General features: G+C 36.2%; 13 protein-coding genes across 20 annotated transcripts; 9 read left to right on the top strand and 4 right to left on the bottom strand.

Annotated features, from left to right (window-relative positions):
* The first annotated feature begins 10,622 nt into the window (after positions 1-10,622).
* On the top strand, positions 10,623-13,223 carry LOC122275524 (L-type lectin-domain containing receptor kinase IV.1-like). Its single transcript, XM_043084626.1, has one exon. The coding sequence runs from the start codon at positions 10,984-10,986 to the stop codon at positions 12,994-12,996; it is 2,013 nt and encodes a 670-aa protein (XP_042940560.1). The 5' UTR covers positions 10,623-10,983; the 3' UTR covers positions 12,997-13,223.
* A 3,842-nt stretch (positions 13,224-17,065) lies between these two features.
* Positions 17,066-17,410, top strand: LOC122277078 (BAG family molecular chaperone regulator 5, mitochondrial-like). Its single transcript, XM_043086963.1, has one exon. The coding sequence runs from the start codon at positions 17,066-17,068 to the stop codon at positions 17,408-17,410; it is 345 nt and encodes a 114-aa protein (XP_042942897.1).
* Positions 17,411-19,667: 2,257 nt separating this feature from the next.
* On the top strand, positions 19,668-23,151 carry LOC122277713 (glucose-induced degradation protein 4 homolog). The gene is made up of 8 exons (XM_043087807.1): positions 19,668-19,851; positions 20,120-20,175; positions 20,717-20,860; positions 22,026-22,099; positions 22,202-22,256; positions 22,322-22,384; positions 22,477-22,604; positions 22,802-23,151. The coding sequence occupies exons 1-8, from the start codon at positions 19,806-19,808 to the stop codon at positions 22,878-22,880; spliced, it is 645 nt and encodes a 214-aa protein (XP_042943741.1). The 5' UTR covers positions 19,668-19,805; the 3' UTR covers positions 22,881-23,151.
* Positions 23,152-27,908: 4,757 nt separating this feature from the next.
* Positions 27,909-30,098, top strand: LOC122277580 (putative cyclin-D7-1). Its single transcript, XM_043087616.1, has 6 exons — positions 27,909-28,300; positions 28,497-28,583; positions 28,668-28,769; positions 28,857-29,061; positions 29,295-29,428; positions 29,520-30,098. The coding sequence occupies exons 1-6, from the start codon at positions 28,040-28,042 to the stop codon at positions 29,748-29,750; spliced, it is 1,020 nt and encodes a 339-aa protein (XP_042943550.1). The 5' UTR covers positions 27,909-28,039; the 3' UTR covers positions 29,751-30,098.
* Positions 30,099-32,404: 2,306 nt separating this feature from the next.
* On the bottom strand, positions 32,405-36,291 carry LOC122277618. Of its 4 annotated transcripts, none has more exons than XM_043087694.1 (12): positions 35,821-36,291; positions 35,601-35,727; positions 35,448-35,521; positions 35,286-35,332; positions 35,017-35,167; positions 34,892-34,936; positions 34,619-34,823; positions 34,480-34,541; positions 34,154-34,254; positions 33,426-33,480; positions 33,282-33,347; positions 32,405-33,078 (listed from the first exon to the last, which is right to left on the bottom strand). In XM_043087694.1, the coding sequence occupies exons 1-12, from the start codon at positions 36,020-36,022 to the stop codon at positions 32,900-32,902; spliced, it is 1,314 nt and encodes a 437-aa protein (XP_042943628.1). In that variant the 5' UTR covers positions 36,023-36,291; the 3' UTR covers positions 32,405-32,899. The 4 variants fall into 4 exon arrangements, with proteins under 4 accessions (XP_042943628.1, XP_042943630.1, XP_042943629.1 ...); XM_043087696.1 differs by having other exon boundaries at positions 33,282-33,329; XM_043087695.1 differs by having other exon boundaries at positions 34,892-34,933.
* A 2,721-nt stretch (positions 36,292-39,012) lies between these two features.
* Positions 39,013-40,305, top strand: LOC122275328 (thaumatin-like protein). Its single transcript, XM_043084340.1, has 2 exons — positions 39,013-39,242; positions 39,339-40,305. The coding sequence occupies exons 1-2, from the start codon at positions 39,152-39,154 to the stop codon at positions 40,010-40,012; spliced, it is 765 nt and encodes a 254-aa protein (XP_042940274.1). The 5' UTR covers positions 39,013-39,151; the 3' UTR covers positions 40,013-40,305.
* A 1,242-nt stretch (positions 40,306-41,547) lies between these two features.
* LOC122276478 (protein SRG1-like) lies at positions 41,548-44,222 on the top strand. 2 transcript variants are annotated; one of them, XM_043086237.1, is made up of 5 exons: positions 41,548-42,022; positions 42,159-42,406; positions 42,486-42,810; positions 43,461-43,736; positions 43,840-44,222. In XM_043086237.1, exons 1-4 carry the CDS (start codon positions 41,687-41,689, stop codon positions 43,716-43,718), a joined length of 1,167 nt encoding a protein of 388 aa, XP_042942171.1. In that variant the 5' UTR covers positions 41,548-41,686; the 3' UTR covers positions 43,719-43,736; positions 43,840-44,222. The 2 variants fall into 2 exon arrangements, with proteins under 2 accessions (XP_042942171.1, XP_042942170.1); XM_043086236.1 differs by having other exon boundaries at positions 41,549-42,022; positions 43,461-44,222.
* A 185-nt stretch (positions 44,223-44,407) lies between these two features.
* On the bottom strand, positions 44,408-47,494 carry LOC122276477 (hsp70-binding protein 1-like). Its single transcript, XM_043086235.1, has 6 exons — positions 47,230-47,494; positions 46,889-47,031; positions 46,729-46,779; positions 45,879-46,100; positions 45,673-45,775; positions 44,408-45,290 (listed from the first exon to the last, which is right to left on the bottom strand). Exons 1-6 carry the CDS (start codon positions 47,313-47,315, stop codon positions 44,717-44,719), a joined length of 1,179 nt encoding a protein of 392 aa, XP_042942169.1. The 5' UTR covers positions 47,316-47,494; the 3' UTR covers positions 44,408-44,716.
* A 937-nt stretch (positions 47,495-48,431) lies between these two features.
* LOC122275883 (E3 ubiquitin-protein ligase RDUF1-like) lies at positions 48,432-50,133 on the top strand. Its single transcript, XM_043085191.1, has one exon. It carries the CDS (start codon positions 48,825-48,827, stop codon positions 49,947-49,949), a length of 1,125 nt encoding a protein of 374 aa, XP_042941125.1. The 5' UTR covers positions 48,432-48,824; the 3' UTR covers positions 49,950-50,133.
* Positions 50,134-58,619: 8,486 nt separating this feature from the next.
* LOC122275884 lies at positions 58,620-59,858 on the top strand. The gene is made up of 2 exons (XM_043085192.1): positions 58,620-59,026; positions 59,539-59,858. Exons 1-2 carry the CDS (start codon positions 58,737-58,739, stop codon positions 59,675-59,677), a joined length of 429 nt encoding a protein of 142 aa, XP_042941126.1. The 5' UTR covers positions 58,620-58,736; the 3' UTR covers positions 59,678-59,858.
* A 7,805-nt stretch (positions 59,859-67,663) lies between these two features.
* Positions 67,664-70,910, top strand: LOC122277804 (protein FAR-RED-ELONGATED HYPOCOTYL 1-LIKE-like). 4 transcript variants are annotated; one of them, XM_043087969.1, is made up of 4 exons: positions 67,665-67,943; positions 69,548-69,565; positions 69,746-70,398; positions 70,604-70,910. In XM_043087969.1, exons 1-4 carry the CDS (start codon positions 67,906-67,908, stop codon positions 70,675-70,677), a joined length of 783 nt encoding a protein of 260 aa, XP_042943903.1. In that variant the 5' UTR covers positions 67,665-67,905; the 3' UTR covers positions 70,678-70,910. The 4 variants fall into 4 exon arrangements, with proteins under 4 accessions (XP_042943902.1, XP_042943903.1, XP_042943905.1 ...); XM_043087971.1 differs by lacking the exon at positions 69,548-69,565 and adding an exon at positions 69,344-69,421 and having other exon boundaries at positions 67,667-67,943; XM_043087968.1 differs by lacking the exon at positions 69,548-69,565 and having other exon boundaries at positions 67,664-67,943; positions 69,692-70,398.
* Positions 70,911-73,181: 2,271 nt separating this feature from the next.
* Positions 73,182-75,852, bottom strand: LOC122275032 (laccase-17-like). The gene is made up of 6 exons (XM_043083944.1): positions 75,655-75,852; positions 75,376-75,527; positions 74,974-75,218; positions 74,731-74,859; positions 73,668-74,636; positions 73,182-73,578 (listed from the first exon to the last, which is right to left on the bottom strand). The coding sequence occupies exons 1-6, from the start codon at positions 75,784-75,786 to the stop codon at positions 73,448-73,450; spliced, it is 1,758 nt and encodes a 585-aa protein (XP_042939878.1). The 5' UTR covers positions 75,787-75,852; the 3' UTR covers positions 73,182-73,447.
* A 17,777-nt stretch (positions 75,853-93,629) lies between these two features.
* Positions 93,630-94,146, bottom strand: LOC122276675 (cyclin-dependent protein kinase inhibitor SMR4). Its single transcript, XM_043086553.1, has one exon. It carries the CDS (start codon positions 94,048-94,050, stop codon positions 93,856-93,858), a length of 195 nt encoding a protein of 64 aa, XP_042942487.1. The 5' UTR covers positions 94,051-94,146; the 3' UTR covers positions 93,630-93,855.
* Positions 94,147-106,681: the final 12,535 nt, after the last annotated feature.

Below are 106,681 nucleotides of genomic sequence, written 5' to 3'. Positions count from 1 at the left end.
TAACATACCTAACATATTACTAATGTGAAAATTTTTTAAATCAATTATTATAAAAAAATTATTGATTGTTTAATTTTTTATTTTTAAGTTATAAGTAGTGTACTTGCACACAAACTTCTTTGTAGCAGAACTTTTAAAAGAATAATTGAGGAACATATGGATAGTGAAACTTTATCCCAATGGAACCCGGTATAACAAAGGATATTCTTTGGTAACACTTGGGTCGGCAAAGGTGGTGGTAGATCTAGAAGAAGGGTTCGTGCGAAGGAAGGGCTGACTCTGGGTAAAGTAATGGGGTGTACTTACTGTTTGGGAAGACTGAAGACTTACAAGTTGTGTTGGACTGGGCGTGTGAGCAAGTGGGCCTCCCTAGGCCACTGCCAATTTATTTTTCTAAGTTTGTTTGTTGCCTTTTGTTTTATTTATGGTCTGTAAATGAACGTTGGGCTTCGGCCCGTAGTCATGAGTCCAGTTTATTAATTCTTGTTTGTAGTTAGCCCTGAGGCCTCAGTATGTAAGAGCAACTTTTGCTCAATATGATCAATCAAAAAAATACTGGAACTTCTGTTTTTCCCTCTCAACTTTCTCTTGGAGATACTCACCTCAAAGTGAGACCAGCAATTTTTACTACAATATTTTACAGGTTTGTTACATTTTTTATATCAGAAAAGATCAATCTCTAGCTTTATTGAAAATGGCTGATGAGACAAGGCTGAACCTGCTGTAGGAAGGTTTGACAGCTTTAAAGCAGTCCACCGATGCTCAGTATAATCAGGTGGAAAATCAGTACCATGGCTTGGAGACACAGTATCATCACTTGGAGACTAAAATTATGGCCCTGAAAATAAAAGGAAAATCAGTGATGCAATAGTTAGTAGCTTTAACCCTAGAGATGCAGAAAAACAATCAAGACCGCACCATGGAGAATCTTCCTCAGGGCTACACAACAAAGTTGAAAGCAACCAGTCACTAGGAGAGGTGCAGACCAAACCTATACTCCTTGATTTTCCCACCTTGCAAGGGGAGGACCCTGCGGGTTGGCTATACAAGATAAACAACTTCTTTGCTTTTCACAACACCCTACCTCACCATCGTATCAAATTAGTTTCTTTTCACACAGAGGGGCAAGGTTTGATTTGGTTTCAAGGGTTGGAAGAGTCTAGGCAATTAACTAGTTGGGATGCTTTTGTGAGGGCATTATTGGTGAGATTTGGGCCTAATCCCTTTAAAGACCCAATGGAAGCTTTAACCAAACTAAGTCAAGTGGGATCTGTAGAAGAGTATAAAGCTCAGTTTGAGACCCTATCTAACAAACTAAGTTGGTTATCAACCACCTATAAAATGAGTCATCTTTTAAGCGGGTTGAAGGATGAGATAAGACTCCCATTTAGAATGTTTAGCCCCTTAACTTTAACCACAACCTATAGTTTATCCAAACTAAAAGAACAAAACCTCAGCCTCTCCAAAAGACCCGACAAACCAATATTCTCCCAGCCACCCGAACTTGCATTTCGAAACCAAACAAATTTCCAAATCCATCAAAACCAACCATACCCATCCAAAATACAAATCAAAATCAAATGAAGGAAATGAGGGACAAAGGGCTATGCTATCATTGTGATGCTAAGTGGAACCCGGGCCATAAATGCTTAAACCCTAAGCTTTACTTGCTGGAAGAAGTTTTACTAGAACCGGAAAATGATACTTTCCAGGAAGTGTCCCAGCCGAAGAAAAAAGGGGATATGGAACTGGAGAGAGGGGCTATAGGCAAAGGAGGAAAGCTAGGCAGCAACAATTGGGCCACTGGCACTGCTACTGCACTGCCGTGCTCCCTCTCGTCGCCTGTGTTCTCTCCAAAAACTAAAGAAAAAGAAAATTGAGAGCAAAACTAAATTACTTTACTCCTACTCCTACTCTAACCGACTGAAGGTGTAGAACATCTCTCCCCTTTATAGCCATTTCGTGCATTCAAAAGTAGCCATTTCGTGTCTTGTGTGCTGCTGTCAAAATTGTCTCTAAACCCAGAAGAGTGTCTTGCGTCCAAAAGCAGAAAGGAAATGTGTTCCAGCTAGTCCATCTCTGTCAGAAACTACAACCCATGCGCTGAAAGCTGAAAGTCTCCATGTGTTGAAAGTTGAATCCATGCTGTTGACTTTGTCTTTCGTCTAAAATAGAAAGAGAGATTCATAAATGTGCTTCATCTATTTTTTTATTCCTCCCATGTGCTTGTGCAGAACAACTGCAAAACAGCATCTTGTGTGCTCCATAAAAAAAGGTTAAAAATCTCAATTTGTACAAAACAGCTTTAGAACATCATCAGAATTCGTCTTCTGTCTATAAGCTCGCGTGTTGCATGCTCCATGCTATGTCTCTCCAACAGAAAAACCAAAGAACAGCTTGCGTTCGTGTCCCAACCAAAAAAAGAGCCAGATGTATTGCATTTTTTATTTCACTACATGTTAAACATAAGAAAGGCAAAATTTGTTCCAGAAATCGTGCTTATGCATGTCGCGTGCCTAAAGAGCTTTGCTACCTTTTAAAAAATGCCCACTGCCTTCACTCATGCTAGAAAATTGCCTTCCAGACTAGAAAATTACTGCGCGTCCATAACATAAATGTGCCGCGTGCCCAAAATCCAGCTAGTCATATGTTAAACTGAATTTTAGCATGCTTGCGTTTTGCATCTGGACTTGCGGTACCAACTTTTTCTTAGTCAGCAATGTTTGTCCTGAAATCAGAGCATAGCATTAACATCCCGTAAATTATCAATCTGAAGAAGCAGCTCACCGAGAGGCTCGGCACTTATTTAAAAGTAGTTCTAGAAACAAAGAAAATAAATAACACAAAAAATAGAAAACCAAAACTAAATTAAAATGAAGAACAGAATATCAAAAATATATTGTGCATGTTAGGAAATATTGTCTAATTAAGTCACAAATTATAAAATTAAGCATAAAATATGTTATTAATCAATTTAAATTACAATTCGTTTTTATACTTCTTAACCATTTTTCCATTTAAAACTGTTAAGGCACTACATGCAGGACATGCAACGTCCCATGCAGCAGAGGCACTCACGCCCAATGCAGGTGCAAAGCAGGCACTACATGCAGGACATGAAACATCCCATGCAACAGGCTTCGCAACACTCAATGTAGGTACTAAGCATACGACAAAGCACACGCAAGACCACGCCAGGCAAGACCACCACCTTATGCAAAAGCACTCAAGGACCTCACCAGCAGTATCTGCACCAAGGCTTTCATCAAGCAACCATCTGTTATAGCAGGACCAAGAACGCACCCACACATAGCTACTTGTATTTTGCCACAGAGGAATATTCCTCTCAACTGTAACGTCTATATATATACTGAGGTCTTGCACCATTGTAAGGTGTTAGAGGAAATTCAATATACAAGGAAGTAGGTGTTTTAGCATGGTATCAGAGCATACCTAGGACTAGTTGTCCACCATGTCTACTTCCTCCTCTACCTCCTCCTCCTCCTCTCCCACCTCCCTTCCCACCCTCCCTTTACCTAACTTCTCACATCTTATCTCAGTCAAACTAACACCCGAAAACTTTATTCAATGGAAAGTTCAAATAGTACCTTACCTGCGAGGCCAAAGGCTCTTCAAATTTGTAGATGGTTCATGTCCGGCTCCTCCACCCACTCTTCCAAATAACTCACCCAACCCAGAACACGAAATATGGCTTTAACAAGATCAACTTGTTATGTCTGCACTTATCTCTTTCTTGTCCGAATCTATCATTGCACAAGTAGTTGGCTATGCAACTGCACGCGACGTGTGGCTCTCTATTGAGTCCACTTATGCCTTTGCCTCTCAAGCCCTCCTCATTCAAACAAAGCTTAAGTTAGCTAGCCTCAAGAAAGGTATCGATTCCATTTCCACCTACTACCAACGAGCCAAAACTCTTGCTGACACAATGGCTGCAGCTGAAAGCCTTTACTCTCAGAAGATTTTGTGCCGTATTTGCTAGCTGGTCTAGGACCTGACTATGATTCACTTGTCTCGTCAGTTACAACAAGGATTGATCCTATATCCACTGAGGTCTTACTTGGTCACTTGCTTACTCATGAGGCTCTCTTACAACACCATGCAGCAAATGTTTCTTTACTCTCTCCAATATAAACATCTGCTTATTTTATTGCTCACTCATTCTCCCTGGACGTGGTCGTGGTCGCTCAAATGAACGTGGTTCATCTCGATTTTCAGGTACCTCCTCATCTAATTTTTCCTCACCTACAACTGACTCACGACCCGTCTGCCAAGTCTGCAATAGAGTGGGACACTTGGCCCTCACATGCAATTACAGATTTAATCAAGCCTATACTGCAGCAACCGCAACCTCTGCGAACTACAATTCATCCAGTAGTCCTTGGTACCCCGACATAGCAGCCACCAATCACATCACAAGCGAACTGGCCAACTTGAATCTGCATGCTACCGAACATCATGGTGATGAACTTCAAGTTGGAGATGGCCCTCTCATTCCCATTTCACACTCTGGTTCTGCCACTTTCTCTTCAAATTCCTCTAATTTCATTTTAACAAAATTCTTGTGTCTCCTCCTTCACTAAAAATTTAATCTCTATTAGACAATTTTGCATAGACAATAACGTGTTTTTTCAATTTTTCTCCAATCATTTCTTTGTTAAGGACTACACCACAGGGGAAAACTCTACTCCAAGGGAACACAACTAATAGCCTATATACGTTCTCCTCTCCACCTCAAGCTCACACAAGCTCACTGTCCTCTCTTCCCTTATGGCATTCAAGGCTTGGTCACCCCTCCTTCAAGATAGTCCGCTCAGTCATTCTCCAGCATGGCCTCCCTTTTGATCATTTTTCTTCTTTTAATTTCTATAATGCATGTGCCATGGCCAAACATCATAGGCAGCCCGGATATGCTCAACCCCATAAATCAATTGAACCTTTCTCTCTTATTTTCAGTGATCTTTGGGGTCCCTCTCCTTATGTTTCTAGTAAAGGTTTCAAATACTATATATCTTTTGTCGATGACTACTCTCGTCACTTGGATTTTTCCATTACAAACAAAATCTCAAGCATTGTCCACATTTCTTAAATTCCATGCTTATGTTGGTACTCAATTTAAAACAAAGATTAAACAAGTCCAAACAGATTGGGGAGGGGAGTTCGGGCCATTCAACGAAACCTTATCAAATTTTGGGATTCAACATTATGTAACTTGTCCTCATGCCCACACCCAAAATGGAATCATAGAACGAAAACAAAGACGGGACTTGGGTTTGGCATTGCTTGCACATGCTTATGCACGTTTGCAACTCTGGCCTTATGCTTTTCAGCATATTGTCAGACTAATAAATATGCTTCCTTCTTCTGCACTTCTATAATATTTGCTCCTTCTTTCTTCTTCTTTAAGCATGAGCCTCGATCTACGTGCTGAGTTTCAATTTACGTGTTGAGTCTCGTTTTACATGTCGAGATTCAATCTACGTGCTGAGCCTTATCCTAAGCGTTGTACCTTAACGGTGTGTTCCGAAAGTTATCCAGAGGATTTCAAAGTAAGATAGATATTTTAAAACTTATGATATTTTAAATATTATGAAAATATTTATAGGAAATATTTTCAGTATTATTAGATAAGCTTGTTTTTAAAGTAACACAATTATAATATTTTAATAAGCTCTAAAAATATTATAATTGTGGATAATTACTTATATTAAATATTTTAGTTGTTTTAAAATATTAAGAGGTTTAACTTACGTTGAAAACTCATATTTAATTTAAATAGTTTTATCTTTTTTGAGTAATTAACGATACTTTATCATTTTAAATACTGATGAAGAAATATTATTTTATAAACTTTAGTTTATAAAATAATATTCTATCTTAATTCCTCTCAGTGCTTTATTTAAGTGTTTTATTTTACGCATTTTCAAATCAGTGTTTAAACTCATCGTTTTGAGGATCCCGAAGCGTAGGACACTAGGACTGGGATTAAATACCCAAGCCCTCTCTTTTCTTCCACTCTTTTTCCTTTTCTTATTTCTCTCTCTTCTCTCTCTTCCCATGCATGTCCAGCCCATGCCTTTGGTTTCCTCCATCCATTCGGTTCAAGCTTCCAGTCGGCGCCACCTCCAGCCGTCGTGCCCCACCTCCACCTCCGGCATGATCCTCCCCCACCGGCGAGCACTACTGTAACGATGGTGAGCTACACCGGCCACCTCTTCTCTCTCTTTCTTCCTCCAAGCCAATGGGTCTTCAAGCCTTTTCCTCCACCTAAAGCCACCATACACGGCCAAAATAGCCATCAAGCACCACCAATGGACTCACCGCGTCATGAGCTTTCTCCCCATGTCTTTCTTTTCCTCTAACTCTCTCTTTTTTTCCTATGGGTCTCCATAGCTATAGATTTGGTTGCACTACCATACGCTGCCATACACGACTATCCATGGTATTTCACCACCACCACCTTATTCCACTTATCACCACGACCTTCCCCAACAAATTTCATGGCCAACGGAGCTATGTATTGCTCTCACTCTCCACAGCACGAGCTACACTTCTAGTGGCCGATCCGCCGCCGTGAGCCACCGCTTGGCCACCACCTCGCCACCACATCTCCATCACATCTTTCTCTACCTTTCCCTAGCTTCTTATGAAGTTCAATGGCTTTCCACCACCTTAAGCAAACTCCCACCATTTCGGATTCACTGTTCATGACGTGAAGTCGCCGTGCTCTGCCACCTTTGACCACCACGAGGCCGTCATGAGTCTTTCCAAGGTCACGCCTAGCTATACTCAAGCCCAAACCACCACCTTATGCGGTGGATAGCCACCGTACACGATGTTACCGCCACATACGCTACCCAGACGCATGATCGTAATGAGCAGCGAGCGACACACGGGTTATCCCGTCGATAGTATAACCCTCTATCTATAGTTATTTACGTTTAAGGTAGTTGATTGGTTAGATTATAGACTGTGTAGTTAGTATTTGTGGAGTTCACTGTATAGTTGTGAATTAAGTGTAGTTATGAAGTATTAGACTTGATTATGTAATATTGTAGACTTTGCTGTGAAGTGGGCGTGAGATGGATGCCGTAGTTGTGATACGGCATGAAGCGTGAAGAGAGTACACGTGGAGCGTACTCTGTGTAGTGCAGTGACGCGCCATGTGACGTGTGTTGTAGTGATGTGTGACATAGAATGAAAAGAGTGTGCGTGGAGTGTACTCCTTGTTGTATGGCGATGCACCGTGTGGTGTGCATCGTGTTAATAAGTGTTGTAGCAAAGGGAGTATGCGTGGCATGTACTCTATGTCGCTTAGCGATGCATCGTGAGACGTGTATCGCAGTGATGTCTGTCGTAGTGTGGATGGAAGAGATTTCACGTGAGCATACTTTGTATTAGGTCGTGATACACTAGATGGCATGTCACAAAGGGTTGGATGGGGTAGCAAAGAAACATGGAGTGTATGGTGTAGTGTCGAGAAACTATATAACAATATCCCAAAGTAATGGTGATGTGGCTCTAGTCCAAAGTAACGAGTGTTGCATTAAGGCTGACTTGTGGTTGAAAGTATGTGTGAAGAGGTGAAAAAGGTATCAAAGAGTGCAGCGGAAGCATGATGGGCATCGTGCTGTTATTCAGGAATTTGTCTCGAGCTGCATAATGTGACAGAGGTGCATTTCTGAATGCAGTCCTCTTGTTAAGTAGCGGGAACTGTGTAACAGTGTTCCGAAACAATGGTGATATGGCATGTAGTCCAGGGTGACGGGTGTCACCTTATGGTTGACTATGACTAAGAGTATAAGGAAGTGGTGGAAAAGTATCAAAGAGTGCAGCGGAAGCATAATGAGTGTCGTGATATGACTCAGGATTAGTCTCGAGCTGTGTAACATGACAAAGGTGCATTTGTAGATGCAGTCCTCTCTTATCAAATATTGGGATGAATTTATACAGTACCGGGAAGTAGGAAGAGTCCTATCAACCGGGTCTGAGCAAGTTGGTACAACCCAATACCCGAATTTCCTGATTTACAAAACCTGAATTCACCCGGGTTTCGACTTAAATCTAAAACTGGGTATATCCAAGCCGAAATCCGTCCTGGATTTGAAACCCGGCCCAGATTTGAAACCCGGATTCGGGGACGGGTATATCCGGATTCCCGGTCCAAAACCTGGATAAACAGTTGTAGAGTCAACATGTATTGGAATCAATTTAAGAGATGCTCAGGGAACTGTGGTCTCCAGCCATAAAAGAACATAATATGTTTGGAGTTGATGATACTGAAGGTTTAGCAGCTCTAAATAGTTTACAATTAATTTTGTATATGGGTGTAACTAATTTGATTTTGAAAAGAGATTCTTTAACTATTATTAAAACTATTCCTTCTAAAGAATCCAATCGAGTGATCGACCTAGGCAGGGGTTCATGATTGCATAAATTCAATGCATTCTTCTTTGATTTGTAATGTATGATGTGCTCCATAATGGTCGCCCAGGGAATGAAGCTGCTCACCTACTCACAAAACATACTTATTTTGTGGAAGATGCTGTACAATGGTGGCATTATTATCTAGAATTTATTCATTCTAGAGTTCGTTTAGATGCTGCCCTATAATTATTTTGTGTAATTATTGTCTTCATTATCATTGAATAATGTTTCTTAAAAAAAAGAAAAATATCTCAAATTGATAAATCATTCCCTGTCACCTAATGAAACATTGATTTTGTCAATCATCCTCGCAAACTACAAAAAATTGAAAATTAACTCGGTTCTTTTTCTTTGCAAATAGATTATTAGCCTGGTTTATATTCATAATACTTCTTATATTATCTCATTTTATCTCATCAAATTAATACAACTTTATCAAATTTTCATATAAAATAAAATAAACAATTCAACTTTTTCAATACATCCTAACAGCCTAATCAATTAGCTATATTCTTAAAACATCACAACATCAAATTAATATTAACAAATTTTATATTCAAAATTCATTAAATTTACTATGTACGAGAGATGAAAATTTACCTAACATTATTTTTTGTAGAGATGAAATAGCAAAGAGCAGTGACTGTGGGTCGAGGTTACAAAGATAGAACATACATAGGGGGAAGGAATTGAGAGAGAGGAGGTGAGGGATGGCGGTTGTACGAGAGGGAGCAGGGGAAAGAAAAAATAAATAAATAAATAAAAAGACGAGGGGGAACGGGCCTTTTGGAGACGATAAATGATAACTAATGATAACGAACAGTCTTCAATATAAGAATTTGAATTTTCATTTAGATTTTTACTTTAAAAATATATGTATAGATCTTTTATTAAATTTAAAAAAATATTATATTAAAAAAAATTATAATCTTAAAATTTTAAAAATAAAATTATTTAGATTTATATTACAGTCTCTAAATAAAAACTGTAGGTAATATTGCTAGATTTTAATTGCCTAAACAGAATATTATGTGAAATTCCAAATTTCGACAAGCTAGAGATAAGGAACTAATTGGACTATGGATTGCATCTAACACAATCGAAACTGACATTTGAGCATGAGATACTGATCAATATCAAAGAAAAAAATTTTATTAATTAGTGGAACATGAGACTGAAAATGAATACTCTGATTTTTTCCGATCGAAACGACGAACAAGTTCCAGAAGACATGGTTCACCGATTTTCTATTTATTCTTATCCATGATTCTTTGTAGACGTACTTGACAGAAAAGTAGCCCATCCATTTTTCCATTTCTGTGTGTTTGTGTATGTGCGTGTGTGTGTGTTTTTTATTTTATTTTCCCAAATATTATAATAGGTAGCGTATATAGCTCCATTGCAGTGAAATTCATGCATGCATTTACTCATCAACACTTTGGCGCTGAAATTGCATTTGAAATGTAGGGAATCATCGATGGAAGAATATGATTAAATGAGTGCTAAATCTCTAAAGAAATTCTCTTACATGGTTGCTGTTGAATCTTTAAAATTTCTCTTCCGTAACTTGGCCTAATTTCCTGGAAATTTGATATTATTCAGTCAAACTGATATCCCTTTTGACGCTGGTACATGAGAAGAAATCATGCATGGAGTTGAGAAATAATGAATTAAAATACTCCGTTTGGTGTTTCATTGTAGTATGGCAAGAAATTCACCTTACCCTTGCACCAAGGCATCTCATAAAGATTTGTTTGCTTATCGGAAAGGGCAATTTAGTTAAGATTCACATGTAAAAACATTCTAGAGGATATATCGATTACACATATTATGAACTTTCTTCTTTTCTCTTTGCTTTGGAGCTGTGATTTGCTTAGGAAATTGCCAAGTAATAGCAACGGTGCAGGTATCCTTGACCTTGCCTCTTGGGTTTCTTTATTTTAATTAAATATAATAGAATAATGCTCTTTATTTTAAATCTTATTATTTTTAATTATATATATTGATATGATATGTTTTAATTACCTTTCTATTCATTAAATACTAAATAAATAAAAGTATATTTAAAAAATAAATAAAGAAAAGTATGTGCTACGTGTCAAAAGATATGATTAATAGTGGAAAAAAGGGTCTACCACCGGTCCGGAAGAGTTACAGCGGGCAGTTGGGCACTGGATTTTTGCTTTCCACTCTCCAGGATTACATGAAAATTGTCTAAAATTGACACAATCGAAATCTTCCCACGGTTCTATAATGGCGGCTGTGATGATCCCATGGCTGCTGCACTTTGATATCACTGCCCCTCCAGAGATTCTGTAAAAATTTTAGTTGTTTCTTTTGTATTTCAGGGGAGCCGTGGAAACTTGGGTGGAATTAAAGTGGATATTCCATGGTGATTATGGGACATTCACGAAGTGGGTGAGAATGCAAAAACTCAAAATTTCTTCATCTTGTAATGACGGATATATAACCAATCGCTGCATTTGCTTGATATTTAAGTACTGAAAATAAGAAACCGTGGGAAGAAGAGAGAGGTGTATGCAAAATATAGCCATGTTTTCGAAGCTTGGAGTATTCTTGTCTCTGCTGGTAGGCTTCGTAGCTTCAGAAGATATCAGCTTCACCTTCAATGGATTTAGATCGGCCAATCTAAGCCTAGACGGCATAGCTGAAATCACTGCTAATGGCCTTTTGAAGCTCACCAATGACACCAAACAGCAGAAGGGTCATGCTTTCTATCCCAATCCAGTACGCTTCAAGAATTCCTTAAATGGCAACTCTTCTTCCTTCTCTACGACTTTTGTGTTCTCCATCATTTCCCAATATCCCACTTTGAGTGGTCATGGGATTGCTTTCGTGATTGCTCCAGCAAAAGGGACCCCAGGAGTACTTCCAAGCCAGTACCTTGGCCTTTTCAATGAGACCAACAATGGTGATTACACCAATCATGTGGTTGCCATAGAACTCGATACAATCCAGAACACCGAGTTTGCTGACATAAACGACAATCATGTTGGGATTGATATAAATGGTTTGAAGTCCGAAAAATCTGCTCCTGCAGGATACTTTGCTGATTATAATGGTGGGTTTAAGAACATGAACCTTATTGGTGGCCACCAAATGCAAGTTTGGGTGGATTATGATGGTGTGGAGAAGCAAATCAATGTCACTTTGGCTCCTATCAATGTCGATAAACCCAAAATCCCGCTGTTGTCTTTGTCTCTTGATCTTTCACCTATCATTAACGACAATATGTATGTTGGCTTCTCTTCCTCGACAGGCTCTGTTCTATCAAACCATTATGTTTTGGGTTGGAGCTTTAAGATGAATCGCCAGGCTCCAGTCCTCTCTCAACTTCCCCAGCTGCCTCGGACAGGAGGTAAAAAGAGATCTAAACTTTTGACAATTGGGTTACCTATGATGATTGTTACTTTAGTCTCGGTGGCAATTTCAGCTGCAGTTTATGTCGTAAAAAGGAAGTGGAAGTTTGCAGAATTGGTAGAAGACTGGGAGCTTGACTATGGGCCTCACAGATTCAAATACAAAGATCTTTATATTGCCACAAAAGGATTCAAGGATAAAGAATTATTGGGCGTTGGTGGATTTGGTAGGGTTTATAGAGGTGTATTACCTACCTCTAAAATTGAGATTGCAGTGAAGAAAGTCTCCCATGAATCAAGACAGGGAATGAGAGAATTTGTTGCAGAAATTGTAAGTATAGGTCGACTTCGCCACAAGAATTTAGTTTCACTCTTGGGCTATTGTCGGCGCAATGGAGAGCTGCTTTTGGTGTATGACTACATGCCCAATAGAAGCCTAGACAAATACCTATTCGACCAACCCAAGATCACACTCAATTGGAACGAGAGATTTCGGGTCCTTAAAGGCGTGGCATCGGGTCTGTTATATCTACACGAAGAATGGGAGCAAGTTGTAGTGCACAGAGATGTCAAGGCCAGCAATGTCTTGCTAGATGGTGCAATGAATGGTAGATTAGGAGACTTTGGTCTTGCAAGATTGTATGATCACGGAACTGATCCTCAAACTACCCATGTGGTAGGAACTTTTGGGTATCTTGACCCAGAGCATATTCGAAACGGCAAGGCCACAACAAGAACAGATGTGTTTGCTTTTGGGGCCTTTTTGCTTGAGGTTGCTTGTGGAAGAAGACCAATAGAGCCACGAGCCGAGAATGCCCTTTTGGTCAATTGGGTTTTTTCTTATTGGAATCGAGGGGAAATTCTTGAGGCAAGGGATCCAAATCTAGGGGCAGATTATGTGGCAAAGGAACTGGAGTTGGTATTGAAACTTGGGTTGCTGTGTTCTCATTCAAAGCCTGCAGCTAGGCCAAGCATGCGCCAGGTTGTGCAATACTTGGAGGGTGATATTTGTCTTCCAGAGTTGTCATCACCTGGTCTATGTGCCAGCAGCTTGACATTTGCGCACAAGGGAGGTTTCACTGATTTGGCCATGTCCTATCCGTCTTCTATGAACAAGCCATTTTCGCATCCCTCTTCTGTTGCAGACGCGCTTCTCTCGGGGGGTCGTTGATTCATATTCACTTTTGTTTTGGGTATGTGAGCTGTCGTAACTCTTTGAAACCTGTTGTAAATCGTTGTCGTGAAAAACGAACACTGGGTTGAATATCAACACAGTTCCTGTTGTTTTAGCTCCTCTGTTATACTTTTAATGTGCTTAAAGAGCCCGTTTGGAAAGTGAGATGAAACGGAACTTTTTTTACGTAATAATAAGATAGTTTGTAAATATTAATGAAATAGTTTGAATTGAGTATTCTAAAGTTGAATAAAAAATATTATAAAGTTTAAATATTGTTATAATATTATTTCTGTTTGAGAATTTATAAAAATTGAATTATTTTTTATTTTTTGTTTGAAAGTTTGGAAAAATGATAATGATTAGTTTAAAAAAATTATAATAATTAGTTGAAAAAAATTATATTTTAAATTTATTTTGAAAAGGAGATGAGTTGAGATGAGAATTTTGAGATGAGATCTATTTTCAAATAAATCCTAAGCTATGTTTATTCGTTGAACCAAATTCAACTCATCTCAAATTAATTATTGATGAGATTTATTATTTTTTTAATTTTTTATAAAAAGGTTAAACTTATCCCAATTTACTTTATACATTTCAACCTAAAAAGTTAAATTCATTTCAATCTTAACAATTTAAATTTATCTCAATGACATTAATAAAATACTACTATTCATAACTTAATTCAACTTATATCAATATCTAAACACAATCTAATATTCTATTCAAATCGTTTTAAATTTTTTTTGTTTTAATTTATCTTTTTAATATGTAGATTACATGTGACGTTCAGCCATTGGTGCGTAATGTAACACCATTAACGGTGCATTAATGAAAGTACCACTTCCTTTAAAGTTATTTTTATTTTTTAAGCAAACAAATTCATTGATAAACTAAATGGTTACATGATATAAGATTTAATGGAGAGTTAATCCCAATAATCATTTCAAAATAAACAAAAGTAATACCAATAAAAATAATAATAAATAATAAATAAATAAAAGAGGGATGGCTCCCACCATTTTCCCCACTAAGTGGAAATTGTTTAAAGCAGTTTTTGTATAATTTGATAAACAAACTATTAGACTGCAACTAACAAGTTGCAGTGAAACAGTATATGCTGCAGTACGTTTGTCTGGACTAGTTGTAGGAGTCATCTACGACTATTTTATCTTGATCATTAGTGAGAAAAAGTAAGAATATAGAAATGTAGCAACCAGATAATGTGTTGATATGCTAGCATAGGACCGTCACTATCTATGATGACTCATGTGGTTCACGTGCCACTCAAGAAAATAAGGCGGCAGTCAGATTTGATAAATCCAAAGTTACTAATCCTAGTGGTACCGTGCATGATGACAGCAAGCTCTCTTTGCTGCTATGTTTCATATGCTATTCTTTTAAGGAAAATTCTGTTCGTAACCATCCCCGCGCAACCATCGCGCACCCATATGATGTGGCAAGTCAAAAGTCAGTATTGACTTCTTAAATGAAACGATGCGGTTTGAAGAATGCGTTTAATAAACATCTTCTTCCTAAACATCTTCTTCCTTCCCCTTCTCTCCTCCCTTCCCCTTCCTCTCCCCCTCCCGCACCCTTCCCTTTCTCCTTCTCGTTCTCCTCCCTTCCCCTTCCTTTTCATATATTTTCTTTAGATTTCTCTTCTCTTTCATCCATTCCAACACCCTTCACCTTCTCCTTCATCAATTCCGCACCATTCTCCCAAATCCCCTTCAGGAAAACCCTAACTCATCCTGTGAGACCCATCTGTTTTTTTTTTTTGCAGTTTCTGTGAGACCCATCTGTTCAGAATAATCCCTGAAGTATATACACGCCAGATTCACGTGCGTGTGGGGTTGAGATTCTGCAGCAGGAGAAGTGGAGCTGAACGACATGGGCCATCCATATTACATAGACACCCATTGGAAGTCTGTCCTAAATGAAATCATTCCCAATTCCGCAAGGAATTTCCTCGTGTAGCTTACTCTAAATATTAAAAAATAATGGAAGGGGCAGCTAATTAATGTATAAGACTGTTTAAACCCCACTGGACATTTCTCCTTGAAAAACTCTGCCAACAGGTAGAGGACTTGGTCGGTGTAGAGCAAACCGGCCAACATGTAGAGGAAGAGATTTGGGGGAGATGAAGGAAAAATAAAAAAAGAAAAAGAAACCAGAGACGAAAACCAGTTCTGCGTCAACGAGAAATCAAAAAAACCACCTGGATTCGGCGTCTAGAAGAAAAACCAGAGATGAAAAGCAGAAAAGAAGTACAGCTTATTTCTTTCTATTTCGATTTCCCTCCGTTTATTTTTTTTTTACACTAATCATCTGACAACGTCACCTCAGCATTGGGTGCGCAATGGTTACGCAGCCGGTGTTGTACGTAGCACTTCCCGCTGATGAGTCTGCTAGCAACAAACCATCCATGAAAGTGAAAGTAAAATAGAAAAAAGTTTTAAATCAGAGAAGTGCTAATTCAACTAAAATGTAATATAACGTGAACTATTTTACTTAATTATATAAAAGAGAAGGATTATAATCACAAAAATATTTTACACAAATAAATTTATAAATTAATGTAATTTTATTTGATATATTAGATTTATATATCAATAAAAAAATAAATTTATAGTTTGACATCAAATAACATAACTATGCTATTTTATTTTTGTAAAAGTATTTTGAGTTTTGTTATATGCAAGCATAGTTGCGCACTAATTTATGTACCAATACTGATTTATTCATACTTAAAATTTAAATTAACACTGTTTTCAATAAAATCTATTTTTTGACCAATCACATCACATTAGTGTACAGATTAGTGCACAATTATGTTTGCAACTATATTTTTCCAAATTTTTTTATAACTAATGCATTTTTCGATATTCAAAAACCAAGGGTTTACAAGTTTGAGAGTTCATAGTCTATCCGCTTCCATAACTTGAGAGTTGATTCTCGTTACAAATAAAAGTTTGAAAAAATAACTCATCTCATCTCATTTTATCTCAAAGTAATTTTTTTTTTAAATAAAAGTTAATAAAAGGGAATTTAACTCCTTTACCTTCGCTACCAAATTATCCTTACCAATTTAAAATAAGAGTAATACTATATACAATTATGGATGATACAAGCGTTGCACATTCTTATTAATTTTTTTATGTAGATCTCATAGTCACTTTTTTCAAAAGAAATACACGACATTTTGCCTATTCTATGATTGTAAAAATCATTTTTCTAAAAAAAAATAGAGTTTTGCTATATACAAGCAAAGTCGCGTACTAATCTGCGTACCAATACTGATTCTTTCATTCTTAAAATTTAAATTAGCATTGTTTTCAATAAAATCTACGTTTTGACCAATCACAATAAATTAGTACACATATTAGTGTACAAGTGTACTTGCAACTAGACTTTTTCAAAAAAATAATACAATGATATTAAATTAAAAAAATAACCCAAAAGAAAATTAAAGTAGCCAAAAAAAATATACATTTTATTTGTACTTTTTATTTTTTAAATTTTAGCTAGTACATTTATCAACGTTTTTACATAGATGGTATATTGTAGTTTTTTGGTAATTTAGAAGAGATTAATTGGCCGAGTTAATAATTTGAGATAGTTTTAGAGAATTATATGTATTTATTTATTTATTTATTATGCAGTTACGCTTTATACCACATATTCTTTTTTTCACTCTCATTTTATTATGTCCATTTAAAACTATTAATCAATTCTCGTTTTAAATAGAAATTATTTAAGTCAACGCACGAGGAGCCTTCTCCACAAAACGTCTGCCGGTGAAAATTGAAAACACAAAACTTCTTTTCTCCGTATGCATTCTCTCCGTAGAAACACAATTTTTCTGTAGTTTTCTCTCATGTTCTATAATAATAAATATCTATCATATTGCTATAGTAATGAACAGTAAATTCTAATTCGGTTTTTTTTCTATGTACATAAAAATTTACAATGCTTTACATTCCATACAAAACGATCGCAGCCGTCGACCACACGAACACCGTCGTACAACCACGCCGTGCACACCAGAGAGAGATCTGAGGCGATGGATTTAGCCATCGATCGCCCAAGGCTGAGGATGAATGAGGCGCTGATGGCTCTATTACTGAGACTTGACTCGGTATCTAGTGTTGATCCCTCGTTGAGGGGCGCGAGGAGAAAGGTGAGCCGTCGAATCGTGGGGTTGCAGAAGATAGTGGACACGATTTCAGAAATGTTGTCGTCAGAACCCACGAATACGTGGCACCGGAGCTCGCGTCCAATGGATCGCACCGAAACGCCGTTGATTGGTGGACAAAGATCCGGTTCAACGCCTTGGATCGAAGCATGGAGCAGCCGCCGCCGTTGTGTCGCACAAGGGAATGAAGAAGAAGAAGAAGAAGAAAAATAAGGGACTAATAATGGGAATGAAGAAGAAAGTAACGGGAATGAAGAAGAGAAGGGAAACGACGCAAGAGAGAAGAAGAAAGAGGAAGAAAAATGAGCCCCAAAGTCTTCTAAATGATGCCGTTTTGGAGGGATCCACTGGGCCGGGTTTAAGTGCTACGGGATGGCCTGGGTTTGAAGGGAATTCGGCTCAAATCATAATAAAAATCTACTGAAATAAAGCCCACTCAGAAAATAATGTTCTAAGAAAGTAAAAAGGCACAATAAAAATAATTAAAAACTAAGTAAAAACACTACAACTCTATTTTAATAAAGTAAAATATTTAAAACCCAACAATATAATATTTAAAGCATAGAGTAATTTAAAAGCGGAATAATAACTAATAATAAGAAAGCACATTAAAATAATTTACACTACTTGAAATCATAAATAAATTTAATGAATAATACATTAAATTTAAAACAAAAGAGTCATATACCATAATAAATAAAATAATCTTTCCATTCAAATATACGTAAAAAGAAAAATACACAATAAAAAAATAAATAAGAGCCAAATAAAAACACCACAACTCAATATTAATAAAATAAAATAATTAAAGTCCAACATTAAACTAATTTTAAATAAAGATCAATTTAATGCAAAACAATAATTAATACCTAGAAAACACATCAAAATAAATTTCACAACTTAAAATTCATAAAATAAATTTTTTCATTCCTACAGTTTCTATACTATACATAAAATATTTCAACTTTAAATTATAATAAAATACTAATTATTTTTTTATTTTTCTTTTATTGTAGATTAATTATTTACATATTTATTCATTCTCTAATCTCATTAAATATTTAACATATAGGAGCATCTGCCGTTTATAGAAAGAGTTGCAGTACAAGTTTCAAAAAAAAGTGGATGATTCAACTTGCTGCAGATTCAGAAATATTCAATCAGCAACAATAAAAAAAATTTTAATATTCTCTCTATTGGTCCTGTGCAATATGGCTGAGAACTACAATGATCATGAAAAAAAAAACAAAATTCTATTTGTATTTTTATTTTTTTGTTCAAATTTTCTCTGAAAATTTTTTTATATAAAACAATAAAAAAACACAACTAAACAAATGGGCAGAGCATATTTGGCCTCCACTAGTATTTTGCTATGTGGGGACTTTTTCCTTTTACCAAGAATCTTTTACTTGGATTTTTTTTATTTTTTAAAACCGGGATAGTATTTTCTTCTTCTTCTCCTTTTTTTTTTTTTTTGATAAAAATCTTAGGGCATTTATTAATAACAGAATATTACAACCGGACCTGAAGCATATATTACAATTCAACTATATTATTAATAGCACCTCATTACATAACCGTAACTGATATGAATTAGTCCCTACTGCAAACCCCAACAAACTCAGAGGTTGAGAGACCGCACAACTCTGTCTAGGGACAGAGTGACAAAATCTCATATACCATCTAAGATGGATTAAATGACAAAATTCTATGGACTACAATCAAAGAGACCAAGTTTTTTTTTTTTTTGGTTTTTTTATGTTTTAAAAAGACAATACAAAACATAAACTACAATAACTACATGTAAAATAATACAACACTAAAATATTAAAAAACACTCATGATGGACTTTTGTCAATCCACGCTCTATGCGCTTGACACTATCTGTGTTTTCATGCGTGCCTCCTCCATGTTTCGCGCTGAAGCACTCAACCAGACATATGATGCTGCCATGAAACCACTCTACCCCTCAACCCTGAGATTTACGGAAGGCACCACGGAATTGCACCGGCAACCCAGAGACGTCGACTACACTACATCGTCACCCTCACCCCAGCCCAAAACCCCCTTCACGTGAAGTTCCTTCCGGCCATTAAATATTTTCTAGTTAATGCTTTCTAGTGAGAAATTATATACGACTGTTTGAAAAAAAAATATTATAGTTAGAAAATATATTCGTTAAAAGAATATGACTGTTGTAAAAATAGATCATTAAAAAGTTATATTTGTTGGAATAATATTAATGTTAGAAAACTAATATATACTTTTTTAATAATAAATAAATATTCTAATTACTATTAAATATAAAATAAATAAAAATATCAAAATTAATATTTTAATAAAATAATAATAGATTTAGAAAATTTATTATTTGAAGTGGTTGAAAAATAATTAGTTAAATTTAAAAAAAATAAATTTCGTGCCAAAGTATGGCCAGTGGACTTACATCTTTCTCCCTCATTTGTCTGTTGAAAAAGATAAAGACGAATAATTGAGCAAGAGGCAACGAATTAGATCCACTACAAGTCTACGACCGAACCAGATACTTCGTCTTCCACGTTTGGGTACGCTTCTTTTTGGATTTGGGTTTCCATCTTCAATCAAAGAAATGCCGGTGAGAGTAGTGGAGGCTTCCGCACCTTCTCAAGTTTCAGGTATTTGGCCGTCCTTCCGATTTGCATTAGAATGATGTTCAATGCCAGAGTTAGGGCTTCGCCTTTTTTCTGTTCATCTCGTTTCCTAACTGAAAATTTAGGTTCAAAGGATACCCATAACGGATTACTTTCACCGTGGAATGTTTTCATCATTCTGGAAACCGTCATTCATGTTGTTCTGTGTTTTTGCGCTCTACTTGTTTGGCCTTGTAAAAGGTTTTGGTTTTTTGGGTAGTTCTAATTCATATTTATATGTTTACTTGTGAAGGTGCAAATTCTGGACAGACATCGCCGCCAGCATGTACGCTTTTGAGTGTTGGACAGGTTAATCTTCGTGTGTGTGTGTGTGTGTTTTTTTTTTTCGTTTTTTTCCCTCGGTTCCTTTTTTGGCCGTGCCACGTATATGACTGGATTTGATTAGTTGGGTAATAGACATTGAGCCTAATAGTCTCACATAGGAGGTTGTTTAGTTTTACACAAAAGATTATAGCCTCTAATGTCATTGCAAGAAGATCATATCACTTTATGGTTTGAAGGGAGACGTGAGGATTTTGGTCATTTGAAGTGATAATAAAGATGCGAGAAATACTCTAGCATCCACCAAAAGTAAACCTACAAACTAACGTGGCTTGAAGTGGTACGTTAAATTGTAAAGCTAATTTTATTGTAAAGTAAATCTAACGTAGCATATAAAGCCATGTTAGGTTGCGGGTTTATTTTTGTGAAATCTCTTTGTGATTGTAGCATTTCTTGAAAGATGCATAATGTATTCATAATTCAAATCATATTAGGAAGCCCATTTCTGCATTAGTTTGTGAAGTTTTGATCATCCTTACCTGACCCTCACAACGTAAATTTTCCACAGGCCTTCTCTGGTACTCAGAATGTATGTAGTCTACAGAAAGATGAAGCGTGGAGAGTTAATGTACGAATACAGGGATGTGACCTCGAACATGGATATCTGTGTGGCACCATGGAAGCTCTCAATGTTCCTATGGCAGACACACCGGTAAGCATTTTCTGTTTTCCATTTAATCATCAGAAATTGTAAATTTATTTTCTTTGTTCTGTCTTGTTTTATGTATAGAACACAAATCTCTAAGCTCTCAATGTTCCTATGAACGAATGAAGCGGCTACTTGTCTTTTAGAACTTCTGTGTATTGGCCTTATTTCCCAAATAGTCTTACGTGATGCTGTTATGAAGCACCATATCAACAGGTCTATCTCCACTGGTGTTTCCAATGTTATCATTGTTGCATGAGACTGTAATACTTGCTTGCATAGTTGTATTTTATTTTCCATATCCACCTAGTTTATTGTTTTTCATACATACGTAGTTCATCGTCTCGGATTACAGCAGCCATAAATTTAAGCGGCCCAAGTTTTTATTCTTACTCTTTGTTTCATAGCCTATTCTATTAGTAAGATTATTCAGGATGCTTTGTGGTTCATTTTTTTTTATTGGCACCGGGTGTTCAGGAACAACATCCGGACTAATCCCAGGGGTGCACAGACCCTCGGCAAGGAGTTTCCCGCAAATGCACCTCGGGTAATTTAAGGAGAAAATCCTCAAATCCAATGGCCCTTAAAGATTGTTTTCACCCAAGGGGATTTGAATCTCAGACCTGGGGTGAGCATACCCCCAAGCTCAAGGCCTTTACCACTTGAGCCAACCCCTAGGTGCATTTGGAGAAAATTGAATGATAGGCATTTGAGAATCTAAAGTGGACATTTGGGGAGATGAGTTTCTAGTCTCTTCCCTATTTCTAATGAAGTGCTCCTCTTGTATACTACCTGTCTAGTTGGGTTATGGCTTTTGCGTTTGAGTAATGCTAGGTACAAATCCCAAATGCACAAGCCTTTTGGGCCCCATAAAGAAAAAGTAAGCTTTTTCAAACTTTTCCATGGTGGGGTCCACTTTTTTATAAAGGGCTTGTGCGAGGCTTATGCATTTGGGGCTTGTATATATCATTTCTCTTTGTTTCTGAATAAATTCTTCGATAATTTTATAAAAAAGCGGATATGATTTTTTTGTTCAATAAAATATAATGCAAGGCTAATTTTTCGTTTAGTATATATCCTCAGTATCATGCTTGGTGTGCAACTTGGATTTCATTCAAAAAGCTGCCAAGGTTTCATGACCACATTTTCATATCATTTATGATTACGTCAGGTAGTAACCTTCTGGGAAGGTGAGATTGTTGATACAAAGAATTATACTTTCTTCACTGGAAAATGGGAAGCAAAGTATGTTCCTTTCTTATTCCATTTATTTTATCATGGAGACTTTGAAAAACCGTGATGGTCGAGAAAGCAATACATTCTCATTTGGATGATCTCTTGCTACAGGCCAGACGATGATATAAGGCATTGGACCAAGTTTCCATCCTTTTCTCCCCTTGCGGTAAAGAGTTGGAACCTTTTCTTTCACATGTGCACTTTTCGCTGTCTTAACTATGTTCTTTTCAGAGTCAAGTGGCGGTTGATGGTGGCAAATCTTTGGACCTGAGTAACCATCCCTATATATTTATGGTAACCAACCCTCAATTGTTTTAGCCATTTGGTGAAAGAACTCACTATATGTGAATCAATAACATGCCAGTTTCTTTTTTCTGCTGGCACAGAGATGGAAAGAGCAGAACTTTGTGAATGTTGGGACAGACTGTGGGTTAACTATAGCTGGGTTTTACTATGTTTGTTTCTCTTGTAGTGATGGCTCCATCAGTGGCTTCTATTATGATCCTAATAGCAGGTATTTTTTCCCATCCTGTTTTCAAAATCGGGTATGCAGAATTTTCTCTTTCCAATGGAAATGTGCATATGCTCATATGCTAATTTCTATTTTTGTTCTTCTATATTTTCTGTTAGCTACTCCTAACCAGTAACCCCCTCCCCCTCTACCAAAAAAGAAGTCACTGATGAATAGAATATACTTTAATCAACCTGCAGCCCATTTCAGAAGCTTGAGTTAAAATCAACCAATGAGGGAAGATCAGGTTTCAGTTTTTCATCATACGAGTTGCAATAAATGGATGAACAAGCATTTGATTTTTTGGTTATCACTGTATTGAGCTACTCGTGGTCAGGTGAATTGCTTGATTTACATCTTGGAAAGACTAGGGAGATTATGCAAGAAGCTCAGTGAAAGCTGTTCTAGCCATGTGAAATGTGAAGTTTATCTTGTAAAAATTGACAAGTGATATGCATCTCTTTGTATGTGTTAGGTGCTAGTCAAGAACTACGTTGAAGGAATACTTATTGTATATGAATTCAAGTTAAAACAGTGCTATCTTTTTAAATTTTGAGGATCATTGCAGTTACGTATGGCATGCAAACAATTGTCAATCTATATAATTCGTGTCAGCACTCACCATCAGTCATCCTAATTATATAGATTGCTTCATGAATCATGATCCGTGATCTCCATAATAACCAAGGTGGGGCTCTGCTATCAACTGTAAGTTGCGGCAGATGTTTAGAACCTTAGGTGCCCCACTGCAGATATTGGTGCTGTGGGTGACTGGTGGCGATGGCGGGGATGACAATGGGATGTCCGAATTCAAGGCAATGGGAAAGGTCTCAATATGTGTGTGCATATTAGGGTGGAAGTAGAGATTAGTTAGCATAGGGTAAGTTTGCTGCGAGCAGTGCTTTAGCCTTTGATTCAATGTTTAACTGATTTCTGTCATTAATCTTTTATCTTTGAAAAAACTTTGTACAAAGTTTATTCAATACATATTGTCTCAAAATTATCCAAAAGCAAAATACTCTTCCTAGACTAATTAATAGTTCAATCTCAGCTGAAAATATACATAGCAATGCCGTTGCAGCCAGAACCAATTGTTCGGTAAACACTTTTTTTTTTAAACATTTATTTAGAAAAAAGAAAATTTAATTAGTAGTTTTGGTTGTAAAATAGCTGCATAAATATTACCATTCTTCTTATTCAGTGTTCCTATCAAAACAATAAGGATAGACAATGGACCAGAATTCTTTTTAACTCAATTCTATGATGATCATGGCATTATATATCAAAGGAGTTGTGTGGAAACTCCACAATAAAATGGAGTTGTGGAGAGGAAGCATCAACACTTGTTAAACACTGCCAGAGCCTTAATGTTTCAAGCAAATATACCTTTTAACTTTTTGGAGTAATTGTGTGTTGACTGCTGTCCACATCATAAACAGAATTCCTACCCCCTTCTCAAAACTAAAGCACCATTTGAAATGATTTTTAACAAAGCACCTAACCTCTCCCATCTTAAAGTTTTTGGTTGTCTTTGTTTGCCTCAACACTTACAAATCACAGACATAAATTTGATCCAAGAGCTACAAAATGCATTTTCTTAGGTTACCCTTCTGATATAAAAGGCTATAAGCTGATGGACCTTAACATAAACAAAATATTCATTTCAATAAATGTAGTTTTCTATTAAAACAGTTTTCCCTTTAAAGCTCTTTCACCTATTTCATATTCTGAGACACACTCCTTTCTATTTCTTCCAACCAACTCTACTTCAGAATTCTTTCATGATCAAACCAGAAAAGATCATAATCCCTCTACTATCATTCAGTCAGATCAGAATCTAGCCTCTTTGTCTAATGAACCAATTCTACATTCTGACTCACCTTCTTTGCCTAATGCTCAGGACTTTTCCAATACTAATAAATCTGACCAATCTGCCTCAAACATACAACAACTCAGAAAATCTTCAAGAATTAAACAATAACCAGTATTCTTACAGGATTATTATTGTGGTAATGTTTCTACTGTTCCAAGTGCAAATCAATCATCTACTTCTGCTGGTTGTTCTGATAATTCAGGTACTCTCTATCCTATTTCTGCTTTTCTCTCTGCAAATCGATTATCCATATCTCATAAAGCCTTTCTAGCATCCATTTCAGCCACACAAGAACCCAAAACCTACAAACAAGCTGCCAAAATATCTGAATGGCAAGTTGCTATGCAAAATGAATTAAATGCCTTAAAGTTAAACAAAACTTGGGAACTTGTTACTCTTCCTCAACACAAACAGACCATAGGTTGCATATGGGTACTTCGAATTAAGTACAAGGCAGATGGCACTATAGAAAGGCACAAAGCCAGATTAGTAGCTAAAGGCTACACTCAACAAGAAGGCTTAGACTTCTTTGACACATTCTCTCCAGTAGCCAAGATCACATTTATTCAGTTAATTCTTGCTATAGCAACAGTTAAAAACTGGCACATTCATCAACTAGATGTGAATAATGCATTTTTACATGTAGATCTACATGAAAAGGTTTATATGAAATTGCCCCCTAGATTGGCTGTCAAAGGTGACAACAAAGTTTGTAAACTTCTCAAAAGCCTTTATGGTTTAAAACAAGCCTCTAGGCAATGGTTTGCAAAACTGTCCACTGCTTTACTTTATGGTTTTACTCAAGGAAATTCAAATTGTTCTTTATTCATTAAGAAATCTAATCCTCTTTTATAGCACTTCTAGTCTATGTAGATGATGTTTTACTGGCTAGTGACAGTTTGCTAGAGATTGAATTGCTTAAAAAGTTTTTACATGACAAGTTCACAATTAAAGATTTGGGGGAACTCAAATACTTCCTTGGCTTGGAAGTGGCAAGGTCTAAAAATGGCATATCAATCTATCAAAGAAAGTATGCCTTGGACATACTTCAAGATACTGGAATTCTTGGTGCTAAGCCTTTTGTCTTTTCAATGGAGTCGAATCTTAAACTTACTACAACAGATTCTGATCTCTATGAAGATCCTTCAACTTGTAGAAGAATGGTTGAAAGGTTATTGTATCTAACAATTACTAGACCTGACCTTGCATATTCAGTTCAAGTTCTGAGTCAATTCCTTGCCAAACCAGCTGTTAGTCATCACCAAGCAGCTGTTAGAGTACTCAGATATCTCAAAGCTACACTAGGGCAAGACTTATTCTTCTCCTCTTCATCAGAATTACAATTAAAGGCCTTCTCAGACAGTGATTGAGCAGGGTGTGTTGACACTCAAAGGAGTGTAACAGACTTTGCTATTTTTCTAGGTAACTCATTAATTTCATGGAAAAGTAAAAAGCAGGCTACCATTAGCAGATCTTCTGCAGAAGCAGAATACCGAGCCCTTGCTTCAACAACCTGTGAGGTCCAGTGGCTCCTTTATGCCTTGCAAGACTTAAACATCAGCCATCAACAGCCAACACTACTCTATACAGACAGTAAATCAGCATTGTCCATTGCTACCAATCCAGTTCAGGATGAGAGAACAAAGCACATACAAATTGACTGCCATCTTGTTTGAGAAAAGCTGCAACAGAATATTATTAAACTTTTCCACATTCCTTCCAAATTGCAGCTGGCAGATATCTTCACAAAGCCTTTAGGCTCTCTCCCTTTTCATCACACCCTTCGCAAGATAAACATTCTTAATATACATGTTCATCTTGAGGGCGGGTGTTGGAGTATAGTTTCACAAATTGAGCAAATGAAATTAAAGTCTAGAGAAGCACGGGTTAAGGTAGAAAAAGATATAAAAAGTTAGTTATTTTTCTGTTATTTTCTTTTATCTCTATAAATACATTCTGTAAGTTGTATTAATTCATCAATTCAATAACGTGAAACTCTTTATCTTCATCTCCTCTGTTTCTATCTTGTATTCATTGAGTCTTACCTTCAAGTGTTTATCAAAAACTTGACACAAACAATTGTCAATCTATATAATTCTTGTCAACACCCACCATCAATCATCCTAATTATATAGATTGCTTCATGAATCATGATTCTTGATATCCATAATAACCAAGGTGGGACTCTGCTATCGACTGTAAGTTGTGGAGGATGTTTAGAACCTTAGGTGCCCCACTGCAGATATTGGTGCTGTGGGTGACTGGTGGTGATGGCGGGGGTGACAATGGGATGCCCGAATTCAAGGCAATGGGAAAGGTCTCAATATGTGTGTGCATATTAGGGTGGAAGTAGAGATTAGTTAGCACAGGGTAAGTTTGCTGCGAGCAGTGCTTTAGCCTTTGATTCAATGTTTAACTGATTTCTGTCATTACTCTTTTATCTTTGAAAAAACTTTATACAAAGTTTATTCAATACATATTGTCTCAACATTATCCAAAAGCAAAATACTCTTCCCAGACTAATTAATAGTTCAATCTCAGCTGAAAATATACATAGCAATGCCATTGCAGCCAGAACCAATTGTTCGATAAACACAGTTTTTTTTTTTTTTAACATTTATTAAGAAAAAAGAAAATTTAATTAGTAGTTTTGGTTGTAAAATAGCTGCATAAATATTACCATTCTTCTTATTCTATCGTTCCTTGGTCGCTCGTGAATTGTCGAACTGTTTTTAGAGTAGTCTGGGAGTGATCTAGTAGTGGATGTAGGACAAGAATCCAAGATAGCGTTCTTTCGACTTGAATTCTTTTTGAAGAATGAGCTAAGCAAGTCTCTTTTTTCTTTTATTTATTTATTATTTTTTTTTATGACATTAAAAATGGTATCCATAAAATTAAATAGAAAAAATGAAAAATATGAATAAAATAGAAAAGATCTTTCGCCAGTCCTGTACAAAACTGGCGAATTGAACTCGCAGTTATTGAGGGGCTCATGATCATGAGGTGAATATGATCAGAACGTGACCCCACGCCCAGCTGGAAAAGCGACGGGCGACCATACCAACGAAATGGGGCCCACCCACTATAAAAAACAATTTGCCTCATTCTGTGTCAAACACTCAAAACAAGACCCAAACCCAATGTACAGTTACTTGTCCCTTAACCCAATATTGAAGGAAAGAGCATGCTGTTCATTTATTTCATGCAACCCACAGAGTCATCCTCGTGCTCTCACACAATTACTTTGCGGGGGTCAAAATAAAACTCCCCCACTGTAGCATTTACCCCATTTCATGAGGGTCGTGTCCCTCTTTTTATTTCACGATCTGCCTTTAACTACCCCATGCATCACCCCCACTCTCTTATATGCACACCTTCCCACCTCCCCCTCCACCTCCCTAGCATACCCTTCCTTTCTGGTATGTACGAGGAGGCTAACCCAGATATATATATATATATATATATGATATTTATCATTGTCAGAACCTTTACAATTTCATCGACAATAGTACATACGTTTTCCCTACCCATTGAACTTCCGCAGTTATTTGAGTAATCGTTATATATGGAAATTAACTTGCTTTGTGAGGAGAGGTGGCAGTGCAGCCCTGCAACACCCGTTCATCATCATGCAACCAAGCTTTGCAGTTTCGAGAACTACTCATGTGGTGGTTCGTTTTATATGACCAAGGAAGACGCTGAGCAGGCCCTTGTAATATACCTTGAGAAGGAGATCAGTTTCATACCCGCAGCTAATTATGTTGAGCATCTCCGCTCGAAAAACTTGACAACTGCTAGGTCTAGAGCTACTCAATGGCTTTTCAGGGTCAGTTTTCTCATAGTGTATGCCATTTTCCCGTGTTAGTTTCTGTCCTTTACTCTGTGGTAATGGATATATAGGGCAAGATAGAAAAATGCCTGCCTTAGGTTTAAATCTTGATAAGAACTATAACAAAATCAAATCTTTAAGATATATATACTCATCAGTCTCTCTATGCTCTTGTTTGTTTGTTTGTTTCCAGACCAGAAATCGCTTGAATCTCTCTTTTGGAGCTGCTTTCCTTGCTGTGAATTACCTTGATCGAGTCCTATCTATGAATGAATGCAATGTAAAGAATTTTGAATACATATAGTTCTCTTCTTGATCAAAATTATATACGGGTTCAGCACTAACTCTTAACATAACTTTCAAGGGATGGAAAGAAGATTGGATGGTTGAGTTGTTGTCGGTTGCGTGCTTTTCTGTTGCCTCCAAGTTCAGTGAAACCTGCACTCTAACCTTGCATGAAATTCAGGTGACTGTTGTTATTATTGTTACAATTATTAATATCCATCTATTATTTGGATTTGTAATTGATCAGCACTTAGTGTTGTTATCGAAGATGGAGGATTTGGGGCATTCATTTCAGTCAAGCACAATCCAGCTAATGGAATTGGCGCTGTTAGAGGCCCTGGGATGGTGCCTTGGCTCTACTACGGCTTATTCGTGCACAGAACTGTTGTTGTGGAGTATTGATTCCTTGAAACCTCAGCTTCATGAGGAGTGTATTACCCGAGTCACTAAGTTGCTTGTTGGAGCCGTTTCAGGTATTCTCATTATCATCATGATATTGCGCAGCTTTTAAAGCTTACATATTGTATATATACAAAGAACAGGGACAGGATCAAAGTTATCAATGTGATAATTACTAAACTTCTCTTCTCCTCTTGCCACTCTAAAAGTTTAGTCGATGGTATCTATTTATGCAGACAATTGGTAGCATTGCTAGGCCAAATCTTTCTGATCTGTTTCCACTAATTATTGAAACATAACCCTCCAGATTCAAGATTTCTGGAGTTTAGGCCAAGTGTTGTTGCAGCATCTGCTCTTTGTTGCAGCCTAGACGAGTTAGTTCCATCAAAATCGGATGCTCACCTTTCCTCTATTACGAGACTCCTTAATCAAGCTCAAAAGGTAAAATTCTGAATGAAAAATTCCTCTCTCCACTTTTTCTCAATGCGATGCAAGTATGTTTTGTTGACAGGCCCGGTTCTCAATTTACTAGGATGATTTGGTCAAGTGCCATAGGGTCATGGAAGCTCAGAAGTATGGTCCTCTGCACAATTTAATACATTATTATGACTGCCCTCCAAGCCCTACAACAGTATTGCAGAAGCAGCCCATTGACATATACGAGTGCCATGTCGATTTCTGTTTCTTGAAGACGGGAAGTGCTGGTCCAAACAGCATTTATCACGGATCAAGTACGAAGAAAAGAAAGAGAGAAGAAAAGTAGGTAAAAACTGTTCTTAAAGAAAGCATCATCACGGTCTACCTTTCTCCATGTTTGTAACTGTTCGTACGAAGGACAGCACTTAAAGTTAAGGTTGCTAAAAGATCGAAATGGTACTAACAAACGCAATTCAATAGATAAATGATGACCATAATCAGCCTAAGATCTGTACTGATTGGTCATCTCCCTCACTCCAGCTTGTGGGCTGTCAATCTCAGCACTAAAATGCCTTCATCTTTACATGCTACTCATGTCATGTAGTACTGTAATGATGTTCATGTTCTTGGCTGTAGCTGTATTCAGAAGTACTTGGACAATAACTATATCTTTTCGTTAATAATAAATTGGAAAATGCTGGAACGGGGCTTTTCGCTATTTTTTTTTTCTAAGTTTTTCTTTTCTTGAAGGTTAAGAAAATATTATTTAATAATATTATAATTTTCTTTTTATTTTTTAAAATATTTAAAAGTATCTAAAAAATAATGTAAAAAAACCAAAAAAAAAAAATAGAAATCACCCCGTGGGAGCCCCACAGTGGGAGTAGCACGTCTCTAATAAGAGCAATGCTACATACAATCGTGGAATTACAAACGCTGTGCAATTGCTTGGAAAAAGAGTGAAGTCCACGATTAAAAAGTTAGTTTTTTTTTTTCACGTGGGTCCCATATTAATTTATTTTTTTCAAAACGACTATACGTCGCTTGCACAACCACAACTGTAAATATCATTTCTCCTCTAATAAAATTTGTCCTTAAATACTACTTCAGATAGAGCAGTGTTACCCTGTCGCCTGCACTTGATCGCTGCATGTTATCATTCGCTGCATGTTATTGTTAAGCTAAAATCATCCTACCATTTTTTTAAAATTTTTTTATTCCTAGTTTTTATCATTTTAAAATATATCATCATTTTCTTAACTATTAAATAAAAATAATAATTAAAAAATAAAATATAAGAAATGTCAAAGTAGCATTTTTACTTCAGATATATCTGTGCTCATTGAGACTTGATTAATTATCACTTGACTTCCCTTGAAGCTAAAACTAAACATAAGTTTGGTAAACATCTATAAATACTATGGGATTAAATTTGAAAGTTTAAAAAGTATTTTTAATTGTTTAAAACAATTTAAAAAAATAATATATTTAGTAAATTTATAAAAAGTACTTTAATAATTTAAAAAAAGCTAAAAGTCTAATTTTTTAAAAAATACTAAATTGAAATTTTTATTGAAAAGTTTTTGTAGATAACTGTATATTTTTAAAAAAAATTAATATTGTAAGTAAATTTAAAAATGTGTTAAATCCATGTTTGTCCAACAGTAAATAATTTTTAAAGTATAGAATTTGTTATTTAAATTATAAATTATAAACTCTAAAATTATAAATTATATTTTTCACTACAATTTTAAACATTGATAAAAAAAATATTGGAAGTCATTTTTATCACTAATTTTATTTATATTTAATAAAGAACTGAGCAATGATGTGGACTGAATACGACTACCCAGTTCCGTCCATCCAGCGAGACGAAAAGCAAGAACATTCGATGTCCATTGTCCACGCCCACTGGAGGGGACCCAACAGCTGCGAAGTACAGAGCAAGATGAATGGGTCTCAGTACCCGCAAGGAAATAAATAAAATAAAAATAATACAAGTCATAAACATAAAAGAATAATAAATAATAAAATATGATCACTTGCAGACTGGTAGAGAAGGTGGACATGGTCGTAGAACCAAAACAATGGAGACTTCTTCTTCCAGATTATCATCTTCTCTTCTCCCCTAGATTGTCGAAACCAAAAACTTACGCTTTTCAAGAATGTTTAGTCTGCGTGGGACGACCTTCAAGAAGCAAATTTCTTCAGGATCCGTACTGCAAAGCTTCCTGCTGGAGTATGTTTCCTTTTCTGCGCTTACATTTCATTGCTTGGTGTCACAGTGGGCACCCCTTCTTATGTCCACTGACTTTAATGGCCGGCCGGTCAAATCTGTTCCTCAAATATTATCGTTCTCTTTAGTTTGACATTTTGGCGCTGGAATATGGGAGTATTGTCCTGGTTTTTACGAGGAGGCACACTCTGGTACTACTAGAATAAATTTAGATGAGCACAACGTCAAATTTAAGAGTTGTCCATCGAGATAAATGCTTCTGCTATACTCTCTATAGTTTTTCTAACTCTTCTCATATTATGTTGATTTGATTATGGAAATAAAAGGGTTTTGGAAATTTCAGGTACAAGTTTCAAAAGTAGAGCCAAAATTCAGAGCCCCTTTTCTTGAAATTGTATGATTGGCCTCATTGGAACTTTCATTTTAGGATTGGTGATTTCCTTCTTTTTAACTTCCCATGTTCTCCGTATCGTAACCAAAAGAAGGAAATACTACAGGTTATGGGGGGGGATGTGGGGAAAGGTCTTGATATTCCACTGCAATTATAATTTGTTTGAAGAATCAGCCTCTTAACTGTAAGTGTAATTTGACCGTTTTACACGTTTGGACAGTGTACATAATCTAACATCTTACATCCGTATTAGGCAATGCGCAGTTCTACACTTGCCAGCAACAACCAAGTAAAAAATTGGAAGGCAAAATCTGCAATTTCTAAGAATAGCAAACCTGCCTTATAAAGGACTTGTTTTTCTTGAAAGCCAAACGATAAAAAGCTAAGTGAAGCCTAGTATTGGAAAGATCAATCTGTCGAGTGTTTGAAAATTGATAGCTGTTAACACACTCGAAAGCTCTTTGGTTCACCGAACTCCAATTATGTGGAGAAATACTTCATTCCATTGTCTCAGCGTCACTAGATTTACCAAACTCGAACTAAGCCTAGGCTCATCAACGATAGATCTGTAGATCTGTAATCATAAGAGCTTAGAGCTCATCAAAGATCAATCTAAGGCTCATTCATCGGTCAACCAGCTTATGTTACACCAGACCAACTCTGCTATATGCAAGTCAGAAGGCATTGCAACTGCCTGGATTATGTCTCTGCACATATTAATAGACGGATACATAATGCAGACATGAGACATCTGTCTCAAATGGACCGGAGGTAGAGTGTATGTAGGTTAGGAGAGTTTCACACTGCTTTGAGGTATCAAGAACAGGTACTGTGAACTCTTGCTGCAGAACCTGGAAAAAAAGAGAAACTAAAGGGCTCTGCAGGTTCGAGCATCTATAACTGGCACTTTGGAAGAAGACTCCGATATTTCTAGCGCCTCAGCCAGTGACAGCCTACTGTTCCTCCATGCAGCCTCAGCCCAAGTCTTCATTTTTTCTCCTTCAGCCTTTCTGTTCTGTTGGACACAGAGTGCTTCTGCATACCCACCTACATACTCAACAAACGATATCAATGCAGAAATCCTACTAAGAGTCATCATAGTAAAGCAAACCACAACAAATAGAGCACGTTGTTGATATTCTACTTAAAGTTGGAAATTAGCGGTTAATTACTACTCTTAATGATCATAGTTCATACCCCATGCCATACAGTATGCATTACGAAAAAGCATCATTCACAGCAACCATTACCTCTAGCAAGGGCCACAATATCACGTCTATCTACCTTTGCTTCTCGATCTACCAAAAAGGGGCAACATGTGACATAAAAGACCAAAACAAACAATCATTCAATTGAATATGACTAAAGAGAAGTGAATGAGTTGTTCACTATACCATCAGTCTCCAACTGTGGAGCTTTCAGCAACTCTATTGCCTTTCTGTATAGTCCCTAAAAAGTCATTTAAAACATTGAAGTAAGAAAACATTCCCATAAACAAACTCCAACGCATTAAAGAGAATTAATGCATTGACAAAGTAATGTGCTGGAGAATCTCATGCATATGAATGGGATTGAGTGGACCCTAGGTAAACTACTCTCAGAAATTGAATGTCTCAGCAAAATCATATTTCCTATTCATAATGACACCAACAACTTGTTACAACAATGTGAGCATACATCTTGCAACCCTAATAGAATAACCTATCTGAATTGACCGTTCAATCAACTGCAGAGAGAAATGAGTTGGTAATGCGATGAAGATAAACGATTATCCTTGACCCTTCACTTCCAGAATTCATTCATGCATGGCTTCACAATATCCAGTTCTTAAGAGCCCAAGAGCAAATAAAAAATATTTTTTTATTGGTAAACAATTTTTTTTTTTTTGATAAGTAAAAATATTTTATATATCAAAAGATTTTTAAAGTTTTTTTGCAAGGCTCAAGGCCTATAAAAGGAAGGTAAACAAAATTGTATTGATCATAAGAATAGGCAAAAGCCTAAGTATACTAGACATATACAAGAACATTGCCTATGCATGCTAGTTTAAAACATTGAACAATAAATGTTAAAAATTGGAAGTTTTCCATAATAACTAAATTAAGTCTTGTACAGTACTGACCTCTTGAATCAAAAGGGAACTTGAACGCTCCTGCATTGCCTTACGCCTAAACATAAGAGCTATGCAGGTTAAGACAGCCCCAACCTTAGGGTGGTGAGAGCCTGTACCACACAAACAAAAGCACAGCACATACTAAGATATCATTGCAGAGACAGGTGCAAATAAAATTGCAGCGACAATTTGTATATCACTAAATTAAATGAGGGCACTTGAGAGAAACTCATTGTCGATGGCCTGTGCATCCCTGGGATTAATCGGCACTTTGTTCTCAAACACCCTTGGGAAAGTACATAAAAAAACAAATGAGGAAAGTCAAACTAACATACCAAAGTGGTCCTCTGCTGTAGACAATGCCCTTGTCAATATCTCTTCTGCGCCGCCAAAGTTTCTAAATATTAAAAAACAAAAAAGTTAGATTCATGTTGCAAGAATATCATACCAAGAGAAAGGGAATCTTGAACCAACCCCATGTGTGCCTCAAGCTGTCCTAAAGCACATGTGGCTGCCAACAATACTTCCGCAGATGACATATTACAAGCTGCTACGGCATTTAAGTCACTAAAATCTTTGTTCTCAGCCACCCCTTGAATAACTTTTTGGTAAATCTCTTTAGCCAAGGAAAGATTCTGAGTGGCATGCAAGAATTCACCATATGATAGAACAACACTACCTATAAATCAAAGCATCAATGCACTGCACCATAATATCTTCCACAGTGACTAATAACATTAACCTCACCAGTACTTCCTTCAGTCTCCTCGCGTCCTTGCAAAAATGTCTCTGCTGCATTGAATTCGAAGCATACAGTACTTTCGGTAAGCTGTTACAATGACCGACACAAAGGAACCAAGGCTTTGAGATACCTAATTGCAGGTCACCACGGATAAGCTCAACAAACCCTTTAGCTGCTTTGGCACGGACACTTAAGACCAAGGGGTTTCCACCACCAGCTTTGGGTACATCTTTCTCAACCAGTTCTAAGCATTTATCTGCGACCACCGTTGAAGTATCATCCTATATAGCGCGAGCCAACTCCAGATAAATTTCAAAATTCAAGAATAGCAAATTGAAAATAAATAAATATATGAAAAAATAATAGAAAACGCCGTAGTAGATGCTTGTTGAGACTGACCTGCCCCAACTCTAGATGAAGCCCAACAAGAGCTTCCATTGCAGCAACTGTATCAAGGACCCGAACAGAAGTTCTGGTCAATACCCTTTTCGCCATTTGAATCCAGTTTCACAAATTCAATGAGAATGCAAGAAATTAGACTAAAAAAACGTAAATGTTTACCTTTAATGCCCAAAGAAGAGTGCTTTAAATCTTGGATTCTCTGAAGTTTTTCGATTGCCTCGCTAAAATCCCCTCTAAAATCCACCAAACTCAAACTTATTACAAATTTCTGAAACTAAAAATTTCACAGAAAAATATAAGGAAAAGGGGAACCTTTCAGATAATAAGGTAGACATTGCCAGAAAAACTAATCCCCTTGAATTTTCAGCATCTGGAACCTCACTTGACTGAGTGGAAAGACACTGTTCCAGTATCAGTAGACCTTGTGCGTAGGATTCATCTGAAAAATTGCAACACAAAGAAAATCATATCATAAATTAAGAATTCAAATAAATATCTGAGTTTTTCACGTATAGAATGATTAAGGAAGAACCTGATTTTTGGGACCTGGCATGAGAAATGGCGTAGTTGATCATCTGACGAGCAACTGGATTCGCATCCGCGCCGTTGATTCCATCGTGGAGTAATCTGAACGGTGGTGGTAATGACAAAGAGAGACGTCCGGTTGTGCGGGGAGTTGGTAAAGAGACGACGGAGGTAGCCGCTCTACAGAGTTTAATAGCGACGCGAATCATCGCTGCAAAAGCAAAACCCTGAAGCTGAAGCTGCTGAACTGCTGAAGCGGAGAACTGCTGAAGCGGATGGAACTGCTGGCAAGGGGTTTTCGGAGGGGTAAAATGGGATGAATGCCGTTTTATTTGGTCTCTTGACTCTCTTCGACGCGCCTTGTCCTTCGTTTTGCAAAGGGATGGTCGCCACGTATTATTATTGAAAAGACCATAGAATCCCCGAGTGGCCAAGTGAGTGGAGAGGCCAACAACGAGACACAAAAGAAGAACCGATAAATTACCACCGATTGGTTAGACAGACGGGACGAGACGAGACAATTGATGAGATGAAATGTTTTTTTAAAAATTGAATAAAATATTATTATAATATAATTTTAAATATTAATATTATTTTAAAATTAAAAAAAATTAAATTATTTATTATATTTTTTATGAAAATTTATAAAAATATTAATGACAAAGATAAGTAAAATTAAAAAAAAAAAAAAAACTCCAATAAATGCGAAAAGCACATAAATAGAGTTGTCATGATAAATAGAAACAAAAAAGAAAAAAAGAAAAATGATAAAAAAAAATACGGAATTTTAGTGTAAACTTATGAGTCATTTAACAGAAAGTAATTCCATATTATAAGTCATTTCGAATTTGCTATCCGAGTAATAATATATATAGTCGTAAAGTGTGTGTAAACGTCTTACAATCATTTTAAAAAAGAATGAAATTTATTATTAAAAAAATTAATTTTTTTTTATGTAGATTCCGTATTTATTTATTTTTTTAAAATAATTACACGACGTTTATATATTTACGTCTGTAAGTATTATTTATCATCTTTTATTACAGATCTTGCGATTCCCTAAACTAGAATGCAACCAAAAACAGAGGTCAGATCGTTTTCAGAGCCACTCTCTCCAACCGCCATATCCTTGAACCAAGATGTCACTTAATACCATCTAAGGTGTTATGCTATCTAAGTGGGAGATTAGGAAATATTGAACGAGACACCATTAATCCAAGTGAACTTCGGCCCAAAGCCACGTTAATCACGTATTCACAATATGGACTGGTAGCAACTAATTAAAGACCCTTGTAGTTACTAGATGAATTTCGACTGTAAAGTAAATCATCGAATAATGTTATACATTATACTATCATTTTATTTACATCATACTATATATAATATGGTACATTTATTACTATTTTATGATAAAAAATATATAATAAATAATCATTTAATAGTAATAAATATGTCATATCTTATTTAGTGGAATGCAAGTAGAATGATAATATGATGTATAGAATTTTTCAATATAACACCTACACCCTGATCATTTGCAAGAGAATCAATAGATTCCTTTTGGGAGTAATTTATCATTTCCGAACACAGTATATAAATCTCCTATATACAAATTGAATTTGATCAATTAAATCATGAACGTATAACATCCAGTTTTGAACCCACAAGGCTGCCTTTTTATTTGGACAGCATCATCAGAGAAGATTCTGATTATAGAGAACCTAAGGAAACATGGGTTTATCCTTATTAATTGGTGCAGTATATCAAAAGGGTGGTGAAACAGTTTATCATTTACTTGTACATCTCGAGTTTGCCATGGCCCTTTGGTATGGTTTTTTCAGTAGAGTGGGATTAGCATGAGTTATGCCCAGGAGTAGGTTGATTTGCTAGCTAGTTAGACAGGGACTTAAGGGTATCCCCCAAATTGTAGCTGTGTGGAAAATGATTTCCATTTGTTTACTTTGGTGTATTTCGAGGGAAATGAATGATTGGGACTTTGAGGATCCGGAATGCTATCTGGAAAATAGTTTTTTCTTAGAAGGCTTTGTTCACGTGGGCCATTGCCATAGATTTTGATGCTCTCACCTTTTATGATTTCCTCGCATCTATCTCTAGTTCCTAGCTAGGCGTACTCTTCTTGTGTATTACTTGTGTATTTAAGTTTTGCCTATTTCAGTCCTAATAAAAGATCTTGTACTTGTCACAAAAAAGGTATTTATATATATTTGCAAGTTATATACTTCTGACTAAACTTATATCACCCACCTCATTAGATTTCTAAACCACAAAAATTCACGCCTCATTTCAATTAGTGCAGACGTGCCAAAAGCCAATATTAGTTCCACCATTTGGACGAGTCAATTTTACTCTTTTTTTTTTAATTAAAAAAAACATAATATTTACAATTATAAAATATATAAATGTCGCATATTTTTTTAAAAAAAAATAATAAATATGAGATTTATATTAAAAAAATTAATTTTTTAATAATAAATTTTATTTTATTTTTAAATAAATACACGATACTTATACAATTAATATCTCTATATAATATTACTCTTTATTATAAATGCTTGGGAGGAAAGAATCCCCAATACTTAATTAAGTTATTCTAATTTACCTTTCATCGTCGGCAACACATCATCCTTGTCATATTTTTATCCTCCACCGACACGTACAGATCAGCAAGTCTAATTTTTCAATTGCAAAGGAGCAGATGAAGCTTATAGTGGAAGGGTAGGAGCATTACTTTGCTCTGCCAATTAAATCTTGCTAAGTTGCTTTATGATTGTAGTTAATTAACTAAAGCACAACTCTCCCTTTTCCTTTTTTCTTAATCTTTCATATTAAAAAATTAGTAAAATGACAAAACAAGCTTTTTATAAAGTTATTGTATCTTTTTGTATATTATTATTTAAGAATTCTTTCATCTTTATATAGATTTTGTATATTATCTTCTCTCTGTTCATATTTTTCTCACTTTAAACTTTGAAATTCATGCCAAAATAAACTTCAGAAATTCTTGATCCCCGCATTTTATTTACTGAAAAGTTTGAATGGAAAAAAAAGATTAAACAATTAGAGAAACTTTGATTCACAGTGCGCACTGGCACGAAACCTCCAATGGAAGCAATGCATATGCCCATCGTCAAGCTGAAAGTGAAAAGAGCAGCAGACAAAGCTAAAGAGAATGGCACAGTCACTGAACCACTAGTGTGATCTCTCCGCGAACTTCCTTAAAAAGGTCGCATCTGTCACAATCTATACTTGTGACAATATAGCTGGAAGTCCTTCCCCTACTTAGCTACTTCCCTTGCATATCTTAAACCAAATTCTGTATGAGAAGAACAAAAAACAACATGACAATGCCTACTTCCCTATTTCTCCGGCCCCTTCTCTTCTATCTCGTCGCCTCTATCTCCTTCACAAGTAATTCTTCTGCTATCTTTATCCGTGGTTTTGTACATTTCTTTCAACCTCTGATGTTTTCTTTGTTGTTCTTATTTATTTCTTGTGTTTTTGTAGACGGGGCACAACTGATTCTGGTGAACAATTGTAATGAAAGTATATGGCCCGGAATACTTGGGGGTGGAGGGCAGAAGACCCCAAAAGATGGTGGATTCCATCTTGGTAGTGGGGAGGAAGTTGTCGTTGACGTGGCTGAGAAATGGTCAGGAAGGATCTGGGGCAGACAAGGTTGTAGATTCGACAACAATGGAAAAGGCTCATGCGACACTGGAGATTGTTCAGGCAAACTACATTGCCAAGGAACAGGAGGTGTGCCGCCAGCAACAGTAGTCGAGATGACACTCGGCACCTCCACTTCTCCCTTGCATTACTATGATGTGAGCTTGGTCGATGGCTTCAATTTGCCTGTTTCGATGAAACCAGTTGGGGGTGGCATTGGGTGTGGTATTGCATCGTGCGAGGTGGATTTGAACATTTGCTGCCCATCTGCTTTGGAAATGAAGGTAGGAGGCAAGGTGGTCGGGTGCAAGAGTGCCTGCTTGGCCATGCAATCTGCAAAGTATTGCTGCACAGGGGACTATTCCAACCCAAAGAACTGCAAGCCCACCCTTTTTGCAAATCTCTTTAAGGCTATTTGCCCCAAAGCTTATAGCTATGCTTTTGATGACTCTACCAGTCTTAACAAATGCAGGGCCACAAGGTATGTCGTCACTTTCTGCCCTCCCAAGTGAGAGGACCAAGTTAAGGTTTGCTGTCATTCAAGTTCTACAAGGATGTTGAATGTGGTGCCAATTTAGTAGTATTTTGGAATATTCTTAGATCATGATTATAATTGAAAACCAAGAGCTTCTTTTGGCTTGGGAATGTATTTAGATTTGCAGTTTATATTAATGTTTGTTTAGTTATACGTTGTATTGTCTGGTAATAATTAAGTTGTGTTTTGGTAATGTACTTAAATGTTAGACATAGAAGTACTCTATATATCCCATGCGAAGAATAATTATAGAAATTAAGTTGAGTACTATTGTTCCATGTTCCTCTTCCTTCTCCTATTGTGACCTATTAATGTTCATGTCTTTCAATCTTTTCCCTCCCTTCAACCTAAACTATTTCTTTAGTGATTGTAGTATTATTCAGAGATAAACATCAAAAACCAAGAGCCTAATGGCCTAATAACATATGACTTGGTTCTCCAAATGAAAATTTTAAAACCCCCACCCCGTGTATAAAAAAAGAAGAAGAGATGAACATCGAATCATTTAATACAGAATTTTCAAATAAAGCAGTCCCAGCTTAATCCCTACGCTTTTGATACCATCCTGAAATCAAGGCGAGTGCTACCACATTAAGTACTAAATAACCAAACTAATGATAAAGTCCTCAAATCCATCCCTTTATTAAGGTCCTTTAATTTTATCCCATTTTTATCCTCAAAAGTACTACATTGCAATAACTTCTTTCCATTTTTGTTATCAATTTTGACAATTTGTCTTCACACAGCATATGGCTTTATCGAATCCAAGATCTATGCAGCTTGCAACTTTCTTTTCTAAATTCGGATCCCATGTCCTGCAACCCTTGATGCAGTCTTCGTTTTGAATTCAAATTTGACTGCACTTTACCTTGTACTAGTCGCATGCATGCTCTACGAGCAGTATAACGTTGCCGGATTCATTAGAAAATATATATAGTTAGGAAGGAAATGCAATAAATAGGCAAGGGAAATTAGGAACGGTCGCAACAAACGAGGTACTCTAAGCCGTGCAATATACTGTCTCTGTGCAAGCTGCTATGTAACAAGACGTGATGGTCATGGATATGTGAATTCTGGATTCATTTCTTATGATTATTGGTGTGGATGCAAAGCCTTAGATTAATGTTTCCAACTTTCTGCCGCGATGGCTACCTCCATATACATGTAAGGAGGCGGAGGTCACTAGGAAAACGTTCATGCACTAACGAAAATAGAGTTACAAAAAAATCCAAATCACAAACCAACAACCACAACATTAATCATTATACGTTTGATTCTGATCTATCCCTGAGATATAAAGATCGAGATTGAATGTCCTTTTTCTTTTCGTCCTGCTTCGGACATGGGACCCTCCTCACATAAATGTAGGATTAATTATTTTTTAAATCAATCTTAATTTTTTATATAATTTATTATAAAAAAAATTCCGAATTCTCGAATCAACACATTAAAATAAAAAACTGAAAGAAATTTATTTTATAGAGTTAAAATTTGACAATTGGTTTTACCTTTAATCCAATTAAGAAAACTTAGAACTCTCTCTTGCAGTCTGTGTCACTAGTGATCTTCTAATTTGAGTCTCTTTTGCAGTCAGTGTCACTAGTGGTCTTCAAGATCACAAGATTGAAGTGATCTTTATGGCTATAAATTCATGGGAGCATTGAGGAACGGATTACTAAAATCTCAAAGCCCAGCTCTTCCAGGCATAGGAAACATGGATTCCAATATTAAGGAATTTGCAGAGGAGACTTATGTTCCCACTTTTGCGCCATCTCTACCAGTTCCAAATGCTCAAGAAATGATGAGGTCTGACCCTTTTCAGGTTCCTGAAAGATACGCAAGGAACCATGACGACATGCAAAGTGACACAGTTCAGCCTCATCTTTCCTTTGAGATTCCTGTCCTTGATTTATCATTGCTGTCAAAAGGAGACGCAGAGGAGCTTAAGAGGCTGGATCTTGCTTGCAAAGACTGGGGCTTCTTTCAGGTAATTTTATATTCATTCATATTTTGCAAACGAAGCAGAGATAAAGGTTGCAGATAAGATGCTATTTTGCATCTTGGATGAGGTTGAGAGCCTCCAGCATAAAATCTCAGCTTTCACATTGAAAACGCATTTTCAGGTGATAAATCACGGAGTAGCAAGCGAAGTGCTGCAGAATACAAAGGACGTCACAGCTGAGTTTTTTGATCTTCCACTAGAAGAGAAGAACAGGTATTCAATGCCTTCGGATGACATACAAGGTTATGGACATGCTTATGTGGTTTCTGAAGAACAGACACTCGACTGGTCCGATGCACTTATTCTCGTCGTTTATCCAACCCAATATCGTAAGCTACAACTTTGGCCAAACCAACCCACGGGAATTAGGTACGTTTCCAATATATTTGAGTTCAGGAAAACTGGAGGATTCTGCAATTTGAAAACTAAAATTATCCCCAAAATGCAGGGAAGCCATTGAGATGTACTCGAGTGAAGTCAGAAGAATGGCGGTGGAGCTCCTAGGTTCACTGTCTCTGATTATGGGGACAGAAAAGGATGCTCTGCTTGGTCTGCACAAAGAGTTGGTACTAGGTTTGCGTGTAAACTACTATCCTCCCTGCCGCTCTCCTGACAAAGTATTAGGTTTAAGTCCACACTCGGACTCAAGCACCATAACCATACTCATGCAAAAGGATGATGTATGTGGGTTACAAGTTAGACATGGAGGAGCATGGGTGCCCCTCAAGCCCATCCCCAATGCTCTTGTTGTGAATGTTGGAGATGCTATTGAGGTATTGGTCCCCAAGTCTCGACTTTGTCCTTTAAGAAAGCATATTCCAGAAGGAATTCCCAAAATAGCATAGGAAAAATGCTAATCTAAACAAATTTTACAAAAGTTATTCTACACACAGACATGGCATCCACATTTGTTAGTGTCATGTCATCATTTGAAGAAAACCCAGAGGCATGAGGATGCGCCATTTTAGTGTGTAGAGTATTCTTGTAAAATTGGTGTGTAGATATGATATTTTTATAAAGAAATTTTCAGTTTTTTCTAAACATGAAGTCACAAGTACAAGAAAAGTAGGCACATGAAGAATGCCCTACAGAATCCTACAACATTTATTTTTTTTCTAGCTCAACAAATATTGTAAAACTGAATTCACATGCATATCTCTGTCCCACTTGAGATTAGGGATGTCGATGACCTTATAGCAAGTAATAGAGTTGATGCAGGACTCTAAGATCTAGAATGGAAGGGAGAGATCGACACAAAGTAGGTCTCACGACAATTATTGAATATTTAATCCTGTGTGAAACTCACTTTATATGTCTATCTCTTTTCCACTCTAAGCCATAGAGTTGGAACCAGAACTCTATGGAATCCAAATTATACCTATTCTTGGGACTCAAGTTTTGGTTCGTTGTGTTGTAATATCAGATATGGAGCAATGGGAAGTACAAAAGCATTGAGCACAGGGCTGTGACAAACGAGAGAAAGGCAAGGATATCGTATGCAGCATTTGTCTGCCCACACGATGATGTAGAAATTGAGCCACTAGGTTATGTGCCAGATGCCGAAAGCTCCGATAAGATGTACAAGAAGGTCAGGTTTGGAGATTATCTGAGGCAATCCATGAATAGGAAACTGGATGGAAAGGCCAACATTGACTTCGCGAAAATGGAGACTCTTAAGTAGAGGGCAAATTGAAAGATTGATATGCTCTGTTTGTATGTAACGTTATTTCTTGCGTTTCTCTTCTCCAACATAGCTTTTACATACTTTGTTCAATGAAGACTGATGAGCCACGACGATCCGGGAGGCGCCATAAGGCGAATCCCAAATATTTGGGATGAGCCTGTACGTGAAAGATCGTTGCAAACGTAGCGGGCAGTAGACGGAACCATTTAAGCACGTGGAAAGTAGAGGGCAAGACTGGGTCGTCGTCCAGTAGAGAGTTTTACGTGCGAGTGGGTCTTCAGCTGCAAATGGATCCTCAGTAGTTGCGTTATTGTTGCGTTATTTACGTCACTTTTATTTCATGCAGTTATGTTCTATTTTGCATGTATTGTTTTATGTGTGTTTGCGTCCAGTTGTTGGTTTCTCATTTCCTTTTGCTTCGGTTGCCGTTGTATGAAGTTTTGCTTATTTAAGCAGCCTACAGTTGTCAATGAAGATCCAGAAATCATTTGTCATTCAAAACTTGCGGTACTTTCTCACCCGAAGAGAAACCCATTTACCTATTCTCGTATTATCTGAGTTTGGGACCTATCAAAGACGACCATATAAATTTATGGAGATGATTGAACTCACTGTGTATCCTGTTCATTGCACAAACTGTATATCATGAGCATGGCATCAATCCAAAATCGGAAGGAAGACAAACGTTCGAAAAACACTAGATTCTACAGCACAGTAACTCATTAAGGTCTCATTCGTTGCAAAACATATTTTCTACATTTTTTTATGCAACAATCCCTGTGTCACATCATTTAGGCTACCAAACTTCAAACTTTAGCATCAAACTACGGCAAAAAGCAAATGAGAACTTCTGGCAACATTCCTAAGATTCGAATGTGAGAACAAGGCAGGGGATCGATGTACTGAAAAAATACATAACGAAAGGCATGATACATTAGGGGAACAAAATATCCCACGCTCCAAAGGCTTGCTCCGGCCCCATATTCTCTCGCGGTTTACCCATTCAACTGTCCATTGGTATCCTCTCCTTCACCTGAGTTATTCCGACCATCTGCAGCATCAGGCGGGGGACCTGGTCCTAAAAGCAAAGGAGTTTGTTTCTTTTCAGAAATAGGGCTTTTAGCAGACGGGTTTGCAGCCCAAGCTCTAAGAGGTGGTTCAAAATGCTTGCTGGCAACATCAGGTGGAAGTGCATCTTCCCCAGGAAGAACAAGAAGCCCCTTCTCTCGCAGAGAAGATGGCTCGTTGTAACAAGTATTCCACAGGGAGTCTACAAGCTGCCTCTCCTCCCTAGCAGCCACAAGATCTTCAGGAGACATCAAGCTGATACCCTTAATCCGTTCTTGGAGAAGCTCCTTCAATTTTTCATCTTCCTCACCTAGACTGCCATTGGTTCCCTCTGTCTTGTCACGAACAAGCTCAAGAAGACCCCGAAACGCAGCTTCTCGCACCTCTGCATCTTCACTTGAAGCTAGGTGCATCATCATGCGAGGAAAGCCTAGCTCACTTACTACATTGCAATCTGAATTATTCTCACGCAGTAGGTAATGGATCAAATTGAGGGCCTTCCTGAAAAGTGATTAGTTTTCTAAGAAATCTAGATTAAGAAAGTTAAAGTAACGAGTAATGCTAGATATAGTCGTGGAGTGCACAAGCGCCGTACAATCCTTTTGAAAAAGAGTATGATCCATTATTAAAAAATTAATTCTTTTCATGTAGGTCCCGTATTTACTCACTTTTTTCAAAGAGATTTCATGGCACTCACACACTCCATGATTGCAAATATCATTTCTCTAATCTAACATATATAGTAAACTATATATGCACCTCAAAATACTAAAACCAAATATATTCAAATCCGGCCTTTTTTTCATTATTTTTTTTCAAGTTTTCGTTCATTCACAACGGAAAAAGAAAATGACAACATAACTAAATAGTTCCCACAAGTTACCTTTGAAATCTCAAACTATCAGAACCTAAAGCATCTCTCAAAGCTGCATAACCATTTGCTAGACGGAATGCCGTGATACCCGGTTTGTTGTGCCGGATTAAAGCTACAGAGTCAACCCAAAAGCAAAATTTAAATATATCAGTCACAGCCTGAGCAACTATAATTTAACCACAAAAGATGTTCTTTACGGTAAAGTCAGTGCTTACAAGATAGTGCCCCAAGTGCTTTAGTTCGAACAGTCACATCAGGATCTGAAGTAAAATTGGTGAGGAGAGGTTCTAAGCCATTTGCTTCCATGACTAGTTTTTGACTGTGGGGATTATTCTGGACAATAGTTGCTACAACTTCAGCAGCCTTTGCCCGAATATTTGCATGGGAGTTTTTCAGGTAACCAAGAAGAGGGACCAAACCACCAATTGAGTGCAGGTCTGGCACAAATGCATTAGCAGCCAAAAAGATGAGGCAAACTCTTGAACATAACTAAAGCAGTAATAAGTCTAAGGAAAAAACGAAGTGCACACTAAGGTTATATATATTAAAAATTATCACATCTGATGTTAAATATAAAAAACCAACGACAACATCTTATTATCATAAAAGATTGATTCAAATTGGATCAATTCCTCATTTTACCTAACATCAGTCAATGGCATGACATTACATGGGTATTTTTCGAAAATATTTTCAAGAAGAGCAAGCCAGACACTTCAGCAACTTTTTCTCCCTCTCGAGTGATTGAAGGAACAGCTAATAAAAATTCTTTGTAATAAGCACATAGGATACATAATGAAAACCATTTTAGGAATATAGCAGCAGGCAAATGACTAGACAATTTAGTGTCAAGCATCCAAAAGACCTGGAGAACATATGATTACATAGTGCGATACATGGACATGATATCAACCATCAAGATGATAGTCACTAACAAGCACTCATTCGCATATTACAACTAAAAGCAAGTACCATAAGATACAACTCCCAAATCCGCCAATGTAATAACACCATTAGAGAAGCTTTATAAAACAATATAAACATCCGCCAGTTGTAAGAACTTACCGTTGGCCATGTCAATAGACTCCACGTGCTCTTGTAACTCATCCAATATATCTACCAGAAGACAAGACCACGAACAGAAGCCCAAATCAATATTCCATAAAAACAGCATGAAAATTGGGAGAAAAAAGGACAAATAAAACTAGGCTTTCGTCATTGTCACCTTCAATATCTGCGGGAGTCACTCCTTGAGCCTCTAAGACTTGCTCAGGTGTTTGCATAACAAGAGTTATCTCCTTCATGCGCTTAACGACATCAACAGTCTGTGATTGCATAGCCTCCATGAACCATCTTCGATCCTCCTCACTGATAAACACAAATTAATCAACGCCCATTTCAAATTTAAATACTGTTGGATCACCTAACAAGATTATCTATAAGAACCTTAGATTTCCAGTTACACAGAGAAATTTGCTTCTAATAAAAGTTCAGAAAACAGCGAGAAATGATATTTAATTCATAGACTAGTTTACTTGAATCGATCAAAGAGACCACGAGAGATACCTCAAATTACGAGGGGGCTGAGTACCATCGGCGTGAGCGAGGCTCCATTTGAGCAATCCCTCCCAGTTGGGTCCGTCTTTAGCCATTATTACTACAACCCAAAAACCCTAAAATTAAAAAATACAACGCCCTTTCTTCTTCTGCTTCGTTCTTCTTCTTCTTCTTCCTTGCTTGGTTAGCGAGGAAAGCTGAAATGTAGAGAAAAAATCCTTGCTTTGGAATTAGAGAGTATATGTAGGCAGCAAATACAGGGTTCAGGAAAGGTCTTGAGATTGCGAGAGAGCGGTGGAGAGTTGAGATCAGAACCGTAAAGTTAGTGGGCTTGATCTATAGTTTTCGGGCCCAATTAAGGCCCGGCCTGTGATGTGGTATTTGTGACATATGCGCATGCGAATGTCACAAACCAATTGAAAAAAAACAAAATGAAAAGTGTTAAACAATAAGCCAAAAAAGTTAAAATAATGAAAAAAAAAATAACAAGAAATATTTATTTATTTCTTTTAAACGATATTTTGATAAAATCTGAAACATTTATAAAAATCATAAAAGAAAAACCTATCAGTTTTTATTTCAAGATTTATAAGCATTAAAAAAAATTAAGTTATTTTATAATTGAATTATACCATATATTACATTTATATCACACTTTTATCTTATTATAATAATAAAAAAAATGAGAGTATAGTATATAATACTTTTTTTTATAAATTTTATCCTCACTAATAAAAAATTCTAATTATAAAATTAAATATTTAGAAAATATTTAACGTCGTATTCATCAACATAAAATTATGATTAATTATTAAACAGTATAATTTGTATAAAGTTTGGTACAACTTGCATGAAATCTTGGATTGACTCATATAAATTTAAATAACTTCGTATTTATTATTTTATAGTATTATATCTATATTTAAAATAAAAATATTTAAGATATTTAAGTGTCGTTTGGATAATAAATTAAAATGAAAATTAAATAAAATATTATTAAAAATTTAATTGTTAATATTATTATTATTTTATAATTTTAAAAAATAAATTATTTTTATATTTTTCTTTTTAAGAATTAAAAAATTATAAAAAAGAAATAAGAAAAATATTGAAAAAGATGAAAAATATTCAGTAATTTAAGCGTGGGCAACACGCTTGAATTGTGACGCGTTGAGGGAGGTCTCCAAGCTAACCCACTCAGCATATGCTTCTTCATATGCTCATTTTCTTTTTCCACGACTCTCTCTCTCTCTCTCTCTCTCTCTCTCTCCCCGCTTCCTCAATACATTTCCTAGAAATTAGGTTTTCGGTGCTTCTCAATTCCTCCTCAATTAGCCTCCTCATGGATCACCGGAATTCAATTTCTCTGTTTTCTTTACTATCACGATCTCTGAAGACAAAGAAGTGACTCTCTTTCCGTGTTCGCTTACCTTCTCATTCCATTTCTTGATCTCTTTGTCTCGAATTCATTCGAAAGTTTTAATCTTTGATAGACTTTTCTCGGATTTGACCAAGAAATTTCTACCCTTTTTTCCTCTTATTTGAGATTTGAGATAAAGGGGGACTCTGGGTTTTGTTTCTTTCTTTCCCAGCGGATTTCCCCGATGGCTTCGATGGGCTCCTCCTACTGGTGCTACAGATGCAACCGATTCATACTGGTTCGGGTCCGTGCCAATGACACCTTCCTCTGCCCCGACTGCGGTGGTGGATTTGTCGAAGAAATCCGGACCCCGACTCGATCTCCGCTCCACCGGTTCCCCGCTGCCTCAGTATACATCGATGACCCGCCCATTCCCGAACACAACGCCATTCCGAGACTCCAGCGCAGCCGTAGGAATGGTGGGGATCGCTCGCCTTTCAACCCCGTCATCGTCCTCCGTGGGCCTGCAGATGGAGGCGGCCGAAATGAACCCGAAAGAGGGAATTTTGAGCTCTATTACGACGATGGAGCTGGTTCGGGGCTCCGGCCTCTACCCACTAGCATGTCGGAGTTCTTGATGGGCTCCGGATTCGACCGCCTTCTCGACCAATTGGCGCAGTTGGAGGTAAATGGAGTCGGGCGGTTAGAGCACCCACCCGCGTCAAAGGCTGCTATTGAATCGATGCCTATTATCAAGATCGTCGCGAGCCACGTTTCGACGGAGTCGCATTGCGCGGTCTGTAAGGAACAATTCGAGCTCGATTCGGAGGCACGGGAGATGCCTTGTAAGCACATTTACCATTCGGATTGTATACTACCGTGGCTCTCCATGAGGAATTCTTGTCCGGTGTGTCGGCACGAGTTGCCCACGGATGTGCGTGCGAGTGGGAGCGGTAGGAATTCACCGGAGCCTGATGGAGCTCGAGACGAAGAGGCCGTGGGATTGACGATTTGGAGACTTCCTGGTGGTGGGTTTGCGGTTGGTAGGTTTACTGGGGGAATAAGAGCCGCGGAGCGTGAGCTACCTGTCGTTTACACGGAGGTAGATGGTGGGTTCAACACTGGTGGTGTTCCCAGAAGGATTTCGTGGGAGACGAGTGTGAGAAGCTCAAGGGAAACCGGTGGACTGCGACGTGCGTTTCGTAGCTTCTTATCATTTTTCGGTCGGCTTAGACCTGCTTCATCATCCTCTCGTTCGAGTTCTGAACCGGGGCTAACTCGTAGGAGGAGTGGCTCTAATGCGGTGTTTAATCGTTCGTGGAGGAGGCGCGGCGGCCATCCTGTGGCTTTGGATGATCCCACTCGGTGAATCTTGATTGTTTAATGTTGTATTCTTTGTTAAGTTTATCTATTGAGTTACCTAAATTGTTGCAGTAAGAGAAATTTTCAAAACTTGTATGTTGTATGATCTTACTTTCTGTACATACCAACACTTTAAAGAAGAGTTGAGGAATCTCTCTGTTCACAATTCCGTCAAAGAGAGAATTTTGGAATTGGCTGGCCATTAGATTTTTGACTGATGCAGGGAGAAGAAGATAGTTATGCAGTTAGAGTAGGCCTTCGGACGTTGCAGAGGTGCTAGGCCGTGTATCTGTTCCTGTACTACTTTTAATCCCCATATAGTCCTACCGCTGGTTTTTGTTACAATCGTGAACAGTTACCTTTTTCTCGTAATGTATCGTTAGAAGCAGATTGGTATGTAATATTGGCCTTTTCTTACAGAAGTTCTTGACATTTTCACCCGCAGCATGGTCTGCTCTGGTGGTCTTGTCTGCTTTTGGGTGTACTTGACTCAATATGCCAATCTTCAACAACAAAGGGCCTACTTGCTGGGATTTGTTAGGTTTTGATTTCCTTGGTCCAAGTGATTGGTTCCTTCGGGTCTAGTGTGTATTATAACAGGTGTTTGGCTCACAAACGGGTTGTTAAGGATGGGACCATGGTCATTATTACTTTTTAGGGATTGCAAAGCCACTGAAGAAGAAGAGTTAACGAGGAGACCTTGTTGATCATCTTCAATTCAATAGTTTTCTGGAAACAGGTGTTGGGTAGAATGCACTCATAGCTTATTGTTTGCATAGACGGCTTGCAGTACATTCATAAGACAATGTTCTTGATTACCCTGATACTAGTTGGGTATCTTTTATTTGTTTTTTTAAACCTATTCTTATGATGAAGGAAGGAAGAACTTTGGTTAATTCTATCAAACTATTCCGAATTCTTCTACTTTCATTTTGAAAGTTGTTCATAACTGAAGTTAAGCAGCAGAAGTGCTAGAAACCAGGGGCTGCTGCAATAATTTGGCATCTTAGCTGGTTGCCACAGGTCAGTTTTCATAGCGAATTGATGTGGAAAACTTGTGATAAAGACTTGTTTTTCCCCTTAAAGCTATTTTTATTCTATCCAAGAAATATGGCCTGACTCATGCAGTTCATTCCATGTTCTTGCAATAAGTGATAGAATATGATGTTAAGCTTCTCCCCTTTTTAATGCCATGCAGTCTGGCTCTTGAATTTAAGCATCTCTTGCTTACGTTGGATGGGTTACACCTTAGGTAGAGCCTGCAGAGGACTTAAGATTACATCACTGTACCAGCACTGTTGAAATTATAGAATAAGATGGGGGCACAAGAAATTATGTTGGCATGAGATTATAATTATTGATGCGCATCTTCTGTTAGAGAATTCTCTTCTACAAAGGAATAAGGTGGGAATTGGAAATCTATATGAAACACTAGAATCGGCAGGCATTTGCTTCCCCCCTAAAATGGATCATGTGATCCAGTGTGGATTCGATCTTAAAGGAGCAAACCAACTTTGGTATTCAGCTAATAACAAATAGGGAATTCATTCTGGATCCGAATGCGAAAAGTTATATGGGAAAGCGCTAATCATGACCCCAGAAGATTAGTCAATTAATGTGGGATTTTGTTGCGACTATTGTTATAACCTACTACTCAATTTATGCAAGTTATTCCCTCTTCTCAATGTGGGGTTGGGGTGTTAACAAACTTCCCTTAAATTTTTGACATCTTCGTTGGTGCCGTGTCATACACTGCTCTAGCATCACTTGACTGGTTTTATTAGGTGGCTCTAATTCCATATGTAACAACCAATAGAAAGCACTAGTCACATCTATATTATAACCTAAAAAGCCTAGTCAATTTGAAGCTTCCTTAGATTCAACAATAAAGCACAATTTAATAAGTAGCTAGTGTGAAACTTCGCACTCATGGCTACCTTTATAACTTACCCTGTTTCTGTTTTATAACTACACCTCGGACAGTATCAAGGAAAGGGAATTTTTGAATTAGTAAATATTTACGTTTAGGATGTTTGGAAGGAGGGGAGGACAGCTATGCTGTTAAAGTTGGCTTTCAGTTAGAACTTATAGCTAGTCATGTGGTATGCCTCCCAATAATACATATCAGCTTGCTCTCTCCTTCATAAAAATGTTGTCATTGAGCAAGTGACAATGTTCATCGTTTGAATGTTCTATGAAATCATGTATCAGGCAAGGTCGAACTTGTAGCCCATTTTCTTGTGTGTTCATCTCTTAGCATATTCTGAACTTCCTCTGCAGCTAAATGATAAGCATTAGAGCGGTATAAGAAAGACGAGTCACGAGTTGCTGAAGGAACCTTGAGCAACCTTGAGGAAGGAAAGGGGTGGGGTGGAGGAACCTTGAGGAGTTGCTGAAGGAACTCACAGCATCATTCTCTGGTTTGGGAGGGCAAAACAGGGTAGTTTCCCATTGCAAATTTCTTCATCGTTGCAGAGGAACCAGTCCCTTTCGTACAGTGAAGTCGTGTCTCGAGCGCCAAAATATGCAGAGGGAGCAGTTGAGTTTTCCTCTCTAGTGAAGAGACATTGTTGCGTAGGGGATGGCAGAGGGGTGTCGGGGTTGAATATGGAAACTGTGGTGCAGGCGTTGGCTGATATGGAGAAGCAAGTGGGATTTTTGCAAGAGTCTTTGGCTTTATTGAAACGCAGCGTTGAGGAGGGGGGGAATGTGGGTCTGGGTCAGGTGGAGGAAAGGCCCATGCAGGTGGGCTCTGAGGAAATTGGAAAAGAATCGGAAATAAGGGGTGAGGAGGATATGTTTAATGGGTTACAGAAAGGCAAAGGGAAAATGATTCCCATCGGGCTGGGACCTTCCAAAAGCCCACGCAAGAAGTGGATTGTGGCTGGCCGAAAACTTGTATCGGCTGTGGGTCTCTGCAAGGGGCCCGATACGCATCAAGTGGGCCCGAGTCTCGGACCTGGTCTCGGACAGACAGGGTCGATGGAGGGAGGAGAGCATTCAGGTGGTGGCCCGAAGTCGATGCCGTCGCTGGAGGAGGAGACGACGAGAGAGCCTTCTCTCGGTCAAGTTACGGAATGTCCAGTAACACAGAAGACGTCGATTTCGGGGTCTGAACAGATACAGAAAGGGCCGATGGAGGCTTGTGATGTAATAGGAGCAAGTTTGAGTTTAGAACCAGGGGAAATAATAGAGGGAGATTTTCTGCCTCTGAGCGTGGTTGACCAGCATGTGGAGGGAATGGCTATTTCTATGCCAAGTGATTTCGTGCAAGCTAATATCAGTTCTTGGAGAGAAGTATGCAAGTTTGGGGAGGAACATGAGGTATCTGGTTTGAATTCCTTAGATTTGGTGACTAAGGAGACCTCGGCAGTTCAGGAGAAAATAGAGGGGGAGGGAAACCTGGTCCTGTTTGACCCGTGTGATAGTGAATTAGAGGGGGAGGAAGAAGACGTTGCAGATCCAACTCCTATCAGCATATTATCTCCTACTAGATCATCCGAATGGTTGATGAAAAAGATAGAGGATCTTCAAAATTGTTTGGGAATCTCTTGTGTGGGTTATGAAGAACAGTTCAAAGCATTGATTATAGCCATTGAGGCAGGACAGCATGGGGCTGGGTCCAAAAGAGAGAGGGAGTTAAGGAGACTCACCTGGTCCATTAACTATGATGGCAAGGAGGGGAGTGCAAGCCGTGGAAGAAATAAAGGGAGGGTCGGATCAACTGTTAAATGAAGCCTAAAATTATAAGCTGGAATGTTAGGGGACTTAACGAGCTTAACAAACGTCTCCGTGTTAGAGCTTTATTAAGACAATGGATGGGGGATATAATTTGTCTACAGGAAACAAAGTTGAAGCAGATTGATAAAAGAATTATTAGAAGTTTGTCGAGTTGCATTTATGTAGGCTGGAATTTCTTACCGTCGAATGAGGCTTCCGGAGGGATCCTGGTTATGTGGGATAAGAGGGTTGTGGAGATCAGGGAAGAGTTTGTGGGAGAACACTCGGTGGGATGTCTCTTCAGAAATATAGATGATGGGTTCGTGTGGGCTTTTGCTGGGGTTTATGGCCCTAATATAGATAGCGAAAGGAGGTTGCTTTGGGAGGAGTTAGCTGGGTTATGCTCGTGGTGGGAAGCGCCATGGTGTATCGGAGGAGATTTTAATGTGACTAGATTTTCTAGTGAGAGATCAGGGGGGACTGGTCAAAATCAAGCCATGGCAGATTTTTCAGACTTCATTTCCGAGATGGGACTTATGGATATACCGTTGATGGGGGGGGAATTTACTTGGTCCAACAACCATGCGTGGTCAAGGTTGGACAGATTTATTCTTTCCCCTTCGTGGGAATCACAATACCCCGGCCTAAGTCAGAAAAGATTTCCGAGAATATGTTCAGATCATTTTCCCATAATGTTAGATGGTGGTGGCATACAAGGGGGTAGAAGGCCTTTTAAGTTTGAGAATATGTGGCTAAAAGTTGAGGGGTTTGTGGATTTGATTAGGCAATGGTGGAGTTCATATTCTTTCGAAGGCAATCCGAGTAAGGTTTTGGCGGAAAAGCTGAAAGCTTTGAAGAAGGATTTGAAGATATGGAATGAACAGGTTTTTGGTGATGTGAACTCTCAGAAAAAGGTTTTGTTTCAAGAGCTACAAACCTTGGAGGGAGTAGGGGAGGGGAATAATCGTAAAGTTCAAGTTATTACTGAATTAGAAAGATTGATTTTAATGGAGGAAATATCATGGCGACAAAAGTTAAGGACTTTGTGGCTAAAGGAGGGGGATAAGTGTACACAATTCTTTCACCGGGTGGCTAATGCGCATAGGAGATTCAATGCTATTGAGTCTATGAATATTAATGGTGAAAATTTCTCCGATCAAGAGGTTATAAAAGAACATGTGGTGGGTCATTTTCAACAGTTGCTAGCGGAACCGCATGATTGGAGGCCGACCCTAGATGGTTTAGCTTTTGAGACCATAGATCAAACTAGTAGAGATTGGTTGGAGAGACCGTTTGAAGAGCAAGAGATACATCAAGTAATTAAGAAAATGAATAAGGATAAAGCACCAGGGCCGGACGGTTTTACTATGGCTTTTTTTCAATCTTGTTGGGAGGTGGTGAGAGAAGAAGTATTGCTGGTTTTTCAAGAATTTTATACGCATGGCAAGTTTGAAAAAAGCTTAAACGCAACTTTTATTGCTTTAGTCCCTAAAAAGGCTGGGGCAATGGAGGTCCCTGATTTCAGACCAATAAGTCTTGTGGGCAGTGTGTATAAAATACTCTCAAAGGTTCTTGCCAATAGAATGAGCACGGTTATGGAAAAGATCATTTCTAAATCTCAAAACGCCTTTGTGAAGGGGAGGCAAATCCTAGACTCGGTTCTTATAGCAAATGAATGTTTGGATAGTAGAATAAGATCCGGAAGCCCAGGTATTTTGTGCAAACTTAATATGGAGAAGGCGTACGACCATGTGAATTGGGATTTCTTGATTTATTTGTTGGACAGATGTGGTTTTGGGGCAAGATGGAGGCGGTGGATAAGGCACTGTGTATCAACGGTGCGATTCTCGATTTTGATTAATGGGGACCCAGTGGGTTTCTTTAATAGCTCGCGGGGGCTGCGGCAAGGAGATCCTCTATCTCCCCTCTTATTTGTTCTGACGATGGAGGCATTAAGTAGAATGGTGTCAGCGGCAGTAGGTGGTGGATTCTTCTCAGGTTTTAACGTGGGGGGCAATCATGACTCCATCATTATTTCTCACCTTTTGTTTGCAGATGATACTTTATTATTTTGCGAGGCAGAGGCAGGTCATATAGAGTCTTTGAAGGCTATTTTGCTTTGCTTTGAAGCCGTGTCCGGGTTGAAGATCAATCTTGCTAAAACGGAGATGGTGGCGGTGGGGGAAGTAAATAATATCAGGGGGTTAGCCAATATCTTGGGTTGTGTGGTCTCTTCCTTGCCTTTGAAATATCTGGGCCTTCCATTGGGGGCTTCGTTCAAAGCAAGGTCGGTTTGGGAGGGGGTGCTGGAAAAATTTGAGCGTAGACTGGCTGGATGGAAAAAGGTATACTTATCAAAAGGGGGGCGAATAACTTTGATCAAAAGTACTCTATCTAACCTTCCTACATACTTCCTATCCTTATTCCCACTCCCAGCTAGCATAGCGCAGAGATTGGAGAAACTTCAGTGAGATTTCCTATGGGGGGGATAGGAGAAGAGTTTAAGTATCACTTGGTGGGATGGGATATGATATGTACTCCATTGAGAGATGGTGGGTTGGGGGTTCGGGACATAAGGGCTTTTAATAAGGCATTATTGGGTAAATGGTTGTGGCGGTATAACTTTGAGAGGGAAGCATTATGGAAAGGAGTGATTGATATAAAGTATGGTAGTGAGTGTGGGGGTTGGTGTTCAAGAGAGGGAAGGGGGACTTATGGGGTGGGGCTTTGGAAGTATATAAGGAAGGGGTGGGATTCCTTTTCTCGTAATATCCGGTTATGTTTGGGAGATGATAGAAGGATCAGTTTTTGGATGGATAGGTGGGTGGGTGATCTGGTCCTAAAAGATGCCTATCCCACAATCTTCGCTATTGCACGGGAAAAAGAAGCGGTGGTGGCTGATTTAAGGGTGATCAATCAAGACACACAGGAATGGAATATTAGCCTTACCAGGGATGCAAACGATTGGGAAGTCAATGACTTGCTGGAATTTATGAATCTACTGTACAGTGTGCCCTTTGCTGCCACAACTGAAGATGTGATGTTTTGGAGTCCGAATAGAAAGGGGAAATTCTCGGTACGTTCTTTTTACGAAGCCAATACCATGCAACAAAGACCCAAGTTTCCGTGGAAGAATATATGGAGAAGTAAAGCACCCACCAAGGCTGCCTTCTTTGTTTGGACAGCAGCGTTAGGGAAGATTTTGACCACTGACAATCTTAGAAGACGTGGCCTGATAATTGTGGATTGGTGCTGTTTGTGTAGAAACAATGGAGAGACCGTGGACCACTTACTCCTACATTGCAAGTTTGCAAGTGAGATTTGGAACCTATTTTTTAACAGAATGGGAATAGCTTGGGTAATGCCATGTCGGGTGGTAGAGTTTTTAGCAAGCTGGAGAGGAATCACCGGGACTCCGCAAATTGCATCTTTGTGGAGGATGGCTCCTATTTGTATTTGTTGGTGTATTTGGAATGAAAGAAACGAGAGACTTTTCGAGGATCGTGAACGTTCCTCGGAAGAGTTTTGGTGTTTTTTATGGAAGACTTTTTTTCTGTGGGCCATTGCTTTAGATTTTAATGGCCTAAGCTGCCATGATTTTCTTGCTTCTGTTTCTAGTTCTTAAATAGGTGTATGTTCATGTATACCTCCAGTGTACCTGGGCTATGCCCATCTTTATCTTAATGAAGCTTTTATTACTTATCAAAAAAAAAGAAAGACGAGTCACGAGTGCCTTTCTGTGAAGAAAAAGCCACAGGTTGTTGTTCCCATTATGAACGTTACAAGAAAATAAAATGCCAAACAAGGATAAATGCTGTTCTGCGTATGGTTTGTCACCGGTATTTGCCGTCAGCTCATTTTTGCGAAGCGATATTCGAGTCCAACTATTCTTATCTTTATGCTTTCTTCTTGAAACTACTGTTAGTTCATCCATACAACAAAGTGCATTAAATATGAGGGCGTCGTGTACTGCAAGCAGTTGGTGCCATTTTTTGCAACCGGATAAACATTGGACCGAGCTTGAGGTTCTCTTTTGTTGGTATGCAGCCTGTCTATTTGTGCCCTGCGCGTATCTGTATTTTGGGTACATTTGAATTGGCATTACCCGATGCACCCATTTGAGATAATTAGTTGATAGCACACCGTTGTTTAATGCATAAAACATCATGTTTTTTTGAAGTTCTGGGAAGAGAAACAAAAGTTGGAAATTGAGAATGCTATAATACCGAGCGGGAGAGTTTGCAGCTAGTAAAGCCAGCTCCTTTGATGAGTTATGATAAAAAACAACAAAATAATAATAATAATATTAATAATGGGAGCGGGACATAAGATCATATTATAATACCTGCATTACACCAAACTTTTGTATGTCCTTCGTCTTATAGTGTCAACGTTTCATGTACCTCAATTATCAAGCTTTCTCTGAAACCAAGAATCTTAATTGATGGACTCTGTGTGTTCTTGGCTCTTTCGAGTTTAATAGATATTGATTGATTTTTCCCTTCTGTGCGCATCAGCGAAACTATGCTAATGCTCTAAATACCAGTTCGTGAAACTTTCAGAAGTTGTGGATGTTTTGGCCACGGAATGCAGAGCTTAAAGACTTGTTTATATCTAAACTAAATTAATTTTTCTACCCATCATCTATACACCACACACCAACTTTGAGCTCCAGTCACGCTACCATAGTTGTTGAATCACAGCACGAGTAGGAGTTCTGCAAAGCACCAACACATTTAGTTCATTTCTTAAAAGTAATGGCGAAAAACTTTACAAGCACTTGCAACACGTTGAGCATCAAGCAGTAAAACCACGTCGCAAAAAATGAGAGGTTGGTTTTCTTGGATCTGTTAAGGGGTTGGGACCCAACCTTATCCACAAAACAGCAAGAATCTTGACTTCTGACGTGGCCTTATCCTAGTCTTGGCAAGCAAAACCCTGTGAAAACACAGCAAGTCAGCCAAACCCTTGCATAAAAAAATCCTTGCAGCGTGTCATTTTGACATCCAACAACTCCCAACTCTCTCATCTCTTCCTTTTCAACAGTGCAGAAGATTTATTAGAGTTAAACAAGATGGTATCGGTAGCTGCTCTTAAGCCCATTTTCCCCACAAAAGCGCAGAGTCAATCAGCATTTGCAGCTAGGCCTTCTCGCCCTGGCTTTTGTGCACCACCAGCACAAGGTGGCTCAACGGCCATATCGTGGAAAAGGACTGACATAAACAAGAAGAGAAGGGGATTATCAACTGTGGTTGCTGCTGTTGGAGACGTGTCCGCAGATGGCACCACCTACCTGATTGCTGGTGCTGTTGCGGTTGCCCTCCTTGGAACAGCCTTTCCTATCCTCTTTTCCCGCAAGGACTTGTAACTACACCTTCCTCTCTTCTTGCTTTAGTTTTTGGGATTTCCCTTGTATTTGTTTCCCCCCTATTGAGGTCTGATATTGCTGGTTTCTTGAATTGATTTCAAACTTATAAATCTTACTCAATATGCTTATTGCAAAAATGGGACCAAAGTAAGGTAAAAGATGTTTGAAAATTGGGATATCCAACAGATTTTACATAATAAAGTTCTATATTGATGATTAATTTTGCTGTTATTACTCGATATAAAATTACATACGGGGATTCCAACAACATTACATTATGTGTTTTTTGCTTTTGTGTGGTATAGAATTCCCTCTTCGATTAACGAAATGTTGTACATCATTCTAGATATTGTGATCCAATCACTTTTATCATATATCGCATTTTAAATGACTAGCGTTTAAGTAATTAATATATGAAGACATTTAGTGAAAAAAATGACAATCTAAAATTACTACTTGTTCAGTTTTGTTCCGAATACCATTTGATATGTGCTCTTTTATATAACAGGTGTCCTGAATGCGATGGAGCAGGGTTTGTCCGGCAGGGAGGGGCAGCACTGAGGGCAAATGCGGCACGGAAGGACCAGACACAAATCGTGTGCGCTCGTTGCAATGGTCTTGGCAAGCTCAACCAAATTGACAAGTAGACGACCACTGTACTATATATTACCCTCTCCTCTCTTTTTTCGCTCTGTAATTCAACCAGAACCTTCGCTCTTAAAAGCTATGAGGTCTCTCCTTGGAAATCATGTATTTGTCGTAATAAACAAGGCAGATATTTGCAGGATTGTAAGCAATATAATGATGATGTATATCTCCCTTCCCTTACTTATTTCCTTCAATCAATTGTTTATCTTGGTGTTATTTGGACTCTGGAATGCACGGTCTTAGTGACCATGATGATAGGAACCCAATTTCAAAGGCATTACAATGACAAAAGCCCGAAGGCCTGCAAAACTCGGGTATGTGTGTGCGTGTAAGTCACTTTTTATCAGCATAATGAGCTACCAATGTCCTTGTTTCTTCCTTGGTCAGAAGATAGCGCTGCTATGTGATCCCTTGAGATATTCCATCCAAACATGATTTACTCGGCCCTTGGCAACCTAACTTCCATGGAATCACGAAGGACGCATCACAATAACAATGAAACAGTTAAAACTTCATCAAATATCACCAACTGGAAGGGGTTAAAAACAATCACGGAGAAGACATGGACAAACTAACGAAACGGTCCTAACTTCGGATTATCTCAAAAGTGTCGCCTGCATGGTTGATTTTATTTGTCTATCATCTACCTTTAAAGCAGAAAATTTTATTCAACATCTTTAATTGAATATGTGAAGGCAGTCAATGAACATTTTTACTCGTGTGACCTCACCCATCATTGGTTTTCCAAGGGAGACTAGCTGCTTTTCTTCTTCAGCTAGCATACAAGAGACCACAAACATTATTGAATAAACCTCTAATTTTTTAAAGAATACTAGAAAAAGAAGATGTGCCAACTTCCACATCACCTAAGTTATCTGCATCTATGGACTCCAAGTTCTATATTGTTGTCTTGCTTTTTATTATACTGCAAGTTGAAAATCTCGGGTTTTTTAGTATTCCTGTGTGTAGTACATCATTATGATAAGCAATAATCTGGCATCATTATTCCCAGACGCCTAAGCAAAGGTGCATTAATGAAGAGTATGAAGTTGCAGGTACAAGTGTACAACACACTTCATCATAAGGCATGTGGCTATAACGCCCCTTTCATAACTATATCAATTCTTAGCACTGTTTCAGATTCCAAGTTGCATATTGATTGCGAGTGTTGGTTTGTTGTGTTTATATATATATATATATATATATATATATATATTATTGGCACACGTATTGGTTTGGGGGATTTTTTAAAGGAGGTAGATTGTGTGCTTTAGCCTTTAGGCTTATGCGCGCACATGATGGGGTTGGGGCTTGGTTCACCAAAAAGAAAACAAAGAAAAGGTTACTGTGAGGTGGGGGTGAGTGATAATGGATGCTAGGAAGGTGTAAATCTGAGCAACAATGAAAAACTTCGGAAAAAAAAAAAAAAAAGGGCCTAAAAACTGAAGGAAAAACTTAAAAAGTGTAGAGATAATCAGGGCTTTTGTTTTAATGGCTATTGCATCCGGTTCCTCCTCCTAAGCCAACTTTTATCACGAGAGTGGATTAAGATAGTGGGGTCATTAGTTCTAGTCTTCTAGAAGGACCATTAATTATAGTTGGTGCAGCTAAAAATCCATTACTTCATTAAATTTAGGCTACTACTATAACTACAAAAAGATTACAGTCCTACTAGGGACAATCATGAGTTGCAATCCCGAGGGAGTCGTCCAGTAAAATATGTCACGTCAGTCAAATTTTTATAAATTAAAATAAAAATAAAAATAAAGAAAAACACAGAGAGCTCTTCTTCTTTGTGCTCTCTTATTTTCTCTTCTTAACAGAACACTTTAAAAGCTATGATGTTTTCTCTTCTTGTATATTGCAAAAGTGGCAATGATCGGAGTTGGCATGGCCGGCTTACTCGCCGCTCGTAAGCTTAAAAGAGAAGGCCACCGGGTCGTTCGAGAGTTCATATTTCAGACCCATTTCTTCGTCTTCCCCACAACACGCTCCATCTTCATCTTCTTCACTCAATCGATTTCCTTCCTTCACTGTCCTTAAATCCTTTTCTTCTCTCCATTCTCTCTCCTTCCTCAATTGTCCCATCTCTCACATTAGTTTTCCTTCAAAACTCAAATATGCCATTTCACAGCTCACAAAATATATATATATATATATATATATGTGCCTTCCTCTGTAAAATTAGAATATTGATCTGCTACACAAAATTGCTGCACCAAAAAACAACCCCACGAAATCACATACCCATGAACCATTTCCCAACCCCACGAAAACAGAGCCAAAAAAAAAAAATATTGATCTGTGAAATGGCTAACCTTTGTGACTGTGGGAAGGAGAGAGAGAGGGGGTAGGTTTGTCGGTGGCAAATCCGACAACGGTAGAACTGATGCGAGCTCGAAGCTGGTTCATGGATTTCTTGGATTACCCATTTCTGGAAAAACAGGGTGGGGATCCAAGTGAGTTTCTGGGGACCTAAGTGAGTTTCCGGGTCATCGGGAGGTGTTGCGGTACCTGGAAGAGTTCACCTTAGATTTCTTGTTGGTTGAGTAGATACGATTCGAGTGCGAAGTGGTCCAGGTTGAACGAGTTCATGGAGTGAGTCACGAGCGTGAAGACGGGAGAGGGAAGAATGAAATAAATCGAAGTGTAAAATGCAAAGGAAGAAAGAAAGAAATTGAAGTGTAAAATGCAATGCAAATTTGAAGTGAAACGAAACCGTTTCATTCCTGCCACGTTGGCATCGACTGCACGGTGACTCCCCCCGCGCTTGCAAAAAGCATTTTCCAAAAGATTATACAAAATAATATTTCAAATTGCATGTTTTTATATGATTTATTAGATCTATTTTATAATAAAAGTTAATTTTATAATATAATGAATCACATCAAACCATATCGATTTATGAGATTATTTTTACGTAATCCCTATAACCAAGCTTGACTTGGATTAATTAATCTTGGTTTTAGAAATAAAACTAATATAATAATATATAAGGACCAGGGCGAAACTAGGATTTGGTGTCTCGGGAGGCAATTGGCAAAATGTGCGGTATGTGTCAGCATAAATAATATGTATTTTTTGCACATGACTATATAAAATAAATAATCATACGTCATAAAATTATACAATTATTCTCGGCTTATTCATATTTTTTTAAGCTTTAAGATAAATTTATAGATAAAAAATAAACCTAAAAAGTACTTAATGATATAAAAGTTAGATTTTTATTTTATATTTTGTATAATTGTATTACTATCAATAAGTGAACCAAAAAAAAAAAAAAAAGCACGTAAATAACTAATAAATTCTTCACAAAAGGTAATATCACATACTCTCTTTAGAAACTTCTCATCAATCATCTGCCTACCATATGCAAGAATCTTCCAGATTTTTTTTTTTAACTATTAAATAAACTCTTTTGAAGCTTCTAACTAGTTAACGGATTTAATATGTGGTCAAAAACATCTCAAAGGTTATAAAAGGAAGATTATGTACGGTGGTAGTCAAAAAACTTAAGGAAGTCGAGAATCGCCCAGTTGAGAAAATAAAAAATAAAAAATCATGTAACTATGTAAGTTCATAAAAACAAAAAATACTTATATGACATAATTGTTATGAAACAAACCGCACAATGCACTCCAAAGGTAAATAAAGAGATATAGAGATTAGATATTTTACCATTTATGCTTTTCTTGTCTATGGTGTTGGGTTAGACTTCCAAATTCTGTGGATTTTTTTTCTTGCTTTGCTTCCTCTCAATCTCAAATTTGAAAAAGAATTGTTTATGCTATCTCTCAAATCCGTTCGGTCTAGTAAAACGAATGTCATAGAGGTAGTCAAGTAGACTTTTTAGCATGTCGTGTCAATGCTACTCTTTCAAGTTGTGTCAATGCTACCCTCTCAGGCTCAAATGGTGAAAGCTGAAAGAAGAAAACACATTGTGTCATGTGCGAGTTAGACATTTTAATTAGGGGTGGGCCCCCAGCTACCCCGCCCCCGTCCGCCCCGCCTCCGCATGGGCGGATGGGGTACCCCGCACCGCACATGCCGGGGCGGGGGGCGGGCAGGGCTCAACCCCGCCCCGCATTTTATATTTATATTTATAAATATATATATTTTATATTTATAAATATATATTTTTATTTTACAAATTGTATATATATATATATAATATTACAATTTGTTAAATTTGTTCACAAGAATCATAAGAGAGTGAGACTTGTTCATCACAAGCACAGTAAGTCCCACATTGCTCAAGTAAGACTCTTGTATGACCTTAGAGTTCTATATAAATGAGGCTTAGGGTGCCCATAGCATATGCAAGCTTGTGATGAACAAGTCTCACTTTCTTGTAATTCTTGTGAACAAATTTAACAAATTTAAAAATTAGTAACATAATTTTTATGTTATTAGTTTTTAAATTATTATTATATATATAAATTTTAATTTAAGATTTAATTATATAATAATTTGGGTCTAAAAATAATATTTTTAGACACAAAAATTTTTTTTAAGCCCATTGAAATATGGGATTTTTGAAGTGGGCGGGGGGCGGGGCGGATGGGGTGTTCGCCCCGCCCCCCGGCACCGGAGCGGGGGGCCCCGCCCCCGCCTCACGGGGGCGGGATGCGGGATGAAATTTCATCCCCCGCATCATGCGGGGGCCCCGCACCCCGCACCGCATGATGCGAGTAGCACCCCTAATTTTAATATGTCAAATCAAGACTATTATGCTAATGGACTTAAATGATAGAAAAAATCTAGTTGCAAGCATAACTGTGCACTAATATGTATACCAATTTAATATGATTGGTCAAAAAGTAGATTTTATTGAAAACAATGCTAATTTAAATTTTAAATACGAAGGAATTAGTATTGGTACACAGATTAGTATGCGATTTTGCTTGTATGTAGCAAAATTATAAATGATATTTAAGTGATACTTCGTGTATTTAAGTGTTAGGGGGCAACCTTAAGTATTTTAAGAATATTTACACTTAAAATTATAATTATACAATATATATGCTTAATTTTTAAAACTTTTGGGTGCCCCCCCCAACCCCCCAATCTACAACACAGTCTCGCCCCTGATAAGGACCATCTTTAGTCAAAGGCCTGTGGCCTTATTGACATAACACCCCAGCCTCCAAAATGGAGGTCTTGAGTTCAAAACCCCCATTTCCCAAATGTAAAAAAAAAAAAAAAAAAAAAAAAAAAAAAAAAAAAAAAAAAAAAGAAGGAGAAGAAGAAGAAGAAGAAGAAGAAACAAAAGGACCATCTCGATCAATTGATTGCTTGCTTAGAAACTCCTTAAACAACACCTCTTTAACCAACCTACGTATTTGATCTCTCTCTCTCTCTCTCTCTCACATCAGCTTTAACCATGTCCATGAAAATCATGAACAAACCTGTTATTGATGCTTGACCATAAACAACCCTTTCTTGATTTGTTATCATCATGTTTATACTTCTACGGGACTTTTTAGGTGACCCACCTAGTCGAAGAGGTGGCTTGTAGACTACAGCTACAAAATATCGCCACTATTCACCCTATTTTTCATATCTCTTAGTGGAAGAAAAAGCTTGGAAGACAAGTTATGGCTATCCGAACCATCCCTCTAGGGGACTTGCGGATTACTCAAGTCAAAGCCTAAGAAGGTGTTGGATCAGAGGATTCACAGGTGAAGAATATTCCTCAAACTGAGATCTCGATTCAATGGCATGGGATGTTTGAAGACGATGCAATGCGAGAACCATATGAAGCTATCAAACTCTCATTCCCGCACCTTATGGGTAAGGTGCTCTAAAGGAGGTGGCTATGTCACACATGATCCTAAGGCGAAAAGATCTACGAAGGAAGGTGAAGTATGAGAACTGAAAGAGTTAGAGGAGAAGTGAAGCTAAGTTCTTAAGCCAGTTATAGGGGTGTAAAAAAAACTGGTAAATCGATAAGCCAAACAAAACCGATGGGTTAGGTCAGGTATCAAGTTTGGTTCGGTCCGATACCCGCTTTATATATTTTAAAATTAGTAAAATTAGTCCAATTCCGATTTTTCTTTTTTTAAAACCAGATCGGACCGGTTCATACATATTTTTTAATTTTTATATATAATATATAAATATATATAAAAAATAGTTTTATATTATATGATAAATTACTAATTAATATAATATTAAATTGTATACTATATTATATAATATATTATCATTATAGTATTATATACTATAATATGCTATATTATATAATATATATATAATATGCTATATTAAAATTAGACCAGAAATTGATAAAATCAAAATACCAATTTAAAAAGATAACCGGTGCGTAATCAATTTTAAAAAATATAAAATCGATATATACCAATTGTGTAAATTTTGTCCAAAATAAGCCTGGACCGGACTGTTATACCCATAGGGTAATGTGGTCGCGTGGGACTTGGGCCCAGATGTAATAAAAGGCTTGTTTGAGTTGTTAGTCCGTTAGTTAATACTATAGTCTTGTTTATAGGTTAGTACGAGCCATCTATGGCTCTCTCTTTCATTTAGTATTTAGTACCCGTGAAGTCATTTTTGGTATTGGTGGCACTACAGGCTTTAGTTCTTTTTGAAATCTACCATTAGTCATTTTAATGAGTTTGTTTTTAATTTTTTTTACATGTATTTTTTTAATATTTTTAAATATTTTATTTTAAAAAAATATTTACTTTATTTAAAAAATAAATACTTCCTTATTTATGAAATAAAAAATAAAAAATAATAAAAATAAAATCGGTAGATTATTTCTATAAAAATCAGCTGTGTATATAGTGTTATCCTTTATAATATTCCCATTTTAACTCTAACTGTTCTTTCTTCTCTCTCTCTCTAAATTCTTCTGGAGCCTACCCTTGAAGCAAAGCAAACCCATCCCTTTCACTGTATTCACCTACAACATCCTTCATTACTGATTCATAGTGTTACAGAGCATGAGAAACTTCATAAGAATCTGACGTTCCTGGTACTCGAGTAGAACCCGAAAGGCACCACGAGAGCAAGATGGAACTGGACTATAATCAAGCAATTCACTTAAATAATGTAGTAAAGATTGACTTAAAGATCATTACGAGATAAAGAAGAAAATTCTTTTTCTAATTGATAAATCTTTGGGCAATCACTTCACGAGAAACGATCTCGAAACGATCACTGTTGAGTCTTTTATAAAAAGTCAAGAGTCATCAAAATAAAGTTATTTTTTAATATTTGTAATTATATAAATATCGTGTATTTTTTATAAAAAAATGTAATTAATAAATATAAAATTTATATAAAAAAAATTAATTTTTTAATTATAGATTCTACTCATTTTTAAAAAGAGCATGGAGCATTTTTATAATCTATAACCGTATATAATATTACTTATTATTAAAATAAAATTTTGATCCAATATTTTCATATTTTGATTTTATTTTTAATTTTATTTGGATTATATATATTTTTATCCGTTGTGTACAGGACTAAATTATATTACATTATATATAAAAATATATTGCAATATTAAAAAAATAAGAATATTGCAAATTTATTGATAGTTAGATAAATTAATTAAAAAGGATAAAAAAATTATTTAAATGGTATGAATAAAAAATAGATAAGTTGGTCTATGATATAAAACTTAATATGTAAAATAAAATAAAAATTAAGTTTTAATGATACATTTTAAAATATGAGATAAATAAAAAATAAATAAGTTGATATATGATATATTTTAAAAATTATTATATAAAATAGAAAAAATTTATATATTAAAAAATATAAATTGCGTTGTATGAAATATAAACACCATTATCCGAAAAAACAATAGGATGTAGAAATGGGCCCCGCAAAACAACAGGACCTGGCGCCAAGTTCACGTGGGCGAGGGATGGCTAAATCTGAGTCAGCACAAACTCACGAACCCTTGATAGGCGTGTAGACCAGGCGTGTAGAGTACTCGTCAGCCCATTATAGTTTGAGGCTTTGAGCAGTAAACTGAAACATATACAACGGCGATCACGATTCACACGCACTGTGGAGCCGCGTATAGTTTCGATATCAAAGCAACAGGGAAACAGGAAAGAGACGAAGACAGAAAGTTTAGCTCCTATACCTCCTTTTCCTTCGTGCTCAGGTTTTCCTCCACTTAAGACTCTCCTCCCTCTGGGTTTCAGTGACTACTCATTGATTCGCCCTCCTTTTCTGGATCGAGATGAACGAAGCTACGGAGAACGCAGCTGAGATTTACAGGTCAGATTTCTAGTTTCTTAATTGTTTTTCTCTTTCATTTATAGGTTTTTTTAATCATTAAAGCTCCTTTTTTTTTTTAAAGCTAGTTCTTTTTTTTAACAAAGCGAAGCTTTCTGGTTCGATTAAAGTTTGTTTAGATGTCTATATATTGTTGGAAATCAGCCTAAAAGTTGCTAAATTTGGAGCGTATGTACAGTTTTTTTCTTTGCTTTGTCTGTGGTCAGCAGTGAAGTTAGTTTTCAAGCCGTAAAGGTTATCTTTATTGGATGTTCGATGTTCTATTTAAAAGCTTTGTCTATTGAATAAGGTGTCAGAGGTCAATTTGCTGCATAACCCTGTGTGCTGCTAAGGGGCCAAGGTTCCTCATATAAACCTACCGTTTAATTATTTTCGTTAGCTTTCTTCCATTGGTTTCTGAAGATAGTGAGCATGAGAAGGAAAGACCCTTTATTCTTTGCTGTACAAAGAACTGTTACACAATCAGTTAGGCGATGACGTAGCATGGATCTACTACTCCTGACACTTAGTTAGCAAAAAGAGTTTGAGCTTGATTACTTTTCTTCTTCTTTGGGGTGTTTCAGCAGGGACCAATTAGTTGTTCCTTTTATACCGACTTACTGTTTACTGGCTACGTCTGGAGGTTGAGATAAGTTGAGTTGTAAATAGTAGTATTTTTCGGGTAATTGAGATGGGTTTGACTTTTTTAGGTTGAGATAGACTTAATGTTTTAGATTGAAATATATGAAATAAGTTGAGATAAGTTTAAAGTTGAAAAAAGTAGTAGGTCCTATCATTTTCTGGTTTCTTTTTAAGAAAATTGTATCCAAGAGAACACATTTGAATGGAAATTTGCAAGGCTTTGTGGGAACGCCCTGATTTTTCAGCATTCATTTCTCGTAGACAGAAAAAACGCAATTTAGTGAGGCCCTGTAAATGGAAGGAGCATTTTCTTGGGAACATGTAAGGTCAAAACCGATTGCTTTGAAGCATGATTCAATCTTATTTTAGGCCAATAAAAAAGAAGCATGATCTGATGCTTGGGAATTATTACCACTTTGAAGGCTGCTAGTAGAAGGAACAGTTTAATTGCTTGTATGCCATATGGTTGTCGGATAGCTTACATAGTTTGTGATTTAAAGCAGCTTCTGATTTGTAGGTGTTCACCTTTTCGTCAGAGTATAACCGTAAGCTGTCAAGAAGAATTTCGTTGATAAATCATGTTATTATAAACAAGAAATGTGTTAGTAGGCTAATGACAGCAGAGGGAGGAATATTTAGGTTTCAGTATTAAGATGACCTCAAACAGGGGATTTTCTGTTGTTCCTCTTTCAACAGTGTCATCTCCTGATGTCACATCAACCAAAGGAACCAAAGATAGTGTTTTTGATTTTGTATTTCAGGTTCAAATGCTGTTGTGTTCATATCTGCTGTATTCTAGCTATTATCTTCTTGGTGCCTATAACTGAAGTCTCTTGACAGTAAGGATTATCTCATTCATTTTTTGTCCATGTCATTTGGTTTTTATGTAGTGATTGTTTCTGCTGGGATTTTCAACAAATGTTTTTTTTTCTTCTTTTTTTTCGTTTTTTTTTTTTTCTGTGTAGTTCCAAACCAAATTTGAGGTAAACCTGGCAATCAGAAAAGTTAAGCTTCATGTTTCTCTCTTTATTTTGAGCTAGCCAAGGCAAAAGGCGGTCATGTTATGCACATTCCTTTTAAGTTTTTGACTAAATTATTGCGACGTGCAGCATTCCTATCAGGCCTTTCTTGTTCCTTATAAATATTTCCTTGTTACACTTCAGCTTCCATCTCAAAAAGAGGCTCAATGGCAACATGGTTAACTTGAACAAGAAAAGAAAATTACAGGCAGAACAATTGGATTTGCCTAAACCAAAGCATAAATTCTGGGCTCGGAGCTTTGCTTGTGAACCAGTCTCTGTGTTCGAAACAAATCCTGAAGTGGAGAGCATGTTTACAAACATAAAAACTGAAAAAACAGAGGAAGCAGCTATGGATGATGAGTTGGAACCTGAATCAGTGAAAGATAGCAGCAGTTTTGGTGCAGATTCCGACCCTGCCATGTCTCCATATGATGAAGCTAAAGTCCAACTAGAGTATTATGCAACAGAGAACCTGTCCGAGGGGCCTTCCCCTTCATCTGGTAATTTTGACAGTGGCGACTTGAAGGATACTGACCACTCGTCTGGTTTCAGAAAAGACAACCTAGCATTTCTGGTTGGAGAGTGTTCTACCCTTCATGATGGATCACAAGCATTCCAGAACCTTGATGAAAACCTCCTAGAATTCAGTAATGAAGTAGATTACTCTTGCTCAGAATATAGAAATGACAGCTTTGAACAACTTATAGATAAGGATATCGAAGATGTTCTGAATTCCAATGGGGTTAACCCAAATATGTACGTTCTTTCATCGGGAAGATGGACTGTAAACCAAGGTAATTTAGGATTAGATAGGAAGTGGGTGTGTGAGAATATGATTTTAAGATAAATGATCATACCTGCGAATGTGCATATGCATGGGGTCTCAAACCATCCCATCTTCGTATGTAAATCGATTTTGCTATAATCTATACCTAATTGGTTGGCTTGTTATTTTATCATTTACTGGTTGGAGAAATAATTTTAATGTTTTGTATGCAGAGGCTCCATCAGGAACTAGGAAACCAACCATTGATCAAGAATTCGAGCAGTTCTTTTCCCAGCTTATGCTGTAGCATTAATGAATCAAATATGAGTAGCTAATGTATATATTTCCAAGTTTTTGTGTCGTATGCAAGTGTGTTGATATATTATGAAGATCTAAGACTTGTTATTTCTGATAATCCCGTCCCAACGATCCTCTGCAACAAAGAATGTGGGACTACTCTAGTCAGCTTTACCGCTTCTCTTGGTAATCCTTGAACTTCATCATTATTCCTAATATTACGTGCTGTAGAAGTAGATATTATCCTCTGTTTCCCCCCTTTTTTGCGGGTGGATAGTGTATTTTGTATGGGTGAAGAGTGGTGGGCTTCTTTGTGTGGAGTCTGTTTGTGGCAGCCCCGGTTGATGACCCGACCTGACAAGAACCTCTTTGTTTTTGAAATTTTCAATTAGACTTGGGCCAAAAAATTCTTTTACCTGTTTTGGCTCATGATCTGACACAACCTACTAACTAGGATTTACCATATACTATATTATTCTCTTATACCTCCATCATACTGTTTTCGCTCATCATTTGAAATAAAGTCTTCTGCAGTTATGCGAATGTAGGCATGTTGCTGGACCACAAGTTTTGTATTGTGAATGATTGATTCCACTTTTTGTTAACTTTTTCTTCTTATCATTGCTAACAAAAAGAATCTAAATCTTTAAGAGAAGCTCTCTCCTTTCTCCTCCATCCTCTCCAAAATCACTAACGCCTACCTCTCCTCCAACTCATTCCTTGAAGAAGCTACTAATGAAGGGAAGGATGATCTCCTCCTCGCCTCATTTTTTCTTCTCATGTTATTTTCATCTTTCCCCATACAAAAACATCTGAACTAACCTTTTATTCTTAATTAGCCTCATCCCTCTCTTTCCTATCAACTATCTTCTTCTACTACTATAACTACCACAAGTGCACCTACTATTTTAAGTTCATCATACTCAACCTCCATTTTTGTTATTTTTGGTTATAATATGCCATTTGAATTGTTTCTAAGTGATTGTTGGGGGGCGTTATCCGTCTTTAGCTTGTTCCTCGTGGATGCTTAGTTTATCTATTTACTTGGGAAGAAAAAATAATGATGAGCAAATGATGATAGAAAGACTCGATGAGAAAGCCTACACACACACACACACACACACATATATATATATAAGTTCCTAGTAATGTGATCATGTTTGGAAATTTATATTCTTAAAGTATGATTAAGAAAATGATATAACTCCTACTAATATGAGATTATAGAGATGGTTTGAATAGTGAGTTGAGATGAGTAAAAAGTTGTAAGTTAAATAATATATTGTTAGAATATTATTTTTGTTTTGAGATTTAAAAAATTTGAATTGTTTATTATATTTTATACGAGAGTTTGAAAAAATTGTAATGATTAGATAAGATGAATCGAGAAGTTTCTTGTACCCAAACAACCCCTTTTATACTTCCGAGATTCACTACAATATGAATTGTAGCCCTTTTTATATTTGTTAATTCTCCAAATACAAGCTTAGAACACGCAAACTTAATTCAAATAAATATTTAAAATCCGCTATAAAAGATGATTATATATATATATATATATATATATAGATCTCATCCTTTTCTAAAAGTTTAGCTTGTACAAATGATTTTTGTTTGAAACTCATTTTCCTTAATTTGCAGCTAATGCAGGTAGACCTAGAAATTAAAGTGTAGGTTATTAGTCATTAAAATATGGGTAATTATGATGCTTAAGTTCCAAATCTCTGTGACAGGATGCATGCAGTGATGCACCATCCACTAGTACTTGTGTCGTGTTTTTTTAATCTTTTGATCATAATCTCTTCCTCGACTATCAAACATTTCATTATAAGTAATCCAACTCTACTTTAGTTGCAAGCAAAACAATAACACGACCAATCATATGCACAAGAAATCGCATAGGATCATCGACCACTGATCAATTTCGACAACTATCCGCAATTCCGTACGTGATTACCCATTAGCTTTGATTTTGTCTCTCAACCAAACAAAATCTTATTATAATCATTATTTACCTTAAATCTTATCATTTTAATCATTCCAAATTTTATTTAAAAAATTCTATTTTGTTAAATTATTTCAAATATTTCCTCCGATGTGACTTTCCACAGGATGACAAACAAATTTTTAGTAGTCTATAAGTGAAGGAGTTTCATAATATATAAAATAGAATATAAGAATATACACATAATAGTAGTGTCATCCAGTGCAAATCACTGCACGTATGCGCGCTTAACATGGTGAAATTGTGAGTGGAAGGTAATATTTGTCTAAGAGATAGATTAACAATTCGCCTCATTGTATTGCAATTTCAATTTTTGTTTGCTATTATTTTTATAACATATTTATCATTATAATTTTAATTCTATATTTTCAGTATTTTTTAATGTGATATAAAATGATTGATAGACAAATAACATATAATAATTAATTTTTTAATTATTTAATGTGCGTAAGATCACGAGATGTCGAGGGAATAATAAATAAAATAAATAAGTAAATGAAGAAAATCAATTCAAGTAAAATACGTCGTTTGTATAGGTACTGAATTGACAAAATTCAAAACAAAAGGCAGCATTTAGCAGACTGCAGAAAACATGAAAGGGAAAGCATGCACTTGGTCCTAAGAATAAACAAAAGTGATTAATAGTTAAAGTTAAAAGCTTGACGAAAAAACAAGAATCACTCGGTGCGTTTTTGAGGAATCAAAAAAAGAAAAACGAAAACCCGATGCGTAGCCGCTGATCTCGAGATCGGAACAATGGCAGATTATTAAAGTCTTAACACATAGGAAGATCAGACGGTGGCGGTGGTAATTTCTGGTTCGGTTCCGGTCCATCCAACACAATCCACGCCATCCTCAGCCCCCAACTCGTGTGAACATCTAGATGACAATGCATGAACCACACGCCTGTTCATGACACAAGTCAATAACAATTATATAATTTAATTTTATTTAGAAATTTAAAATTTTGAATATATATATAGATCAACGTGTACCTGGGTTGTCTGCTAGGAAACGAATAGCCAGCCAACCACCGGCAGGAACACCCGCGGTGTTCCTCTCAACAGGGTCCACCAGATTGAAGCTAGCAGGGTCCTTGTTCGGGTCATAGTTTCCGAAACCTTGTCCGACAACAAAGAAATTAAAACCATGTAGATGGAGAGGGTGGCTCTCGGCTCCAAGAATGCTTGTGTCTTGCAGTACCAGCTCCACACTCGTGTTGAACTGTAGCACCACCGCACGCGTGCCGTTGCTCACGTTAGTGTTATTGGGCGGTGTTCCCGTATAGTTGAATGGTACAGGTGGCTTCGCCGGAAAATCAGTGGTGTAAACCCCATTGGACTGTCCGAAAAAGTAGGCTTGGAGCATGGCCACCGACGGGAGCACGAAAGACACGTTGTTAACCGAAGCCGAGAATTTTGTGACGTTGCTGGGTCCTTGACAGGTTGTGTTTTTAGGACACGGGTTGGTCCCAAGTCCAACAGTGAAGAAAAATTTACTGCACACAGTTTGTGGAACGTTGGCAGGGAACTGGGCATTGGCCAAGCTACGTAATTTTCTGGCGAAATCTGCGACGGCGTTTGTGGCATTGATGGCAGGGAGAGTTGCATTAAGAAGAGTAACATTTTTAATGGAAGAGGATGAGCGGTGTGAAGGGTGCTCGTATTGGAGAAATCCGGCAACGGTGGAGTTGTCAATTGTGCCCTGACCAACGAAGTAGGGCCTGGCAGCCATGAGGAATGTGGCATTGGGGTAGCTAGGCTTGGTTTTCAGGAGAACGTTTGTGGTTTGGCCTGGGGTGATGAGGAGCTTGTCCGTTTCGAAAGGCTTAACGTACACAGCGTCGGCGTCGACGACGGTGAGAGTGTGGTTGGCGATACTGAAGAAGAGCTCGTCGTTGAGTGCAGCGTTGATCAAGCGGAGTAGATATGTCTTACCCGGCTTCACCTTTAACTTGTATGTATCTGCAAAAGCCCCAAAAAGTCATGCCCCGACGTTTGACATTAACTCTTGAACGTACGTACTAAGACGACTAAAAGTTTTGGGTACGTTTGGTACCTTTAGAAGAGCAGTTGTACAATGGCCCCGGAAGACCATTAATGGTGTATGCATCTGAGACATTGGGACCTGCTCCTGTCTGGAGAGCCTGTTTAATCACAGCCTCCGGGTCTACGTTAAACCACTCTCCTGAAAAATCCAAAAAGCCATGCAAAAACGAGCATCATTTCAGATCATAACGAGAAATATTCTCCAGAATATAATACAACATTGTTATATATAAACAGCTAGGGATCGAGTTACCAAATAGGATGGGAATTTCCCTGTATGGTTTGTCAAAGGGATAAGATTCATTGCGCTTCGGGAGAATGATGATGGGTCCATAAAGGGTGGCTCTTAGCCATGAGATGTGAGCATGCCATAAGAGAGTTCCTCTTTGTCCAGTAATGGTGAAATTGTATGTGTAGGACTGTCCAGTTTGTATAGGACACTGCGTGATATAGGCTGGTCCATCTGCCCACGCGCTTCTAATCTGCCTAACTCCATGCCTGCAGTTCTCTCATAAAAAAAAGCATATAATTTTACATATACAATACATAATTTATTAGTTAGCATGCAATAGTCACGTAGTAATTATTATTTATAAGTTGGATATTATATTATTTGTTCATAAACACCAAAATAAAACGTAATTAAGTTACATACCAATGAATGGTAACATTGTTTGTAACATGATTAACCACCTTAACAATCAATCGATCTCCTTCCCTCGCCACCACCCGTGGCCCCGGAAACTGCCCATTGACGCTGATAATGCTCCTTGTGTGACACAACCTCGTCACATTGTGGTACTTGATCTTTAATATTTTACATGCATTATGGCAACTAAAGTTAGAAAATGTATACGGAAAAGCTGTTTCAATTTACAAACAGTTTATATATGCAAAAAGAAGGTCCGGGGCGGGCTGCAAATGAGTAATGTACATTGAATGTGTAGTGCCTCGTCATCCCTTCTGCAAATTCTGGCAATGCAGACAGCACAAAGACACCAAAGATCAGCAGAACCGCCATTGAAGCAAATGGAGGAGCATTGGGGGAAGTTGTACAGATCATCATCCCTTTCTGTCTGTGTTTCTGATGTTTAGTTGTTGTGTCGGAATTCTTTGGGTGCAAAGAACAGGATACCCTGTGAGGGTTATTATATGCAGAGAATTAGGTGGGTGAAAGGAAACGGGAGGGGTTTTCATGGGCCGGGTTTCGTACTTTGTTAAGGTCACATGGTATGCCCCGCGTAATTAGGCTGTTGGTCAAGTTGAATTGTAGAGTGTTGATAAAGTAAGACTTTTCCAGTGCCATCTTAATTGAATTTGATTACCTCCGAGACCTTCTTATCTTATTGCTTGAACTTAATTACCAAAACCAAATTGAGACAAATATCATAAATAATTGTATAAATTGTCGTAATTATATATATGCAGTTAAAAGTTCAATCCAGCACTACCGGCGTTCTAGATGTCTGATTAATATCGATCGCCTCGTACACGTACACCTAGGTTATCAATATATACATGATGTCGATCGTACGTGTGTATATCCCTACACATAAATATTTATTATTATTATTTTTTTTTTCTATTTCATGATCGATTATCAATGTTGTCTCTAAAGGGTTAGTGAATTTGATGTCTGAACTCTCATGGGTTAAAAAACAAAGGGTGCTCTTTCGAATTTTCAACACCAAAATAGGAAAATCCCGAGGTACAACATGCATGGCATATATGCCAGATTGATTCTTCCAAGAGACAAAACCCAATTACACAAATTTTCCACTTTTCGTTGCTTAAAAGATTATTCATCGTGAGTTTGTTATTGCAAGATAAAGGGGGGGAAAAGTTTGTTATTGCAAGATAAAGGGAAAAAAAGAGTTGAGATAGGATGAATTGAGATAAAAGTTAAAAGTTGAATAAAATATTATTATTATTTTAGAATTTGAAAAAAGTAAATTGTTTATTATATTTTATGTGAAAATTTGAAAATCTTGTAATGATAAAATGAGATAAAATACTTCTTGTATTTAAATCAGGTTAATTATTTTCATCAGCCAGAGGCTACCCCATTTAGATAGTGCAAGCGTTTCATCTGATCTAATCTTATCATTATAATTTTTTTAAAATTTTCACACGAAAAATAATAAAAAATTCAACTTTTTTAAATTCTAAACAATAATAATATTCTAATAATATTTTATTCAACTTTTAACTTTAATCTAAAACCATCTCTTCTCATCTCACTATCCAAACCATACCTTAAAATTCTTCAAAATTTTCAGGGCAATTCAGAACACAATTTACTAATTATTGATCATCATACCACCATGCATGGAGTTTTCCCATGCACATGGATATATATATGTATGTATGCATGTATCCCCAATATTGGTAGGGAAACTTCATATATTAGAGTGCAAATGCATGTAGCTTATAGAAGGAGATGGGTAGTTAAGGAGATGGGTAGTTGAATTGCCTGATCTTGGTTCGTACGAATCTGGAGGCCAGGGATATGAGTATTTCCTACTTCCCTTCAAATGAAATGATCCCATGAGGACCTCTCTTTCAACTATTTTGTCTTTGAAACGAAGGAATATATAGATCTTCCTGCTATCTAGCGAGCTAGCTAGATTAATTTAACCACATATATAATTTAAATGAGTTTCAAGAAAGCAAACAGCTTGAATTATGATCAAGATGATCGTTTTCCCTGGTCTCTTCTCCCTTATGTCATCCCGGCCCGATCTAGTCTGATGGTGCATGAGAAACATAGCGTGGGCTGAATATATAGAGATCGAAGTGCAGATCAAATCATATGTTGAAACGAAAAGACAGCCGTTGGATTTTTTTGTCTAGTTGGTGAACATGATCGATCTGCAGAAGCGCCAACTGGTCGGGGAGGGGAGAGTGATGCACCACCAGATCCATTTCAGATATGAAAAGGATTTATATCTGCTCCCTTATGTGAACAACACCAAGGGTTGAGATGTCATATTACTGTAGACCCATGTAATCAAAATGTTTGTGATTAGAAAAGCTCATGTACACCTAATCCCCAAGGGATTTCCTTAATTGATTGGTCAAAGCTATTGAAAATGTTTGTGTGATATATTAGCAAGGAAACTATCAATACCAAAGGACCCATCAAGGACCAAGATTTTCTCATCTTAGGGTGTCTTCAAATGGGAGGAAAAAAGACAAACACCTGTGCTATAAAATTTAGACTAGGGTTACAATCACTTCGAGCCGGTTTGATCTTTTTGATTATCAAGTCAAGCTTGAATCAAATACAAGCTCGAGCTGAGTCGAGTGATTTGTTTTATCTTTGCTCGTGCTCTTTAACGAGCCTAAGCCCAAGTTATTACTTGAGTTTGTGAGTTTTACTCGTACTCTTTTAAATATTTTATTTATTTATTTTTGAATGAATTGAATAATTAAAAATACAAAGAAATTGTTAAATTGAATTATATGATTATGAAAATTTTATGGATACATTTATCATATAGTTCATATATTATAATATATAGAACTACTAAGTCCTACATACTAACTATTATATATATATATATATATATATATTATAAAATAGCTACTATAATGTAACCACTTAAGTACTTGATTAACTAACTTTAACGACATAAATGACTAGATTTAAGTAGGATTACATGTTACATATTTAACTATAAAGTTACTATACTTTATTATTAAATTTAATATAAATAGAAACATATCTATATATATAAGAATAAGTTATACATATATATATTCACCAATGTTTTCGACAGACTTTAATCGAGTTAAATTAACAAGTCGAGTCAAGCATAAATTAACAACCAAGACTTAAGCAAGTGGTGTCGAATTTAATTAGTGAATCCAATTTCTGTATTCATAAACGTGATATTTTTTACGATTTAAATTCATTTTGAATTTAACCGAATAAATATCAAACAAACAATCGTACAAACTAATTTATTTACTGACCTAAATTAAAACATGCATGCAAGCTCCTTTATAAAAAAAATAGGATAAAAAAAACAAACTATAATACATGTAAGGCATATTTCATCTTCACGAAAAATAATAAAATATTTTATATATTTATCATCTTCAAAATTTAAAAACAACTTCAAAAAATCTTTTCCCAATATGTATATGGGTATGTGACGTGTGTTACCAAATAAAAGGAGTCGAAGGACCCATCCAGGAGAGAGACAACATTTGGGCCAAAGCCCAAGCACATACATTAGGCTACATCACAAGATCAGTAAGTTTGGAGACGCCATAGTTGCATTGATAACAGCTTGCAGTCTTTGGACTATGACTCGGTTAGGGTCAGAGCCCCAACCCACTTATGACAATGATTTTTCAAGAAGGACAACTTACAGTACCACAGCCGAAAGTTTCAGTACTAGAGCCTACTCGCTTTGTATTTAGAAGTGGTAATATGTTATACGATCTATTAATCCAATACGAATATGATATGATAATAGCGGGTTAGAGTTTAGTTTTAACGAATTCGGATCAAAACGGATTGACCCGTTAAGACACGATTGCTTAACTGGTTGATAACGGATCAATCCGTTTTGACCCGTTATAATTCACTATGATACAATAAGAAAGTTAAAATTATAATTTTATCTTTATACCTAAAAGTTAAATTGTTAGAATTTTAATTTCGATATTTTTATTATTTGGATTGTAATTTTAGACTTGTTATTAGTTTTATAACTTTTATAAATATTGTGATTTTAACATTTATATAAAATTATACTAAATTTAATCAGGTTAAACATGTTAATTTCGAGCCTATTCAACCTATTTATATAAATATTTTGAAAAGAGTTATATTGTGTCGTATTAACTTATTTCGTAAGATTCACTAATAGGTCAAAACGGGTTGATACGACACGACCCGTTATGTTAATGGGTCGTATTAGGGTTTGAGATTTTGACACGATAAATTTAACGAGTCAGATTAAGATTGACCTATATAGTATAATATGTATGTTTCGACATGATACGAACACGATCCGTTAATACGATTTGACACCCCTATTTGCATATGATCCTATATACCAATTTCTGGTTGAACTATCTAAATCTATAATGAGAAGGGAATTTTTACGTGTCGACAAAATAAAGTACTGAGTTTCAATGCTTTGACGCCGTGCGAGACATTTTCACAAACACCTATCTTGCAATTGTCTTTATATACGTTGGTATCGACATTTTAGTGTAAGTAACTGTACCCTGTATCTATTTTATATTGTAGATTCCTAGTATTCATGTAAATCTCCCGTGATATAGTTAAATAGATAAGATAATGAAACATATATCTCTTTTTATAAGTCTAATCGATTAGAAAATAAAACTTTCCAATTAAAATTAAATGAAAATTCAAAAAAGGATTAGTATTTTTTTCAAAATTAGAAATAATTGTATATACTTAATTATTCAATGGATAAATATGAGTTTTATTTTTTTAATATATAAGGGGTGGAAATTGGGAGTTTCGAACCTAAATATTCTATCTAAAAAATCAAGTCATACGATGTCAGGTTCTTAGCGATAAGGTTTTAATATTTTTAATTTTTTTTATGAGAAAGATATCTCTTATTTTATTAAAAATCTAAAGGCAAAATGTTGATCACTTTTGAATAACCTTTTTACTCATCGTACTTTATAGATTTTAATCGAACAACTTGACCAAGAATTCTTTGTATTGAAATGACCAAAGCCCTACCAATACAGGGAAAAAAGACCTAAGGTCGAACATAAAGATCCAGCAGCCAATACTTCCTCGCAACACAAAAGGTGGGCTGATGACGATGATGACCTAGAACGTCAAAGTCAATGGCTTTCAATTTCCATCAAAATTCTCTCTTCGCCAGCGAGTTCACCTTCAGCTAGTTTTTTTAGGTTCAAGTTCTAGGTCATGACCCTATTTTTGCAATAAAATCTTAAAATTAATTATAATGGTATCTAATTATATTAAAATGAGAGTGCAATATATAATATATTGTTATAAACTATCTTGAATTGTATGACCACATTTATCTAGTCGTCAAATGCATAGTGCATAGTGCTAGCATAGTACTGGCATAGTAAATGGCCGACATATGCACAGTGCATAGTGTCAGCATAGTACTAGCATAGTAAGCTAGCATAGTTCCCTTTGTACTCCTATATATATCGTCGTATCCTTTAAGGAATTCATAAGTTTGATAAGAGATTAATAAGAGAAATCCTCTCTCTCGTTTTCTCTCTGTCTAAAGGCTCTCTATTTTCAACAATTTATAACACGTTATCAGCACGATTACGATTTTTTTTCTACCACGTTATCTGCAACCTTCTCCTCTCAGATCTGCTCAGCCTTCTCTAACAAAGCTGATGCAGTCTTCTGGTGATTCTCTTGGATAGATCTCATCAACTCCGGAGGCGCAGTCAGAGAGAGAGAGTGGAGACTTGGCTTGCAGCTTCTTGAGCACCATAAAAGCTTTGGCGTCTACTTTCTTTTTGGGCCTTCTGTACTAACTATCAACAACTTCCATGGAAAGCAAGCACAGTAACAGCAAAGCAAAGAATATTGTTCTCGAAGACAATGGTAACCATTGCCGACGGCTGTGGCAGATGCTATGTTTCAGAATTGCCGTGGCATATCATGCTGGAAATCTTGCTCAAGCTCCACATCAAAGGCAGATCTGGTGCACCGAGCTGTCGAGTCGGCGGCAGCACCTGATCCAGACATCCGGCGGAGCCTCTGAGATGGGATCCTTGGGATTTGCATCTTACTCTGTCTCATCGTTATTCCATGGCCATCGCAGCCCAGCATCCGAGCTCTTAACAATTGGTTAAAATTAAATCTTATCCCAGTTGAAAGCAACTTAAAGGAGGACAACGGCCCCGCCAAAACGATGTGGGAAATTCATGAAGAGATTTGAGCGATCGTTGCCTTTGTAGATCATTTGCATGGTGTTTTCTGGGCTTACCAAAGGGGCATAGGTATTACGATACACCTAGAGTAGCTTTTGGGTAAATCCAATAGCTCTTAAGTCCAGCTGGGAGATTAAAAATTGGGTAGATGAGCTAGAAGAAGAGTCCTAGCCATTGGATCAAGCACATCGATGCACGGTCAACAACCTGCAAAAAGATCATCTCATAAATTAGATGCAGCTAGAGATATCTGAGGACATCCGGCTGAGTTCCCCAGACGATGGGTCCAACAATATGGACTCGGATTTTCACGTTCTTGGCTTGATTCTTGGGTTTTGACACCAGAGAGTTGTCGGCAACATTTGAAAAAAAAAAAAAAAGTCAGCAAAAGGGGCGTTTGTTGATGAAAATAAAATAAAATATGATAAAAGTTAAAAATGGGTGGGTGGAAGAAGACGCCCATTATAACTCCTCTTTTCTTATATTATTATATTTTTTTATTTTATATTATTATATCTTGAAAAAGTATAGATATAAAAAGAAAAGTTTGATTTATTTAGTGCGGTGGATACCTACGCATGCAACTTAGTGTTGTGAGGTGAGTGTTGCTATAAAGTTTTCCTACTCAGTTTTGCAAGTTGCTAGCAAAGGACAGGCAGCCTGGTAAATCATGTGGAGTGGGGTCCAGATACCATCAAGCCAATTTAAAATCCTTTTCGGTGGAGTTCAAAGTAAACCTATATGACAGAGTTCAAACAGGATTCAGTGGGCATTTTTACTTCAAGTAAGTTTTTCAATATATTATTTGAAATCTTTAAAGTAAATATTGGTGAATTAAAATTTTCATAATTTACATATCAATTATATCTGTGAATAATTTTATTCACATAGTTTAGATACAAGTTTTATTTATTCTTTTTGTACTTGTTATGAATTATTGATGATATAATTTATCTTAGAATGGAAATGGAGCATCTCTGAAGGATCGCTCTAAATCAATAATTTTATTGAGTACCTCATAGTTTAAATGAGTAATACGTGTACCAAAAACTCATTATGATTTATGCACCTGAAGTTGCATAATTGAAATTGTGGAAAGAATATATATTTAAATGAACGTCTCGAATATGCTCCTGAAGTAGCAATATCGAGTATACTCCTGCAATATGAAATGCAAACGTTCACAATATATTCTAAATTTAAATCTGGTCTTTCAGTGACTGGACAAAATAATGAGTTTTTTTAATAAGAATCATTATTCACGTCTTACTAGATCTACATCATTCCCTGAAGTGAATAATAATGAATTTATATCATTCTATTCCCTGAAGTGAAAAGAATAATGCATTTCATTCAAAGAAACTAAGAGATTGGACGTGATAATGAATATCTTTTCGGGCCAGAAGCTCGTATTGGAAAAGCTGTAAGCTTTCTCTTTGAGATGATATTATACAAATTATTGAATCAAATATTATGATGCATCAAAAGGTAATATGATTCAAAATATTTATATCTTTTCATGGTTATCTTGATCATCCAAAATCAATTACGATAAGTCGAATGATTTTCATATGGACGTCCATAAAAGAACCAGAAGATTCTTTTACTATAAAGTCTTACCAGCAGAAGTGGAAAGAAAAATTTGCTTGAAGCAAATAAGATGAAATTATTCAACGTTGTCTTGATTATTATATGTGAATCAGAAATTCAGATGATAATTAAATTTTGGATGCAATAAGATAAAAATGTCTCATATTCTAGCTGCTAAAATCCCAGCGAGGATTGAAGTCCCTGTAGGACAATTAAGAAATTCAGCAGTCTAAAAACATGTATAAAGGCATGTGAGACTTATCGATACAAAAGATAGAGTATCTCAAAAGAGAAAGGTACAAATAATTTGGTGCTTCTGAAGAGGCCATACCCACAAAACAAGCAATAAAGTCCATCCAAATTTTTTGTATAAAATTCTCCTATATAAACTCTTGAAGAGTGCCTCCTGAAGAGGTTTTTCATGAAAATGTCTTCCCTTGAAGAGGGACAGGTACCTGAAAATAACGAGATCTCGTTACATTTCATGAATAATGGAGAAATTATGGATAGAAATAAAATCGTTGTCGACAACGTATTTCCATATGAGATGGCAATTGACATTACCAGAAGTAATGGAGAAAGTGAATCAAGAACCGTCGAAGAATACGACGTAAAATATTGGCCAAATTTGAAAGAAACAATTCCTGCAGAATTGATTCACAAGTAAAATATGATGCATCGGGACTTATAGTCCAAATACCTAAAAGAGGTGATGCTTGTTGAATGTCAGTGAGTATTTATGGAAAGAAAATAAAAATGTGATATATAAATCAAGAGTCAGTTTCTCAATTCCTGCAGAATTGATATCACTAAGTAAAATGTGATAAATATGGACTTGAATTCCAAACACCTAAAGATGTGATTTTTGTTAAATATCAGTGGATATTTATATATATGATATAAAAAGCTTGAAACTTTTAATATGAAAATGTGATATAGAAACCACAAGTTAGTTTCTCGAAGAAACAATATTGATATGATTTTAAAGTGGTTGAAATCATATTGAGATTTTTATTAGCTTGAAAGTTACCGAGAGTTTGGATATGCATGATTAACTGCATATTTATATGGATCATTGGATCATGATATATATATGAAAATCCCTGAAGGATAGAAAATGTCTGAAGCTTCTAATATGAATATATCTGGAAATATGTATTTTATCAAGTTTCAAAGATCCTTATATGGATCATTGGATCATGATATATATATATATGAAAATCCCTAAAGGATAGAAAATGTTTGAAACTTCTAATATGAATATATCTGGAAATATGTATTCTATCAAGTTTCAAAGATCCTTATATGATCTAAAGCAATCCAAACGCAAATGGAAACAAGCTATTATTGCAGTTTATATATATGATTTAAATGTCATTAAGGCTCCAGAATAGCTCATGAAAACTGCACATATTTGAAATATAAATCTGAAACCCTTGCGGCTTCAAGGGGAAGATGGATGATGTTATTAATCATGAAATACCATCTTTTAATACAATTAGTATTTCAGATTCATATTATGGGTTTCATATGAAGTGTGCATTATTAAAGAAGAAATAAAAGGGAGCACACAGAACATCTACCAAAAGATAGAAACACAAATATGAATATTTGTGAAATATTATTTTATTATCTTGAAGCAAGAATTACAAAAATTTGAGACACTTTGCCTCATTCTTCAAACGCTCTTGTTCTTCAAAAATCTGCATAGCATCCCTATCTAAAGGGGTGGGCAATCGAAAAGAAGATTTAAGCAAGGATTTTAAATTCCTATTCTCTTTCTTTATTGATTCTATCTTCATGTTGGACTCCAGAAGAAGTCGCTGAAGTATAGCAATATTCTCGTGGAGATCGTCAACTCCACAAGTTCTGAATTGCAGTCGCTGAGAAAATGCGACAATGGATGATGAGTATCGGGTACCGAGACTCACAAGCTCATAGATAGCTTCATTATCTGCCATACGAGTCAGATCATTATATTGCATGATAGCACCTGTGATAGAAGCAGGAACAGCTGATGAACGAGGTGTCGAATACCTCATATATTGACCCTGAGAAGATTGCTGAACCATTGCAGAGAGAGATTGCAGGATAACAATGCAGAAAGAAATTACAGAGTAAAAATGCAGTATGATTACAGAAAAGTGAAGAAAATGAGATGCGAATGAAGATGAGCTGAATATCTCTTTTATAGAGAAAATCATGATACATCATCTCTCGTGAAGCAAGAGAAAAGAGATGGAATATAGCTTCATAGCTCTGCGGCGCCTGACAGCACGCCTGACAGCTGCGGTGCCTGACAGCACGCCTGACACCTACAGAGGAGTTGAAAATCCGCGGTGATTGTTTGATCTTAAAAGGCTGGCCACCGTTTTTATTAAAAAATGAGGTTAGCGGTTTAATGTTGATGAATTCTCCACTAACTGTGTTATTTACAAGAACTCCAGAAGAGTACAACTCCAGAAGAGTAGTGATGAGCAGAAAGATCCAGTTGAGATTATTTTATCAACATGGATTCCACAGTTAGTTGGATGTACAGATGCGAGTTATTTTTCAGATACACACAAGAAGATCATTGCAATTCATGAGAAGAAAGTTGAAATTGATATCAAGAAGGTACGGTCAAGTAAAAATCTGGCAGATTTATTCACTAAAGCATTACGAACTTCAACATTTAAGAAGATTATGCAGAACATTGGAATGCGGAGGTTTGAAGACCTGTTATCATGCACTTTTCAGGGGAAGTAATGTCTTGAAGACTTGTGCTGATTGTACTCTTTTTCCTTCGCTAAGGTTTTATCCCACTAGGTTTTCCTTTACAAGGTTTTAATGAGGCAATCCTAAAGCACTCGGCGATACACATGAATACTGTACTCTTTTTCCTTCACCATTGGTTTTTTTCCACAGGGTTTTTCCTTGGCAAGGTTTTAACGAGGCATATTCTTTAAATATGGTCATCCAAAGGGGAAGTGTTATAAACTATCTTGAATTGTATGACCACATTTATCTAGTCGTCAAATGCATAGTGCATAGTGCTAGCATAGTACTGGCATAGTAAATGACCGACATATGCACAGTGCATAGTGTCAGCATAGTACTAGCATAGTAAGCTAGCATAGTTCCCTTTGTACTCCTATATATATCGCCGTATCCTTTAAGGAATTTATAAGTTTGATAAGAGATTAATAAGAGAAATCCCCTCTCTCGTTTTCTCTCTGTCTAAAGGCTCTCTATTTTCAACAATTTATAACATATATATATATTTTTTTTTATAGAGAGCTAATTTAGGCCCGGTTTGGATATTGGGATGATATGTTTTCATTTCATTTAAAGTTATATTGTACAATAGTTATGACTATCCAAACGTAATATTTTATTTCTAAAGTTTTGAAAACATTCAGTTAATGAACAATAAATAAATAGTATGAAATAGTAAAACTAACATGAACCGAGTGCCAACCAGACTTGAAAAGTACATGAACGATGTAAAACTGACATAAATAATGTGTGAATAGTACACAATTCTGATATTCTATAAGTACTGTACGACCCACACCCTTTTCAAATTCCAAAAAATAAAAACTATATTATCTTATCTCATTATCTAAATATATATTTTTTTACAAATTATTTCATCTCATCTTAACTCAAAAGTTTTATTACTATTCAAAATATCTCATCACAATTTATCTTAACTATATAACCAAACGAGATCTAAAAGCTTGTTTAAAAACATACATGTTTTTAGATATTCTATTTCTTTACTCCGGAAGTTTAAAAAACAAACTTGAAGAGTGATCTTACAACAAAGTTTTTCTTTTAATAAAAAAAAAAAAAACCGACTGTTCAAAATTTCATCAATAAAAAAATCTAGTTGCAAGCACATTTATACACTAATATGTGTACCAATTTATTGTGATTGGTCAAAAAGTAGATTTTATTGAAAACGGTGCTAATTTAACTTTTAAATATGAAAGAATCAATATTGCTACGCAGATTAGTACACGACTTTACTTATATGTAGCAAAACACTCTTCATCAATACTTTTGAGACTAAACAAAACTTATTTGTTTATGAAATGTTTATTATTTTTATTACCTTGGATAATTCTCTTCTTTAATTTAAAAAAAAATGATATTTATAATTTTAAAATATGCAAATCTCAATATTTTTTTAAAAAAATAGTAATTAAATTTCAGAAAAACTGTACGAAATTCACACACCTATATCTAGCATTATGCCACAAAGATTATGGTATTATAAAACTTTCGAAAGGAGAGAAAAAGAGATAGAGTTCAGAGAGGTTATGAAACTTATGAATTTCTTAAAAGATTCAACGATATATATAGGAGTACAAAAGGGAACTATGCTTTTGACGACTAGCACTATGCATTTGACGGCTAGCTCACTATGCATTATGCATTTGACGGCTAGCTCACTATGCACTATGCATTTGACGGCTAGCTCACTATGCTAGCACTATGCACTATGCATTTGACGGCTAGCTCAAGATGGTCATACAATTTATTTTACAACAATGTTATTTTACAACACTCCCCCTTTGGATGACCACATATAAAGAATATGCCTCGTTAAAACTTTGCCAAGGAAAAACCCTGTAGCAAAAAAACTAATGGCAAAGGAAAAAAAGTATAATATTCATGTGTACCGTAAAATGCTTTAAAATTGCCTCATTAAAACCTTGCAAAGGAAAACCCAGTGGGATAAAACCTTAGCGAAGGAAAAAGAGTACAATCAGCATAAGTTTTCAAGACATTACTCCTCCTGAAAAGTGCATGATAAAAAGGTCTTCAAGTCTCCGCATTCCAATATTCTGCACAATCTTCTTAAATGTTGCAGTTGGTAATGTTTTTGTGAATAAATCTGCCAGATTATCACTTGATCATATCTGCTTAACTTTAATTTCACCTTTCTCTTGAAGTTCATGAGTATAAAAGAATTTAGGTGAAATATGTTTGGTTCTATCACTTTTGATATATCCTCCTCTAATTTGAGTAATACAAGCAGCATTATCTTCGTATAAAGTTGTTGGACTATCATTAATCATTGGAAGACCACACTTTTCTTGAATATGTTGGATCATTGATCTTAGCCAAATACATTCTCGACTTGTTTCATGAATTGCAATGATCTCTGAGTGATTTGAAGAGGTAGCAGATAGTGTTTGTTTGACAGATCTCCATAATATAGCAGAATTTGCATAAGTAAATACATATCCAGTTTGAGATCTACCTCTGTGTGGATCTGAAAGATAACCTGCATTTGCATATCCAACTAATTGTGGACTTGAACCATGTTGATAAAATAATCTCATATCAACCGTACCTCGAAGGTATCGAAAGATATCTTTAATGCCATTCCAATGTCTTCTAGTTGGTGCAGAACTATATCTTGCAAATAAATTAACTGAAAATGCAATATTAGGCCGAGTGCAATTTGCAAGATATATCAGGGCTCCAATTGCACTGAGATAAGGTATTTCAGGACCAAGAATTTCTTCATTGTCTTCACAAGGACGAAATGGATCATTCTGCACATCAAGTGATCGAACAACCATTGGAGTACTCATGGGATGAACTTTGTCCATGTAAAAGTGTTTCAAGACTTTCTCTGTATAATTTGACTGATGAATGAGAATTCCATTTGGCAAATACTCGAGCTGCAGGCCGAGACAAAATTTCGTTTTGCCAAGATCCTTCATTTCAAATTCATTCTTTAAATATGTAGCGGTTCTTCTGATCTCTTCAGAAGTTACAACAAGATTTAGATCATCAACATAAACCACAATAATAACAAATCCGGAGTCTGATTTCTTAATTAAAACACATAGGCATATTGGATTATTCTCAAATCCTTCTTTTAATAGATATTCGCTAAGGCGTTTATACCACATGTGTCCGGATTGTTTTAATCCATATAAAGATCTTTGAAACTTAATAGAATACATACTTCTGGATGTACTCAAATTAGAAGCTTCAGGCATTTTATATCCTTCAGGGATTTTCATATATATGTCATGATCTAATGATCCATATAAATATGCAGTGACCACATCCATCAATTGCGTATCCAATCTTTTTATAACTGCCAAACTGATCAAATATCTGAATGTGATTGCATCCATAACAGGAGAGTATGTTTTCTCATAATCAATCCCCAGTTTCTACAGGAAACCTTGTGCAACAAGTCGTGCTTTATATCGCACAATTTCATTGCTTTCATTACACTTACGTATAAATAACCATTTATATCCAACAGGCATTACACCCTTTGGTGTTTGTACAATTGGTCCAAAGACCTCTCGCTTTGCTAGCGAGTTTAATTCAGTTTCAATAGCTGATTTCCATTTTGGCCAGTCATTTCTACGTCGACATTTTTCGACAGTTCTTGGCTCAATTTCTTCATTACTTCTAGTAATGTTAAGAGCCATTTTATATGAAAATATGTTGTCGACAACAGTTTTATTTCTATTTAAAATTTCTCCTGTACTCATGAAATGTATCGAGATCTCGTTATTTTCAGATACCTGTATCTCTTCAAGGGAAGACATTTCATGAAATACCTCTTCAGGAGGTTCTTTCTCAGGAGATTTACTCTCTTCAGGAGCATCAATTACTCTTATGGCTTGTGTTGGTATGGACTCTTCAGGAGTACCAAATTCATTTTATATTTTCCTCTTCCGATGAATTTTGTCCTTAGCACCAATAGGCCGTCCACGCTTCAGGCATATCTTAGACTCGCCTATTGCTGTTTTGACAACTTGTCCTTCAGGGACTGCAATCTTTGCTGGAACATTAACAGCAGGAATATATGATTTTACCACACCTTTAGTGTCAGTAAATATATCCGGTAATTGGTTTGCAACACTTTGCAAATGAATAATCTTTTGAACCTCTAAATTGCATTCTTTTGTACGAGGATCAAATTAGGAAAGAGTTTTATTTTTTCAAGTAATTTCCTGTCGTATTTCAGGCACCAACTTCTCATTATCCAATGTTGGAAAAATGGATTCGTCAAAATGACAATCCTCAAAACGTGCCTTAAACATATCCTCTATAAAAGACTCAAGGTATCTGATAATAGATGGAGAATCAAACCCAACATATATCCCAAGTCTACGTTGAGGGCCCATCTTTGTACGTTGTGGAGGTGCAATTGGAACATATACAGTACATCCAAAAATACGAAGATGAGAAATATTTGGTTGCTGACCAAATGCAAGCTGTAATGGTGAATATTTGTGATATGCTGATGGCCTAACTCGAATTAATGATGCTGCATGAATTATAGCATGTCCCCAAGCAAAAATAGGAAGATTTGATTTCATGAGTAAAGGTCTAGCGATTAGCTGAAGCCTTTTAATCAATGATTCAGCTAAACCATTTTGAGTGTGTGTGTGGGCAACTGAATGTTCAACATCTATTCCTATTGACATGCAATAATTACCAAAAGCTTGAGATGTAAATTCTCCTGCATTATCCAATCGAATAGTTTTAATTGGATAGTCAGGGAATTGTGCTCGTAGCTTAATTATTTGTACAAGAAGTTTAGCAAATGCAACATTTCTAGTGGAAAGTCATTTCTAGTGGAAAGTAGACAAACATGTGACCATCGACTTGATGCATCAATTAAAACTATAAAATATCTGAACGGTCCACTTGATGGTTGAATAGGCCCACATATATCCCCATGAATCCTTTGTAAAAAAGATTGAGATTCAAAAACAACATTTGAGATAAATGGTTTGATAATCAATTTACCTTGAGAACATGCAGAGCATGGATATTCATTGGGTAAAATAATCTTCTGATTCTTTAGAGGACGCCAATACGAATTATCAATTATTCGTCTCATCATTATTGATCCCGGATGTCCAAGGCGATCATGCCAAGTCATAAATATTTTGGGATCAATGCACTTCTGGTGCATTACAACATGTGATTCAATTGTTCTCATTTCTGTATAATATAATCCAGATGAGAGGGCAGACAGTTTTTCTAATACGAGCTTCTGGCTCGAAATTATTTTAATAATGAGAAGATGCTCTTTTTTGTCTTCGTTAATAGTTTCAATATGACAACCATTACGACGTATATCTTTAAAACTCAATAAATTTCTTCTGGATTGTGAAGAAAATAGAGTATTATCAATACAAAATTTGGTGCCATTAGACAACACAATATAAGCTCTTCCGGAACCTTCAATTAGATTCGATGAACCAGAAATGGTATGAACATAGGCTTTACTCAATGTTAGATTTTGAAAATATTTTTTATCCTTAAGAATGGTGTGAGTTGTAGCACTGTCAGCCAGACATACATCTCTATTATTCATCTTAGAGATAGAAAGTTTATCAATAAGACCTATGATTCTACAAAATATATAAAACTTTCATTACTACAAAACATTGCAGAATATAAAAATATTTTATAATAATATAAAGGAAATACATTAATTAAAAAGGAACACTTCCATGATCAACTCTACCACTAGAATCCTCAAAAAAATCAGAAACATTAAAATTTGTAATATCTTCTCCATCTATAGAATCTAAAGCATATGATGGTTCAGCAAAATTTGTTTCAAATTTCTTTGTTTTTTCTTTTATAGAAGATTGGTATAAGTCAACCAAGTGCTTAGCTGTACGACAGGTACAAGCCCAATATCTAGTCATACCACATCTATGGCATCCATCTTCATTTTTCTTTAAAATTTTATTTTGAGAACCTTTGTCATTCTCTGAGTTGAACCACTTCTGGTGGTACGGTGTATAGCTATTATTATCTCTTTTAGTGTGGTCACTTCTAGGACCCCCACTTCTATAGTTTTTCTTACCACGTCCACACCCTCTTTTTCTTTGAAAAGATGCACCATTCGCTTCTGGGAATAATGTAAATCTAGTACCATTCATTTCAGGGAATGATATAGAACCAGTAGGACGTGACTGGTGATTTCTTAACAAAAGCTCATTATTTTGCTCAGCTAATAGAAGACAAGATATAAGTTCAGAATATTTTTTGAACTTTTGCTCTCGATACTGCTGCTGCATGAGTACATTCAAGGCATGAAAAGTAGTATATGTCTTCTCTAATAAGTCATCATCAGTGACTTTTTCACCACATAATTTCAATAGCGAGCTAATTTTAAAGAGTGTAGAGTTATACTCACTAACACTCTTGAAGTTTTGCAATCTTAGGTGCATCCAATCATGATGAGCTTTTGGGAGAATTACAGTTTTCTGGTGTTCATATCTCTCCCTTAAATCATTCTACAAATTAAGTGGATCTTTCACCGTTAGATACTCAGTTTTTAATTCTTCATGAAGATGGTGCCGAATGAAAATCATTGCCTTAGCACGGTCCTGCAGGGATCCTTGATTTCCTTCTTTAATTGTATCTCCCAGGTTCATCGCATCTAGATGGATCTCAGCATCAATGATCCAAGATAAATAATTTTTTCCAGAAATGTCAAGAGTAACGAATTCTAATTTTGTAAGATTTGACATTTTCTACATATATAAATCAGGAACATAAGTATGTTTAACATTTTATATTCATTTTGAAAACTATAAAAATATATTGAAAAACTTACTTGAAGTAGAGGACTACTAGCTTCAAAATCGTCAGAACTTTGGTGCTGATAACGTGTTATAAAACTTTCGAAAGGAGAGAGAAAGAGATAGAGCTCAGAGAGGTTATGAAACTTATGAATTTTTTAAAGGATTCAACGATATATATAGGAGTACAAAATGAGACTATACTTTTAATGACTAGCATTATGCATTTGACCGCTAGCTCACTATACTATCACTATGCACTATACATTTGACGGCTAGCTCAAGATGATCATACAATTTATTTTATAAAAATATTATTTTACAACATATGGCAGTTTATTAGAGTTTTATCGCATTTTTGTTTCTAAATCAAGCTACTTGTTTTTAAATTGATGGGGAAATCTTCTAAGTTCTTTCCACCTTCTATTATTTATTTGTGTTTTATCTCATTAATATTATTCTCTTTATTCTTTATTTATTTCCTTTCCTGACTATCATATTTCTGTACTTTCCAAAATCCTACGTACCATATTCACTCAGTACAACCATGGTTGAAGGCGAAAACACAAAAAAGGGCATTACATGATAATATAACATTCATTTTCCAATGATTAAGATAAATTTTTTACATTTAAAAATAATTTGAATAGCATTCCGTCTTAAATTTTAGGAAACAATCCATTTCACAAAGTGAAAAACCCGTCACCCAATGCAGTTCCTCTGATTCTTCAGCTCTGCCTGCAACTGGAAATGAATGCTGCTTAAATCAATCCCCCAAAATAACAAGAAATCACAGAAGAACAACGAGGGCTCAAACTAAGGAATGAATCCATAATCTAAATAGAATTACTGGTTATACTTTTGCTGATAATTCATCTACGCAAGCAATTCGTTTTGCTCCGTACCAAAACTACTACAAATATACAAAGTAATCAAATGCTCTCTCTACCAAACAAAACAGCTCTATTTTCATCTTGAATCAACAAAAGCGAAAGCAAAACATGACGCTTTGCCCAGCACAGGCTTCCCTTCTTGCTCTAAGAGGCAACTATAGCAGCGAACAGGGAATCAAGATCGGGCGGTTGGAAATACCCGTTCTTCGGCGGGTCCTGCATCGTTCTGCTTGCCGATTTTTTCTTCGGCGGCGGCGGACAAACGGAGATTGCGGGAATCTGATATTGACTCTGCCTCGGCGTCATACACCCGTCCTCAGATCTCTCGTCCACCTCCATACTCAGTAGTCAAGAAATCGCGGTTACAACGTAGTTCTGCGAGCTCCAAAAGTTTGAAATCAGAAAATGGACTCACAAGCGAGCTATCGAGAATATATATATATACACATTACACACGAGATAAAAGCTTCGTGTGAAAACTTTTGAAATTCGAATTATTGTTCCCCGAAGGCGGTGAGAAATCTTCTCAGGGAAGCATCCGCGAAGCTGAGCCGGTCTTGATCGTGCGGTGGTAAACAATGACAGCTAAGCATGAGTTGGTGCACCGACGTGTTCCTATTACATGTGGCCCACGTTGAACCGTGTTTTCCTCGTTTTTTCAAACTGGGCGGCGCACGAAGATGGTGGCACGTTGTTGCGCGGGAAAACTAGAAGTATTTTGATCCATTCGAGAATTAGATGGTATTGAAGTGTACAAAAATGAGTTGGTTCCACGTAAATGTATTTTGAAACTATATAATAACACCATAGTCAGTGATTTAATGATTAACATCTTCTTGACACAATGTTTAGATGTAAATTGAGTTTTTTTTATACATAGTAATGAGTTGAATTGGTAGATTGAATTATGTAGAGTTCATCTAAAATAAATTTAAGAGTTTTTCTATATATAAGTAAAGTTGCGTACTAATCTGTGTACTAATACTGATTATTTCATACTTAAAAGTTAAATTAGTACGGTTTTCAATAAAATCTACTTTTTTACCAATCACAATAAATTAGTGCACATATTAGTACACAAATATGCTTGCAACTAGATTTTTTCTAAATTTAAATATGTTTAGATATTTATAGATAAGTTTAATACTATTTACGAAAAGTTAAAAAAAATTATAAATATCACGTATAAAAAGGTGCTAAGTTGAGAAGTTGGGAATTCTACGTATAAAGATAAATTAAAATTTAATAATTTAAGAATTTTGTATTTGGATATTATATACAAATTAAAATTAGATTAAATTAAGCAAAGTTCAGTTGTAATAACCAAACGAGTGCTTAATGTTTTATCAAAATATAAAAAATAAAATAATTTTTTTATTCGTACGGTGTTCATGATATTACTCAAAAAATTCATCATGCCAAAAATTTTAATATTTCTTTGTTATTTTTTTTTTAGACATCATGAGAAGAAAGCCAAGGATGCATGTTAGTACTGCAGCCTGCTGTATGCACCCAAGCATTACAAAGATGGTTCCCCCCCCCCCCCCCCCCAACTCGAAAGCAACAATGAGAAGCCCAAGCCCAAGCCCAACATAAGCGCAATGTTGTATCACCAGCACCCCTTTCATTAATTTCAACGTTTATTTCTTCAGTGTCGCCATATAAATACTAATTAATCAGAATTTACAAACGGAAAAACTAGTGTATCAGAAAATTAAGTGAGCAGTAATTAATTAGAATAACATGAATCATGCGAGAAAAATATCCTTAATTAAATTCAAGATCCATGAAGTACTCTAAAAAATTAGAAAAGAAAGGGGAAACGATACAACGAATTTAAATTACCAATTAGATGATCTTCTCACCTATAAGTTTATAACTCTCTTTTCAAAACGGGTTTCATCAATTCTTTACTTACTATTTATCCCATAATTATATCATGATAAAAATCGTTCCAGAAGACAAGATACAGGTAATGATGGTTCAAAAGATTGTTATAATAAGGAAGGAAAAATCTAAATATAGTCGATTTGAGGGACGACCACGCGTGCACGAATCAATCCACCTGGTCCGTTAAATGAAATGGTTTATTTTATTTTACTTCAGCTGACTGAATTTTGGGTGGGAAGGGGATTTAAATGAAATTGGAGCAAGGTACGTTGGATCTAATATAACAAAATGGATTTAAATGAAACGGTTCATTTTGGGGGGGTGGTGAGCTAAAACAGTTCGTTTCATTCGATTGGGCCTTCCTTCTCTTCTCTTCTCTTCTCTTCTCTGCATTCTATCTCTTCTCTTCTCTCTCTCTCTCTCTCTCTCTCTCTCTCTCTCTCTCCATTCTCTTCTCTTCACCTCATCTCCGCCTAAATCCATCCCGCCCCCATTTTTTGTTCTGAGCCCTAACCCTAAACCATCGTCCTCTTCACATCTTGATCTCCTCCTCCCTCACTCTGTTTTATTTCTATGTTAGTTTTATTTCTATGTTAGTGATGGGAGAGCTTACATAATTTGTTTGAGTGAAAAAATGTTCCAAAAGCTTTTGATATGGTATGCCAAAATAACTTTGACAATCAAATGTAATAATTTATAGGCTTCCTAAATAAATTTTATGAATCCATTGGTTAAGAAACTAAAAAGTCATGCGTTGAGAAAACTGAGAAGATGTGTTAGGAAATTTGAAAGACTCTTACATCATAATTACTAATACAATTAGATATATTATTAGCTTAGGTATGTAATTTTCATTTTATGATATGCATTTTTATATGTATATAATGTGAGTGGATAATGTAGCTAGACGGGTGCAACTCTTTCTTTGAGAGAATAACATGTTGTTTTTATGAGTTGTATATAGAATTAGATAATCTATTTTTGAATTGGACATCGAATGGAAGGGTCTTTTTTGGATAAATAAAATTAATTAGAAAATAATGGATTGTTGCAAATTTTTAGGCTACAATTTTTTCTTGTTTAAAAATTTAAATGATAAAATGTTTTAGGGTAATATACTGATGTGGCTGAACAAACATGTATCTCTTGTTAAAAAGATTATATACTGAGTTGCCTAATGTGTGCATTTGGTTGGCAAAGATTTTCGTTATTCTTTGGTTGATTTGTTGACATTGTTTATGGGCTATAGATTGGGAACATGTTTGTTGAAGAAAATGTGTGGTACTGTATGTTGACATTGTTTGGGTTTGAAAAAAATTGTGCTAAAAATTATCTTTTGGTGTAAATAGTAAAGACATGCAATGTGCACATGTGACAGGATGTAATTCTTGTGATATGATGTCATACTTCAAGAAACAACCCAATGTGCACCTTTGGGAAGCCCGCTTCACTTAGAACATTGAACACGCCAAGTAGTTCAGAACGATTATTCTTTGGGTGTTCAAAGTATAATACAGAGGTAGAAACAATCTTCATTATTGTGATGTGTATTTGAGTTTGTACAAAATTTTGATATTTTACATACATGTCGTTTGTTTGTCTATAATTAGAAATTACTACATTGTAACTATTTCAAATGGGCATATAGCAGTAAGGTAAGAGAAAAAGAACTTGTGAAGATGGAAATTGAGTTGTTAAGGAAGTGGGAAGAGTTTCAAAAACGAAAGGAAAAGATTGTAAAGAGGGAGTTGAGAGTCTACAATGACTAAATGGGAACTTTGTAAACATCAAACATCTGGCTTGAACGCACACCTCTTTGTATCTATTGGGTGATTTCTATATTAATTTCATTATACTTGATATGGTCACAGTCAATACCGACTAAACGGGAACTTTGTAATCTCAACCGACCAACATATTGCTCACTTTGTTCTAATGGACGTAATCTTTGTGTTTAGCATATTAACATGTGAGATATGTTTAGCATATTAATATGTAATGGACATAGTTTTGTGTTGGAATCTGTTTGTTTTAGTGCTCCAAAAATCCAAGATTCAAGTTTGTTGTGCTTAACGCAACCTCCCAAAAATATTTTATTTTTAAGTTGCATCTATAATTAGTTGTGCTTTTTGATTGGATATATACTTGTATGGTTATTTATCTTCATTGCGTATTTTAATTTGCTGAATGGTTTTATTGTTCCCATGGACTTAACTTGATCATTTATTTGCTTTCCATTATTAGTTTCTTGATAATGGTCCATGGGGTTACAACTTCATGGGGGGTGAAACATGCAACCAGTATGAAGTATGGGGTCAAATACATAAAATTAAATTGGAACCAGAACATGTGAAAAACAGGTAATATATTTCATGTGGTGGTTCTGTAAGGGTATCTTCCAGCTAGCTTGATCTCTCCTTCTGGGTTACCGCAAATATTTCATGAACCTAGTATGATGCATGCATGCTTGCCGACGTAAATAAAATGTAAAAGTCAAGCTGGCAAATAATGCTCAAAATCTCATGCTTTATAAGCTCGATCGGCTAGGATGCTTGGGCATGCAGCAAAGCCTCTTAATTTTGTCCACACAAGACATGTAGATGTCCCTGCAGCTAATTCCCTCGATCCTCCCAAGCAAAAAAGGTTTTTACACAACGAGCACTAACAATTGACTTATAGCCAAGGTTGTAAACAAATTCTATACATATATATATATATATATATATATCGCATAAATTCTATAAAAGGAAAAGAAATTAAGAGAAATTGAAATACAAATTCTATATATATCGCATAAAACGAGAGGTTCTCTACTTCTACTCATCAACCAGATTTTTCTCAACTACATTGACTTATAGCCACGGTTGTGTCCCAAGCAAGTTATCCGATTGGGTTCTATCCACCCCAAGTTACATCTATGAACATAATATAATATATTAGTTAAAAATGAACTCACATATAATAAAATCAATCACTTTAGAGAGAATGACGAAGTTAAACAAGATTAATTAAACTTTCCTGAGTCTCAATCACTGTAAAGCCAAACTAGGTTCCACTAAAGTCCAACACTTCGGTAGTGTTTTGAGGCGGCTAACAATAGATAAAGAAAAAAAATTAGATCAAAGTAACCCGTAAAGAAAAATGTTAGAATCATATAATTTCTCCTAGCATTAATAAAACAATATAATTGAAAGGTAGTAAGAGGTATGTAACTTGAACGAGAACACTTTCTTGTGTCCTAACAATTGTTTGCCCAAATCAATTCCTATATGTGTCGACAACATTGCCATCTCTTCCATGTAGCTACAAATCAATAAAAAACAAGATTACGTCTAACAAACTATTGTACCAGATAAAGCTCAAATATTCAAAACGGAGCACTGAGTTTACCTATTTACTTTTTCCTTTTTAAGTAGCCTTCTTTGTCATGGGTTTCACTCTCTCAATTATTGATTTTATTTTCTGCGAGATGGTGGTCTACCTTTGCCTCTCACTATAAGGGGACTCAGTACTTTCTTCAAACTCCCAGCTATAGTTGAATTGAAGATTGTGACTACAACGTTGGAACAATTTTGATGGGTGGGGTGGCTTCTTGGTGCAGTAGATGTCAGTCATTGCATATAACTTATCTATCATATCCGCAACATGCTCATCACATGACGCTGCAATTATGGTGACATCGTAGCGTATCTTGATGATACGTCAATATCTACTTACTTTTAGCCTCACATAAACTACGCCATAACTACTTCTTATGAGATCGTATGTCTTTCTTATGTCTTTTCTCCATTGATCTAATATGTACTTTTCTGTCACCGAATGGACTTTCTTAACTCTTATAATGGCTAATACATGTCTACACATGATTTCTCTCATCTCAAACAAGGCACATGAACACTTCACCTCGCATTTAGCCTCATTAAAATACATCGAATGGGTTACCTCCTTGATAAAATCATCAACAAAGACTTCATCTTCTATATGGTATGTTGCAATTACACCATCCTTGCAGTGTAGAGTTGGAAGACAACCAAGCATCCCTATTACTTCTTTATGAACTTTTCTAAATTTATAGTTAGTGTATATGTCCTGAAATATCTTTTCAAGTGGAGAGACAGAGACTAGAAGAGAGTTCGATTCAGTCCCGAGAGGTTTTGTGGACTGGATCGGACCTATTTAGTCCAGAGTTTTCCCAGCTTGGACTAGACCGAACAACCTAAGAACGGGGCCGGTCCAGTCTGGTAGATCCACCCTGTTCTAAATGGGCCAAAATTTTTATATCCTATATCTTTTGGCCCAACAGTGAAAACTCACTAACAATTTAAACTCACTAAATGTTTATCCAATTTTAAGGCAAAAATACCAAAAAAGAACTTGAAAGAAAAATAAAATTAATCATAAATATAATATTAATATATATTAGTATAAATATAATACTATTAGTCTATTAGTATATAGTAATAGTTATTAACTTATTTACTATAACTAATAAATTAATAAATAATAATACACTATTACACTAGTACTAATACTATACTATATTAACTAATAACTATACTAGTAGTATTACTAAAATACTATATTAAATAATAGTAATACTCTTATTAATAATAATCCATGTAGTTATAGTGATTGAATACTAACATATTAAGTTAACTATACTAATACTATTATAAATTTATACATATATTGTAATTTATACTGTAAATCTTATAATATGTTAATATATTAATATATGTTAGTACTATATATTATAGTTATACATTAAATAATATAATAATACATTGATACTAAATATATATAGTTATAGACTTATAGTGATTTAGTTATTATGATTAGTATAACTATATAATAGTATTAGTATTAGACTATTAGTATAGATATATATTAATAATATTAGTTATGGTAAATCAGTGATTAAGTATAACAATATTCTACATTACTATATTAGAGTCTAAAGTATTAGTATTAATATAAATATTAGTATTAGTTATAGCTATATAGCCTATATTAGAATTTAAACTATATAATAGACTAATAGTATTAGTACAACTGTATAAGTATATTGTATAGCTATATATTAGTATTAATTATAGTGACTAATATAACTATATAATAGTATTAATAGTAGACTATTAGTATAGCTATAAGCCTATATATTATTATTACTTATAGTGATTTAGTATAACTATATTAGTATAGGTATAACTATAGTCTATATCGAACTATCAGTATTTTTTTTATACCATATTAGACTATTAGTATTAGCATAAAATTATATTAGTATATAATTATAAATATTAACATTAGTTAATAATTATATAAAAAGTATATAATTAATTTATACAACTATTTATATAAATAATATATATAAATTATATATTTATATTTTCATTTGGTCCGGTCCGGGGTGAAAAACCCAAGGACGGGGACTAGACCGAATGAATTCGATCCTTCCAAAATTGGACTGGACCAGACCGGACTTCCAAAAATGGCTTATCTGGTTGGTTTTTTGGGTCCGGACTGGCCCAAGCAGGTTCAATCCTAATAGAGATGATGAGAATTGTGACATTGAATGAATGGAAGTCTGCCCCATTTTCATTCTTAATCCTCTTTCTCAACGCATTATCAAACTGATCAAAAAACTCTTTTAAGTTTGTCCTAGCATAAACATACTTGTCAAAGAAAGCATTCATGCTCTTGTTTCATTGGGTTGTACGCATTCCAGCCCAGAAAATTTCTTTAAGGATTATCAATGCCCAATACATACACTAGGCGTATAAACTCTACAACCATTCTCCTAGAAGTTGTACATTGTAATTAACACTTCCCAACATTTCTCAAACTCCTCTAATGTTTGAGAGTCATACTTACACTTTAACAATTGAATTTTCAATCAAATTTTGTATACACCATGTGAATCGAGCTTTTCAAGTACTTTTTTCAGTATGTACCATAAACAAAATCTGTGTTAGCTATTTGGAAAGATGAGCGCAATCGCATTTTTAAAAGCTCTATCTTGATCTATGATAATAGTCTTCGAAGCTTCACCATCCATACAATTCAACCAAGTTTGAAACAACCATATAAACATTTTTGTATCCTCACTAGAAATCAATCCTGTCCTTAATTGGATTGACTAGCCATGGTGGTTTGCACTAACAAATGGTGCAAATGACATCCCATACCTGTTTATCAAATATGTGGTGTCAAATGTGACGATATCACCAAAATATTTGTAGGCTGTCCTACTTCGTGAATTCGTGTCAAAAATATTCTTTAACCTCTTGTCATCATCCATATCTATTAGTGAAAAGAATCCATCATTCTTGTATATCCTAGCAAAATAATCATATAGGGCACTATCACCACCTTTCCCACAAGAATATTCAATCAACATTATGATGAGAACTGCAAGCAGCTTGAGCTTATCACTTTGAAAGAGTAGCAAAGTGAAAAGATGAAGATGAAGCCTTAGACGATTCGACCAAGCCAGTTTTTAAATACTCCAATACACATTGAAGAGGTAAAAGTTACAATAAGTGCTTAAATGAACCCTTCTCTTGTATAGTCTAAAAATGCACCAGTACGTCAAAAACCAACCACATTAGAGTATGTTTTGCACAAAATGAAGCTAACATTAGTTGAATGACCATCATTTTTGGCCTCTATTGCCATGTTTAATTCATGCCATTGGAAAGTTGCTAATAAAGACTGTGGTTGTCATTAGAAGTCCATATTAGTGCAAAAAAAAATCAAATTCCCACATCTTAGATCACCACACCTGAAGGCGGAGATATAAACAGAATAAATAACTTATTCTACAAGTGCAACCATAATATTCTTATAAAGACAATCATGAACTAATTGTAATTACAAGTCAAATTAGTCTACCAAAATGAGAAGAGGTATAACCACCATAAAGGACATAGCAAATGGTCACACAAAAAAAAAATAGGTACATCTTCCTAACAATTCAAGGAAAACAACGGCCAGGGTGAAGGGGGGTTCACACATTGTCTAGATGCAAAATATACACAGGACATAGAAAAGGAAATTAGAGATAAAGATTTAGAAACTACTAAATCAAATAACCTGTGGTACATGTAAGAGAGTCCACAAGAGGTCGATTGAGGATCACATACCTGCACACTAGAATATTGTCGTCCAGATTAGGATAGGAAAACCCCACGATTTCTACACAAATCGAGAATAATGGAGAGTGGAGGAGATTGATCAAAAGGCTTGTGTCAAAAATGTGCAATTTTTTAGCTTAGCTCTTGCTTGATATATCAAAAGAGGATAACAAAATGTCAAATGTAGTGGGGATTATAGTTATGGAAAATGGGAGAAGATGGAGATCAACCTCAAAGGAAGATGAGGAGGAGACCTATTTAGACTCGTCTGCAATGAAATCCTGTGGAGGAGTCTTCAATTCGTTGAGTCTGTGGAGGAGGGAACACTGTATTCGACACTTTATAGACATGCAATGGCATCAATATGTGTGGCTTCTGGCAAGGGGATTTTGGGGAGGAGAAGAAAGTGGAGATGTGTGTGTGGAATTAGGGATTCTGGAAAGTCGAAAAGTCATGTTATGAGTTTTTGTGCATATTGGCACCTGATTATGCCCAAAGAATAACGCAGTAGTTGTAGCACAGTTTTGGAGTATCAATTCCACAGGGAGACAAATTAAAAGAATAGCAAGATGAATAAAGAAATTAAAGAAAAATATTAAATAAGTAATGGAGAAAAAAGATTAATTTTAAACGTAAATTAAAGTGAAGCAAAGTGATTAATGGAAAAAGTACTCAAATTTGACGAACAGTAGAGCGTCGGGAATCTCTTGCACAAATCCTGTATTTTAATTATTTTTAATTCATTGGATAACTCAATTAGGAACTCAATTTATGAAATTATCAACCGGAAGGTATAGATTTATAAACCAAGATTAAATCAAATTTAACCATTTGAAAAATCATTTACCACTTTTAAAATACGTAAATTACTACCCCTATTGAGAAAATCCAATGACGACAATATACTCAGAGAGCGATATTGCAACAAAAAACTAAATCAATATAGATAAATAACTGATCCAAACATAATCAAAGAACTAATCAATTCAATAGAAAAAGCATGACTGAATCCATAAATAGAATAAATTCTATGATTATTCGGAAAAGAAAACATCAACGATGAATTGAGAATGATAAAACAAAAGAATTTTAGCAATTGAAAATTCAGTGCATGAATTAAAAATTGAAATTCCCAATGTACTCCTGTAAAACCACGAAATTGTCTACCAATTTCCTTGAACAAATTAGTTAGATCTCAATTATAAAGATTATGAAATGAATCAAATACTTTAAAATAAATAATCAAACTTGCAAGACACAACGATTGGTTACGAAGGGAAACCCTTTAAAGAACTCTTTAAAGGTAAAACCCTACGGGGCAGCCAAACCCAGGAAAGTCAATCTCATTATTTGAAGAACAATTACAAGTAATAATCAATTACAAAACCTTTGCAATTCGACTCTCTTACTTGCCTAGACAAACGACCCGTTTGTCTTCTACCACAGTAGCAGCCAGAACCTCTGGCGATCTTCAAATGTTGACCTCCCTTTTTGGAACTCCAAAGGCTGAAACCCAATCGATGTTGCTTCGCACTCAAAGCACGATCACACTCAAGAAGATATGAAAAATCCCATGAAAATTCTCAAGTGAATTTTCTCTCATAAACACACAGAATATCCTCTGTAAAATTCGTGGCTTGAAGTCCTTGAGGAGATACAAAACCGAGTCCCCTTTAAATAGAAGATCTGAAAACAGTTCTAGTTGTAGTAGGACTCTGCTGACGGTTAGCAACAGACGCGAAAACGCGTCCCGACGGACTGCTAACATTTCGGGATAACTTCTTCTGATATAGACTGAATTCTGTTCCGATTTCTTCTGGATAAGTGTACTGCTAACAGAACTCGATTTTGACTTCAGGAACTTATCTAAACAACTCCTAATATTTCTAGATAGACTCAACATTGTTTAGACATTTTTACATTCATCCAACAATAATAAATAATATGATAAGATAAGCCTTATCATTCACTCATCTAATCATGGCCAACTTTTTTGCCTTTACAAAAATAAATTAGAAACACCATCTAATGTGTAAGTTCATACCTAACCCTACTTGAGAATTTAGTTACCCATAAATATACTGGACTGACCGGTGCAAAACTGCAAGTGCACAGTATCGTAGTTTTATAGTAAAGTAATAAGAAGAGTATCGTCCTCAGGGATTGGTACCTTACTCTTGCCAAATACCAAAATTATGCTAATCTCAATTTTATCTAGAGGAATCGCTAAGGTTTTTGTAGTAGCAAATAAAATTAGATCAACTCAAGAGAAATAAGCAAAGAAAGTAAAACTGATGTTTGAAGATCAAATTCAATAGGGAAGAAAACTTCTAGGAAATCGATTTCACCATAATTCTTCACTATGCTTTTCTCATCCAGCTAATTTAACTTAAACCTCTTTTGTCTATTAGCAAATCTCTAATTCATCCAAAAGCCTCTTTCGATAGTCAATTGGAAGTGATTCTAGTTTATCAATTCACACAAGAGTATGCAAATTAAATAATCAAGAACGCAATAAGACCAATGATTTAATTACTACACAGGTTCATACAAGTCTTTCGAGCTCTATACTTACCTATGCTGAAATATCCAAGATCTACCCTATGATTCCCTCTTTCGATAGCAAATCACAAGATTAATAATCATCTAATCAATGGCCAGTTAATTAGAAGCATTAAACTCAGAATAAATCAGATAAACAAAGAGAGAATTTGCATTAAATTAGCATGGACAAACAAGCATAGTTCGGAATTAGGTTACATCGTTTTCCTAGAAAGAAGAAAATTTAGCTCATGCTAGAATTGGAATTCAACATAAACGAATTCACCATAATTGTTCTGAGAAGATGGGAAGAAGAAAATAAACACTGAAAAATCCTCCTTGCAGCCTCAACTGGTCGTCAAAAGCTCAAGGGAACGATTCAACGCCTTTCTCCCGTCCGTGCTCGTGTATGAATCCAACGTACGTGCAATAAATTGGAATTCCGTCTCCAAAACAGATGAATTGAATCCCTCTAACTGTGTTTTTCTCTCCCAAGAAGTGTTCTCCAGTCAAAACTCGCGGCTCTAGAGTGAAGAATGGCCTTTTATATGGTCCCACGGCGGAAAACCTAAAATCTGTCAAAATACGATGTTCGCTCGAGCGGGGTGTCGAGCGCGCGTCGAGCGTTCGACTCTGCCTGATTTCGCTCGAGCGTCCTATCGAGCGCACATCGAGCGTTCGACTCTGCCTGATTTCGCTCGAGCGGCCAATGTCTCCGCTCGAGCGATCTTCGTTTTTCAGCAACCCGCTCGAGCTCCCTGTCGAGCGGCAGTCGAGCGTTTGAATCTGCCTGAATTCGCTCGAGCGGCCAAAAGCCTCCGCTCGAGCGAACTTGTAAAATCTGCAATATGAAATTTTGCAAGCCATCAAATACCCCCAAACTTACAACTTTGTTTGTCCTCAAACAAAAAGAAAAACAAATGATAGTTTAGGCAATATCAACTCGACCCCAAAGAGAAGTATCATCATTCACCAAGCTTTTATGAATTTAGATTTCATCTCTAGTATCTTACTCTTTTAATATCAAAGATAGCAAGAAAATCAATCAAAAATTTTACAATTTGTCAAGCAAGAGTTAGGCGTTTACTTCAACCTAAAGCTAAGACCTTGAGTGTGTGTGTGATATAGTCAATTTAACCTCAAACCACCTGCAAACTCAGATAAAAGTAGAACAACCAAAATCAGAAGAATTCTCTTAAAACTTAACCCCATAAGTCCAATTTTCAGAAATCCTCTCCACTAATGTAGTCAACACCAAAATCAAAGATCAAAAGGTCTTTATTAAGGTTGTAATGATAGGCCACAGGGTGAGGGTTAAGAAAGAACTGGATATGGGAAATTAAATCAAATTGGGAAAATACTTAGTGAAAAGAACATTAAAAGAGAAACTCACATGATTCAAA

Source organism: Carya illinoinensis, chromosome 9 (assembly GCF_018687715.1).
Source record: "Carya illinoinensis cultivar Pawnee chromosome 9, C.illinoinensisPawnee_v1, whole genome shotgun sequence".
Lineage (NCBI taxonomy): Eukaryota > Viridiplantae > Streptophyta > Magnoliopsida > Fagales > Juglandaceae > Carya > Carya illinoinensis.
Note: the sequence above shows the minus strand (reverse complement) of the source record. Positions and strands in the feature narration are given on the sequence as shown.

What these genes read in the sequence shown, in the direction of transcription:
- LOC122276675 (XM_043086553.1), bottom strand. Translation starts at nt 94,050, where the DNA reads ATGGAGGTGGACGAGAGATCTGAGGACGGGTGTATGACGCCGAGGCAG.
- LOC122276477 (XM_043086235.1), bottom strand. Translation starts at nt 47,315, where the DNA reads ATGGCTAAAGACGGACCCAACTGGGAGGGATTGCTCAAATGGAGCCTC. An exon ending in CAGCCCCCTCGTAATTTGAG is followed by an intron (nt 47,032 to 47,229) that starts GTATCTCTCGTG and finishes TGTGTTTATCAG; the next exon opens with TGAGGAGGATCGAAGATGGT. An exon ending in GATAGTTTGAGATTTCAAAG is followed by an intron (nt 45,291 to 45,672) that starts GTAACTTGTGGG and finishes ATCACTTTTCAG; the next exon opens with GAAGGCCCTCAATTTGATCC.
- LOC122275524 (XM_043084626.1), top strand. Translation starts at nt 10,984, where the DNA reads ATGCAAAATATAGCCATGTTTTCGAAGCTTGGAGTATTCTTGTCTCTG.
- LOC122276478 (XM_043086237.1), top strand. Translation starts at nt 41,687, where the DNA reads ATGGGAGCATTGAGGAACGGATTACTAAAATCTCAAAGCCCAGCTCTT. An exon ending in AAGACTGGGGCTTCTTTCAG is followed by an intron (nt 42,023 to 42,158) that starts GTAATTTTATAT and finishes ACGCATTTTCAG; the next exon opens with GTGATAAATCACGGAGTAGC. An exon ending in AACCAACCCACGGGAATTAG is followed by an intron (nt 42,407 to 42,485) that starts GTACGTTTCCAA and finishes CCCAAAATGCAG; the next exon opens with GGAAGCCATTGAGATGTACT.
- LOC122275883 (XM_043085191.1), top strand. Translation starts at nt 48,825, where the DNA reads ATGGCTTCGATGGGCTCCTCCTACTGGTGCTACAGATGCAACCGATTC.
- LOC122275032 (XM_043083944.1), bottom strand. Translation starts at nt 75,786, where the DNA reads ATGATGATCTGTACAACTTCCCCCAATGCTCCTCCATTTGCTTCAATG. An exon ending in CGAGGCACTACACATTCAAT is followed by an intron (nt 75,528 to 75,654) that starts GTACATTACTCA and finishes AAAATATTAAAG; the next exon opens with ATCAAGTACCACAATGTGAC. An exon ending in GGAAATTCCCATCCTATTTG is followed by an intron (nt 74,860 to 74,973) that starts GTAACTCGATCC and finishes TGGATTTTTCAG; the next exon opens with GAGAGTGGTTTAACGTAGAC.
- LOC122275328 (XM_043084340.1), top strand. Translation starts at nt 39,152, where the DNA reads ATGAGAAGAACAAAAAACAACATGACAATGCCTACTTCCCTATTTCTC. An exon ending in CGCCTCTATCTCCTTCACAA is followed by an intron (nt 39,243 to 39,338) that starts GTAATTCTTCTG and finishes GTGTTTTTGTAG; the next exon opens with ACGGGGCACAACTGATTCTG.
- LOC122277580 (XM_043087616.1), top strand. Translation starts at nt 28,040, where the DNA reads ATGGAAATTAACTTGCTTTGTGAGGAGAGGTGGCAGTGCAGCCCTGCA. An exon ending in CTACTCAATGGCTTTTCAGG is followed by an intron (nt 28,301 to 28,496) that starts GTCAGTTTTCTC and finishes GTTTGTTTCCAG; the next exon opens with ACCAGAAATCGCTTGAATCT. An exon ending in TAACCTTGCATGAAATTCAG is followed by an intron (nt 28,770 to 28,856) that starts GTGACTGTTGTT and finishes TTGTTATCGAAG; the next exon opens with ATGGAGGATTTGGGGCATTC.
- LOC122277618 (XM_043087694.1), bottom strand. Translation starts at nt 36,022, where the DNA reads ATGATTCGCGTCGCTATTAAACTCTGTAGAGCGGCTACCTCCGTCGTC. An exon ending in TCTACCTTATTATCTGAAAG is followed by an intron (nt 35,522 to 35,600) that starts GTTCCCCTTTTC and finishes GGTGGATTTTAG; the next exon opens with AGGGGATTTTAGCGAGGCAA. An exon ending in CAGCTTGAGGCACACATGGG is followed by an intron (nt 34,542 to 34,618) that starts GTTGGTTCAAGA and finishes TTTAATATTTAG; the next exon opens with AAACTTTGGCGGCGCAGAAG.
- LOC122277713 (XM_043087807.1), top strand. Translation starts at nt 19,806, where the DNA reads ATGCCGGTGAGAGTAGTGGAGGCTTCCGCACCTTCTCAAGTTTCAG. An exon ending in ACTGGAAAATGGGAAGCAAA is followed by an intron (nt 22,100 to 22,201) that starts GTATGTTCCTTT and finishes CTCTTGCTACAG; the next exon opens with GCCAGACGATGATATAAGGC. An exon ending in TATTATGATCCTAATAGCAG is followed by an intron (nt 22,605 to 22,801) that starts GTATTTTTTCCC and finishes ATCAACCTGCAG; the next exon opens with CCCATTTCAGAAGCTTGAGT.
- LOC122275884 (XM_043085192.1), top strand. Translation starts at nt 58,737, where the DNA reads ATGGTATCGGTAGCTGCTCTTAAGCCCATTTTCCCCACAAAAGCGCAG. An exon ending in CTCTTTTCCCGCAAGGACTT is followed by an intron (nt 59,027 to 59,538) that starts GTAACTACACCT and finishes TTTATATAACAG; the next exon opens with GTGTCCTGAATGCGATGGAG.
- LOC122277078 (XM_043086963.1), top strand. Translation starts at nt 17,066, where the DNA reads ATGGATTTAGCCATCGATCGCCCAAGGCTGAGGATGAATGAGGCGCTG.
- LOC122277804 (XM_043087968.1), top strand. Translation starts at nt 67,906, where the DNA reads ATGAACGAAGCTACGGAGAACGCAGCTGAGATTTACAG. An exon ending in AACGCAGCTGAGATTTACAG is followed by an intron (nt 67,944 to 69,691) that starts GTCAGATTTCTA and finishes TGCGACGTGCAG; the next exon opens with CATTCCTATCAGGCCTTTCT. An exon ending in AAGATGGACTGTAAACCAAG is followed by an intron (nt 70,399 to 70,603) that starts GTAATTTAGGAT and finishes TTTTGTATGCAG; the next exon opens with AGGCTCCATCAGGAACTAGG.